The sequence below is a fragment of the Mesocricetus auratus genome, unplaced genomic scaffold (assembly GCF_017639785.1).
Source record: "Mesocricetus auratus isolate SY011 unplaced genomic scaffold, BCM_Maur_2.0 Super-Scaffold_4256, whole genome shotgun sequence".
In the NCBI taxonomy this organism is placed as follows: Eukaryota; Metazoa; Chordata; class Mammalia; order Rodentia; family Cricetidae; genus Mesocricetus; species Mesocricetus auratus.
The window spans coordinates 41,502,719-41,646,897 of record NW_024429182.1 but is presented as its reverse complement, the minus strand read 5'-3'; the positions used below and the strand labels follow the sequence as shown (position 1 = coordinate 41,646,897).

Below are 144,179 nucleotides of genomic sequence, written 5' to 3'. Positions count from 1 at the left end.
CTTAGGCTGCTATCACAAAATGTCTCAGATAGGGAGCTTTTTGAAGAACAGAATCTTAATCCCTCTCCAGCCTTGGGGAGTATAAATTTTTCTTGTTACATTATTGAGGGAAGACACAAAGACAGAGGAATTTATGGCTGGAACCACTGAAACAGACACTTGAAACTATCCAAAGGTGATCTAAGGCTCATAGTAAACTTCAGGTAACAGAGAGCATGTGGAGTCAACGGGCGCTGTTCAAATGCACCCTCCCCATGCTGTGTAACATAAGAACTCCCATTCTTTGTATACCACCAACCACTGAGCTGCTGTTCTTTCCATTGTGGTGTGAGAAGTAAAGGTCCAAAGTTGATTTGGGGATTGTCCTAAACTGGCTTTCCATCTTAGGCATTGAAGCAATGTCTATCAATCAAAGCTAGTCATATTAGCCTGCTTGTTGGAGGGATTGATTCCCTTTCTCTGTCTTCCAAGCTAGAATTACAGATGAGATGTCACACCCACCTGACATTTATGTGGGTTTCTTGGGCTCTCAACTGCAGTCTTCATGCTTGTGTAGCAAACATTTTAACTTTGGAGCTGTCCCTCCAACCTTATCGAGCTTGTAAACTTTGTCTCTGCTCTGGCTACTTCTCCATCCTTGGAGGTGCATTGTTCCTTAACTAACTCTGCTTCTGCTGTGACCATGTGTTCCCACTCAGTTCTTTGTTACAGGACACAAAAACCTGCACATCCTAAAGGGTGCCCACTAATCCCCAATATCAACAAATCACAATGGCATAGTTAAACTGTAGTAGACAGTGACCTTATGAGAATAGGCACAGTAGTGTCCAGGACCATCTTTACTTGAGACTCTGCCATCATCTTCCTTTCTCATTAGTTTTTAAAGCCCAGGATGAATAATAACATCACCTACATGGATCTAGGAGGAAGATAATTTGCAGCTGAAACTAAGTACTTGTCTTTAATTAAAAATGTACAGTAGCTCTTGTAACTCAGGAGAATGAAAACCCATGGATGAAAGAGGAGGGACACAAGTTCTATCAAAGGGGACTTTCTCCTTCATTGTTCCTTAATTTCCCTCCTAGACATTCTGGTTTGTGTTAGGGTGAGGCTTAAGAAGCATACACACTTCTAAAAGTTCTCATAGTGATTTTAGTTTGAGCCCAAGTAGAAAATGAATGCCCTGTGATATCAAGCTTTGCTTCATCTTAGCATTGCCTGGTGAAGCTTTTCACTCCTGACCCTTAGTCCATACTGGACATCAATTAAATCAAAATTCTCAAGGGTAGAACCTGTACATCAGCACTTTTAAATTCCCTTCTACTCACACTATACTTCTTAGAGCTGAGAGATGGTTCTTAACAGTCATGTCATAGGAAGGCAAAACAACAAAGGAGGGGAAATAACCCTGCCTCTAACTTGTGTGCAACCTCAGTCATGTCACTTCACCAATATGGACCTCAATTTTCCCAAGACTTATTCCATCTCTAAAGCACAATTACCTATTAACGTTAAAATGGCATTTAACCCAGATAATTAATAGACAATTGTATTCCAGTGCATCCCTACTTCACTATCATATTCAAACTTAGTAGAATAGCATCACTAGTCAGTGTGACTAAAACTCAGTCAGAATGTGGTTTGGAAAGTTTAGTCTGTCACACATAGAAAGTGCAAAGCAGTATATGTAGTCATGGGGTGATTGAGTGATCATTTTAACTCATTCCCTGGAGTGCAGTGTACCACAGATAAATGCAAACTCCCTGGAGTCTACTGATGCCAGCCAGCACCAGCTCTCAAGAGCCCAATGCATCAGACACAAACTCCCTGGAGCCCACTGATACCAGCACAAACTTTCTAGAGCCCAAGACATAATGCACAAACTTCCTGACGCTAATATTCACCTGACTAGTTGTGACTCATTTGGAATAGATTACACCCAACCAGAGTCTCTGGACTTGAGATGCCCACCCACATTCCTTATTTATTTTTAATACCAGTATATGGACATCATTAAAATGAAAGATGAGGAGAAGATAATTAGCAACAAGAGTTTAGTTCCTTCTTAATAACCCACAGTTGCATTATTTTAACTGTCAAAAGACCAGGTTCAAGCTCAGCCGTCACTACACTGCTTGACTCTGGGTGAATTAAGCTTTGCTAATAAGACCCTTCATCTCCCTATCTCTACATAGAGACCATCCCTGCTGGGTCTCAGGAGGCCATGGGTTAGATTATCTTATACTTGACTGTGTTACCTTTGAATATGATGGGGAGATAAGGAAGCATTGTGTGCCTCTTGTCCTCCCACTTAGAGACAAAAGGGACATAGCAATTTAAGGAAGAACATTTAGTGAGACATTATTCCTCTATCTTTTCCTCTTGGTCTCCTTTCTCTCACAAGACATAATTATGCATTTTCAAATTTCCTGCTGTGATTGAATTCTCCCACAGATGGGTCACATTTGAGATCCCAGACACTGTAACACATAGGAAGGAAGCAGGCCTTGTGAAGATGCCACCAGTTCGCACAAGACTTTTAAAAGGCAATAACAGGAGTAATAAGGAAACAATCACCGTTCTTGTTTCCAATTCTGCATGTCAGATTTTTATCAGAAGGGGAAGTGGAATCATCCAATTAGGCAGAATCTAAGTACAAGATAGAAAATAAGAGGAACCTGGTCTGTGGGATAAAGTAAAAAAAAAAATGTTTTGAAAACAAAGGAGGCAGGGTGATAGGACACTGTTTCTAGTGAGAGAAAACAAGTCTTTATTAGGGAACCATGGTTCTTCACATCTTTGCCCTGGTTCTTCAAAAGCACCTGTACCTTCCAGACCAGAGAACACAAAAATATTCAACTTGAAATAAATTCACCTGAAACACTAGCTTGCAGGGGTGAAAGTTCCCTACATTGCGAAAGAGACCCTTTTCTGCATCTTAGTAAAGGACACTGTGGAAGAGTGTGTAGGGAAGGGACACTGGACATGGTGACACACAAGAAAACCTCTCTCAAACCAGACCAGGAAGCTGCCGGTCTGACCTGAACCACAAAGCCAAGACTGTTTAACTTTTGTTAACTTATTTTTGGTGGTAGGAATTGAACCTGGGGCCAGACACATGCTAAACAAGTGCTCTAGCAATAAAAGACACCCCCAGCTACACAACAATGCTTCTCATTCAAACTCAGTTCATCCTCTCTACACACAGGTATGCTAGTCTTATGGAAGACACATTTTCAAATGAATGACAGGTTATGTGAAAACCAGGCTCCCGTGGGCCTCAGAAAAGCCCCAATGCAGAAACAGCAATAACAGCAGCAAGCCATACTGAACAGAGCATGTCCTATGTTCCCAGCTGTCTTTGAAGTAAATTTTGTATAAATGACATATTAAATTTAAAACTTGGAGTCAAGGCTGTTGTTTCCATGTCTTAAATCTTACAGATGAGAAAACAGGGAAATAAATGTTAAGTTGTGCCTGGCAGTAAATAACAGAGAACAATGAAAGCCAGAATTCACACACAGGCCATTGGCATTCCACAGGCCTGGGTTCCATGTGCATGTCTACTCTTTGATATGCTAAGTGAGCCAAAGACTCTGAGCATTAGCAATAACTAACATCAATCCCTGATAAACATCTGTTGTACGGTCTTAAGTTAACTTTGTTCCTTGCTAACCCCTACTTAACATCTAATTTTTTCTATTTTAATCATTTTTATGATGATTTTATTTTTCTAAAGTATAATCATATCATTTCCGCCCTTTGCTGTCCTCTCTGAGTACCATCCATGTATCTCCTTCCGCTCTTCCAGTTAATGGCCTGTTTTTCTTTAATTCTTGTTAGGTGTATGCATATATGTATACATACACATAATCCTAAAAATAACTTGCTCAGTCAGCACAATGTTACCTGTGATATCCATATGGTCTCAGGGCTGACCCTTGGTATTGAAAAACCAAATGGAGAGCTCTTCCCAGGGAAGACCAATTCTCCCTCAGCATTCCCTAGTTGCTTATGGCTTTTTATCCAGGGCTGAAGCTCCATGAGCTTTCCCCCTTCTGTGTCAGCATATCCATTGGTGTTGTCATTATTCAGGTGCTGTTTAGGCAGCCGTGCTAAACAAGACTAAACATGACTAAGCTGAGACTTCAGGACTGTAGCAGCTCTGACATTTCTAGGACCCCCAATCTCACAGAAAACTTTCTGTTCCTCTGGATTCTGCCCACTGCTCTGCAACGATCCCCGAGCCTTTATTGCAGGATGTGTGGGCTATATGTGTATCAGCCCAGACTGGGCACCGTTCAGTCTCTTTGTCGTCTGCATTTTAATTGTGTGTGAATTTCTATGATGGTCTCTGCCTTTTGTAAAGAGAAGGTTCCTTCATGAGTGATAAGAACATCTCTATGGGTATAGGAATAAATATTCAGAATGCACTTAGGAACTATCCTGGTTTAGTAAAGTAGAGGTTATAGGTTCCCCTCCAAGATCCCTGACTTCACTAGCCTCAGGTAGTTGACTAGGTTTCCAGCACCAGGCATAATTTTTCTCTTGTTGAGCAGGTCTTCAATCCAGTTAAAGAGCATGGTGGTTACCACCAAGGTATGTGTACCATTACTACATCCTGAAGGATGTCATTCCATGCTATTCATTGTTATGGTTCATGGACGTCATAGCTGGGCAGGTGTTTGGTTGCTTCCCTCCTTCATAGGCTTGCACTGTGCCTTCTGATAGTCATCCTCAGAGAGGAGGCTTTCAGGTCAGATCCAGATCAGTTCCCCTGGATCATGTGTCTGAAGTGCATGGTACCTTTAGCAATAGGAGTTTGCTTTCCACCTCTAAGCAGCAACCAACCGCAACAGCAGTATTCTATAATGCTTTGTGAGACTCTTCATCAACCCTGACCCAACTCAAAATGGGGCTTCTCAGGACTTAGGTTGGGCCTTTTATTAGAAAATCTTGGGTTCTTGGGGGAAGAATTGCCAACCTAGATGGAAAATATCACTTAAACTATATGTGTATACATAGATTTACATCTATTATATATAAATTTGCCAGATACATAATGATATGAGGTTCATGACTTTCTCAGTCATCCTTACTGTTATTTACACTCCTCTCTCCTTTTCGTCTGTACTTATCTCTCTCTACCCTCCCTAATTAAAACCCTGGAGGTTTTTTCCCCCTTTATATCACTTGTTTCCCCTCTCTATAGCTCCTCCCCCTTCGAGGTTCCATTTTACTTTCCTGGACCCAGAAAGACAAACAAGGATATTCCTTGCAGAACTATGATGTGACCAGACCACAGCCCTAACCCCACCTTCTGTGCTCCGTACACTCCAACCTTACTGTGCGTTTTAGAGTCTTTCCCTGAAATGGTTTTCCCCCCTTTCCATGCCTGCTTATCTACCACATACTCTTCAGATGGTCATTTAAGTGATACTTCCTTTCCTTCCACTTTTCTCTAGCATTTTCCTGTGGGGGTCTTAGCACACAGTAAAAGATGTTACTGATATCTTTTGCTATATCCACTTTCACAAATGCAAAAGAAGAGACCAGACCTTTCTGATCTGTGTGCCTAACAAGCTCTGGTATAGAACATGTGGAATGAACATTTATGAGTACAGTCATATCATGTGATTTTCATATGACTGCTGAGAAGTACAGAAACAAAGGCATAATTAAGCTGACTTCGGAAGTTAGCACACAAAACTCAAAACAAACATTCATCCAAACCCAAGAGCTTATCTGAAGGTTTATATGCTCAATATGAGACTTCTGTGCCCTCTTTTTCAGACCACCTCTACAATCCCATCAGTCCAAGTCTTACTCCTCAAGCAGTGGAATAAGGTGTCTTTCTAGAATTGAACCGCTCCAAAACAAAGGGATTGTAAGATTACAATGTGGGAGTTGCCAATCTGAACTGTCTTCTGAGGCCTTTCAATGAGCTGCATCACCGGATGGCGGCTTTTCATAAACTCTCAGGCACCCTTGTTAAGTGTGAACAGACAGCCATGGCTACAGATCATTAGACACAAGTGAACAGTGTCTCTAAGGCAACAGGCAAAGGACAAACAGAGATCTTGAAGAAAACAAGTAATTTAGAAAATACAGAAAAGGGGTTAAAGTAAAAATAACTACATATCAGAGAGAAAATAAAAAGCATTGACAATTTTAAAAATACGATAAATAACAGAAACTTGATAAAAGAATGGTAAGTAAAGTCAAGTAACTCTCTTAGAAAGTAAGTCAAAAAGAGTGGACAACTGAGCAAAAAAGAGCAAATGAGAACATCACTACAAGTTTCCATAATATTCATACAGTTTAAATTAAAGACAAATGTAAGATTTCCAAGTGAAATTTCATTTTGAAACAAATCTACCAAGTAGTGCCCAGACTAACAGATGTCAGAAGCAGTGGGTACTGAGGACCAGATTGATTCTAAAGAGAAGATGCATTTCTACCTAAGATCCAGGACCCAGTCAAGCTGTTGGTTGCAAAGATAGATTTTAAAATGTGAGGCATGGAAATTTTAAAACTTTCTTTTCTTGAATGTTTTCTACGAAAACTAAAGAAGGCTATGCTCCATTAAGAGAATTCTCATCAACACTTCCTGAAGAAGCTCCCCCACCCATCCAGAAGAGGTTATGCCATCACCCAGATCCCCAGATAAGGCCACAGCTCGTGGACCACCAACACTCACTAGAGCCCACCCAGCCTACACCCAACAAACCCTCCTCTCCTCATCACCCTATCATGGCCCCTGCTCCTCCAGACTCCACACTGGCACCCGGAATCAGAAAGGACCCCCGGCTACACTCAAGGCCACACTAGTCACTAGAACTCTAGGTCCCAACTCGGGCAGAAACCCCCGTGCTTGACCAGAGGCCACTCAGCCATCAGAAGTCTAGTACCAGCTTGGTCAGAGACCCTGTAACTCAACCATAGGCCACTGCAGCCAGAAGACCAGAGGGGAAACAGAAAACAAGGAACGAAAACACCTATCAACAAAGACAACCCCAAAAACTTGCATCTAAACTTTTAATCATCCTAAACCAAGATGCCTAGATGCCATTGTAAGAACGTAATCAACAACATCCAGAGCAATATGGCACCACCAGAGCTGAACCATCTTACTATAGCAAGCTCTAAATATTCCAACACAACTGAAACACAAGAAAATGGCCTAAAAAACACCTTTGTAAAGATGATAAAGGTCCTTAAAGAGGAATGAATATAATCCCTTAAATAAATGAAGGAAAAGACAAATGAAAAATGTAGGAAATGAATAGATCCTTTAAAGAAAGCCAAGAAGACATAAACAGTTGAATGAAATGAATAGAACTGTTCAAGACATGAAAATGGAAATAGAAGCAATGAAGAAAACCAAACTGAGGCAACTCTGGAAATGGAAAATCTAGGTAAGTGAATAGGAACTACAGAGGCAAGTATCACCAAGAAAATGCAAGAAATGAGGGAGAGAATCTCAGGCACTGCGGATTCAATAGAAGAAATAGACACATAGGTCAAAGAAAATATTAAAACTAAAAAAAATCCCTGAAACAAAACATCCAGGAAATCAGGTCACCATGAAAAGACCAAACTGAGGAATAATAAGAATAGAAGGAGAAGAATTCCACCCCCAAAGACTCAGGAAATATTCTTAACAAAATTGTAGAAGAAATTTTTCCTAACCTAAACAAGGATATTTCTATAAAGGTACAAGAAGCTTACAGAACACCAAATAGAGTGGACCAGAAAAGACAGTCCTCTCATCATGAAATAATCAAAACATTAAATATACAGAATAAAGAAAGAATATTAAAGGCTGCAATGGAAAAAGATTAAGTAACATATAAAGGCATTAGAATTACACCCAGCTTCTCAATGGAAACTCAATGGAAAGATGTCCTGCAGACTCTAAGATCTCACAGATGGTAGGCCAGATTATTATGCCCAACAAAGCTTCCAATTGCCAAATTCATTTTATGAGGTCACAGTTACCTGATACCCAAACCACACACAAAGATTCAACAAAGAAAGAGAATTACAGACAAAAATTTCCCTCATGAACATTGATAAGAAATACTCAATAAAATACAGCCACAAAACCTTCAACCTACAATTTTTCCTGCCTGAAAGGTGTGGGGTTAAAGGTGGCACAGAACTAATGGGAGTGGCCAGCCAATGACTGGTCCAACTTGAGATGAATGCCCCAAGTGGAAGCTCACACCTGACACTGCCTGGAGAGCCAGGAACCAGAGTCTGGATAACTCAGAGACCTAGGATAGAATCAAACAAGCCTGGGAAAAGAAAGAAAAATAAAAAGAGAAGTGACTCCTAATGTATTCTGCTATACTTACAGAGCAGAGCCTAACATAATCATCATCAGAGGGGCTTCAGCCTGCAACTGATGGGAGCAGACGCAGAGACCCACAGCCAAACATTAGTCAGAGCTCAGGGAATACTGTGGAAGATGTTGAGGAAGGATTGTAGGAGCCAGAGGGATCAGGACACCACAAGAAAATGGCCCATGGAATCAACTAACTGGCCTCAGAGGGGCTCACAGAGACTGAACCAACAATCACGGAGCCTGTATGGGTCTGACATCCTCTGCATATGGGTTATCCCTAGCTTGGCATTTTTACAGGACTCCTAACAGTGGGAATGGGGGCTGTCTCTGACTCTTTTACCTGCTTTTAGGATCCTTTTCCTCTCACTGGGTTGCCTAGTCCAGCCTCAATATGAGAGGACATGCCTAGTATTATTATAATTTGATGTACTATGTTTGTTAAATATCCCTGGGAGGCCTGCCTTTTTCTGAAAAGAGGAAGGTAGATCTGGGGGAGAGGAGGGGTGGAGGGGAGGGGCTGGAGGGGGAAGGAGTTTTGGTCAGAATGTAATATATGAGAGAAAAAGAAATAAAAATCAAAAAGGAATTCTCATCTACCAAGAGAAAGGAATAAAAATGGTAAGAGAAACGAAAAATCCAAGATGGGATAAATATGGTGAAGCAAGGTATAACAATAACAATGAATGACTCAAAACAAGCAGCCAGGTCTCTCTAAAAGCTAAAAGGGAAGGATCTTTTGGGTTAGTTTCTACTATAAAACACCTGAAATCTGATCTGATAAGCTTGTGTGCTAACTGAATTGAGGCATTTACAATGGCATTGGAGGATAAGAAAGGTAAGCAGCTAATGGCTTCAAAAAGAAACAAAAAATAGAAGCAAATGAAAGCCAAGAAATGGAAGAGTGGAAGGAAGCTCAGGGAGACAAAGAGAATGAAAATCATCCCCAGGAAAACAAAAATAATGTGGTTTATTTAAAGCTAAAGTTACCAAACATACAAATAATGAATGAGCAAAAGAAATTTTAAAAAGTAGAACTTGTGCTGGGGTAGTAGCTCAGGAAATACTTTGAAAAATCTCTAGGCCTTGCAGTATTCAAATATTCATCGACATCATTTATTATTATTGAATAATTCTGCATTTAATGATGTACCATAACTATTAATCAGCTCCATGGTAATGAATAATTTTGGGGTTTTCTATTTTAAGTAACATTATAGAGAGTAATGTAACATTATAGCGAGTAACATCGGAAGTAACATTATAGGCCTTGCAGTATTCAAATATTCATCTACATTATTTATTATCATTGAATGATTCTGTATCTAATGATGAACCATAACTATTAATCAGCCCCATGGTAATGAATAATTTTATTTTTCTATTTTAAGTAACATTATAGAGTAATATAACATTATAGAGAGTAACATCGGAAGTAATGCTATGGAGAGCATTCATTGTGTTCATTATCTGTATCAGATGCCTGTCAGAACTGTTCTAATGGTTTCATATGTAACATCATTTTGTCTAGCTTTGGCTTTTTCAGAATGATTGTCTACTCAATAACAGCTTCTATGCACTAGTTTTCACTATGAAATAATGTCCGTGTACATGTAACAGATCTTACATGAGCAAGGCTCCACTGATGTTACCTGCAATTAGGAACTGCCCACTGGATATCAGGTATGCTACAGAAAAGGAAGAGAAAAGGAAGAAGGAAAAACATGAGAGAATGGGGGAGGATGGGACAGCAGAAAGTAGAAAAGAAAATATTCTTATGTGAAAAAAGTCAGACACAGAAAACACAAATCCTAAGTTGTAGAGTATAGTCTTCCTTGCCAGCCACGTTGGTTCCCGCCCGCCCCCCCCCCTGCCAGCTGCCTGGGCCCTGCCACAGTTGCAGTCGGCAAATAACACACAGGACACTATATTAATTATAAAGCTGTTGGCCATTTGCTTGGTTTCTTACTGGCTATCTCTGACTTAAGTATTTAACCCATAATTATTAATGTAAGTACTTCTCTTACCAGAGAAAGGGTCCAGACCTCTTACTCCTCTGGTGGCTACATGGTGTCTCTCTCTGCCTCTCCTTCCCAGAATCCTCCTCGACTCCTAGTCCCACCTATCTTGCTTCCCTATTGGCCAACCATGCTTTATTCAACAACCAATAAGAGACAGATTTCAGAATGACATCTCCCATCACTAAGTGATTAGAAAGAAGTGTCCAGAACAGGTAAACCTAGCATGTACAATTCCTTGGAGGTGATATAAATATTTTAGAATCATGTTGAGCTGGTGACTACACACCATCCTGAATGCACCAAATGTCACTGAATTACTCAGCTAAATTGACTGACATTCTGTGTTATCTTAACTTTTAAATTTCTAAGCATGGTAACTCAAGAAACCAAGACTATCTCAATGCTATCTTGTCATGTTTTCATTATTATTTTTCATAAAACAAAACACAATTGATAAAGACTCTTCACCTCAGGAACTTCCATTTTTATCAAGAATGCTTTGCATATGAGGGAAAAGGAACAGGTTGGGCATTGGGCTTGGAAACTACTGAACAATCAAAAACTAGATGCTTCTAAACTAGAACTTCTTATAAACTAGACCCTTCAAAAAGCATGACTTTCTGATAGTGGCCTTCAACATTAAACAGTTACAATGGGAACAAATATATTAACATCAAAGACATAAAAAAGTACAAAGTGTGCCATGTTTGGCTACACATTGTTCAAAAAGAGAATTTCACTTGGAAAATGAAGCAGGCGACTTGATAAATTCACATGAGCTCAATCTCATTACAGTCATTACTTCCTAAGTGGCAATATGAGGCGAGCAATACCGCATTTCTTTTCAGAGTGCTCTTATCAATTTCAGATATTAAAATAATTATTTGAAGTTGCCATAGCCCACAGGCAGAATGCAATAGCATAGGAGCTATATAAAGCTTTATGAAACAAAACATAGAAGAGTAAACTGGTTTATCACTTGCTCTTGCAGGTCAGTAGGCTGATCATCAGTCAGGAAATGCACCCTAAAGGGAAAGGCTCTCACATTTCTGCAATGAAGAGGAACTCCTGCACTGAAAAATCTTGTTCAGAGGAAACGCAGTGTATTTCTCCCCAGATAATTTCTGAATGCTACTCTGATGCTGACATTTCTTATGAGCAGAAATTAAACAAAAATCTACTCCCACGATATAATAATTGTTTAGGAGTAATTACTCTTCAACAAAAATTTTTGAAAAGGCTCCACTATTAATGTGCATGATATTCTAGATAATAGTAAAAGCAATGCAATTACTGTTATGGTAATTGGTATAGTTCTAACGTGATAGCAATCATAGGTCAAGAGTTTAAAACATAAAGTAGATCTCACACAGCACTTGTAAAGTCAAGAAAGTTACTTGTGTCTTGACATGGCTAGGGCATACCCCTCAGTCCCAGCTGCTTGAGGGAACAGCAAGGAGTAGAGATTTAAAAATCCTTGTTTCTTCTTTCAATAATGCGCTTATCTCCCTACAGACAGAACTGTTCTTCCCTTAGGAAACCAGTCTAATTCTCAGCTATCTGAGCAAACGAAATCCGAGTGTAACAAGGTAAATTTATTCCACGGTTAATCTCAAGCCTCGGTTTCACCCTCCATTTCATCAGTGGCTCAGGTTTACTTCATATATTAACTAAATAGAATTCATAGGTGAATGCAGATAACTAAACAATCTCCTCATTCAGTGTTCCAGCCCCTTGTGAAATCATAGAGAGCTCATCAAGTCCCTTGGCTGTTCCAATCCTGCTTTTGTCCCTGCAGCTGCTGCACTCCAGATGTGTGAAGCAACGTGCAGTGCAATTTAAGTAGACTATTTGGACTGTTCAGACCATGGTAGCCAGAAAGAACTTACTTGGGTGCAAGAAATGAGGACCGAGATGTGATGGGCAACAGAAAACTCTAAGGAAAAATATGTAGATAACCTGGAGATGCTAGGTTAACATGCCTAAGATGGTACATAGACCATCATAGAGTCATTAAAGTTGTTCTTTCTATGTACTAAAAACAAAATTCCATGACAACAAAATGTTAAAAAGTTGGAAAACTTAAAAACCAGTGAGTATACAGAAAAATGGCAATAGTATTGCTAATTAAATTGATTATAGAGAGCTGAGATTACTTTATATTTTTAATTTTCTCCAAATAAATATATGTTGTCTTAATAACAAAAACAATGATAATTTGGTTTGGATTTTTTATATTTTTTAGTTTTTGAGAATTTTATACAATATATTTTGATCGTATTCTTTGACCTTCCCCAACACATCCCAGTTTCCTCACCAGCTCCCTACCTGTATAATTTCAAGTTCTTTATCTCTTTTTTAAAAAATCAGACAAAAAGAGTATACACCAAAAAGATAGAATCAAATTTGTATTGATGAACTCCTGAGTGTGAGGCCAGTTTTGGAGTGTGGTTACTATACCTGGTGTCACTTCACCTAATAAAATTGATTTTTTTTCCCCTCTCCCAGCAGCTCTCAGTTGCAAAGAGCTTCTTGGATAAGGGTAAGTCTATGTGTCCACTTTCTCTTGTCTGTGCTGGCATTTTGTCTGACTTGAGGTTGTACAGATCTTCTGCAAGTTATCACAACTCTCTGTGGGCTCACATGGGCAACAGTCCTGCTGTGTCTAGAAAATATTGTTTCCTTGAAGTCACCCACGATTTCTGTGTCATCACCTTTCTGCCTCCTCATTCAAGTAGATCCCTGAACTTTGAGAAATGTATTAAAGACATCTAATTTCAGGTTGAGGGTCTCAAAGTCTTTCATGCTCTGTAAATTGCCCAGTTGTTGTCAGTCTGTGTGTTAATTCCTAGGTATTTCAAGAGGAAACTTCTCTAATGAGGACTGTGTGATGTACACACCCATGGGTGTAGCAAAAAAAAATGTCACTAGTAGTCATTGAATTGCTATCTTAATTGAGCAGAATTATAGTAGTAGGCTTTTTTCTAGGGTTCACAACCTATCTAATCTCAGGTTCTTGACCTTATTAACAGTCTCAGGTATGGATTTCAGCTCATGGAATGGAGTTTAAAGTATGTATTAAAAAGTGGTTGGATGACAGACTACGGACACCCCCATGGAGGGCCTCACCATCCCTGGGAAAATGAGGGGATATTAGGGGGGCCGGGGGAGGGCATGGGAGGAGGGGAGGAAAATGGAGAGGGACCTGGAACTAACTTGTGAAGCAACCTTGTTTCTAATTTAAATTTAAAAATAAATAATAAAAATTAAAATTTAAAAAAAAGTGGTTGGTTGCTCCCATACCATTCATGATACTATTGCACCAATAGGCATAGCTTGGAGACAAGACAGCTATTGAAGCATGAAGAAAGAGTTCATAGTTTGGTGAGGTTGATGATTACTTTTTCTTCTCTAATAGTGTATATAGGACCTAGCAGCACAATGAATGCCAGCCAATAGGAATGAAGCTTCTAGTTGAGAACCAGCTCAACATGTTCAGTGACATAGCTATGTGGTGTCTTCACCAATAGTGTCCTACCAGCAGGTTGTAGAGGGTAACACCAATAGCTCCAACAGTAGCCCATAATGTTTATGGGGAGGGGCGGATCTATGGGATTTCCTAAGCCAACAACTCAAAAAAATAGCCCCTTTCTCATACTGGGGGTTTCTATTTGGGAGCATATTCAATTGGGTATTGTCTGCCATAATGTATGGTAATTCCACTTACAATCATTTTATATATGTGTATATATTTATATGTGTGTGGTCATTTGAATGAGAAAGGCTCACCTGTTTGGATGATTGGTCCCCAGCTGGTAGAACTATTTAGGAAGGATTAAAGGGTGTGGTCTTGTTGAAATAAGTATATCACTGGAGAAAGGGGGATTAAGATTTCAAAAGACTTAGTGTCATTCTCACTATGCTCTCCTCCTCCAGTTTACAATTTGAGGTATGAGTTCTCAGCTGCTCCGGCTGCCATCTTATCCTTTGGAGCTATAAGATCAATTCAATATTTTTTTATGTTGCCTTGGACATGGTGCTTTATCACAGTAGTAGAAAAGTACCTAATGCAATATGTATGTATAATTATATATATGTATTTATACTTTTAATTTTCCCCAAATAAATACATGTTGTTTTAATAATAAGAAAAAAATCAATGATAATTTGTTTTTGTTTTATTGTTTAATTTTAAAAATGTATTGTGTATCCTCTTACTCATCTGGAATTTCTGCTTCTTATACTTTTGGTTGTGAGCCTAGCCTCTAACGGCTGAGCAATCTCTCCAGCCCGAATTATTACTTCTTTAACTGTCAAGTCTACAGGTATTTAAGCTCCTTGTCCCAAAGTTGTATTTTTTATTAAAATTTCCTTTACAAAATGGTTCTGCTGCTTTTCAAGAAATGCACTGAGGTTTTCAATTATTTCTGGAGTTTCCTATTTGTAGAGTGTCATACTGGATTGCACACGCTGCTACACTTCCTACTTTTAATACAAGCCTGCATCTCCTTTTCTTTAATCACTATTCTCTTTTTCCTCTCACATATACCAACCTCAATACCACTGTGGTTTGTTTTATAGTCCTTGTTTACGTCAATTCTATATTCCCCAAAGCCATAAAGATGGAGATTGGAGATTCGTGGCTTTACGCGTGCCATGCTTGAGTATATGTGAGGGAGGAGAATGTCGGCTGAAAAATTCGAGAGCTATAAGAGAGATGGAAGAAGAAAGCAAGCATGTTTCAAGAAGCTGCCCTTTGATGTTCCCTCAAAGCTTCCATTCACAATTTGCTCAAAATGAACTGCACTTTTTCTTCCAAGATACTGCTTCTGTGGATTTATGCTTAATAAATATCTGGTATCATGGTGTATAAGGTTCTAGTCATGACAAGTGAGGGGAACAGCACACTGAGCACATTAATGACGTTAAAGCCCCTGCAAATGAAGGGGGGAAAAACTGCCTGAATGTGTGCATACACAAGCCCATTGTCTACCACACATCCCTAATGGTGAGAATGAGTGAGATTTCCTTCTGAGGAACATCACTGGGCAACTGAGTGAACGGTGGCAGCATCAACACAGACTGAGCAGAGAGTTCCTGTTGTAATTTGAGGAAATCAATCTGTCTCTCTCAGCAGGAGAACCAGCAGATGTCTGAAGATGGGCATATCTCAGCAAGGCAGATGTGTCTTATACTTTATGGGAAGATAGGTAGAAACTAGTTACAAGTGGAATAGTTTGCAACTAAACTGATTTTACAATCAGAAGTCTCAATCAGCTTAAAAGGAAATGTTTATCTGTGTCTGGGTAGTTGCATGAGGACAAACATTCCAGCTAGCCAATCGCAAGACAAAGCATGGAAACTTCAGTGCCTACCCTTGGCCTGGCCACGGACTTTCAGTCACAAGTAGAGGCCAATGAGGATAGCAAACCCCTTCTATATTATATTTCAAGTGGTAATTCTCCACATAGAGAGCTGATAGAATGAAAAATACAAACTCTCTCTCTCCCCCCTCCCCGCGTGCATGCGTGCGTGCGTGCGTGCGTGCGTGCGTGTGTGTGTGTGTGTGTGTGTGTGTGTATGTACATGTGGACAATGTTGTTAGAGTAGCTTACAGACTTTGGTCCAGATAGTCCAAGATGACTGTCTCCTGACAGAAAGTTCAAGAGTCCAATACTTGTTTTGTCCATGATGCTGCTCCTCAATGTATGTGGGAATTAGGCTCTATACTAGCAAAGAAATGTCTCCGAGAATGAAGGCAAGCAGGCAAAAAGCAAAAGTGTGATGATACATTGTTTATGATTTAATACAGCCACTGGAGATCAAAATGCAAAGCTAACCACAGCCATAAAGCCAGGCCGGGGTGACTCACACCTTTAATTCCAGCAGCCATGCTAGTTAGCCGCAGAAGCCAGGCAGTGGGGGCACACACCTTTAGTTCCAGCAACTGGGATCACATGCTTTTAATCCCAGCACTAGGGAGGTGGAGAGGGGAGTGCTACAGGTGGGTAGAGAGAGGAACATAAGGAGGAAGAAGACAGGAACTCAGAGTATTTGCCTCTGAGGAGTCATGGAGAGCATTGTCTCTGAGGATTGGTGGAGACAGGATTGCCATTTCAGCTTGGTAGAGATAAGAGCTAGTGGCCAGCTGTTTTGCTTTTCTGATCTTCAGTATCTGTCTCTGGGTTTATATTAATTATATCACACAAAAGCTTCTTTCTTCCATGTCCTTTATATGGGCTGCAATGAGAAAGTGTGGCTCAGATTTAGGTTTATGGCAGTAGCCGTGTCAGAGGAGCAGTAGGTGGCACTTGAATTCAGGTAATCAGGTAATTGGTCCACTGGAGTGCAAGGTGCTGATGGGTGAATGTCAGATAGGCAAGGCCCCAATGGCTTTGGCCTCAGAATGTCTCTTGTTTGTTGCTGTCATTTTTCTCTGGTATCTGGCATAGTGTGAATGGGTGTGGGAAGATTCCCACTGCCCTTACTGTAATGTGATTATCTCTTGGAAATATCTCATTCTAATGGGCATTTTTCCCTGTAGATTATTGTGATGACTTCCTGTTGTTGTTACTTTTTTTCACTCGTTGGCTCTTTTGGTTTTGGGGGACCTGCCACCCAGCTCCCAAATAAAATCAAACGGAGTCTTATTCTTTCTTATGAATGCCCGGCCTTAGCTTGGCTTGTTTCTAGTCAGCTTTTCTTAACTTAAATTATCCCATCTATCTTTTGCCTCTGGGCGTTTCTCTTTCTCTATTTCTGTATACCTTTTTTACTTCTTACTTTGTGACTTGTTGTGAGGCAGTGTGGCCCCTGTTTTCCTCCTTCTTTTCTTGCTCCTCAATCTTCTCTTCCCAGATTTCTCCTCCTACTTATTCTCTCTGCCTGATAGACCCACCTAATCTTCCTCCTGCCTTGCTATTGGCTGTTCAGCTCTTTATTAGACCAACCAGTTGTTTTAGACAGGCAAAGTTACACAGCTTCACGGAGTTAAACAAACGCAACATAAAAGAATGCAGTACATCTTTGCATCATTAAACAAATGTTCCACAGCATAAATGAGTGTAACTCATCTCTAACATTCTACAACAATTTCCTCTTAAGATGTACTGTTGAAAGTGCTGTCAGTCACCCCTGATAAAACAGTGGCTACAGAGGATAAAAAATAGGACACGGAAATGTCACGCAGCTAAACTAGCTCTTGAGAAGTAGTATAGACTGTGGCTTAGGTTAATGATTAAGGAAAACAATTGAGTCCCAGAAGCAGAACTCACTCTAGTTCTTTTAATCTTAATATTAGGAGATATGTGTCTCATAAATTTTTGAGTCTGTGTATCTGAAGATGTAAATCTTCAGCTCTTTCACAGTCATAGATAGTCACATGGAAATAGCTGATTCTCACTGAGGAAGAACATGACACTGGTTAAGAAATCAAAGACTGTGAAAATCTTAACTGGTGTAAGTTCCCATTTCCACCTATCCTCCTGTCACCTTTAATTTCCTAGATCATGATTGCTCTGAGCTTGGGTCTCTGCAGCATATGTCCCAGTCTTAGTTAACACATGCATCAAGAGTCAGTCTTCCAATAACAGCAGGGTGCAAAGAGTGAAGCATGGGAAGCTGGGAGTGAATATTCTTTCCCCAAGTATATCTCCTGATCAGTAACCTAGCCCACCACGAACTTCCTACTTCAGGCTGGCTACCAGATACAAGAATCTCAAATACATTCAATAATTTTTGTCAAAGATTTTTTTCTACATCCTGAAAGAATAAATTTCGTCTTCACCATATCCTTGATATTCCTAATGGAACTTTTTTTAAACTGATGATTTTGAGCCATACACAACTCAGGACTGAATACTACACCTTTATATAGTCTGCTCCATCTGAGGCATGCTGAGTGATAAAGTATAGACTCTGGATATTCGCTTCATTCAAATTGTTGCTCTCAAAATTAGTTTTTAATGTAGAAAATAAAGTCATATTTAATGATTCTTATCTGGCTTAGTCTTTCCAGATGTTCAAGGGATTCCAACTGATATTGCCACTGTGGTGTGCCATAAAGAAATTCCAGACTACTCAAATAAGAAAGCAATTGTTTTACCAATATGAATCCACAGTCGTTCTTTAATATATGCATATATATGTAGTTGATCATTATTATTGTATGATAGGTTAGTGATGGGAGGAACACACACTTGCTACAGAGGTCAGACAGCACCCTTCTGGAATTAGTTCTCTCCTTCCCCTTGCATGAGTTCCGTAGATTGAACTCAAGTTGTTATGCCTGTGCAGCAAGGGTCTTTACCTACTAAGACATGTCTCTTATCCCAAATGTCTTAGTCTTTTTGGAAACCTATGAGCCAAAAAGAGTCACAAGTAAAAGTAAAACACCAAGGGCTTAGGAGGAAATATAAAGTCATTCTAATTGTATCTACTCTGAGTAGTGCTAAAGGGGAGAAGTTGAAACAAACCTTCTACAATATTGTATTCCATAGACTGAAGGTACTGTGAATTAAATCCACTGTGAAAATTGTAGCTTATGGTCTGGGGAGGTAGCTCAGTATGTAAGAGTGCTTGCTGCAGAAGTATAAGGACTGAGTTCAAATTCCTAAACCCAGGTTTAAAAAAACCTGGGTGTGGTCATGCTGTGGGTATGGGAAGAGACAGAAGGATTTCTGGGCCTTGTTGGCTGTCAGTCTAGCCCCAAGTTGAATAAGAGAGCCCAAGTCAGAAAAACAAAGCAGAGAATGATAGAGTAGGACCCCCTAATGTCCTCCTCTGGTCTCACACACATGCATGTACACTTTAGGCATATATATACCACACTCACACACATATATGTTATAGAATATTAGTTTAAGATCTGTTACATTCATTTATGCTGTGGGAATATTTGTTTAATGGTGGAAAGATATGTTGCATTCTTTCATGTTGCATTTTTAACTCTGTAAAGCTGTGTTACTTTGCCTGCCTTGTTAAAACAGTTGATTGGTCTAGTTGAGCGGTGGTGGCACACGCCTTTAATCCCAGCACTTGTGAGGCGGATCTCTGTGAGTTTGAGGCCGGGCTGGACCAACAGCCTCCAGAACAATACAGAGAAGCCCTGTCTCGTAAAAAAACAAAAAACAAACAAAAAAAACAGTTGATTGGTCTAATTAAGAGCTGAACAACCAATAGCTAGGCAGGAGAAAGGATAGGTAAGGCTGGCATACAGAAAGAATAAATAGGAGGATAAATCCAGGCTGCAAACTAGAAGGAGGAGGATCAAGAAAAGGAAAAGGAGAGGAGGACATTAGGTGCCAATCACCCATCCACACAGCTAGATGCATAGTAAGAAGGAAAGAAAGATATAGAGAATAGAGAAAGGTAAAAAAAATCTCAGAGGAAAAATGTAGTTAAAGAGAAAGGGAATAATTTAAGTTAGAAAAGCTGGCTTGAAACAAGACCAGGAATTCATAATTAAGAATAAGCCTGCCCTTCCATCTTTAATAGGAAAATCCCTCCTGCTTCCTCACAGGATCTCCTCTAATGATAAGGCTTGCACCCGAACCCCTGTGTCATATCTGCTCTGTACAACCCACTTGAAGACAATCTCCAAGAAGGCTGTTTTGAGCCTATATCACTCCAACCCTTCCTACTATCCCATCCTGATGTCATAGAAACAGAGTTTATCCTTTTAATTCATTTCTGTTTTTAAGAGACTCACATTTACATTGAGAGGAAACAACTAGCATCAGGGACCATCTCCTTTTCTACTTTTTTTTCTACCTAAGGACCTCACCAAGGCTTCTATATCCAATACTGGTACTAATGATAGACTTTAAGATACAATCTTGGACTCAGCCTCAACAGAGTTATGGCAGGCCACCCATCCAAATTGCCAACTAAAGACACAAGTAATGGTGAAAAGAAAAGAAAGAAGATTTAATGAATGTGACACATTAAGAAGAGAACCAGATAAAGAAGTTCAGTTACCCAACTTCCTCTTTAGGGTATTGCCATGAGCTTCAAGTTTAGAGGGGGAAGGGACCCATACATGAGTGAGTAGTCAGTGTCAAGTTAATCATTGTCTCAACTGTGGTTCTTAAAGGTGTTTCACAGAAGTCCCTATTGCTTGCAGGGACAATCTAGTGTCCATAAAATGATCACTCCTGCTTCACAGTGCAGTCTCACCATCAAAAATAATTTTCCACATTTGTGGAGTAAACTGACCTAGATTCCTTGGTGACAACATATTTAGGACAATGATTCTTATCTTTGTCCCTTCAGCTTTTAAAAGAAATACAAGATACTGCACAAATAACTATGGACAAGCAAGGAATAGTAAGAGGGGCAGAAATAGTCTTCCCCAGGGAAGAGCACACCAATTGTTTATCCAATACCAAATGGCCAGTTCTGAAGAATTGCATACAAGTAACATTATACAGATTGAGCTGGTTATATTTAGGAAAATCTATGTATATGTGTACAGTTATATGTAATCACAACACTTGATGAAAAAAGAGGCAACGGAGTTGAAAAGAGCAAAGCGAGATATTTGGAAGGGCTTGGAGGGAGGAAACTGAGGAGGTAAATTATATTATAAACTCAAAAATAAAAGGATAAAAAACATGTAAGGTGAGGGCCAGCACCCAAGACTGTCATCTGACCACCATACATGCATGCCACAGTGTCTGTCAACCCCCTACCACACACACACACACAAAAGAATAACATTCTTACACAGAGATAAACAGGAGTCTAATCCAAAGTAAAGGAGATATGAAAAAGGCAGAGATGTCAGGATTTTATCCTGCTTTTACTTACCTTGTAGCCCACGTGAGGAGCCAACATTTATTCAACAAAATCATTTTCCCCATAACTATGTAGACTACCTAAATGTATCTGTAGGACTGAGTAAAGGAATTCACAGGCATAGATGCTCAATCTAGTTGTTGTTGTAAAAGTGGTCACATGAGTCATTAAACTCAGGCGTCTTCCCTGAAAAGAGGTTCAAAATCCATGGAATTGAACATTAAAGTCAAGGTGGAAGGGTTTAGCCCCAGATCCAAGCTGTGAATTGAAATACCCATAAATAGCAAGTCACATAATAGTCAAACTTTTGCTTGAGTCCATCATATCAGATTCCAGTCCTGAAGGGATGATCCACAGTCGTGGTAGTTCAAGTAGAAATCAAGCTTGAATGGCATTTGGTGTTTGGTAAATTCAAATCTCTAGACTGGACTCAACCCAGGGTGATGCTTACACCTAATCACAAATTATTTAGAATGCAAATAAATCTTGACTTTGAGGACATAGTTATAATATATTCTATACCCAATATAAATATACAAAAGAGACCGATGTCTCTGAGGACTTTCAATTACGTAACTTGTCTTCCTTACTTTAGAAGATGATTCTAACAATGGGTATTTTTGTTTCTTAGTATTAGAAACCTTCATCAAGCTGAACTTTCTAGGTGGAAATTAGATTTATATGATAATCTATATGGATATAACTTAATTAATTCAGTCAATAAATATTTATTCTATACCAGATGTTATTTTGTAGTACAGAGGACTCAGAAGTGAACACAATAGGAAAAGAACTGCATCCAAGTCTGAATTGGAGGTATATATGGGCTAACAGAGGCAAGGAGAAGAGTTCCTGGGCTCCAGCATTAGCTAACAATCGCTTGGCATGTAGATGTAAGTGCTGGTCCCCCACTCCCCATCCCTCTAGAGTCTGACTCTGTAGGTTTCTAGGAAGGAAATTGGAATAGTTAAAAAGTAATCCAACATAATTAAAGGTGATTCTGACTACACTAAAGAAAAACTGTTCCAGAAGTTTCCCAGGACATGGTTTACAGACTACATGCCTGGACGATTTCTCTAGGGGCTAGATTTTTCTGTTCTGATTCTCAGATGGTGAGCAATTACCATTCTTGTTGTAGGTACCTCATGAATTAGAATCTGAAATGCATGAAGGTTAAAAGAGAAGCATTCATTGAGGAAAATCTGTAGCCAAAATCAAAGTACTAGAGTCCTAGAGGAATCTAAAACACTTTTTTAATTAGAAGGCAATTTCATCATTTGCCCTAGAATTCTCTTTCTTCCCTCCAACATCTCCCATAAACCTGCTCTTGCTCCCTCTCAAATTCATGGCTCTTTTATTTGTTATTGTTACATATATGTGTACAAGGCTAAATATTTGAATACAGCCTGCTCAGTCCTTTGGTGTAACTTGTATGTATATGATTTCAGGACTGACCACTTGGTATTGTGTATTCAGTTAGGATGCTCATCCCTGGGGAAGATTATTTCTCCCATTGTCAGATGTCTTACTTACCCATTTTTTACTAGGGGTGGGGACCCATTAGATGTTCCCATTCCATCTTCACATGTATTTTAGTTTTGTACATTTTCACGTTTTGTTTAGGAGGCCCTGTTGGTGAGACTTTATCTGTGAAAACTTCCTCATCATTTATAGACGACACAATCTCACAGCAAGTTTCTGACCCTCTGATTCTTAGAAACTTTCCACTCTGTCTTCATTATGTTCCCTTAGCCTTAGAGTTCTGTTGTTGATGTTCAGCAGGGACTAGGAACCCGATGTTCAGTTTTTCTCTGCATTTAGACTAGCTGTGGTTTTTCTGTAGTGGTCTCCATATTCTGTAAAGATAACTTTGTTTGATGAGAGAGAGTTATACTTGCCTGTGTGTATGAGCACTGATATTTAGAATGAATTTAGGAATTATGCTGTTTCATAATTGTGGTGGTAGTAGGTTCTCCTCTAAGATATGTTACCTCATTAACCCAAAGTATTTGGCTAGGTTTCCAATAGCAGATATAACTTCCCTCCTATGAACTCAAATCCAATTAGAGAGCCATTGGTTACCATTAAGGTCTAAGTGAGTGTCACTATTGCATCCTTGGGAATATCTTCACAAGGTGGTCCTTGTGGGTTGTAGGCTTCACAGCAGGGTAGGACTATTGGTTGCTTCTCTCCCTTAGCAGTTTGCATAGCACTTTCTGCTACTATTAAAGCTAGTCCTCAGGAAGGAGACTTTCATGTCAGATCCAGCTCAGACCCTCCAGGTCCTATGTCTGATGTGCATGGTGTCCTCACTTATAGAAACCTACCTTTCACCTCTGGGAGACAACCAAGGGCAACAAGCTTATATTGTTTGGAGAGTCTCTTGGATTCCCCTAACAGACAACTGAAAGGGGTGTCTCATGTTGGAGTTTTATTAGGTATTGTATGATTCTTGGTGGGAGCATTTTAAACCCAAATGAGATAACTTCATTTAAATATATGTCTATGTATATAGACATATATATACATAGGCATAATTCATTATAGCTTTTTCAGACATCCTTAGTGCTATTTTCCCCTCCTCTCCCCCTTTTCTTTGAAATATACAGTCCTCCTCTGTCCCCAGTTAAAGCCCCCACTTTTCTCATTTCCTCCTACAAAAATATTCTTAACAATAAATGTATGAGGACCTGTTAGTTGCTATTCAGATGAGTTCCCTAATGTTTACCTATTACCTCTACATATTAACTTGAATATTTGTGCCATCAATTCCTGTTCTTTCGTTACTCTTGAAAGGTGAACATTGTGATTTATGTTAGGCATCCTGTCTACTTCTGCCACCAAAATACTTACTGTGATAGATGATAAACGCTTGCAAGATCATTGAATAAATGAGAAAATGAATGAATGAACAAGCAAATTATCAAATATGTAGACTGGTATCTCTTGTATCTGCTTTCTTGCCTCCTTATCAAGCAAGTGATGGATCTTTCTCTCTGAGACAGCAGCTCCCCTACCAGATCTCCAAATCTATAATAAAAGAAAGATTGGAATTAGGGAGTTAAGATTAGAGTTAGCATTAGGATTAGGGTTGGGGTGCAATTAATTGAGAGCCAGCCAGATGTTGACAACTGCTCTAAAGAAGTGTACAGGGCTAGTTGCTATCTGACTTCCTGTATAGCAAGGCCTAGATTTGGCCTACATTTCAAATCAAATCTAGAAAAGATTTATTAAAAGAAAAGTTGGATGTAAGATGGTTTACTTCTGCTTCAGCAGACTTATGTAAAGTTTGCACATCACAGCCTTGTTCCACAGCAAAAGCTCTTCATCTTCAGTTCATCCCTCATCGAAATAAGATTGATGAAGATGACAGACAGGAAAAGGTACTACTGTTTACTTAGGTACCACTGCCCTCTGCTGGACAGAATTAGAAGCTTCCCTGGGAATGGACGTGATTTTTCAGTCTCTGGGTAGAGACTTTTATAATTATTTCTGGTTTAATCAAATCTAGAGCTGAAACTAGGTTCATTGGTTTGGAATTTTTGTTGTTTTTGTTGTTATTGTCCTTGCTGTGGATGTGTTGTTTTGGCCTAGGGCTCCATCAGGACACGCAGCACTCCAGTATTTTGATTATTGTGAATTTCTTTGCATGTTGTTTTAAGTTGACAAGTAATAATTCCACATATTTATGAGGCACAATGTAGTGTTTTTGTGCTTGAATATATAATGTAGCAATCAAATCAGAGTGATTAGTAGCATTTCCTTTATATATTTATAAATTCTTTGTGGTAAGAACATTAAAAGGTCCTTTCTTCTAGCCACTTTGAAATATTCAAGGCAACGTTTTCCCCTCATCATCCTATGTGCAATAGAACACCACAGCTTACTCTTCTGATATAATTGTACCTTGTATGATTGATTAATCTCTAGCCATCTACCTTGCCTTGCCTAGCTACCACTAATCGCCATCACCACGTTTATAACACTCTTACACATCACATAAATAATTACAAATCCCACCAATGAATTAACTATAAAGTATATGAAAGGCACTGGAATAGATCTTAAGAGGATTAAAAGAGACTAAGCAGAATACATTGCCCTCCAGGATAACCAGTTTATGAAAATTTAGATTATTTAAGAAGTAATTTACTATTTTAAATAATATTAAAAAATTAGTCTAGTAAGATCAAGTACATTAAGAGAAGTGTGGTGATATATTGTTTATGATCTATCAAAGTGTCTATCTTTCACTGCCCAAAGGCTGAAGCCTGTTTTATTTAAATTCATCGAGCAAGGTTTTTCTCACTATATTAGTCAATTAGGAAAAACCTTGCTTGGTGATTTCTTTTTATTTTTTCATTATTTTTAGTAAAAATATTGACATTTTATTCTACAGAATAAATTACAGAATATCAAAGTAATTTTCACCAAACAAAATAAGTGTAGATAAGAAACTGAGAACAATGCTTGAAAACATCTGAATGTGATTTTAAACGACTGTCATAATATTTACTGAAGAAGATACTGAAAGTAAGTGTTGTCTCATTCTGAGGGACTCATTCTTTTGAAAAATAGATTCTCTGTGCACCATTTTATTTACCAGTTTTTCAAATTTGCAGAAATGGTAATTGCTTTTCACTAAAGGATGTAATCGTACCAAGAAGTAAAGTCAGTGTGTTGAAATTGGCCAGAGTAATGGAATCATGAGATTCGCAGGCAAATGGATGACACTAGAAGAAACCATCCTGAGTGAGGTAACCCAGTCACAAAAAGAGAAACATGGCATGTACTCTCTCATATATGGATTTTAGACATAGATCTGGGGAGTGCCAGCCTACAATCCTATTGCCAGAGAGTCTGGGAAACAGAAACTTCATTTACTGGCTGGTTAAGTACTGAGCTGAACTCAAGAAAGCCAGTATCAGAGAGGGAGGACTGATGATCAAAGGGATTAAGACTGGGCTGGTTGAACCCCCAGAAACAGCTGACCAGACAAAGGTTAACTCTTGAATCCCAGGCATCAGCCTGGGAATCCAGCATGGGACCGATCAAGACCCCCTGAATCTGGGTGTCAGTGAGGAGGCCTAGGTAATCTATTGAGCCTTGGACAGCAGATCAGTACCCATCCCAAGTATACACACGGTCTCTGGACTCCCATAGAACAATGTGAGGTGCACTCTCACCCTGAACTCTTGGGGAAGGGTCTAGGCCCTGCCCTATATGAAATGACAGACTATGGACACCCCCATGGAGGGCCTCACCCTCCCTGGGGGAATGAGGGGATAACGGGGGGGGGGATGGGGGGGAGGGCACGGGAGGAGGGGAGGGAAAGGGAGAGGGACCTCGTACTGACTTGTGAAGCAACCTTGTTTCTTATCTAAATTTAAAATGGAAAATAAAAAAATATTAATAAAAATAAATAAATAAATAAATATAATCTGCTTAATCCAAAAAAAAAAAAGAAAAAAAAGAAATTGGCCAGAGTAAATGTCGCCCTGATGGCACTCCTTCCTTCCTTCCTTCCTTCCTCCCTCCCTCCCTCCCTCCCTCCCTGCCTGCCTCCCTCCCTCCCTCCCTCCCTCTCTCTCTCTCTTTCTCTCTCTCTTGACAGGATCTCTGTATAACAGCTCTGGCTGTCGTAGAACTTGTTCTATAGACCAGGCTGACCTTAAATTTATAGAAATCCACCTGCCTCTGCCTCCTGAGTGCTGGGATTAAGGCACATGCCACGACCGCCTAGTTTAAAAATTGGGAACTTGTTTTGCTTTTCTGTTTTGTTTCGTTTTTGTTTGTTTGTTTGTTTGTTTGTTTGTTTTTGAGACAGATTTCCTGAACTCACTCTGTAGATCAGGCTGGCCTCAAACCCAGAGATCTGCCTCTGCCTCCCAAATGCTTGGATTACAGACAAGAGACACCACCGTCCCTGACAGCCCTCCTTAATGTATGAGAAAGACACAAACTCCATGCCTTTATCCTTGTGAATACTCAAGGGAACCACCTGATAGTGCACAAATTTTGCTTTACATTATACAGTCAGAAGCAGAATACAATTAAGAAACAGACAAGAAATTTGCTAATGCAATTAGTCTAAAGCCATAATTTTGATTTAGAATTAAAATATCTTGATTAAAAAATTATTACTTTTATTAAAGTTATCTGGAAGATACAATCACTTTTAAGTAGTCAAATCAGAGAATCTCTGAGAAGCTGCCCTACTTTGCTTTGCTGTTGCTGTGATAAACACTATGATCAAAAGCAACGTAAGTAAGAAAGGGTTTATTTAAACTCACAGGTTCATCATGGAGGGACACCAACAGGAGGTCAAAGCAGGAACCTGGAGGCCGGAACTGTAGCAGAGATCACACAGGAACACTGCTTACTGGCTAGCTCTCCATGGCTTGCTGAGCTACCTTTCTTACGTAGCTCAGGCCCATCTACCCAGGAGTGGCACTGCTCACAGGAGGCTGGGCTCTTCTCTATCAATTAATGATCAGGAAAATGCCTCCAAATACATTTCCACTGCCCATTCTGATGGAGGCATCTTTTCAGTTTGCAGTTCCCTCTTCCCAGGTGACTCCAGTTTGTGTCAAGTTGACAAAAAAATTAGCCAGCGCAGTAGATATATGTAAAGCAAATCTGTATATGAAAACTTTTGTACCAATATATACGAGTCTATAAAGTGTTTTAAATGTAACAATATTATGAATGAATAGCTGTTTGGCAGTCTCCTAAGAGGTTCTTGACAGTAAAGTTTTGCCTATTTCTCCCACAGCTAGTTCCTGTCTTCTGACTCTCATTAATATTTTATACCAATAGCAAATTAAAGAAATTTGGATTACCCTAGAATTCTATCTATAGATTCTCTGTAAACACAGAAACAAATACATAAAATTTTGTGTTGCCCAGTTCAAATAAATACAATTCTTATTCCAAATAACCATCATCTTTTTAAACAATATGCCTTTTAAAGACATAGAGTCAAAAATATGAGTTCTAATCCACTAATTTAGCATCCTGACTTAGACTGAACTATCTTCTGCATGTCTCAATTAATTGTAGGTGGGAGCTCCTCTAAGTATGGAAAATGTGCTTAAAATGAAGTGAGTTATCTCTAATTCAAATTATTCTGCTTCCTATCCTTTTACTGACCCGTAAAAGGAATTAATATGGAAACCCTGGTAGTCTGTAGGGGCATGTTGCCTCCCTAAGATGCCCTGGCATTCATTCAAGTTACCTGGGAAGTTCTATGAAGAAATTAACTTGTGACTCGTATGATGAAAGCAAGACCCTGTGGCTCCTGAATGCTCTAATTAAGTAAAGCTAGAAGAGTAAGGCTGGTTGTGTTTACATACTGTGGTAGTTTGAATGTAATTGACCCCCATGATCTCTTAGGGAGTGGCACTATTAGGAAGTGTGCTTTTGTTGAAGTGGGCACAGCCTTGTTGGAGAAAGTGTCACTAGGGTGGCAGGTTTTGAGGTTTCCTATGCACAGGATACCATCCAGTGCCTCAGTCAACTTCCTGTTGCCTGCAAGATGCAGCACTCTCAATTCCAGCACCACGTCTGCCCACATGCTGCCATGCTCCCTATCATGATGAAAATGGATTGAACCTCTGAAACTGTAAGTGTGCCGCGCCACTTAAATGTGTTCTTTATAATAGACTTGCCATGATCATGGTGCCTCTTCACAACAATTAAACCCTAACTAAGACACAGAGAAATAAATGCCTTCAAGTTCATATTTACAATTCAGATGTAACATTTTCCTGAAAATGTAGAGGTCTTGGCCAAGTGGAATCCTGGATAGCAGTGAGCAAGTTTTCTGCAGATGCTGCCAATATCTTTGAAAACCGACAAACTTTCTTAGGTTTCTTTCCTAAAGTTTAACTAGAATATGTATGTGAGGTCCTGAACAGCAGGTATTCTCAAAACACACCCCCCAGTGTGGCAGCAACATCTGGGATTCAACCAAACTCAGCTGTGGAGCCCACCTTGTGTGTGTCAGAGCAGTCGCTGAAGATGGGTCTAATACATAATTAAATTCTCTTCCTAGAGCTGCTATCTGATATTTCCAGAAACCATAGCTTAAAACTAGAAAAATCTGTTCTCCATAGTTCTGGAATTGGAAGTCTAAAATCAAGGTGTTGAAGAGCTTCACCCATTTAAAATTCTTTGCCTCTTCCTGGGCCCAGAAGATTCCTGGAAACCATGTATCTTCTCTGTCTTCACAAAGCCTGCCCTCGTGTATGACTACTTATCTTCTGGCATTTATAAAGACACTCAGTATTGGCTCTGAGACCTGCTTGCCTAGTTTAGAATGATATCACCTTGACATGCTTAGCAAGTTTACAATCTTTTCTCTATTTTATGAAGAATGAGAGAGAAGTATATAAAGATTCTAAACACCAAGAAAAAATAAGCGCACTAGAAATAGATGTGGTTCTTTCCCTGGCATGATCATGATATACTGTACTGTTTCATCACACTGTGCCCCATAAATATGAACAAATATTACATGTTAATTCTTAAGAATAACAAAATTGGTTTAAAATAAGTCTCACCTGTGACACCAAAGGTAGCATAGCAGGCTACGGCATTTGCTTGCCATCAAGCTTGACAACTTAAGCTCAATGTCCAGAACTCACCCAAAGGTAGAAGGAAACAACTGACTCCCCAAAGTTATCCTCTGTGTATCATAGCAAATCTTACACAGTTGAGAAGATGTGCACGCACTCATGAGCACACACAAACAACACCCGAACAGATACACTTTTGGAATAAATTAAGTTAAACAAAAACAAACAAAACAATCACACCTGTAATTATGTCCTAGGGGCCATATCTTCATCATATTCTGCAGTTTGGATGTTGGATTCCCCTAAAAGGCCAAGTATTAAAAGCATGACACTTGAGGTAGTGATATTGAGGGATAGTAGACTGTTATAAGATGGGCTCGGCAGAATGTTCTCAGATCATTTCGGTGGAGATTTGCACTTGGAAGGGATTTTCACACACACACACACACACACACACACACACACACACACACACATTTCCTGGCAATGAGGTAAGTACTTTCTCACATATGCTCCATCACTGCTATCTGATAACCTCAGCAGTGGCCCAAAGCAAAAGTTCTGCCAAGCCCACCACTAAAACCTCCTGAGCTGAACTCTGATCATCTTTTCTAAGCCAGTTGTCCCAGGTACATCTTTATAGACAGAAAGCTGACTACAAAGGGAGCCACCACTCAACCTGATAAAGACCGAGAAAGCTCGGCAGGGGACAAGTAAGGGAACTCCACACCATAGGCCTCTGCTTCAATATCGTGTGAAGCTTTCACTCCTCATTTTCTCCTTCCATTTCTTGTCTATTTCCTTCTCTTCCTTTCATAAACTTGTTTTTTTATATTTTTCTATTGCTTTTTCCAGTATTTGATCTTCTCTCTTTCCCTTAAATACGACTGTCTCCAACACTCCTTGATTCTTCTTATACACTCTCCTGTAGGCAAGTAACTTTGCATTTCCATTTTAGCAGAAATTCATAGCAAACAAGGCCCACTTTTTCAAGCTGAATGTAACAAAGTCACATTGTACACATGATGTGAGCAACTATGATTTCAGTTGTCTAAACAACTGTCAGTGATTCTTTTTTAAGTCATTGAAACCAGTGTCCTCTGGTGGCCAGTGGGAGAATTTGTGACAATGGAACTGTCTATAGGAGACACCTAGACACAAACTGCATTCCTAGCTCCTCAGTAGTCAAAATTTCCCATGCTGCTTGAGAGATGCTATAATATTTGATCAGAATATTATTTGATCTGAATAAAAGCTACTTGATTGGAATCTATGGAAATTGTTGCAAGTTCATGAGCATAACTATACATACTTCCTAGAGGACAGAATACTTTCACCCAAAAGAATACTCTCAAAAACTTCATAATGTATGTACATACCAAAATATAAAACTATCCCTAAAATCAGACACTCTAGGCATGATGAATATTGCATGCTGATAAGAACATTTTAGCTGTCTGAAATTTCTTTAGCTATAATATTGATCATTAATTATTCTTCCCTTTGAAATTTCAGATAGTTCAATATAGTTTTTTTAGCAAACACATTGGCCTAATCTCCCTTCTGAGACCACATGAAGGCAACAAAATAAATACAAACTTTATGACGTTTCTATAGAGGAGATAAATTACACAGCAAGGGAAATCATGCACACACAAAAAGTGAAACTGCCAAAATGCTTGAGGCAATTACATAGCAGATTCTTGTGATATGTGAGACCTAGAGGTTGCTGGACATTTCCAGGACTGTGTTAAAATTAACAAAAATCAGATGTGGTTAGGGCAGGAGAGCTGAAAGCAGGAACGGAAACGGAGGGAGTATTCATATCAAACATCCAATACCCAGGGCACTGTCCTCTTGAGCCTTGAGAAGAGTCCTTTCTGTTAAAACATTAGTCTTTCAACTTTTAATCACAGCACTCAGAAGGCAGAGGCAAAAGGATCTCTGTGAGTTCAAGGCCAGCCTGGTCTACAGAGTGAGTTGCAGGACAGCCAAGGCTACACAGAGAAACTCTATCACAAAAAAAAGAAGAAATGATAGTATTTCCAATCTCCCATGCTCATGGATCAGTAGGATTAAAATTGTGAAAATAAATCTTCAAATTCATATGGAAACAAACAAACAAAAAGCAGAATAGCTAAAACAATCTTGAATAATAAATCAACTATACTAGGGGTATCACCATTCCAGACTTTAGCTTGTATTACAGATTTATAGTAATGAAAATAGCAGGGTATCATCATAAAGGCATACACATTGATCAATGAAATGGAAATGACGACCCAGACTATTTCCATACACCTGAGGGCTTTTTTTTTAACAAGGGAATCAAAAATACATAGTGGAGAAAAGAGAGCATCTTCAGCAAATGCTGCTGTTCAGACTGGACAGCTGCTTGTAGAAGAATTAAAATAGATCCATACTTATCATCCTGAAAAAAAACTCAACTCCTAATGGATCAGAGAGCTCCACATAAGACCAGACACCTTGAAACTGAGAGAAGAAAACGTGGGGAGTAAGCTTGAACTCAATAGAACAGGGAAGGACTTTCTGAACAAAACATGGATAGCACAGGTCTAAGACCAACAACTCATAAATAGGACCTTGTGAAGCTGAAAAGCTTCTGTTTGGCAAATGACATCATCATTCAGGCAAAGCAACAGCTTACAGAATTACAAACGATTTTTACCGATTATACATCTGATAGAGGATTAGTGTCTAGAATACTTTTTTTAATTATTTTAAAAAACTGAGTATGAAGAAAACAGCCCAATATAAAAATGGGATACAGAACTAAGAAGACAGGTCTCAACCATGAAGCACAAATGGCTGAGAAACATTTACAGAAATGTTCAACTTCCTTAGCCATCTGAGTAAATGCAAATTAAAACTATTCGATTTAGTATTATCTTAGACAGACTGACCAAGTACATACTGTGAGGATTCAGGGAAAGAGGATTCATTGCTGGTGGGAGGGCAAACTGGTAAAACAGATGTGGAAATCAGTATGGCTGTTTGTGGAGAAGCTGGGAATAGGTCTACCTCAAGATCTAGCTATACTACTCAATATCCTACAACAGAGACACTTGTTCGTCTATGATCATTGCTGCTCTATTCTTAATAACCAGAAAATGAAAGATCCTAGAAGTTCATCAACAGATGAATGGATTGTGAAAGTGTGATGTAGTTCTCTTCAAGCTTCTTCTTCAGGATAACCTCGTCTCCCAAGTAAGGTGTAGCCAAAATGAGTGAGTGGGGTCCCATAGCTTGTGATTCAGTCTATGGAGATAGCTCTCTAGGGAGATGGTTGTTACAACTCTGCTTTATTCCAGGGAGAAAGGGGAATATAAAGGCTGGGGACAATAGCTGGGGCATCACCTAATTTACATTAAGAGGCAGGCTCCATCATAAGACTCCTAGTGTGTGCAGTAAGGGAGTCTTCCAGTTGGGATTTGTGTCAGGGTTTAAGGAAAAGATAAGTCAGGCATCTGGTTTAGAGATATAGTTCAGACAAGGTGAGTCCTTCAGGCTCATGGACATCCTCCAGATAAGGCTAGGTAGAGAGCAGGAAACTTTGCTGGAGAGGGAAGGAGTTCCATGTTGCTGAGCTCATTGCAATAAGCTGCCAGGCCATAGCCGACTGTGACCTCTAATCAGCCAACAGTATAGTCCAACATCTCCCCATTTTATTTTAAAATGCAGAGGTGTCATCATAAGCTTTGAGGAACCTGTTGCCTGTGTCAGGTCCAAGGCCAGGAAGTGAACCATGACCTAATTGGTGATAAATTTAGCAATGGTGGTGATCTCTAGCCAGAGGAACTGAATAAGACAGGGGGCAAGTATCAAAATAAAACATAGCATAATCAAAGGACTAATAAATGGTAGGGGCCAAGAAAATAAAGGATTAAGGAACCAGGATAAAGATTCCTGGGGCTAATACCCGTCCAAGAGATCTTTGTGTAGGACTTTAGGGCTCTAAATTGGACTCACTGACAAAGAAACAACATTCTTCTCCGAAGATCACACAAGTTCCCCATGCTCCGCAGTTATTAGGTCTAATGCTCTTCTATTTTGCAGCACAGCTCTAGCTCATCTGTCTTTGAAGTGACTCTGGGATCTCAGCTGTGGATGTCGTGGCTTGATCAAGTTTGTCTCGAAAGTCCCCTGCCAGATGATGGGTCTGTACGATTGCAGCCATTGCAGTTCCTCCTGCACCCAGAGAAAGGGTAAGCTGGTCCCACTAGCACAGGGATGAAAAATCTCCCTCTGTGACTTGTTGCAGAGCAGGAGAGCAGCTTCCTCTTCCTCAAACAGATATACCTGGGGGATAATCAATATAGGTATGCAAAAGGTAGACGAGGAAGAGTTAACACATGATTGGCATTTCCCTTGCACCAAAGAAGAAGGGGAGGGGTGACAGATGTCAGCCTAGAAAGAGTAATGTTAGTGAGACATTGGTAACAAGTGGGCTTGTCCCAACTGGAAATAAAAACTGGATAGTTGGATAGCCGGTCAAATAGGGGAATATCTGACAGGTGAGAACTAGTGAACTTTTCTGTGGTCCCAGGGTAAAGGAGAGTGGAATTGACCGATGCAGCTGTCAGTATAGGTGTATTGCTGGATGCACAAAAGAAAAAAGAAAGAAAAAAAAAAACAGGGGTTAGCGGTTAGAGGCATTTGTGCGATGGCAAAAAAGAGAAAGTTGCATATTGGATGCATTGGTTCCACGTGACAATGGCTTTGGTCTGTTGATGAACCTGTTTTTCATGGGAGAATATTGTGATGTGTTAGAATGGGTCGGGATGCCAGGTCAAGTTGTCGGGACACATAAGGATCAGCCACAGGTGTTTGAGTTATGGGTGAAGCATAAAGTTTCCCCTGGACCCCTGGGCACCAGCCTTAGTCCAGGAATCCGGTATTGTGAAGTCAGCTTTCCTTGAGGAAAACGTAGTGTTAATATTACTAGACTCTTCCATTTTACAATACCATCTCCTGCATCCCCCCTATGTGTCTACCTTGGCCAAGCATTCTTGTTTGAATCTGAATTGTCTGCATGGGAGGCAAATGAAAAGGGGCGTTTGAACATTTGGTGGAATTGGGGTAGAGGACAAAGGAGACAGCGTTCTGGCATCCTTCAATTGGGAAGTCCCCAGAGCCTATAATGATGTTGTGAGCTTTGTAAGGTCTCCCTAGCGAAGAAACGCCAATGAAGATTAGGAGGGCTGGGAAGAGCATGTGCTGGACTGTACCAATATACGCGTGTGGTGATATAGTCACCTGTCCTCTGGCGCCTGAGTCGCTTCCTCTTTGTCGTCTCCATGACTGACAAGCATGCCATCTTTTGACTGGAGGGGTCATGTTGGACATTGAGGGCTGGTTCCCACCAGACAGGGCAAGTTTGGTCCTGTGGGAATACACAAGCAAATCCTCTTCCAGTTGTTGGAAAGGGATCCAAACTCTTCCAGCACCGTCAAGCGGGTCCTTCCATTCCTTCCATTGGACCTTTAAAAGGATGGATGGCTCCAGTGATGGATAATGGGGAGCAGGGGTTGTCCTGGATAGCATAAACATTCAGCACTTTGGGTGTGAATAGTGCCATGTTTAATTGAATGTTTGGTGGTAGGGAGCTCTGTGCTTGTTTGACTAGGTAGGTGTGTGTGTGTGTGTGTGTGTGTGTGTGTGTGTGTGTGTGTGTAAGTGTGTGTGTGTGGTTTTTGCTTTACTTGGATTTTTTTTTTTAGTGTTTGGTGTGTTCTTTGGCCCTGCAGATTGTGGGGGATGCCAGTGTGGTGGACTATTTTCCAAGTCTCACAAAAACATTTAAATTGGTGGCTCTTAAAGGCAGGTCCATTATCCGTTTTGATCTGGAGGGGGAACCCTTCATGACAACTAAAGTGGAAAGCATGTGATTAGTGTGTGTGTGTGTGTGTGTGTGTGTGTATGTGTGTGTGTGTGCGCGTGCGCACGCTCGTGTCTGTGTCTGTGTTTTCACTAGTCTGTGCCATAACACAGGTGAAATGAGAATAATTGTCAACAGTGACAAGTATACATTTTTGTCTACTGAATGATTGAATATGGGTAGCATCAACCTGCCAGAGGGCATTGGCTTTAAGGTCTCTGGTATTGGTGCCCAATTGTTTTATAGTAGGAGTATGAATTAGGGAGGCACAAAAGGAGCAAATTTTTCCAATACGTTTAAGGTGTTTTATAGGAGTAGTGGGGCATTTACCTTGTAGTCCTCTTACTGTTAGTATGGATCAGCTGATGGAATTCTTTAGCCTATAGGGGTGACATAGTAAAGACCCCAATTGTGGCAATTTTATCGACTGAAGCATTGCTGCCAGAAAGTGGCCTATAGAGAGATGAGTGAGTGTATTCAGATATGAGTATAGATGGGACATTTTCTTATTTTGAGTATATTTGAAATTTTTATTAATATTGAGGAGAGAGGATTACCATCAAGCTTAACATAAGGGTGGGCTAGCCAAGGGGGCAGATTAACTGCATAGATGCTGTCTGAATATAGATTAAATGATTCTTTGATGTGTGTTATAAACAGGAAGATGGCTGTCAGTGCATTGAATTGGGGGGGAAGAAAAGATGGGACTCAGTGTTATTGTCTCATCTATACATTCCATATGGACATCCCAACCTGTGAAAGCCATGGGGCCTTGTGGGATAAGGGACCCAGAGAATAAGCCACTTAAAGAGTGGTACAGTTGCCAGAAACTTATCCTTGGAATAGTGGTTATCTGTTTGTCCTAGAAAGCCCATAAGCCTGTTAGCAAAAGAAGTGTGATTTCTTAGGAGCCACTGGATGTCTGGGGGAGGGAAGGCTAGTATAACCATATCAGGTTCCTTTCCTATGATTTGTAATGTGTGTTCCCTTCCTGTTCTTATCCTGTTGGATAATGCCCCTACCTCTGTTAATTAACGAGGGGCTCCCCCTACTGGTGTATGGAGCCATTCTGAGAGCCCCTGAGGCTGGAATAAGGGCTCCAACTACCACGGGTGAGTATTAAATATAAAGATTTGGATTGGCTGTTGTGGATCATAACAAGCCAGGGAAGCATTTTTTTTCAATTTAATTGTTAATAGAACAAAGGGCCTCTTTAGCTGCTGGTGTCAGGGAGTAAGGGAAAGACCGGTTTTGTAACCCTTAAGTAGATCAAATAAAGTCTGCGATTGGCTGGCTGATGTGTATGAGGAACCAAGAACTCAGGCAGTTAATACTGCCTAGGAAGCTTTGAAGGTTATTTGAAGTTACCAGGTTAAGAAGTCAATATAGCAGGGTTAGCTGGCTGGACTGAGGTTAGGGTAATTTCTGTCCCCAGAAATGTAATGGGAGGGACAAGTTGGATCTTTTCTTCTCTTATAGTCTCTTTCAAGGCCTTTGTGGTTTGTTGTTTAAGATTTTCTAAGGTTAGTTTTGATCCTATCTTTTGTCCTGCCACATTAATGGTCATCAAAGTAATGATATACATAGACACTTGATTTCATAAGGGGTTTTAATGCATGGACTATAGCTTCCTGACAAATTGTTGGGGAATTGGCCATTCCTTGAGGAAGTACAGTACACTCATATCTATCGTCTGATCCTGAGTTGTTGATTTTTATATTGATAAGGTGAAAAGCTTACATTCTTGTTCATGGAGTGAGTGGTTTTGAAAAGAAGCAATCTTTAATGTTTAATATTGGAGTGTTTGCTGGTATGGCAGAAGCAAAGGGAAGGCTGAGCTGAGGTAGCCCCAAATTTTCATGGTTGCTCTCAGATTCTGGAGGAACCTCCAATTCCAGGCCTTGTTTTTACTTACAAAACCTGGGGTGTTCCAGAGGGATAAAAGTGTTCCATGCCCAATTGATGTTTAACTAGTTGTTGTAAAATAGTTAATTTCTCCATGTTTAAAGGCCACTGTTCTACCCAGACAGGATCGTCTGTGATCCATTCTAGGCAGAGCGTGAGGTATTCTCCAGTGGCCCTTAGGACTGGGGGTTCTTCTGATCTCAATATTTCTGGTAATCTTTTATTTGGAGGCATTTTCCTTCTTTCCTAGTAGCAAGGACCACATTTAAATCTTCTAGAAAGTCTCTTCAAAGTTAGTAGCCATGTTGGCAACTAAGTGTCTAATGGTCCTATTCATTCCATCTCTGTCCTCACATCTGTAAAAGTCTGTTCAGTTATTAAACTGGAATTATGACCAATTGTTTGTCCAGGGTATCTTTTCCACAGGAACACAACAGGTCCCACTCCCACTGGCTTGTTTGAACAGGTCCAACTATGAACGTTCCAAGCCTGGGACCATTTGACTTGCCTATCTACAAAGCCTGGATAGGCCCCTTCACTAACCTTTTAAAAACAAAAACCAAGCAAAACCCTCCCAGATTTCATACTGAGAGTACAAGCCAGTCTAGACAGAAAAATAACAGACCCCACAGCCAAAGCAATGCTCCTACATAGTCTTGTTTGGAAAGGAATGACCCCAGAACACAGACAGGCTTGTCAGGGCCTAAAAAATAAACATTATCATAAATGTATTGTGCCTACTCACGACATTGGGACTGCCTCATATCAAGCCTTCTTTCTTGCCCAAGCCTTTGAAGTAGCAACACGACCTACTTCAAGATGTTTTAAATGTGGACATATAGGAAATTGAAAAGGGGGGGTGCCCAGGAAACAATTCAAGTGCCTCTGAACCCTCTAAAACCATCTGCCTGCCACACCACCCCCCGCATTGTAGGAAAGGCCTTCACTGAAGAAGGACTGCAAAGTCATAACTGACAAAGAAGGCAACCTCCTAAGCCTTTCAACTCTACATGGGGCAGTCCTCAGCCCTGCCCTTAAGACTGAAAGGCCCAGGAGTCCACTGGGTCACTAACATACTTGAGAATTTTCACCCCAAACTTTGCATTAAAATTGACAATAAAAATTTTAAATGTTTGATAGACACAGGAGCAGTTGTAGTCCTATTTATTGATTATGGAATTCATTTTTTCTAGTCTGCGTTTGACACTCATCTCTAACTAGGGTTTCCCATTGTAGAGGGCTGGGAAGAGTGAATTGGCAAATACCTTTCCAGTCTTGGGGAGTTAAAAGGGTGCTATTGAAATTCTGAATAATAGTCTAGGTCTAAGGGGCATGAATTGCATTCTCCTGGACAGCTTGACCTAACTCTTTTAAATCTGTTGCAGAGAATGAAACTGTTGAGACAGCCAGGCAAAAAAAATTCTACCTGTTAAAGGGTACTAACTCCAGGAGGTCCCTAAATCCCTTACTCCACGACATCCATAAATCCCTGTTCGCTGCTCCAGCTGAGCTTCTTCTTTGGGATCCAGATTATTGCTTCTGAGAAGTGGGAGGGAGCAGAAACAAGAGATGATCCACGACTTGTGAGTGGATAGAAACAGCTCTCTGGGGAGATGGTTGTTACAACTCTGCTTTATTCCAGGAAGAAAGGGGAATATAAAGGCTGGCCACAGTGGCTGGGGAATCACCTGATTTGCATTAAGAGGCAGGCTCCTATCATAAGGCTCCTAGTGTGTACAGTAAGGGAGCCTTCCAGCAGGGATTTGTGTCAGGGTTCGAGGTAAAGACATCTGATTTAGAGACAGCTTTCAGATAAGGTGAGTCCTTCAGGCCCAGGTAAGACTAGATAGAGAGCAGGAAGCTTTGCTGGCAAGGGAGGAAGTTCCATGTTGCTGAGCTTATTGAGATAAGCTGCCAGGCCATCGCAAACTGTGATGTCTAACCAGCCAGCAATGTATTCCAACAGTATGATATAGCTACACAATGGACTATTACTCGGCTGTTAAAGAAAAATGAAATTTAAAAGTAAACAGATGGAGCTAGGAAATAATCATCCTGGGTGAGCAGACCCCAAAAAACAAATATTGTGTGTTTTCTTTTATATGTGAATGTTAGCTTTTAAACTTTGGATATATGTGCTACAATCTAAACAACCACAGAGTTAGGTACCTAGTAAGGCACCAGGCAGGAGCAGAGGATCACCCAAGGATGGGGAAATAGAATATAGATTTTTTCCTCGAACATTCCCCTGAAGGCTCAGGGAATCTATGAAGAGAGGAGGTACAGGTTCAAGCCAGACTGGGTCCCAGCACTTAGTCAAAGAAGAATTTGCAATTGGTAACCACTAGCTACCAACTCAAAGGGAAAAATCAATTTTCTACAATGGAATGTCACTGAGTATATCAACCACACCCTAGAGCAGGCCCAGTGAAAAGGAGTAGCTGACCAACCCCAATAAAAGTTCCATGGTTTGGCTTTTTGGTGGGGGGGGCTTTTAAGTTTGTTTTGTTTTGGCATTTTGTGTCTTACTTTTTTGTTTGTTTCCTTGTTTTGATTTTCATTTTTATGTTTTTTGTTTTTAAGAAAAAGAACAAAGTTGGATGGATAAGGAGATGAGGATGATCTGGGAGGAACTGAGGGAGGAGAGACCCATGACCCAAATAAATCATATGAAAAAAATAGATTAAAAATGTTAGTCTTCCTGTCTTCTACACTGTAATCACCTCTTCCGTGTAGAAATGTAAAGATTACCTGAGTAAAAGAAAAACTAACGAGGAAGAAGAACAGAAGACAAGACAGAGAGAGGGAAAGAAGGGCAGTGGAGTAAAAATCACTAAGATGATTGTGTATATGCCAGAGAAGTTTATTAATTTGTATAATTTATATTATAGTATTTATAACCAGTAAAATAACAAGGACCTCTGCAGAGAAATTCTTATTGTTATAGACAGAATTGTGTTCTCTTCCCCACATTAAAATGCATGTGTTGAAACCAAAACCCTGAGGACTTTAGAATACAAAATGTCTTTGGAGACAGGGTCTCAAAAGAAGTAACTCAAGTGAAATTAGATTACATCAGTGAACCCTAATACAATATGACTGCTGTTTTTATTAAACAACAACAAAAAGGGAGAGTAGGACTCAGACAAAAATCAGACAGAAGGACAGATACATGTTCTCCTACAGAGCCTGGTAGTGTGATCTAATTGGACAGTGTACCTCACAGACAGAAATTCCAATACTCTTTCACTAACTAGAAATGCTGTAGTTGGATACTTGTTATTTTAAGACTATGGACCATAGCCCCACAGGTGGTTGGTCTACAGGAAAACAAAGAGGTCCAGAGGTATCCCTGAGTAGACAGTTGGAGAGAAATAGGATTGAACTAGCCTTACTGCATCACAATGACAACTTTATGCTCGTTAACTTTAATCATTACAGAGTAATCTCAATGTAAAAGGTATCTTTGACATCAAATGCATAACTTTAGAAATATTATTATTATAAAATGGTGGAAAGCCAAAAGGAGGATGTCAACGTTTATGCAAGGGGAAGAAAAGAAGTTTATGCAGAGAAATAAAGAATAATCAGACATTGGAGTATTTAGACTGAGTTCTAAGAACTGATTTAGAGCTTGAAATCCTATATGGAAACAAATAATCTCTTCCACAGGAAAAGAAAATATTTGCAGATGTCACACATGACTCTTAAAAATAATGCCTAAATGATGCACTCCTATGTTGTGGGATATTTGCACACTATGTGAAAATGTATTGCTGTGATTAGTGTAATAAAAAAGCTAAATGGTCAACAACTAGAAAGAGATTAACTAGATGGGACTTCCAGGGACAGAGAGGATTCTGGGGAAAAGGACTCTTTACGGTTGGCACCCAATGGGAGCTCAAACCCACAACCAGTTGGTAGAGCATGTGACTCTTAATCTTGGGTCATGGGTTCGAGCCCCACACAAACAGTCTTTCTTTATCCTAACAGCTCCCAAATAATGACATGGAGATTTCCAATTAATTATGAAAGCTTGGCCTTCAGCTTAGGCTTGTCTCAATTCTAACTTAAATAAACCCATTTATATTAATTCATGTTCTGTCACATGACATTACCTCTCTTTTATCTTGCACCTGCTGTTATCTTTCCATCTGGCTGGCAACTCTGGCCTTCATCTTCCCAGAGTTCTCTCTGTCTCTAGAAGTCCCGCTCAACCTCTTCCTAGCTATTGACCATTCAGCTTTTTATTACACAAATCACATTACATTTTCACAGAGTACAAATATCCCACACACTCCTAAAAGACAAAATGATGTTGAGAAACTCACTAATAGTGTGCTAAATTGAAATGGTTGCTGGGTGAGTGCTGAGGAAGCAGAGAATGGAGTTCACTGTCTTGCCATTGGTGGAAAAATGTGGCTGAGCTGGAAAGCAATTCCCTACACTAAGAGTCTGGGCTCCAGTACTCCGTATTACATGCTTTCCCTTTTTAGGATGCTGAAGTAGGAGAAACATTTTGGGCTTAGCCACAGACAGTACAAACATGAGAAGCAGTTCTTTAGGTGATGCAACACTGCCAACACAAGGTCATTAATGAGCTCTGGCTCCATATTAGGATGATGATTTCAAACTCAGTCCTCCCTTTTCCCACCAGCTCCAGTCAGGTAAGAGGCTTCAGCTTGTCGGCTGTCCAGCAATCTAGAAGAAAACCTCAGGCCATAGCCTCAGTACCTCCAACATGTCTTTTTTTATTATTATATATACAGTGTTCTATCTGCACACATGCTTGCACACCAGAAGAGAATATCAGATCTCATTACAGATGGTTGTGAGCCACCATGTGGTTGCTGGGAATTGAACTCCGGACCAATGGAAGAGCAGTCAGTGCTCTTAACCTTGAGCCATCTCTCCATGCCCTTCAACATTTCTTAGTAAAGATGACTTATGCCAGGATACAGACACAAAGGAGCTAAAGTAAGATGGCAATAACATGTCAGAGAAAGTGTTAATTGGAGTTAAAGAGTCTAAAGATTATTGAAAGGGAAGTTAAGAATATAAACGTTAGGGTTCATTAAACCATCCGAGCATATACAAAATTAAGAATGAACATTAAGACAGTGAAAATAAAATTTTTAACTAGCAAACTATTAAAAGTGAAAAGTAATAAAGATAATTTGATGAATTCAATAAAATACAAAAAGCATGTAGTACATAAAATGCATAAAATAAAATGGTAGAAGTAAGTGTAGGCCTATCAGTAATAAAAATTAAGAGAATGAACTGACTTGTTAAAAGACAGAGTCTAAGATATAGTTTCTCTTTTCATGAAAGGGTGTATGATGATCAATCTTAATATCAGACTTGACAGGACCTGGAATCAACTAAAGATACATCTCTGGAGGGTCAGTGCAGGGATTTCCAGACAGGATGAACTGAGGAAAAAGACTCTCCCTCAGAGTAGAGGGCACCTTGCCACAGGTGGCCCAGACAGAAGATCTGATGTCAAAGCAGCAATGTTGTCTTGCAGTTGTGGTTGCTGCTGCCGCTGTTTCTGCCTTTAATGACACCAGACTTCAGCTTCTTCAGATTTCAATGTGGACTGAGGCCTGCTACTCTCCAAGATATTCTTCAGGTCTTCAGTTCTTAGATTAGAACTGCTGGGGCATCTAGACTCATGGGCTGAGAAGCTACTGTATTCTCAGTCTCTCCAGCATGTAGATGTCTATTGTTGGACTACCCAGTTCATAGTGTGTAAGCCAATCTAGTAAATCCCCTTTTAACACACACACACACCTTATTCTATCTATTCCTCCAGAGAACCCTTCCTACCTAATACAGGGATATGTGTGTTTGTGTGTGTATGTTTGTGTGTGTGTATGTGCCTCATATTAAAATGAGTCATATAAAAGTGCAACAGCACCAGAAATGTATAGGAAGTATGGGAAAAGCTTATTCAAGTGTGTTAGTATGTTTTATGTTGCTATAAAAGAATTTCTGAGATTAGATGATTTAAAACAATTTACTAATTTGTGGCTCTGGAATGCTTTAATGAACTTTCTTTTCCTAGAAAAATATTTATCAAGGTTCCATCATGTGGCAAATTCTATGCCAGGTACAGATAATCAGATGGATGGACAGCAGACAGACAGATAAGCAGCCAGACAGAAAGATAGGTTCTCATTAATGAGACAATTGGAAACCTGGAAGAAGATAACATGAATCAACGAATTATATAAAACTATACTATATTAAATACTAATCATCTTATAAAGTTGTCGATGTTATCTTTATCATTATTCCCATTTTAGCACTGAGAACTTTGAAGCACAGAGCATGTTAAAAACTTACCCAAAGTCAGTAGAAACAGCAAGTGGTGGGACTGGGGCTTGAACTCAGAATGATCTAACAATGGCTTTAACCATGGTGATCTCCACAAGTAGAGTCAGATAAAGATGTAATGCTATAGTTGAGCACTGAGCGCCTGCACACCAGGGAACAGTGGATATGAAGATTAAAGGCATACATCTAGCAAAGACAAGAAGGCTTCTAAGCAGGATGAATGGCTGGTGGATATTACCTTTGGCAATAGGAAGCGTGGATACAATCAGCAAAATAAAGTCATTGGTTACTGGGACAGAGGAAGGTCAGTGTTACACTACCCTGTAGCGAAGGGAGGGTGGAGACCAGAGGAATAAAGTCCACTAAAGGAATATTCTTGCTACACTGACAAATAAATGAGGCTTGGTCAGTGGTGGTGAGAGTCCAAAGGGCCCAGGGCTAACCCAGTGGATTGTATGCGGGGACACAGTGTTAGCCATCAAAGTGCTGCCGAGTTGTGATGTGACATGGAGAGGCTGGTGGTAAGAAGTAGGCAGCTTCCAGAGACCCACTCCAGGGAAGAACTGGTGACAGATTTGACACAGTGACATGAGATGGTACCCGAAGAGGTGGTTGTGGTCAAGAGAATCCTTGGTAAGGATCTGAACACACAGTGTGTGCATTTAGAAATGGGCAGGGTGTTTCTAGCCGTTAGTGGATGCAAAAGTTTCCCAGAAGAGATACCTCAGGGTGAGCAGCAGGAGATGACTCATAAGGAAGAGTGGGGACAGGAAGTGCTCCTGAAACTGCCAAAAGCAATGAAGGAAACACATAAGCAGTCTGCCATAAGCAACTGCTCTTCGTGACATTTTGAGTCAATGAGGCCATATGTGGGATAAAGACCAGGAGCCTCCTGATCCAGGATTCTGAAGGAGCAGGAGATTAAAGCGGGTTGTGATCCGAAGAAATGGAATTTCTTGAGCTCTCCAAGCATACCGAGGAAAAGTGGACTTCCAAAGCATGTGGCATTCATGTCAGAACAATTCTGGGGGAGCTAGAGAAACAACCCCAAACTGAAGGACGAGAGAATATCTAGGCAACAAATTGCTAAATTTTAAATATCTGAAGAATTTGTTTAATTTTTTATATGAATTAGCTTGGTCTCCATGGTGTCATGGGTAGAGGAAAATCACTTACAGATACGCTAAGAAGTGACAAGAATTGACTGTGGCCGTGCTTTCCTGAAGAATCTCTATCTACACCTGTCACAGTGGGAAGATCTGCTACTATTCCCATGGATTCTCCCAGGAAAGTTACTGTTAGGTCTCAACCTCAGGACAAATGTGTCTGTTTAATCTACGAAAGCAGACTCTGCCACCAGGCTCTCAGAATCACAAGCGCCTGTTACTGAGTCATTCCGGCTGACACACCCCACCTCCTGCCCTAAACTTCTCCAGTCTCTGAGCCCTTCCCTTCCCCCAGGTTCTCTGACTCCTATATAACTCAACCATTTTAGCTATGTACTCTCTTGGTTCCCAGGTGATCTCTTTGCTCCCTCTCTTTTTTCTTCCCCTCTTGCTCCCTCCCCCAATAGTCTCCTCTCATGGCCTGGTTCAGTCTGTACCTCTCCAGATGCCTCTGGCTGTATTCTCCCTCATATCTACAATGAACTGTCTCCCCACCATCCCTAGGAGATGTCATGTCCTCCTTCCTTCATTCATTCACCTTTTCTAAAATTCCACCTGCTGTGCTGCTCATACTCTCCATCTGGAAAAGGCTTAATAACTCTCCTGAATAACCAGAATAATAGAGAACATGGAGGAATAAAACAGAATCATTTGATTCTTGCAAACCCAAGTCAGCATACTCACTCACGTGAAACAGCCTCAATTGTTGACAGACCTTTCTAAGGGCAGAACTGTGTCCTCCTTGTGTCCCAGTGGCACTTTGAAACACTAATTCCCAGTGTTTGGAAACAGAACCTTGAAAAGGTGATGAATTTAAATAGAGCCATTGTGGTGAGTTCTAATGCAGTTTATTGCTCTCCTCAAATGAAATGTGGACCCGCAAACGCAGGGGTGTGCATTCTCATAGAAGAGACACGTGAGAACATTGTGGGAAGGCAGCCATTGCCAGCCTAGGACAGATGCCTAGGGAGAAAGCAAGTGTGGCCCATAGTCTGAGAACTATGAAAATTTATGCTAGACACTTTTCAGTGCAATGTCTCATTTAACTTCATGTGCCCTGAGGTGTGCCTTTCTTTCCCTACCGTCAATTTCCAGCTACCAGATGCCACTACAAGGCAGCTGTGATCACAGGGGTATTAGCTACCTGGGCATGGGAACACGTTCATGAGAACTATGGTGCATCTCAAACCAAGGCCAGTAGGGTTTGAAGGTTTGTCATGGTGTGGATTTAAGGCGGAAGGAATTGGGCAAGTTCTGGGCAGAGACATAATTTGTGATAAGGAGGGAGCTTGGAATAGTTAGAAGTCACATTTGCAAATGATAGGTGTCCTTTGCAATCACCGGTTTTTCTTGAACAAAAGGTAAAGGAGCTGCTACTAAAAGCTTGTCTTACAAATGCAGATCTTTTGAGCTTAGGCAGTCTTGCAAGCCAAGACTTGGCGTGACTTGAATTTTACATTCTGGGAACAGTTTTGCAACTTGTGGCCTCTGTTTCATTTCTTACTCCTTTAAAAGTTCTCTGTGTGTTCCTCAGTGACCTGACTGGTTGATAGAGAGCAGTGCACACTCCATTAGTACATGGGAAACAGCTTACCTTCTAGGTGTCTCCAAAATTTCTCAGCTGTTTATAAAACACCACAAGCCTAAGATTAAAAGGAGGCCATCTAACTTCAGAAAAACTAACGACCTAATACATTCAGCTGACAAATCTGTGTTTTCATGTAAACTGAAACCCAAACAGTAAAGTTAAGTAGCAGTTTAGCTCAAAAGTTTGATGTGAGCTATAGAGAGCAAAGCTTAACTAAGTCCCCATCACCCTGGCTAGTTAGTCATTTTGGACAAATTTATACCTTTGGGTCAAGTTAACATAATAGTACATAGCTCATAGGGTTATTGTGAGATTTAAATAGCAAATAAGGTGTAGTTAAGTGAAGGTGCACAACAGACAACAATTGACCCTAAAAGTTGGTGGCTTAACATCATGGAGCCTTCATCCAGTAGCTGATGGAAGCAGAAGCAGACACCCACAGATGGGCACTGAGCTGAACTTCTAGAGTCCAGTTGCGAAGAGGCGGGAATGATGAGCAAAGGGGTCAAGATCAGGCTGGAGAAACACACAGAGGCAGCTGACCTGAACAAGGTAGAGCTCATGGGTCCCAGACTGATAGCTGGGAAACCAGCATAGGACTGACCCAGACCCCCTGAATGAGAGTGTCAGTTAGGAGGCCTGGGCAATCTATGGGACCTCTGGCAGTGGATCAGTATTTATCCCTAGTGTAGGAATGGAATCTGGGAGCCTATTCCGCATAGAGGGATGCTCTCTCAGCCTAGACACACGGGGGAGGGCCTAGGCCCTGCTCCAAATGATAATACAGACTTTGAAGATCCCCCCCATGGAAGGCCTCACCCTCCCTGGAGAGCAGAAAGGGGATGAGATAGGGGCTGGTGATGGGCAGGGGAGGAGGGGAGAGAGAGGGAACTGGGACTGACATAGAAAACAAGCTTGTTCCTAATTTACGTAAAAAAGTAAAAGAAAAGAAAAACGAGTTGGTGGCTTAAAATAGCAGTTTTATTTGGCATGTAATCTTTCAGGTCAGGAGTCCAGCAAGGAATTACCTGAGTATTCACAACCTGATACCTCAGGGGTTGGAGACTCCACATCCAAGATGGCTCACTTCTGTACATGACATACAGGTGCTAGCTGTCAGCAGGGAGATCACCAACTTTCAGCTGGAGGCCTGGCATCGTCTCCACAGGTCTACTCAGATTCCCAGCTTACTAGCTCCCAAGAGAACCTGAGCAGAAGCTGGCGGCCTTCTTGTAACATAGCCCTAGCTCCCAGAGTCCCTCCTCACTGCTGTCTACCAGTGAAGCATGTCACAAAAGCCCCCAGAGATTCAAGGGGCTAAGAATTAATCTCTGCTTTTCCCTAAGAAAAATGCTGTGTCTAAACTCAAACCCCACTTCTGAAGTGATTACCACGGTGACCACCACATTCTGTAAACTACTGCCCCCACTGGCTTTTACTGGAAAGGACACAGAACAAAAGGCAGTTTTGTGTCTTAAATTGGCATCAGAAAATCAAGTAAGAGCCAGTGGTTGGAAAGGACCATAATGAAAGTGTCCTCTGGACATGACAGGACCACTGCACTTACAAACTCAGGACAGCAGTGATTGCCTGCACAAGACCAAGCCTGTCAGCATTCTAACACAGGCAGGGAAAGAGTTCACAAGCCTCTAGGCCCAGCTGAGGGTTTAGTCACAGTTATCGACTTCTGGGGAATAGTCAGTTTTCTTTAAGGGTGTGGCCCCTGGTAGGTCACCCACATTGGATTGGATGACCCCACACCCAGGGTATGTCTGTGCAGCACTAATTGAACTACAATTGTTTTATACAAGAGGGCATGAAGTAGGGAAGAGGTGAAAGATGGTGATTATAGGAAGAATTAGGGGGAAGATCAAAACACACACACATACACACACACACACACACACACACACACACAGACAGCATGAAACAGTACTATTGCTGTGATAAAACTGATCCGCTGGTTCTTAGGCCTCTGGAAATGGTTTGTGGAACAGTTTGGAACTGGAAGCTAGAGACTCTCTAGTGATATTAAGAACAGCTAATAGGTAGAGTTTGTAGTGGGCCTTTCAAGGACCAGAATGCTGGCAGGGAGGAATGTAGACATTAAAGCCTGTGCTCATGAGGTGTCACAAGGTAGCAAGGACTCTATCAAGAACTGAACTGGGACCATTCATGTTCTGACATACATAATACATACGTACATACCTACGTACATACGTACGTGCATACATACATAGAGATTCATACAGAGAGACATCTGACTACATTCCGCATATGTCCAGCAAATTTGAGTGAGGCTGAATTCCAAACCGATGGACTAATTTATCTGGCAGTAGAAATTTCAAGACAGATTAGCTTATCCTTGGCATGGTTACTGTTCACTCTTGCCCAGATTACAGTAAGAGCAGGTAACAGAACAGAAGATGGTATGCTGGCCAGTTTTATGTCAACTTGACACAAGCTAGAATCATCTAGGGAGAGGGAATCTCAACTGAGAAAATGCCTCCATAAGATCTGACTATAGGCAAACCTGTAGAGCATTTTCTGATTAGTGATTGATGGCCAGCTTACTGTAGGCTGATGAGGGAAGTCCTTCTGTGTGTATTTTTCTCTTATTGGTTAATGAATAAAACACTGATTGGTTGATTGGCCAGGCAGGAAGTGATATAGCTGGGCAGAATCAGTATATAAGCAGGAACAAACAGGAAACTACTCTCTTCTCTTCTCTGCAGAGACGCTGAGCAGAAGCAATGTATACCCCAACGGAGAAAGAGGCCCAGACCTTTTCTCCAGTAAGACCACATGGAAATACTTAGATTACTAGAAATGGGTTAATATAGACAGAGATAACCAATAAGAAACCACAGTCAAAGGCCAACAGTTCCATAATTAATATAGCATCTGTGTGTTTCTTTGGGGCAGAGAAGGGAGGCGGACCTAGCTGGGCCAAGAAAACATCACATTACAGTGGGTGGTGCCATCTCTGGGATGGTGGTCCTGGTTCTACAAAAAAGCAGGCTGAGCAAGCCACGAGGAGTAAGCCAGTATGCATAACTCTTCTGTCAGCTGTTGCCTCTGGGTTGCCTCCTTGTTTGAGTTCCTGCCCTGACTTCCTGTGATGATGAACAGTGATGTGGAAGTGTAAGCTAAGCAAACCCTTTCCTCCCCAGGTTGCTTCAGTCATGGTGTTTCATCAGAGCATGGACAGCTGTTTGAACATGCAGTTTGGTGAAGAAAGGAATGTGGACGCTTAGAAGTTGAGGACAAGACAGGTATGGACTAAGCAGCTGCAATTGTTGAAGGGATTGCTGCTAATGAGGAGAAATAAGAGTTTGTTCTGGGACAGTAGTAATCCATGATACCCATTTTGCAGGTTTAATAAACACAAGACTTACGAGTTATGATAGGGGTCATTGAAGTTTGTACAAAGGTTCCAGGAAGAAGCAGATGAAGCCAGGCCACATGGTCAGGGAATGAACGTGTCGTCAAACTGCCTTACAAACATTCACGTTTAAACCCATACCTTTGTGTGGCTTTAATCCTTGGACAGTTTCTTTGTGCAGGGGGCAGCATTAAATGCCGATGATCCAAACTGCTCAAAGTGTTGAGAGGAAGTAACTGTGGGTGTGAAGCTGTGGCTAAATCTATATGAACCTCCCGCTTCGCAGTTCAAGGAACATCTCCAGCAAGGGGTGGAGATGCTGTAAGAGGTGGATGACAGGGACAAAGCTCTGAAACACGGTCTTCTGTACACAGCAGGACATGTGGGCACCAACTGCAACTGTGGTTACCTGCACAAAACCTTCCCAAGGTCAAGCAACATGCCAGCAGGCAATACATGGTGGATTTGTGAAAAAAGGAGAGGACAGAAAAGTGGGAGGGCAACATTGGGGACTTCAGTGGGACTGAGAGGATAGGGATAGGGGTAGATATGATCAAGATGATCAACATATACAAGCACAAAATTATCACAGATAAATAAAAATATTCAAAAAGTAACTTATATCCAAATAGAAATAACCACGACTTCCAAAGAGAGTAGGATTTATTATAAAACTTAACAATAAATGAAAGCTAAACAGTATTGGAAGTAGATAGTTGCAATTTAAACCACAATCCTATGTAACAGAAAAGATCCAGAAACTAATTTGAATAGGAAACTTTATGTGTAGGTGCAAAATCACTGTTAACACTGTATTAAAAATATGTGTAAGTCATTAAAATAAAGAAGGCACCTTAGGAATGACTGGGGAAAGGAAACTGGCCTTCCATTCATATTTATTTAAAGACACTGCAAAGTTTACTGGGCTCTCAGTTAAAAAGAAAACATAACAGCTACAGTATTTACTAGGAACACTTCTGAAAAGCAATGGTTCTGTTCTGAGGATTTTCCTGTGGCCTAGATGGCAACGATGCTACAGAATACTAACCAAACTCATCCAGTTAGTTCTTACTCATCAACTTAGAAACAGAAACACCTTAGACATAAATAAGCCAGTGGCTGATAGATGAGTGGCTGACACAGTTACCAGACACACTGCAGGGGATCCAGTGACCCTGTTACTGTAGTACCTAAGACACAATGGCAGAGAGGACACATGACGACATTCAATTCCTGTCACCTGAGAGGTCACCACAGCAATAGCCAGCTAAGAAATTCGGAGAACACTCACCATCATCTCAAATATCACTGTGGTTGGCATCTCAGTTTCTTCCCATGCAAATTAGGCTAGCACTTATTATGGGATAAAAGACAAAAGAAGTTGAGTTGATCAGGCCTTTTATACGCCTCTTGTGGCTACAGTGTTCCCAAACAAAAGGTAAAGAGGAGGAAAGGGGGGGGGGGGCTGGTTGTAAAACACCTGGAAAATGCCCTCCAGGAAAATGCCTGCGGCAGGGAAACATCTCGAAGCAACTTCCTCAGCACTTGCATCTGATCCCTGGCTAATGCACCAGCTGTCATGGCCCTTCTAGGAAGTCACTTTGGGGCTCAGGCCCAGCTATTCAAAAATGGAAGGGGAGCACACACTGTCAAGGACAAAGCTGTAAAACAATTTTTGTACTGGCAGGAAACTGGCAATTTTCTAAACACTAAAATTTTCTAAAATTCTTAATAGTAAGAGACTGTAATAGGAATAGTAGTAACCAATGAATTTACATTACAGAAAAAAAAACAACTAAATCCAAACAAACAAGCAACAACAACAAACCACAACTATTGCTAACCAAGAATGACAAGTGGAGAAATGTGGTAAGAACAATGTCTCACTTTAAGTGGTGGCCAGGACTTAAATCACAGGTGGAAAGCACACGGCTCACAGAACAGCTACACTCCCAGCCATCTGCATGTGTGTAGATCCAGCCAGTAAGAGCCACTCACACCATCCCGAACTGCACTGCACTCATCCATCGTGGGTCTGTTGACCTCTGGTCACCTGCTCACCCCAGACCTACCATTTGGGCTCCAGTTCCAAGACCAAGTACAGCGGCAGTCAATGATGTGCAGAGGAGTTGATGTAGCCCCCACAGCATGATGCTGTCATCTGGGGTCCACAAAAAGCAGGGCTCGAAGGGAAGTTTTAGAGAAAAAATTGACCTTCCCATGACACCTTGAATTCACACTAGGTGGCATCACCTGAACCTCGAGTTATTATTGAGGAGACCAAGGAACCTTGGTCAGACTGAGAAATGATGGGGTGGGGGCTGGCTGCAGACCCTGAGCCCTGGTATCATGGTGACATGTGAGACTGTGGTGGCTGACTTCTCCAAAATTACATCCGGTTTCAGTGAATAAAAGGCACTGGTGGGTTCTTCAAGGCTAGCTGTGTCCATGCAGTTTCCATTTCCACACCCCGATGGACTCATGATGTAGGACATGTTCCTGGTATCACAGGAATCCCTGAGATGGGGAATGATAAAGTTCTCCTTTTCACATTTTGTTCCAAATCAGTGATTGCGTGAAACTTAATTTCTAAGTGTCTGAAATTGCATCTTTATCTCACTGACATTATGGGATTCAGTTCATCGAGTTGAGAGGGAAAACATGGAGTTATAAAGCTGATTCATTTGAATTGCTTTAATTCTGAAACTATATACAAGATGGTAAAACCAAACAACTTTCTGATTTGAAGTCAGTATATGCTGAGCATTGGACCCATGCTCTTTGAAGTCCATCAAACTACTCCTCAGTGGCAATACAAAACTCAAAGTGGCCCAGATATTCTCCCCAGTTGCCCTCTGAGTTATTATTAATTTACTGAGACATAAAGTCTCATGTAGCCCACGTTGGTCTTGAACTATGTCATTAAAGATGACCTTGAATTTACGGCCTTCCTACTTTTTCCTCCCAAGTGCTGAGATTACAGATGTATACAACCATTCATTGTACTTGAATTATTTTAATCAGGCTTTTTGAAGTTATGCAACTTTCCCCTGTAGTTCACAAAAGTTACTTTATTCACCAACACTGCCATGTGCGAGCACATTTAAATGACTGGAAGGGAAGATCAGGGTTCATTATTCTAAAAGTATCTGAGGAAATTCAGATGAATGGAGAACACTGATGCCCCCTTTAAAGGGTTTAAACACTCTTGTTTCTAATGAAAACATCTTTATTTCCCTGCTTATAAGTAACACTTATTTACTAAGTAACCACATGCCAAGCATCATTCAATATCATTTATATTGTTCCACTTAAGCCATAATACTAGGCCAGTGTCTCTCAACCTGTGGGTTGCCATACCTTAGGGTCACACAACCCTTTCACAGGGATTGCATATCGGAAATTCACATTATGATTCATAACGTAGTTAAATTACAATTATGAAGCAACAACAGAAATCATTTCATGGTTGGGGGTCACCACAAGAACTCTATTTAGGGGTCGCAGCATTAGGAAGGTGGAGAAGCACTGCTCTAGGCAGTCAGTACCACTATTTTGTCTGTTTAAGAAACTCAGCAAAGGTCTCAGAGCCTGAGAAGCAGAGGAAACATACATCCAGAACGCGACTCCAAAACCTAAACTCTTAACCACATCTTGAAGCACTCTCCTGATGTCTGCCAGAAGAGCAGTGGCCACTCCTTGCTGCTCAGCCCCTTTGTCTCCCCCACTTTCCTTCGGGCTCTCAGGTTCCCCAGGGCATTCCTTTCGATTGCTCCAGTTTTCCCTCCTAGCCACAGGCAGGGGCCAGGCCTCCTCCTAGCTCCCAGTCTACAGACAGTACAAGCAGAGGCCTGAGGTTGAATGCCCTGAGAAACCCCTGCAGACTGAGGACCCCCACACAAATAACATAGAAGGGCTTGGGAAACATGAAAATTCCTACATGCCCACAAGCAGCAACTGGACCTGCTAAGACATTCGTTTACCTTCTGGGAATGCCAGCCACTATTTCCATGTTACACAGAAATAAATGGGCTAGGATTATCCAAAGAGCTGTGTGAAGGTCATACATGTGTACCCAGTGGATTTTGGAAACCTGTTACTGAATTGTATTTCATTTGGTAGTCGGGAACCCAAAAGGTCTGCCAATATATTTCTAGGAGGGAAAAGTCATCCTTTATGAAAATCCGTGGGGTTGTTTGAAGTGACATGGCTGGTGAGCAGGTGTGCTGAATTCTTCACGTGCCTTCACCGGGTCTTTGGTTAGAAAGGAGCTGAGGTTTCTGCAGACTCTTCTGGCAATGTGAATGTCAACCTCAGCCAGGTGCTTGGGTTTAGCTGTCTGCCAGACCTGTGTGCCCACCTCAAGGCAGAGTAACCTTGAGCTAGTCCCTAACTTTACAGCATAGCATCTCACAAATAAGGTTGGTTTCCTGTACTGACTGGAAAGCTCAATGAAGTTAAGGGGAGTCTGGTGGGGGGAGGGCACGGGAGGAGTTGGATGGGGGAGGAGCGTGGGGTAGAAATGATGTAGACACAGTGTGTGTGTGTGTGTAGAATACTTAATAATAATGTTTAAAAATAAAAGCAATAAAACAGGAAAAAGATTAGTGATGTAATGTCTGTGAAAGTGTCTACCACAGGAATCTGTGGAAGGCCCTTAATAAACAGCAGTTTTATTTAATTTTATGTCTCTGTAAGGGAGGAGCAGATAAAAAAACATATTATTTAGAAATAAGGAGGCAAAAACCCATAAATTTGTGGCCTGAAGTTTTCCCAGCACTTAAGAAAACTGTTTGCCTACACTGTTTTTGCTGTGAAAATAGGGGTCACCAAATCTGACTATTTCCACCAAAACTTCACATTTTAGTAACCAGATACTTATAACTTTGGCTTATTTAACATAGTTCTGCTGTGTGTTAACATTACATTCATACTTGCAATTACCTTTACTTACACAGTGTCTGCCCTGAATAATTGTTTAACTGCCCTACCTGCAAAGGACAGAAGAATGAAATGTTTCGGGATCTCTAAAAGCTCTTTGCTGAGGTACATGTCCTGTTTCAGTGAAAACTCCTTCCAGAAGAGAGAAATTTTCTGGAAGATTCCTTTCCATGTCTGCTTATAAAGAAATACAAATGGCTAGGTTAAATTTGCTAACGAGTCAGGCATGGTGGCTCATGCCTACAATTCCAGCACTTGGGAGGCAAAGACAGGGTTTGAGGATAGCTTGGGCTACACAGTGAGTCTCAGGATAGCCATCTCAAACATGATGTAATAGCACATTTAATCATTCTCGGAGTACATGCTTTGCTGTTAACACTTCCTTGGATTCTTTTCTAATTTCGTTGACCTCGATGTGGTTCCTCCAGTTACTTTTCTCAATCAAGGGACCTGACCCACAGAGAGAAACCAGCTAGAGTCAGAAGATGCACCTACAACGGTTACTCATTTCCTGAGTTAGCCACTTCCTCCTTCACACATTTCCTTCTCTTGACCAATAAGCCTTTTGAAACGAGGTGTGGATTCTTGACAAGGAAAATGTATTTCTGGGCCCAGGGCTGGGACTCTAGACACATAATGAGACCATGCCATCTTGAACATTTCTGCAGTGACACAAAATTAAAACTTTTTTTTGTCTTTCAAGACAGGGTTTCTCTGTGCAGCTCTGGCTGTCCTGGAACTCACTGTGTAGATCAGGCTGAACTCAAACTCAAAGAGATCTGTTTGCCTCTGCAAGTGCTGGGATTAAAAGCGTGTGCCACCACCACTTACTGGAAATAAAGATTTTTTTTTTAACCTTCCACATTGAGCTTACTGAGTTTTTCCACTCTAAGTATTACCTTGATCAATTCTGAGTATTTCATAACTATTAAAATATGTTCTGTTCTAAGACATGCAATTAAGTAAGGCAGATATGGGAAGCTGTGAGAGAAACCCAAATACTGTGATTCTTCTGTACTAATCTATATAAAATACCATCTAGAGGAAGATAAAAATCAGTTCTTACCTGAGTACAAAAAGCTTTATGACTTTAACAGCAATGAGTGACCGCATAAAAACAGATAATAAATTCTCTTTAAATGTTTATTTTTGTCAGAAGAGCTGACAATATTCTGTTGAGAGTTTTGGTCTACTATTATAAGCATTTCCCTCTTGAAAAACCCACTCAAACATCCCATTCCTTGAGGTAAAGAACTCAAAATAAAAAAAAATCCTGATTTTTTAAGGAAAAAATTATTAAAATTCCTTTAGCTTGATAAATAGAAATAATCTTTTCTTGTTCTACACTGGTGAACACAGCATTTATACAGCAAAGTATCCCATCACTTATTGGCAAGTCACGGGTGAGAATCACTGATGCCATGTCGATTCATCACAGACCACAGCGCAACAATACCACGTTCATATGGACTTTAAAAAGAATGGTTATCAATTCCTTCTGGCAAAACAACCCAGGGTTTGGAATGGCAAAAGCAAAAGAAGTTTAAGCATGGAAGCAGCTCCTGTGAGGATCAGTCTGAGTCTTCTTCATCAATGTAGTCCTCAGCGTTGCTTAACGTCCGCACCCCATCTACAGAGAAGACAGGAAGGAGGCAAGCAGAGATTACAGACAGCTCAGAATTGTCTTCACTGTCAGTGCTTTGGGCAATTAAATACAATCTCCCCAATGACCCAGGGATTGTGGGGTCCTTGAGACCCTAAGAAGTTTCTCTACTGGAGAGGTTGCCAAGTCGTTCGGCAGAGTGAGGCACCTGGTGGCGGGGATTGGGGAGGGGGGACACCAGCTGTCTGATTCTGATACAAAGCAACCAGTCTCATGTACTGTGGTCAACAGGGAGCATACCAGCAGCCACTCCACACGTGGCCTCAGTCAGTCCACAGCTTGTGCCTTACCTGAAGGCAGACGACAGAAAGACAACTGACGAGGGAGAAAGCAAAGCGGGAACACAGTCGCCCAAGTTTCATCAAAGCGGAAACACAGATGCCCAAGTTTCATCAAAGCGGGAATACAGATACCAAGTTTCATCAAAGCAGGAACACAGACGCTCAAGTTTCATCAAAGTGGGAACACAGACGCCCAAGTTTCATCTCAGACAAATTTAGTATACAAAGAAGGAAGAGACTGAAATCACACACACACACACACACAGTTGGACCCTGTTAAATGCGGAAGCAATCTTGAATGTGTCAAATGGAAAACAGCTAATGTAACTGCTGTCTTGTCAAATTTTTACACCAGGAGATTTCCTGAGAGGGAAAGTGCAACTCAAAAACAAACGTGCTGTTAAGAGCTTAATTGCTACAGGGCAGCGTGGCATCCAGATTGCACTCTCTCGCTATCACAGCCCAGATTACATGGGAATATGACTTGTTCCGGGTCTGGAGAGGGTATGGAAAGGTGGGATTGAACCCTACCAAGCTAGAGCCATAGGGACAGAGAATGAGAACCTTCAGTGCCCAAGAAACCTTTCACCACAGTGGACTCTCTCTGAAGGTGCTGGTCTAACAACCGGAAGTCAGTGGCAGAGAAAGGAAGTTAGGCCACAGCTCTCCCTCTTGACCCAACTGGACACCAAGGACCAGGAGGTCAACCTTCAACAAAAGCCACCCACCCAGCAACAAACATGATTTCTAGTTTCTGTCCCAAATAGTTGCTAATATGGCTTCCCCCAAATCTGTAGCCAGGCACCAACAGCTAAGCTAGCAAACACTTTGTCATTCCCTCCAGAGCCCACATCCATAAATGAATGTCTTTAAAGAAACACCAGTTTAACTCATGGTTAGATCACCAAACTCCAGGCTTGTTTTCACTGTATGTGAGCTGAAGGGGGAGACAATACAGAGGGGCAGGTTCATGGGCAGGCTTATGATGGGACTTGGCAATGGGAAGGAGGACAATTTGGAAAGTTCCCTTAAACCCTGAAGGGAGGAAGGATGCTGACGATTTCTGATGGGCTACAGCAGGGGACTAAGGGGGCTTCTGTGGTTGTTTCTGTTGGGAGCTGGGTATGATACAGAGTAATATGCCATGCTGCTACTTCTCATTATAAATGGACACCCAAGGAAGGGATTAGCTCAAACGTTAATGGGAATAAGCAGTGGTAGTGCACGCCTTTAAGCCCAGCACTTGAGAAGCAGAAGCTCGTGAGTTCGAGGCCAGCCTGTTCTACAGAGTGAGTTCCAGAACAGCCAAAGCTACACAGAGAAACCTTGTCTCAAAAAACAAAAGCAAACAAAAGTAATCAAGAGAAATATATCCAGTTTTCCATTAGACAGGAAAAGATCTATGGAAGAGATAATAAATGCTATACTAGGTTAACATGGAACCAAATGTCCTTCACCTCTATAATGGAAACACTGAGTCTGAGTCTGCAGACAGGGATCAGCTGAGCTGTAGACACTAAAGCCCTCCCAAGGCTTGTAATGGTGAGCTGGCAGGCAAAGCATTTGCGTAAGTAAGCCTCCTGTTACACTGTTTCTTCTTAGATGGTGGAGGAAGCCTTGGATTCCCTTACTAAGACAACAGAGGTCCTGGGAGACGGCTCAGAGGGTAGAAGAGCCTGCCATCTGAGTTCAACTCCCAAATCCCACAGTGGAAGGAGAGACCCAACTCGTGGAAGTTGTCCTCTCATCTCCACAAGTGAGTCACACACAACAAACACTCACCCCCCTTTTTCTCTCATTGTCCTTTCCATCAAACCTTCACCTACATTTATTTATTTATCTAATCTCTCTGGGCTTATAAGAGTTGCCTTGATCATGGTGTCTCTTCACAATAATACATAAATAAATCTTTTTTATAGATTTTTTAAGGATTTTTTTATATATATGGTATTCTATCTTCATGGTTGCTACACGCCAAAAGATGGCATCAGATCCATTATAGATGACTGCAAGCCACCAGGTGGTTCCTGAGAACTGAACTCCGGACCTCTGGAAGCCGCCAATGCTCTTAACCTCTGAGCCATCTTTTCCAGCCCCACAAATAAATCTTAAAAACAAACAAATGAAAACAGAAAAAAAAAATCTTTGCAATAGAAAGATGCTAAGTCTCGGTCATAAGCAAGGAGAGTGACTTAAAACAAATACCTGTTGCCTGTTTCTTTTTCAGGAGTGATGCACAGGCTGCATTGGTGGCCATGTCCAAGGCCAGCTTCTTCTCATTGTTTCTCAAGTCTGTCCTCGCACCTTTCCAACATAAGAAAAGGAAACCATGTATCTCTGAAGACTAGAATGCCGTAGCCAATGCTTTGGCAAAGCTAGAGAACAATTCTGGCCGAGAATTAATATGACTGGCCTGCCGCAGCTCCATTAAAGTTGCCCTACCCTTCCCTTCCCAGCTCCAAGGCATTGCATATGGACTTTGCAAGGGGACCATCACAGGTCCTGGGTGAATCCTAAAACACAGCCATAACCATGGCCTCAAAGGTTTGTAACTCTCGGCAGAAGGCTTTGGGGCTTCCATCTAGGATACCCTTTGCCTCTCCTTCAATTCATGAGGGCTTTTAGAAAACACTATTGGGTTAATGTCAGAGGATTAATATCTGCAGATACATTCCTATGTAAATCAACAGAATGGCAAAACAATGAAAACTCACAGGCAATTCATTGTTCCCCAAGTTATTGTCCTTGTAAGCCCTCTTCCATTTATTTTCTCCCTTGTCTTTGTGCCAAAACTTACATCAGAATCCATGGAGACATTTGCATTGTTGAGGAATGGAAAATACAGAAGTGTGCTCAACAGTGCTGATTGACTCCCCTGAACTAAGCTCTTTGAAGGTGACCATTCTTCCAGTGGGCCCCAGCTGTCTCTCTTATGTTTGCCAATGATCTGCACACATATCAACATGTGCACAAAGCCAAACTACCTGTGCTGCTCTGTAACTCCATTTTTAACTTCCACTTATCTCCTTCGTATGTATCTGTGTGGGCACCTGGATCATGCTGCACATGGAAGCCCAGAGCTGCTGTTCTCCTTCCACCATACAGGCCCCGGGAACTGAACTCAAGTCCTCAGGTTGGTGGCAGGCACCTTTCCCTGCTCAGCCATCTCACAAGCCTTATAACTTCACTTTTAACTTAACAGTATTTAAATAATGGTGCGTTCTTATTGGAGTACGCACAAAACTCGATGTATCCGAACATTTATAGGTATTGCATTTTGTGGATGTTGTAAAACTTATTTCATCATAGCTTTACTGACAAGAATCAGTTCTTTCTGATTTCCATCATTTCTCACAGTATAATGGGCAGTATCCCCAACAACTTGTTCACAGGTTCACTTAATGGGTTCACTAGAAGTGGTACTGAGAGCCGCTGTCAAACCATCTTCCATGAAGGCTCTACAAGCATGTACTTTCTATCACAGTATTCCTACAATTTATGCAGTACTAGGAAAACAAAACATTAAGTGGCTCAGCAGCACATGGGTCATGGCTGCCACATTAGAAGCACAGCCTTCAGCATGACCTTTAGGAAAACCCAGCAACTCCCCATGGTGAGTAATCTTTTAGACCAGGGGTTTGCATCATCATCTCACTTAATCCAAAAACGTCCATGCTCATAAATTCCACAACACTGCCCCCAAAGATTTCTAAAGATGGAATCTATAACTTGTGGCTTGGAGAAATGCTCCACAGTATTGTTCTCAGGGCCAAGTCCCTGAGTGACACCCCTGGCCAGCCCTCTGTAAGAACAGTTAATATTTATGGGACAAGCAGATAAATGGATGAGCAGTCCCTGGTTTAGCTGTTTGCTCTGAACCACACTGTGGTGATATATTATTTATGATTTAATAAAGTTTGCTTGAAGGTTCAGGATGCAAAGGCAGCCACAAGCAATAGAGGTCAAGCAATGGGATCAGAGCATCCTTCATTCACACCTCAGCACTGGCCCAGCTTAGAAAAAAGCAGTTACAGCATTTCTACTATCTAATAAAGCTCTCCCAAGCAAGCATGAGCCTCATCAACTTTATCCCAACTTTCCCAGGACACGATGTCCTAAAAAACCCCTCCCTCCTAAAATCCTTCAGTCCTATAGATATGCACAGCAAGTTCCTTCTAAAATTAATACATTTGTATGTACTTTTAGTTTACCAAGGTCTTAATTCACAGTAAAATGTACCATAAATGTACCTCCAATAATTTCATCTCAATTATAATAACAATATACTCTTGACAGAGTAGAGGTTAAAACTCCAGCTTTAATGGAAGGAGACTCAGGCTAATTTCAAATGGCCTCCTTCACTAGGAGCTATTTTTCAATGCAAACGACCAAGTAAATTCAATAAAAACTTTACCTTTTGCCAGTAGCAACTGGACAATGTCTGCATAACCCTTCCAGGCAGCTGCATGCAGAGCTGTGTCTCCCAGCTTGTTCTATAGTGAAAGGGAAAATAGTGTTATTAAAAACACAAAGTGGACTGGATGAAGACAGCAGTACGTTTAATCCATGTAAATCTAACTTGAGAAAAAAGCTCCAGAACCACGTGGAATCCCAAAGAAAAGAGGAACAAGCAATGAGAAGAGCTGCTCCAGGAGGGATGGGGGAAGAAAACAAACATGGCAGAGGCAGGCTGAGGCACCGCTTCCTGCAGAGGGAGGCCTCAACAGGAAACGCAGAGACCCAGCAAGTCAGGAACTGAACATTCCTAGAGGCACTGGGCAAGAACGAGGTATGGAGAGGGAACAGGAATGGCCAAATGGATTTACACAACATCTTTAGAACCCCTGGAACAGCCACTGGCAGATGTCCCACTAATAGCAGTAGCATTACTCTGCTGAGAAATTACTGGAGTTCTCTAGCTCATGCACAATGGTATGAGAGAAGGTGACAAGAGCCAGTCGGATGAAAACTTATAAGCTGAACGATCTTTCACTCAGCTACTCTTAACCACCTCTTTGCCCAGTGAGTAGAGTGGAAGGTAGTGACTTAGGCCAGGAGAGTGCAGATCACCTCTCGAAACAGTATGGCCCCTCAGTAGGGGCAAGGAGTGGCATTTATGTCAGCATACTCAGTAATACAGGAGGCGCCTCATTATGTCACCATGTCCATCAAGGAGCACCCTCCCCTGCCACCAAGTACACATAGCTTCCAATCACACAGATAAATGGCTGAACCAAGACACCGGGTGTTTGAAAACAGCTTAAATGTTTGAGTAGAGGTCAACTTAAAAAATAAAAATAAAAGGCTCTGGGAGAAAAGCACAGTAAATAGTAGAGAACATTTTAAAAAGTAATAATTAACATATCAGCCGCATAAGGTGGTATTACAATCAAACAAGAAAAAGATGCCATTAAAAGTAAGAGTGAAATAAGAGCTTGTGGTCAACAAACTTCTTGGATGACCCCAATAACACCTGTTCTCCCTTGTCCCCCAAGAGACTCCATATACAACCCTCTTGTCCTCAAGTGTGGGTGAAGTCAGAAACTATAAAGGCCATCACTCCTCTTGGGTGGGGCATTGTGGTGCATGCCTTTATTCGTAGCACTCAGAAGACAGAGACAGGTATATCTCTGTGAGTTCAAGTCTATCCTGATCTACATAGAAAGTTTAAGGCCAGTCTGGGATACACAGTAAGATCTTGTATTCAAAAATAAAAAGTCCATCACTTTGTAGACAATACATATTGGGTTCACCAATAGGGGGTTATTCTGGGTAGGCTACATCTAGTCAGGAAGGCTTTTAAAAACAAAAGTTAAATGGTAGAGCAAACACCACCACCTACTAGCCATGAGGAGGACAGAAAGCACTCATTTTGTGAACTTTTAATAGAAGGATGGGGCATCTAAAAGTTGAGGGCATCAGTACTACAGAGGCAAAAAGCTCACATCTCAGCAACTGTAGTGAGCTTAGAAGGGAACCTCAAGCTTCCCAAGAACCCAGGCAGGTCCAATGGAACTTGGGCTTTACAGTGTGAGATACCAAATCCTGTGATGCCATGCTCAGAATTCCAACCCACCCAATACACATTGTGAAACCTGGGATAATTTGCTACATAGCAATAGAAAATGAATATAGAACTTTGGGGCAATTAAAATAAAGGCGGGGCTGCAGAGACGCCTCTGTGGTTAAGAGCACTCACTGGCTGCTCTTCCAGAGGACTCAAGTTCAATTCCCAGCCACCACATGGAAGCTTACAATTGTCTGCAACTCCAGTCCCTGGGAAATCTTATGCCTCTTCTGGCCTTCATTGGTACTACATGCATGTGGTGAATATAAAGGCACGCAAAACATTATTTGTATATACATATACATATGTGACTTTTAAAAACCTTTATAAAGGAAATCATTTTAAAAAGATAAAGGCCAAGAAATCTCTGATTAAAAAAAAGAAAATACGAGGTTCAGTTCATAGAATCAAAAGAACAAAGAAAATGGCTAGATGTAGAAAAGGAAATAAAGACAATTTCTCAGACTAAAAGACTTCATTGTAGTCACTAGAGAAAGACAGCACTAAGGCACACCCTTGTAAGTTTTCAGAACACCAAAGTCAAAGACTGCAATGAGAAAAAGACAGGTCACAAGCAGAAGCCTGCAAACTTCCAGGGTTATAAGTGGTGGGAGTTTGTCTCCTACGGCTCACGTTCAGGGGTCTGGGTGACAGCAGAGCCTTTAGAAGAAGGGTCCTTGCTGTAGTTTGGATCTTACATGTCCCCAGAGATCCATGGCACACTGCTATTCAGAGGGGGGCGATGGAGTCTTGGGGACAGAGACAAGTAGGAAATCTTCGTGCCCTGGGGTGTGTGCTCAATGGGGTGGTGAGACTGTTCACTGGAGATGCAGTGCCAGCCTATCAGTGCCACCAACAACGAGCTTGCTCACCTTGGTACCAGCCCAAGAGCAATGGGGCAAACTGATCGCGGAACAGCACTTCCCAAACTGGGACGGACGGAAACCTTTTTTCTCTGTAAGGTGAGTATCTCCAGCGTGTGTTGTAGGACCAGAGAGCTGCACTTAAGGATGAAGGTTGTAGCTCTCCGACACACAACTGAACAGTGTGAGGACTTGGCTTTAGACCCCAGTACCACAACACAAAACACAGTCACAACAACAAAACTCCGTGTGCTTGTAGCATTTCAACTAAAATACTGTACACGCACATAAGCTGTACTGTGTCAGAGAGGAAGAGGTGGGTGTGCTAAATGTGTTCCCCATGGTAAGCAGTCTCACCTGCTGGTTCAGCTCCACGTTCGGCTGAGTAAACAGAACCTCCACTATGTCTGCAATTCAAACAGAAAAAGGAGTTTCTTAAGACAGAAACAGTGAACTCTGTAAAAGCAGATATCATAATTACAAACGACAAAACTTGTTAGGAGAATGTTCTAGAAAATACAAGTTTCTCAAATTTATATACGGGGAAAACAACAACAAAACCTAAATGGTAGACCACAAAAGAAAATTTTCAGACCTGAAGGTATAGCTCAGTTGGTGAAAAGGAGTAGGGTTTGCAATGAAGTACATTTGTGTACTTCATTGTAATCCAAATTTTGATTCACCTTGCCATTAGTACTGACTGCAAGAGAATTGGAGACTTAAACCAGTGTGGTACTTCTAAACTGTTCATTAAACTTCAAATGTAGGGCCAAAAGCATAGCTCGGGAAAGGCCATAGGAGCCAGCTGGGTCTTCCTCTGTGGCACGTGACGGTGGGCTTGTTATCCCGTTACTGGGGTTTTCTGATACACTCTGAAGCCTGAGAGAGGGAAGGAACTCCCGCCTTCCCAGAGATATCTGCACAGTGGGGGCTCATCAGCCACATCCCACCCTCACTGCTCTGCAGTTCTGGGAAACACAGCTTTGGGGGACTTTGGAAGATTTGTGGCATTGCTTTCACCGTGATCGGAAAGCAGGCTCCCTAGGGTGAAGGCAATTTTGAACAGCACAGAAACATGTGGCGAGCACGATGCGGTACCTTTGTGGCCCCCGTGGCAGGCCCAGTACAGGGCTGTGCTTCCAGCTTTGTCCAGGCCGTTCACACCCACTCGGTTGTCCAAGCACTCTCTCAACCAGCTCAAGTTGCCTGAAAGAATTTTACACTTATAAAAAACACAAGAACATGGCTTTTATTCCTTGTTTTGCTTTTAAATCAATTTCATCACTGTAAGCTCCCATTTGTGATGGATTAATCAGCAAATCCCAAAACAAGACCTGCCCGCTAAAGCACTTATCACGGTACATTTGCTCTCTGAGTTATTGATGGACAGCAGTAACATCCATTTTTTAATAGGAGAAGCTGTAAAAATAGGTCTAAAAGTATTTCTGCTTCAGAGAGGGAAAAAAAGACATACTGTTTTGTCTCTGTTTAGTTCTGAAAGGTGTAACACGAAACCTAACTACAAACAGCAACCCTCCCAATTCATATTTAAGACACTTTCAGTGTGGGGAAGAAAAAAATGCAGTAGCTTAAGCTAAGGAAGCTGCTCAATACTACTGCTCTATGCTAGAGTACAGCTGCTAATTTAAAATTCCAGGCTAACATCCTAAGTATCTCATTTACACAGAAGATTTTTTTATGTCGTTTTAGCTAGTCTAAGCCCTTCCCTTTCCACATGCAGAGATGGGACAGAACGAAATAGCTTGCCGAGGCCGCATCAGCACTTCCCATTATTCAAAGGAGGGCTTCCTAATAGAATAGTCATGGGTGTTTGGGGTTAGAGAAACTCTAGGTTGAAGGGTTTGCCTTAGGCATTGTGGATGTTTAGCAACAGCCTGGGCCCCTACCTAAAGAATACTTTGTGACAGAAGAATGCCTTGTCACAGCATCTTGTGACAGTCAAAATGTCCCCTTGCATTGCCAGTCCCCTTGCAATGTCCCCTTGCAATGCCCCTTGGCATTGTGCCAAGCTTGTGGGGATCAAGGCACCCCACCACCACCAAATCAATATTCTGTTAAAGGTAATGGCCCAGGACACCGCTGCCCTCCTGCCCCCCAGGACTCAGAACACCGCATTTTAACGATCTGGTACACCCATCTGGCCCTATCTGCCTCTGAGCTCTGAGAATCAGATCATGACCTTCCTTCCACCTGCCTAGTCCGACTTTGAGCACAGTGCAGGAAAGTGCTCAAAAAGTGTATTACCTGGCATTGTAAAATTAAAACCATTCTTACCCTCTCGTGGGCACAGAGGTTGCTTCTAGGGAAAACAGGGTTTTGAGTGGGAAGGTATGTTGAGAGAACATTATGAGAGGACAGAAAGGTTCTAGATCTTAATCTGGGTGTTGGTGCTCTGGGTATGTATGTACTTGACAAAACTTATCAAACCGTGTAATTAAAACCTAGGCATTTTTCTATAACATCAACGTGTCAGGCAAGGTGTGCCTAAATTTGTAATAGTGGCATGACTTTTACAAATCAATTTCTTTGATTCTATTTGAAACCTGTTAAACAGGAGGGAATCCATGCCTGGTGCTGTAACCCTTTTCGATGCCCATGGCTGGGGATGTCACAGGCCATAGCAGGTAACCTACAACTGTTGCTTTGCTTTAATGGTCAGGTTGTTCGATTGCCTTCTAAATATGCATGTTTACACTCATAGGTCAGTGACGATGCTCTCAACCTTGTCAGGGGAGCTTTGCTTCTGCAATGACAGCAGTTGCCACACAGAGTCAAAGTGCTGAGGAAAAGGGAGTGCTGGGTGCTCCGTCCTAAGCAGGGTATCTGCACCACCTCCTCTCCGTCCATGGCTCGGCAAACATGTCAGAATACAGAAACAGAAAGAATGGAAGAGCCAGAGGGTCGAGAAGAAAGAGCACTGTGAAACACTGTCTTCTGGACGTGCCATGGCTGCTGTTCCCATGGACTCACTATATGCACAACCAGTCACACATATGCCTGTGTGAATGGGGGTGTTCATGAGGTGTCTCTCCCAGACGAGGAGCTATTCCAAGCTGACAGCTTATGGAGGGAGAAAAGTCACTATTTCTCTTGGGGGTGTGCCCACTGGTAGGTTGTCCACACTCCAGCGGATGGCCCCACAGCCATGTGCACAAGGACAATAATTGGATTCAGGGTTGTTTATTTTAAAAAGGGAACATGTAGATGGGAAGGGGCATGCTGTAGGGAAGGGAGAGCTGGAGGTAGGACAATGATCAAAATACTTGCATGCATGTATGAGATTGTCAAAGATAAACATTTTTTAAAAACCTATGCATTTTAATATACCATATCATCTATCAAAAAAGAAAAAGAGAATCAAACCTACCTCTTTTTGCAGCCTCATGCAATGGATTGTCGATGGATTCTGCTTGCTCAGCCACTAGACAGAAAACAAAAAGGCAAGCCCACCATTGAAGTTACTCGGTGATTTACTGGAGTTGGTCACGCCCATTGGGCACCCAGCTTCACGGTCAGGGCTTCAGATACAACAGCTTAACAAATGAGTTAGCGTGGCTTAGAAGGACCACAAAATAACTGATAGTACGGATTCTTGTTAAATGAAACCAGGACAAGCATTAAGGCAGTGACACAGCAATTAACTTGAAGCATAAACAACAGCAAGCATAGTCATTAACAGAAATAGGAACAAAACCTGAACAGACCCCTGAACCAAGCACCAAGTTTACTCAAATATTTAATAAAGAAACAAACATAAAAAGTATGAGCATTCTGTGAACACTTTTGTTTGAGGACACCTGATAATAATTCTGGTCCCTTCTAGAAGCAAGCAGCAGGGACTGAGAGTGCCACTGCACTGCCTGGGTTCACAAAGGACAGCAGCCATCTATCTGTTTTCAACTACGGTGGCCCTAGAGTGGGTAGGCGTGCCCAGAGGAAGACAGCAGCTCCAGGGTGACCTCAGGCTCATGCCTGAGGATATTTGTGAGCTCAAGGACAGCCTGGTCTACAGATTGAGTTCCAGGACAGTCTCCAGAAACTACACAGAGAAACCCTGTCTCAAAAAAAAAAAAAACAAGAAAAAAAAAAAAGACCATTTGACCCCCAAAGGTTGCAACCCATGGGTTAAGACCCACTGAACTAGAGGAACAATCTGTGATCTGGAGTTCAAGAGCATTACAGAAAAGTATAAAGAGCAGAATCCTTAGTGTTTCTCTGGAATGACTTGGGCCTATGCACACCTGGTATGCATGGCCATTTTATAAACGGGGCTCACAGTGCAGCTGGTCACTCACCATAGTTGCTCGGGATCAGTCCTGTTCGGCCTTTGCATGTCCCTTTCCACCAGCTGGTATCACTCTGTCAAGAGGTAGGGGAGTCAGCATGTAATTGTACCTGAAACTATTTGAGTTCTCACTGATCAGCATCCTCAAACCCTTGCCATCTGTGTCCATGCCCCTTTTCAGAAACATAAATACAAAAGCATCTCCCATTCACAACCGGTACGCATCACAGATCTTTAATCGGACAAACCAGAGCACGTGAGAAATGGGGAACAATGCATCAGTTCAGGCCATAGCTAAAGGATTCAGATAGCCAGACTTTAACATCTCTCCTTTGATAAACTCTTATGTTCAGCCACATTTTCTAAAATTTCTTTGTGTTTTATCTCCACTTTTGGGTAACGGTTTATCAAAGAGAACCTATATAGAAGCAGAAAGAACAACATGATAGCATTTCCTAACTTCATGACTCACTGCTTGTGACCAATACTACCCACCACCCATCATATTTTCCCCTTGGATTACCAGGGTTAGTGATAGGTAGTGTAATTTTTACTCTGTAAAATCAGAATATGTATCTGAAAGATAAATAATTTTCAAAGGCAACTGTGACACCATTACCACAGTTTCAAACTTTTCCCCAATAATATCTAAGTTAAAACTCAAAATTCCGAATGGCCCACATTTTGAGATTTCAAATAAGGACCACATAGGACAACTAATTTCACTTTTATTTTATGGGTTCCCCCTTCATTCTTTTCTTTGTTAGTTTTGTTGTTGTTTTTTAGCTCTTGATATATTTTTTATATATACATGAATATATGTGTGTATATATGTACATATGTATGTATATATACATATATTTGAAGGAACAATTTATTTCTTCTGTAGACACTGGAACAGTCTGGATTTTGCCTGTTGTAAACCTATGCTATCGTTAAACACACACCCCTTTTCCATGCACTACCCATGAGTTGCTTTTGAGTTCGAAAAGCATAAGCAGATTCAGCCGCACATTTTTGTGAAAGCTATTGCATGGGTGGTATTGATTTCCCCAATCAGGAAACATACAAGGCAAGGCTGCCTCTGTAGGAATGTAGCTGCTGTCAATCACAGGGGTTGCAGAATGGGGTGTTTTTCCATTTAAATAAGTAGCATGTCTCTTTAAAGAGTCACTTTCTCTTACCAACTCTTGGATCATTCAAGATAAAGTTCAGGAAGAAAGGAGAGAGTAAGTATTGACTCCTTTCTTTACCAGATGTCAGAATAAACACCCTCATTCCAGAGCCGTTCCTCACAGAACCAATGAAACCTGTTTTCAGGTAACATTAGGGAACCACAAACTTAAACAGCGTTTCGGTCCTTGAGAGCTGTTACCCTCCCTGATTAACGCTCAAATGGGCCCTGTCTCAGGGCAGTACATACTGCTTTCCTTGTCACTCCAGTGTGGTGGCCCTTGCAGTCTTCTGAAGCTGCCTTCTATTCCAGTCACAAGATGGTCACTCTATCCTGGACATTTAATGAACCAGAGCTAGTACTAGTCATTTCTCAAAGGGGCCTCGTGCCTTTCAATGAGAGTAATATATTATTACCACATTGTCCATTTTCTAAGGTCCCCTTCAAAGATAAAATGTGATGTTTTTCTGATTCAAATGAAGGATTTCTGTGTTTCTCCTTCGTGTTACTGACACCTAGGCATCCTCCTCCTCCCCCCATGCTGAGAACCCACAATGGACAGGAGTGACTCGATGACTCATCTGCCCTCAAAGGCCACACACAGAAGCCTCAGAGCACTCCGGTCAAGATGAGCACTCTTGGGTTTTTATTTATTTATTTATTTGTTGGCATTCTGTTCCATTCTTTATAGTCACTACAAACTTCCAAGTCTTACTGAGAGGTAACACTTTTGACTCTGTGTGACTGAGCTAACTGCCAGAGTATGATTAGAGTCATCTGGTTCACTCTGTTCTTAATTTTTAGGGACTACTTTTAATTATTTAATTTTACAGCCACATAAAAAGTTTGTATGCTTCCAAAGTCAAACTTTTAAAACAAATTATAATTTGAAAAATCTATTTTCCCTTCCTTCAGATAGAGAAGACTAATTTATAAGTCATATTTTGCAACTTTTTCTCTATTTTCAATGTCAGAAAATAGAAGCACATTTATGTCTCTCACCCTTTCTTAGCCAAGTAAGGCATAATATATGCATTTTTTAATCTTGCTTTATTCCACTTGAATTACATCAGAATAGTATATGACAGAGATTCTCATTCCTTTGTATGGTTGCAGAGTTCTATCTGTGGCCACAACAAAGCTTATTCAACTATTTCCTGCTGATGAACAAAATGACTCCTGTCAATGATATGTTACTGCAAATGTGTCTGCATATATACCTCTATGTAAATATGCACTTAAAATAACTGACAATATTATAGCTACATATAACAGTGGAGTCCCATGTTGATGCATCTGTAGTATGCATATAGTAGTATAGGACATTAGGTGGGCTTACCATGTCAGTGATGTAGATAATATCTCCTTCTTCAAAGTACAGTTCATCTGGCTAGAAGGAAAAAAACAAACATACATTAACTCCATGCGATTTTTTTTCCTATCTTAGAATACAATGATTTTTTTTTTCATTTTTAAATTTTAAATCCCGAAGTACTCTTATAGACAATATTACTTCTATATTAACATCAATAAATAAACTATACAACAAGATTTGCAGTAAATTAATACTTGAAGTCTAAAGCTGGCTTTGTCCCATGATGAAGGTTGTCAGAGAACTGTGCATAATAAGAGTTTCTAGGGTTAGAGAGATGGCTCAGAGGTTAAGAGCATTGACTGTTCTTCCAGAGTTCAATTCTCAGCAACCACATAATGGCTCACAACCATCTGTAATGAGATTGGGTGTCCTCTTCTGGTATGCAGGGATATATGCAGGCAGAACACTGTATACAGAATAAATAAATAAATCTTTTTAAAAAAAGTTTCTAACACTTTTTATATCCTTCCATCACTAAGCAAAGGATTTTCACACCAGCACAGAGTACTGGTAAAACTTTTCACTCTTAGAAATTATGGTAGATGATATACACGCATTCGTTATGTAACATATGTGTGATATATACACACATGTATATGTATGTATGTGAACAAATGTCTAAAATTAAGACCATGAAAAATATTTGCTTATCTTCAGAAAGGTATTCATGCTCAGAGAGAATGAGTGTTTCTCATACATGACTATTAATATGTAATTCAGCATTGATAGCCTAAAGAGCTAAAATACAAGAAGTCATCCAGAAACACTAGCAACTCCAGGAGCTAACTTCATAGCTAGTACCCCCACTCTGGCCTGACCCATCAAGTGCCCTGCAAACTCTCTAAAGACAGTTAAGCACTTGGTTACTTCTGGTAGACAGATAACACCATGATTTTCTGAGTAGGCAGGAAGCACAATACCCACTGAAAGAGAATCTCAGAATATTGAAAGAGTCAAGAAAATGCCAAGCACAGACACAGGATGCAATGACGATGCATAAAATATTCACAGGAAATTTCCAACTTTGTTGCTATTACCAAGCATACTTTTATAATACTAGTAAGACAATTCCTAGGGGGAAAAAAGACTTTATTTCTGCCTATTCCACACATACAATAAAAATTATACTAGTGGAAAAAATTATTTCGTCCATTTATTCCCCCCGAGTGTTTTCCCCCCTCTCAGGAGCAGACTGGGATGGGTATATATGACTCTGCCCTGGATTTCATTTCAAATCTGATCCATACTACTAAAACCGAATATAAACAAAAGACTGCTGGCAACTGCATCATGCTTGAAGCAACCACAATATGAAGTCAGATGAAACATTCACCATCTATATAACTTAGTGAATAGTGACTGATGGCATCCCCAAAATGGCTGATTTCCTTCAACGGCAACTTCCTAAAGCATTTATTACCTTTACACCTTGATTTGCAGAGACCAGATTTACAGCAGAAGCTACACAAAACTAGTTAAATCCACTGTAACTTTATTTGAAATAATATTCAGGAGGAGAGAAACAGAAGACCTCTGAGATTTTTCTCTAGCCATTGTTTTGAAGATGGATGACCAATATTACTTTCAATTCGCCCCAGACATAGAAAGTGATTAGAGAAACAATTTCCTTTAACACTAGCTGCAAACGGGATCCCCTCAGAGACACTTAAGAGGGTCCCACATTCATCACTGCAGGCCAGCACTGAACACAGTGGCCATCTCAGAACATTACAGTGGTATTTTATCATCACTTGACTGTCTCTACTTAGAAAGTACCAAGGCATGGGAAGAAAGGGGAGGAAGGAGGAACTTACAATGGGTGTGTGGGGGGTGTGGCCAGATGTGAACCGCAGCCACTTCTGTGATGATTGCACTTCCTGGAGTTCTACAAGGGTCGGATGTGCCCATCCCACATTAGAGAAGCCCTGGGCCATTTCTATTCTGTACCTGTCTCCTCACAGCCCACAGTGAGCCCTCTTCAATTAGTGCCTTGCAGAAGCCAAGGAACTACCTTTCCCTATCGCTTAGTCTCCTTCAAAAGTCATTTCTGCCTAAATTCTCATTTAGTAAGATCACTCACCTGTGAAACAAACAAAAACATATGAAAAAATCTCTGCCCAAAAAAAGCCCAAAATACACAACAGGCATATGTGTACATATATGCACACATATCAAATCTCTGATTACTGCTCCTTATGAACTGAGTAATGAGTTGAGAAATGAGAAGTGGCCCCTTCTTAGGCACAGGGTTATACTCTGAGGCAGTAAAAACATTTTGGAACCTGGTAAAGGAAGTAGTTGTTCACCAAGGCAACTGAATTAATCTCATTCAATTGTTGGCTTTAAAGTGGTCAATTTTATGTTGTGAGTTTTGCCTCAATTTTAAAAACAGACAAAACTCTCAGCATCTTTTAGGCAACCCTTTTATTTTGTGACTTGGCAAAGGGAATCATTTGGAAAATGTCACTAAGCTGAGTCATCTGATGACTTCACAGTGCTAACTCAGCTTTAAATGAAAGAAGCTGTTCTATACAGGCAAATGCACATCCCCACCCCTCCACCTGTCTGTTGATCAATGAGACAACAACCAGTAGCCAATCAGAGAGAAAATGGTCTAGCCATTTTATAAGTTTGGTGTTTGGAGTTTTTGTTGTTGTTTGTATTGTTTTTGAGACTGGGTTTTACTGTGTAGCCCTGGCTGTCCTGGAACTCACTCTGTAGACCTGCCTCTGACACACAAGTGTTGGGATTAAAAGCATGCACTACCACTACCCAGCCATTTTATTAGTTTTTATAGTTTGTTTTCCTTTAGTAGCTCTCAGGTACAATGCTTCCTACACAGTATGGTCTTCTAGAATGGCAAAATAAAGGGGTGGGCTTTCCTAGCCTGGCTAAAGGGATGGTTTATGAAATTCTTGACACTGCTGGGGACAGTACAGTCAATATGGTAACATTAGGGCTTAAGATCATACATTACCTAAAAGAATCACATTTTCCATTAAAAACCCACAACCGACCACTTAATGTAAACTGTTCAAGGAGGATGAACTCTTTTACACTCCTGGCATTGTATTCATGCAAGAAAAATGGTGACCCAATGATGCCATGAGCACACCACTACATCCAGCTTGTTCTCTGGTTTTTAATTCTCTCATCTCTCCTTGAAGAATGACAAGGTATTAAAACAAAGAAGTGAGCTAGGCACGGTGACTCATGCCTTTAGTCCCAGCACTCAGGAGGCTAAGGCAGGAGGACTGCTCTAAGCTCAAGTACCGAGTGCAAATGTACATTCTCATTTCTATTCTATATATATTCTGGGTAACAGTCCCAAAGCAGTAATTTTATTGGTTTATGCAAATATATGGTTTTTTAAGCTTAGAAAAACTAATATACTTCTGATTTTTTTTTTAGATTTGGTAACCTAAACATACAAAATTAGCCAAAGGGAAAATAAATTTTCATGAATTTTTTTCATTTCTTATTTTATAATAGTTACTTATATGCCATGAATTTGTCAGGACCTTTGCAAACAGTAATTTAATTCTCCCCAACAATACTTAAGAGTAGGGCCTTTCTTACTGCCATATTAAAGATGAGATTTTCACACAGCATGTGATATCCAGACTATGGAGGCCCAACTCCTAACCCCAGCTTTTGTTTTGTTTTGGTTTGTTTTTTGTTTGTTTGTTTGTTTTGTTTTTCTCAAAGAAACATCACACATCTCATCACTGGTCATCATGATATCATGGCATAGTCCAATGATGGCGAACATTGGAAAGCATTCCTCATCCTAACTCCTCTATAATGCAGGACAACAATATCGAAAACAGTCCTTTTCCCATGCAAACTATGCTTGACCTCATTGGGTCCTCGCAAAAACCTACCAGGTAGAACTGGGTCATGGCATCTCTGTGTAGCAAGCAGATACAGAAAGGCTTGAAGATCACAGCAAGGAGCATGGCTGGGATCTTATCTCTGCTTTTGGATCCCCATTCTAGACCTCCTTTTCACATTATAACCTAGGTCAACCAAGGAAGCCTTGTATGACCAAGCAGGTCCATCTGGTTTTCCTTCAGAAGCCGACACTCCTCAGGCACACTATTTGTTCCTCCCAGTGAACATGCTTTTACACTAGTCCATCCAGTTGAGGCAGGTGTCTGTGTGACACTTCATCCAAATGGGGGCTGGGGTGGGGGGAATTAGACTCACAGAAGGACGAGTGATACCAGAAATACCTTTCCTAGAAGCAAGAGATAATCAAGAGCCACAACTGCCTTGCTCTACCCAGCCAATACATTACCAGAACTAGAGCTGGCTGTCATTCTCACTGTCTCCTGGGGTATACGTTGTTAAAAGCAAAACCATAGCCTTTTAGACTGTTGTATATGCAAGCAAAGGATTCCTAGCTTCCAGCTGAGCTGTCAGTATTTCCAGGTCACAATGTTTTAAAGAGGTAATTGGTACACTATAAACCAGCATGGGTTATGAGCTCAGCCTACTATATCTGCAGTGCAGGGTATACTTGCTATGCCAAGCATACGGTATGGGAAGACTTCGAGTATTGTGACCTCAGTATACTGAGAGATGTGTTCAGAATGTGGGGCTTGTGGTGTGCTGTGTACTTGGTGTGCTATGCACTCGGCTGTATATTCAGTGTGTTCTGTAGTGTGCTGTGAACTCAGTGTGCTGAGTATAAGGTGTGTTACATCCTCAGTGTGCTGTGTTCTCAGTGTGCTGTGCCCAGGGCATGCTGAATAAACGGTGTGCTGTGCATGTGGTATACTCAATGTGTGGTTGCTGAGCCTGCACTGTGCTGCGTGGCACAGTGTGCTGAGGATCCTGTGTGCTGTGCTGTGGTGTCCTTGTGTCGCGGTGTGTGTGCCTTGAGCGCGACATGCTGAGTGCTCAGTGTGCTGTGTGTCCATACAAAGACGATGACTACCTGCTACAGGGGGACAAACTATTTTCCCAGCATTGTCCAAGAGACAGGTTCATGCACTCCCAAAAGTAAATAAACGTCTGGGAGGATGTTCACATTCAGTAACAGGTAAAAGAAGGCCTGTGTGAGCTGGTGGCCTCCTGTTCACTAGATTAGATACTTTAGTACCTAGAATGATGGAAGGAAGAACGTGAAGGAGTGTGGGGATGACAGGATGTGGGATGGCCACCAACAACGGGGACAAAGATTACGTAATCTCCAGGTCACAAGCAGCAAAAGAGGCAGGACAAATCAGAAAGCATAGCACAGGCTCTGAACCTGGCTTCTGCTCCCATGATGCGACCTGTCTGTACAATACTGTGCCTAAGCAGGTCACAGTAAGAGGCACCCACTTCTAGTGGGAGTGCTCAGCGCAGTACTTGTGGAATGACAAACAGTACACATGAGCATAGAGGACGCAAAACCAGGGGTCCAGAGAAGGTATAGAAATGGGCTCGACTGATACAGGAAGGAGGAGGGGTAGGGGCCGGGGCTTCTACACCAAGAGGACCACATGGTGAAACACAGATGTGCAGCAGATGGTGGACTGAAACCGCACACTGGAAACATTAACCTAGCAGGGAACGCAAGCAGAATAGAGAAGCATGAGTCATACTGGAAGTAAGGAAAGGCAAAAGGTCAGGATAAGCCACGTAGCAGAGGAGGTCAGTGATAAAGGACAACAGTGACCCAGCTAGGGACACCTGGGGAGAGCAGCAAAAGTGTCAAGAGTCACTTCGGTCTCTACCCCCAGGGAACATAGGTCTCATTCTAGAGGAGGCTTGTGTGGCCTCATGCTTGTAGGATCTAGAGGAGCAACTGACGATACTGTAAGTTCTCCTCCACAATTATCCTCCTTGGGCGACCCTGGTCCCATCAGAGATGTCCCTGTAAACAAAGGTAAAGATGACTCTGGGCTCAGCCACTCTACCTGTCACGGCCTTTTGTGCTTCCTCCCTAGTCCTGGGCGGCTGTCCCAATCCCCAGCACCCCAGAATGTGACTGTCCTCAGAGATGGTGTGTGTGTGTGTGTGTGTGTGTGTGTGTGTGTGTGTGTGTGTGTGTGTGTGTGTACGTACTATTTTGTTTTGGGGGTTTGTTGAGACAGAATTTTGCTATGTAGCCCTGGTTGTCCTGGAACTTGCTCTGTAGATCAGGCTGGCCTTGAAACTCATCAAGATCTACCTGCCTCTACCTCTGCCTCTGCCGGTATTAAAGTTGTACTCCACTACCTCCCAGCCAGAGATGGGGTCTTAATATTGAGATGATTAAGATACAATGAGGGCTTCAAGGTAGACCCCAACCCAACCCAATTGGCATTCATGAAGACACTGGAACACCAACACGCCCAAGAAGAAATCATGTGAGAAAGTGACTAACTACAAGTCATTGTAACTGGCCTCAGAAGAAACCAGCTCTGCTGTCAACTCAAACTAGGGTTTCTGGCTTCCAGGATTATGAGGAATTTTATGTCTGTGGCTAAAATTCCAGGTCTGTGACTCTGCTACAGCAGCTTACTCTACAAACACTGTACCCTCCTCCTGTGGCAAGAGTAACAGCCCTCTTTACCCCAGAAGTCTGCTGTCTCTGAAGTCCTGGGAAAGCTCATCTGAGTATGCAGACTTGCACTGGTTGTTAATCACTGTCACCAGCTGATGACCACCGATGGACCTCAAATAGGAATCTTCTGTCAGGATTGCAGGATGGCTGTTGTGTAGAGCAGTGAACAGTATTCCCATGTTCCAATGAGGTTTAGAAAATGGCAGACTGTGATCTCCCAGCAGGCGCTGGGCCCGAGTGTGGATCAGTACTCAGAGTGGGAGAGACATGCAAATGATGACAGATGCTGTGGAGAACTATGGAGGGTGTCCGCTTTCCTTCCTGTTGCTGATAAAACACTCTGACCAAATGCAGCTGAGGGAGGGAGAGGACTGATGTGGCTTACATTTCTGTCACCCAGGGAAATCAGGACAGGAAGCCAAGCAGGAATTGTCAAAATCATGGAGTATGGTGCTTCCTGGCTCCCTCACGCTTAGCTAGATTTCTTATACGTCCTTCAGCTGCTATCCACAAGACTCAGCTAGTGTGTAGCACAGAACAGGAGCCCACTAAACCATGAGTGGGTGGGTGGACAGCAGGATCCAAAACAACAGAAAAATGTATGCAGAAGAGATAAAATAATTGCTCTGGGAGGTTGGCAGGAGGTGTGAGGATCAAGAAGAGGGTAAGAAAGGTTGGCAATCCACAGCAAAGCTAAGATTGGGGTCTCTATAGTTTAGATATGAGTGATTTGAAAACAGATGTCACCACACACAAGGAGAAAAACAATGTAAGGGAATCTATGACCTCCAAACTCAAGCCGTGCAAATCAACTGGGGGCTTAGTTCCACTCACTGGAGGAGAGCAATGGGGAGGGACAGAAAGTACAGACTACTTGGGCCAAAAGAGGTATCTAAATAAAGTTAACTTAGGTCGCTGTGTCAATTTTACAGTTTAAATCAGAATACTTACAGTCCTGGGTTCAAATGTATATAGCGCTCTGAAGACTTTAACTTGCCCTAAAAGAAGAAGAAAAAAAAATGTAATCAATTATTTTATTTCTAACTATTCTGAGTTGTTATCAATTTCCCCCACCCATCTGAATTCCCAAATTAAAAGTGGGTTTGGGAATGTTACAGTGGTCCTTAACCTTCCTAATGCTACCACCCTTTAACACAGTTTGTTATATTGTGGTGACCCCAACAATAAAATTATTCTTGTTGCTACTTCATAACTGTGATTTGGCTACAATTGTGGATCATAATGCAATATCTGTGTTTCCTGATGGTTTTAGATGACCCTGTGAAAGGGTCATCTGATTCCCCACACACACCCAAACGACCCAAGGTTGAAAACCACTGCTTTAGAGACAGTACCTTTTCCCCACAGGATGCATCTTTAAAATGTTTATTACGTGAATGCAACTGTAAGTAGCTTTATTTGATAGGAATTATAGATTTACACTGCATCTCTGCCCTAAGTAGACACAATCCTAAGAGTAATGTCAAGCTTAAAAGTATAAAGGTGATGGGTTGAGGGGGCTCAGCAGTTAAGACCACTTGTCTCTCTTCCAGAAGACCCAGAAGACCTCTGTAGAGGCTCACAACTGCCTACAACTCCATTCCAAGTGCTCTAACACCTTCTTCTGGTCTGTATAGGAACCCACATACACACAACATACACACACACACACACACACACACACACACACACACACATACACACAGAGAGAGAGAGAGAGAGATAAATGGATTATAAAATTGTCGTGGTACACACCAGAAAGCTCAGCACTCCAGGAGGCAGAGACTGACAGATCTCTTTGAGTTTGAGGTCAGCCTGGTCTACATAGCAAATTCCAGGTCACCCCGGGCTACTCAGAGAGACTCTGTCTCAAAATGCAATAAATAAATAAAACTTAACAAAAATTTAAATGTAAATGTGGTTAAAATTATTAAATCAATCCATTGGGACTTTATATTCTCAAAAAGAACAGAAAAATGGAGGAAAGAAAAGGAACATGTAAGAGCAATATCACCCCTCCATCCCACATACTCCTCAGCATACTGTAGCATCTGCACTGGCCCCATCCATCTGAAGGAAAGGGCCCAACTTCTTCAATTTCCCAGCATCTAATATAATATATATATATATATATTAAATTTAAATTCACAAAATTAATAAAAATTTAAGCTGTATTGGGTCTACAGCAAATAAGGGGGTATGTTTTATAAAATAAATAGGTTAAGAAGGAGACCAAAATAGAAGGGATATCTATTTTAAGCTTTGAGTCTCAAACTTCCTAATTCTGCAACCCTTTAACATAGTTCTTCATGTTGTGGTGACCCCCAACCACAAAATTATTTTTATTGCTACCATAACTGTAATTTTGCTCAAGTGTAATGTAAATATCTGTTTTCCTATGGTCTTAGGTGACCCCTGTGAAAGGGTCATTTGACCCCTAAATGGGTTGTGACCCACAGGTTGAGAACCACTGATTTAAAGGCTGGTAACACTTCAGTCCTGTTCTGGAAGATCTTTTAGAGATGACATCCAAACCAAGTCTATCATTCAAACTGGCCTCCAAGGTAGATAAGGAAGCTTGCTTCAGAGTACATATTTTTATCTTACACTCTTTTTTGTTGCTATTTGAACATATTTTATAATAGAGAACATAGTTTAATACAGATACCATCTGCAGCTACAAGCATGTTTACTGGTAGAATTTTTTTAAATCTCTGTTTAATACAACGTGGTACGATGACGATCTACTTTTGATGTTTCATCAACAGACTTCCAAGTGCACAGCACAGAGACCTGCATATGAGAGGCTTGAGAAATCCCTGCCGCAGAATGAGGAGTGTGGGGAAAGGCCAGTGCTGAAGCCAGTGCTCTAACAGTCTGCAAAGCAGCAGCAGCAGCAGCAGCAGCAGCAGCAGCAGCAAGGAAAAGAGCACTGTCTAATGCAACTCCACTCAGCCACAGAAAATCTGACCGTGCTAGCCACATGTACACACTGAGACATAAAATGGGGCTCGTGTGACCAAGGGACTACGTTTTAATATCATTTACTTTTAATGAAGTTAAACCGCCACACATGACTGGTGACCAGCATACTGAAGAATGTGAGACTAGAGAAAACAAGAATGAGTCTAATGTCCATTGGAGGGAACTACATTAAGTCAACCCCTGCTCATCAGCATGATAGAATCATTAAAAAGGAATGGTGCCAGTTAGGAAATCAGTCTACATGCCCATCAGTTGGTGGGTGGACTGATGAAGAAAATATAAGGGCTAGAGACATGGCTCAGTCAATAGAGTGTGTGCCTGGAAAATGTGAGAGCCCAAGTTTGTCCCTAGCACACATGTAAAAGAGCTGGGGGTGGGGGCTTGTTTTTGTAATCTTGGTATGGTATGGGAAAGGAAGAGACAGTCAGATTCCTGAAGCTAACTGGCCGGCCAGCCTAGCCAAAGCTGGAAGTTACAAGAAATATAAGATGGAGAGCAACTGAGGAAAATGCCCGACCACACACACACTTGAATGCACAAGTTCACACACAGACCTTGAACATCCCCACCATTATGGGGCCCTGCACATTCTAAATTACATTGCTGTTTACACTCATCTCACTAACACATGTAGCATTTTTAGAACGTGTGAAAATAGCAACCACACTCATTTGAAGCAGGGAAGGACATTCTTTGCTCTCAACGTACAACCAAGGGAGAGCAGTTCAGAGTCTCACGTGTCTTAGTGTGTCTACCAGAAAACCTCTGGAGTGGAGTGGCTCACACCTGGAGTTACTGCATTCAGAGGCTAAGGCAGGTCTGGCTTACATCCTGGGCTACACACATAGTAAAATCCAGGTCAGTCTGTACCAGAGAGTGAAGCCCTGTCTCAGAAAACCATTGGGGCTGGGAAAGTTCCTGCAAACAAGGTGTATGGCATAAGGAAGGACCCTTGAAGTTAAACACACACACACACACACACACACACACACACACACACACACACACACCACCACTCTTTGTGATCTGAATCCTTGTGCTGTGTCTCTCTGTTTTTTTCTTTTCTTTTTTTTTGGTTTTTCAAGACAAGAGTTTCTCTGTGTAGCTTTGGAGGCTGCCCTGGCAAGTTCTCTGTAGACCAGGCTGGCCTCAAATTCACAGAGATCTGCCCGCCTCTGCCTTCCGAGTGCTGGGGTTAAAGGTGTGCACTTCCATCACCCAACCTGTCTCTCTGTTTCTATAGAGAGAAAGTGACTAACTACCAGAAATAAATGTATTTTTTTTCTTGTTTTTGTTTGTTTGTTTGTTTGGAGACTCCATCCATTCCTCACAGCCCTCAGGGAGAAAGAAAGCATCACAAAGAGGAAGCCAGGTGTGATGGTGCCCACCTTTAATCCCAACACTTGCATCTCTGAGTGTGAGTCCAGACTGATGTACACAGCAAGTTCCAGAACTGCCTGAACTACAAAGAGGGAGCTGGTGCAAAAACAAGGCATGGGGGGAAACTGCCAGGGACGGTTTTCTGCAGAGCTGATTGTTCTCCGAAGGTGGAAATCAGTTATCTCAGTTACTTCAAACTTTCCAAAGAGCAAGGAAGCAGTCCATTGTGATCAACATCAACAATGAACTTTCTAGTTCCTTACAGATAAGGGTAAGGATGAAAGATGGAGATAATCCTGGAAACAAGATACAATGACTTTAATGGACTCAGATAAAACTCAATAAAAATTAAAGAATCTGAAAGTAAATACATGGTGACTGACTGAACCACTAATTTGCATAACCAAAGTTCTTTCAGTTTTGAGTAACATAAATACAGAACAGCAATTAAAATACATAATGCAGAACTCTATCTGTGAAATTCAGAAGACACTTTAACACGGGACACTATTTATTGCTTAATATTGGGGCATTTGCCTTTTACTCCATGTTCTAAAACATGAGGGCCCAAATTGAGTCAACTCAAAATGAAACAATGTAGCAGAAACATCCAGAGGCTAAGGCACCACAAAACTAGTAGACTGCTCACAACTTCAGGGCAACCATTTGAATATTTTGTTATAACAATTAATACTACTACATAATCCACTTGTCCCTCTGACACACTGAGTTCACCCTGAGCAGTGTTGCACAGACTGACTTCAGGCTTACAGCAGTGTCTAGGGAACAAGACCCTTCTTGCTGACATCCTGGCAGACACCCAACTACAGGGCATCGTGACAGATCAAGGGCACACCGTGATCAATTCCAAGTTTACTTAAGGCAGGCAAATGTCAAAGACTGTGCTGTTGTTCATGAGACACATGCTCTCTAAGGCTCATTGCTCATCATTTTCTCACACAAGCATGCTTACATATAACAAAGAGAGGCTTGGGAGTTTGGAGACTGTGCAAATGGCCTGAAATTGGGATTCATCAGACAGAAGGCCCCAGAAAGGACCCAACATAACCTGTCTGAAATGTGGGCTGCGTCTGGGAGCAGCCAGCAGCATCTGACTGGCCCTGCAGGAAGATTTGGTGGTCTCTGAGTTAAGCAGTTCTAGCCACCACCACTGGCCACAGCCACCATTTCTGAGGTCTCATTTTCCAGCCTTGCTCTTCCCTTTTCTCCCTAACTCCCTGCTGCAGCTAGGGAGGAGGAGGCCACCATTACCAGCCAAGTGCTGCCTCTTCCTCTGGAGGAAGGCTGGCCCAGACTTCAAAACGTGAAGGTCAAGGTCACAGAAGAGTAAAAGCTGAGGGAGGGGATCTGGTCTTTTACAGGCAGAGGAAAGGAAGCGTGGGCTTCTCCAGTGTTTATCTCTGTACCCTGGAACAAACACTTAGGTGACTTGGGATGTGTAAAAGAGAGCAAAACATGTCAAATCTATTATGTTAGTGAAGGACTGGCAGAGCTTCTCGTAACTGTATTTAGCTGGCATATACATAGACACAAAAAGAGTGAAAACAGAGGTGCCCTATAAAAGTTACCCTATCAAAACAATAAATAAATAAAAAGCCATGTCAGGTATAGTTATTTCTTTTGGAGTTGTTGGCTAGTGTCTTAGTTAGGGTGTCTATTAATGGAATAAAACGCTATGATCATAAGCAACTTGGAGGCAAGGGTTTGTTTATGTCACACTTCCACATCACAGTCCTTCACTGGAGGCAGTTCGGGCAGGAACTCAACAGAGCAGGATCTTGGAGGCAGGAGCTGATGCAGAGCCTGTGGAGGAGTGCTGCTTACGGGGTTGCTCTCCACTGCTTGCTCAACCTTTCTTACAGCTCCCAGAACCACCAGCCCAGGAGTGGCACCACCCAGGCAGCTAACTGGACCCTCTCACATCAATCATCAGTCAAGAAAACCCATCACCCTCTTGCCCACAGGCCACTCTCGGGTGGGTGAATTTTCTCAGTTGATATTCCTTCTTCCCACATAACTCTGGTTTGTGTCAAACTAACATAAAGCCAGCCATAGTAGCCAGTGAGGTCTTTTAGGCCCACAAATATTACAGGCTATTGCCAATGCTCTAGGTTATCATCTAGAACTTGGTGGTAAAACTTTATTACTAAACATAACACATACTTAAATCATAAAAACATTGCAAAATCAGGCAGTTGTTGACTTGGAAGGTTCTTCCTACATGCTAGCTTTCATAGTGCTAGAAGGCGCTGGTGAAGCCACTAGGGAAGAAAACCAGTATCAATGATACCCACTTATGAATTCAGCAAGTTACAACAATTGACTGGCCTAGAAGACATGCTCAGAAAATGGAATGCTATTAGCAATAAAAAGAAATGAGCTAACAAATCATGAAAAGATGGGGCAGACTTCAATGTATATTACTAAGTAAGAGAGATCAATCTAAGAAAGCCACATATCTTAATAATTCTAACTATGTGACTTTCTGGAAATGGGAAAACTATAGAAACAGCACAAAGATCAAAGGGAAGAAAAGGGGGAGCAAAATATTGCATTCATTTATACTATGGAATATTTGTTTAATGGTACAAATATGTGTTGCATTCTTTTATGTTGCATTTTTTGACCTCTGAAAAGCTGTGTTACTTTGCCTGGATTCATCTAATAAAGAGCTGAATGGCCAATAGCCAGGCAGGAGAGAGAAACAGGCAGGGTTTCCAGGCAGAGAGAATAAATAGAAGGAGAAAACTAAGTTCTGAAGAGAAGGAAGAGTGAGAAAAGGAGAAGGGAAGGATGCCAGGGGTCAGCCACCCTGCCCCATAATCATCCAAGAAGAATGAAAAAAAAAAGACACATAGAATAAAGAAAGATAAAAAGTCCAGAGGCAAAACATAGTTAATGAGAAATGGGATAAGTTAAGTTAAAAAAGCTGGCTAGAAACAAGCCAAGCTAGGGCCAGGCATTCATAAGTAAGAATAGGTATCCATGTATTTATTTGGGAGCTGGGTGGCAGGCCCCCAAAGAGTAAAAAATACAGGAAAAGTGATCCAATATCACATTCTGGAATAGACTACAGAAACTAATGCCACCACCAAGGACTTGAAGGATGTAGGATTAGTGGTTCTCACCACATCTCCCTTTAACTCTTTTTGGCCTGTGTAGAAGACAAGTGGATGGATTATGGAGCATGACAGTTGACTATCGAAAACATAATCAAGTAGTAATTCCAACTGCAGCTGAGATCCCAGATGTGATCTCCTTACAAACAGATTAACACATTTCCCAGCACTAGATCGTCAGGTATTTATCTAACAAATACTTTTTTAAAAAATATCTGACCATAAGGACCACAAGAAGTGATTTGCTTTTGACTGGCAAGGCCAGCAATACACTTTCACTGCCCTACCTCTCAAGGGTACATTAACTCTCTAGAGCTCTGTGTCTTAACTTGAAAGGATCTAGATCATTTGTCTCTTCCACAAAGTATTACACTGGTCCACTGTATTAACGACATTATGTTGACTGGACCAAGTGAGCAGGAAGCCACAAACACCTTGGACTTATTAGTAATGTCTACGTACATCATAGCATAGGAAACAAATCCATCCAAAGTTCAAGAGTATTCTACCTCAGTAAAATTTCTAGTTCTGTAGTGTGGAGTGTGTGTAGATATTCTAAGGTTAAGAATAAGTAGTTGTACCCAACCCCTCCTACTACCAAGAAGCACAAGGCTTAGAGGCCTGTTTGGATTTTGGAGGCAGCACATTCTTCACTTAGGTTTGTTTCTCTTGCCTATGTACCAAGTGACTCAGAATGATGCCAGCTTTGAGTGGGACCTGGAACAGGAGAGAGCTCTTTAACAGGCCCTGGTTGTTCTACTACTTAGACTATCTGATTGAGCAAACTAGACAGTACCTGAGGTGTCAGTAGCATACAAAGTAACTGTCTGGGGTCTTAAGCAGGCTGTTATTCATAAATCACAGCAGAGACTGAGTATTTTGAAGCAAGGCTCTATAACTGTCTGCTGTCTTGTCTACCTTGTAAAGACAGCAGCTCTTAACCTGCTACTAAACCTTAGTAGAAACTTGGGGGTGGGAGGACACCAAGTTACCATGAGACCTAATCTGAGTACTATCTGACCCACTAATCCAGCAATCCATTATCAAATGGAAGTAATATATCAGGCTCCAGTGGTACAATCAAGTTACATGAAGAAGCTGCCCAAATATCTAGGGTTTTTACTCATGTTAAAATGCCATTCTCAAGCACGCACTGATGGCTTCATTGAGTTTGCTCTATGATCAGCTGACTAAGAGTGACAAGACTAGGGCTTGATTTACTGATAGTTTATGCAGACACCACCCAGAAGAGGCAAGCTTCAGTGTTACCACCCCCTTCTGAGACAATCATGAAAGACACTGGAGTAAAGGAAGGTATTCATGGTGGGGAGAATTTCGGGCAGTACACATGATCTTAGGCTGACTTGGGTGCGGCTCCCACTGAGTGGTGGATCTACCGGCAACATAGATCAATAATGAGCCTTGATATGACATGGCTCCATTCCTTGGAAAGACCAGCCAGAAACATAATGGCAGGTTGGTTATACTTTCTTTGTGGAAAGGGCATTGCTTTGGCCTTACTTGGATGGATTCTTATTCTGGTTATGTAATATATCTGGAAAACTACCAACAGTGGTCTTATAGATGCCTTATCCACCATCATAGCATTCTAACATCATTTTATTTCCCACAGTATTGCTAGTGACCAAGGAACTCTCATGGTCAAAGAACTGCAACAGAGGGAATCATGGAATCCACTAGTCTTACCATGTTCCCCACCATACTAAAACAAATCACTTAAAATGGTGGAGGTGGAGCTGGGCGTTGGTGGTGCACGCCTTTAATCCCAGCACTCGGGAAGCAGAGGCAGGCAGATCTCTGTAAGTTCAAGGTCAGCCTGGTCTACAGAGCGAGTTTCAGGACAGCCTCCAAAGCAATGCAGAGAAACCCTGTCTCAAAAAACAAAAACAAGCAAAACAAAGAAAATGGTAGAGGTGGAATAGCCTTTTAAAGACACAGTTACAGTGTCAATGGTGGTAATAACATGGATGGCTGAGGCAGGGTTCTCTAAAAGACAATACATGCTTTGAATGAGCATCCAATACATGGTGCTTTCTCTCCTACATTCAGGATTCAAGGGCCCAGGAATTGGGAGTGGAATAGGGAATGGTACCACTCAACACTAAAAAGAAAATTGCTTCCTGTTCTTATGCTCTGCTTGTCTAGAAATTGGTACCAGAGAGTGGACTGTTGCTATGAGGAATCTGGCCATGTTGCTTTTAGGAGGAATTTGGCATCTTGAACTAAAAAGCAGCTGAATACTATAAGCCGGCTTAAAGAGCCGTCCACAGAGGAACCTAGAAGCCAGCTGTAGAGACAGCAGAGTGGGCCATGGAAGCCCAGCTCAAAGGTTTTCAGAGGGAAGCAAGGACTTTACCAGCAATGGGCTAGAGGCCATTCCTGTGGTATTTTGGTGGAAAATCTGGCTGAAAGTCTGCCCCTGTCCTAAGAACTTGCCTAATACTGGGAAAGTGATGCATTAATTTCCTTGGCAGAGGAAATTAATGGTGTGGCTATTATTGGTAACTTTTGTGTAGTCCACAATAAAAACGAGCGAGTAGGGCAAAATGTACGGTTTAGGGTGAAGAAAACAACAGGAAGACTTGAAGCTATAATTGTTAAGTATTAGAGAGGCCTACTCTGGACTGGAGCAAAAGAAGGGTGTCCTCAGGCAACATCCGACTCGCTAAGCTTCCAACCTGCAAAAGAGAGCTGAGGCATCTTCTCCTCATAGCAACTAAATAAACACTCTGCAATCAATGTGATCCAAGGCAGGGTGGCATCCATTCTATGCTAGCAGCCGAACTTGGTAGTGTAGTCCATATCTACTTGATACTGGCTTTAGAGGCATGAAGGTTTGCAAGAATGAGGGGTAGTGGATTCTTTCTCCATGGCTTCAGAGAGCTGCTGAGGCCGGTCAGTATATAAGAAGGGAAGTTTTGCATGACGACCCTGAGAGGGCAAGAGGCTGTGAAAAGTCATTGTGTAAAACCATCAAGTGAAGCATGAGTTGCAGAAGAGAGCCAAAGATACTGGAGATGCCAAAGCATGAATCATCTGCCAAGCAGAGCTGCATAGGGAACAGAGTCAGCCCAAGATCGAGAGATACTTTGTAGGCAGCAAAGCTAGAGGGGCAGGGCCTTTAATCTAAGTCCTTTAAGATTAAAGTAGCAGACATTGGCCATGGGGCTGCAGGATTTGATATCTGCACTGCTGGGTTCGGGTCTTGCTTTGGTTCAGTATTTCTTCACTATGACCCCATTCCTCTCTTCTAGAATGGCAATGAATATTCTCTGCTATTATACTGTGGAAGCATATTATCATACTATTATACTTTTTTTTAACTTTACAGGGGTTTACAATTAAGAGATTGCCTTGAGTCTTGGGAGAGACTCAGTGTTGAGTGTGTGAAAAACTATGGAGACTTTTCAATTTGAGCTAAATGCATTTTGTGTTATGCCTTGACCATAAGCCTATGGGGGCCAGGGAATTGAATATGGTGGTGAGTGAGAATGACCCCCACAGTCTCAAGCATTCTATGATTTGTGGAGCCATTTAGGGAAATTTCGGTGGTGTAGTCTTGTCAGAAGTCCATCACTGAGGGGTAGGCATTATGATTAAAAACTTGCCACTTCCAGTTTGCTCCCTGCCCCATGGTGTGATTAAGGATGTGACTCTCCGCTTCCTGCTCCAGATGCTATGCTTGCTGATAACTGCCATGCCTCCCACCCCACTCCCATGTGGACTCTTACTCCCCAGAACCATAACCCCAACCTAAGCTCTTCCTCTTTTGGCTGCCTTTGTCATAGGATTTTGTCACAGAAACAGAAAATACAGTGTGGGGGGGGGGTTGCAAGATATTTGATCATACTGTGACACTCCTAGACTGTGTCAAAGTTAACTTTGAATCAGGAGGCAGTGTCAGCAATGAACTCTGCAGTGAAGCCAGGAATATGGATAAGGAAGATGAACGGGAAGGAGAAGGGAGGGGCTTGGAATTCATGTGCTCTTTTTAATCTGGGATATGTGGGGAGAAGGGGCACTGGCTAGCTGGGTCCCTCCCTCTGCTTCTTTGATCAATCAGGTTTTTCACCCCAATATCTAACTCTAGAGTTTTTATTGGTAATAGAACAATTTATCAAAACACAACAGGTGGAAACTAAACTGCTAACAACAGTTCAGAGGCTATGCATGAGGGCTGAAAAGGGATAGGCAAGAAATCTTTGTTCCTTGCACTCGATCTCCTGGGAATTTAAGACTTCCCTAAAAACAAGTTTGGAATTCCAGAACACTTAGGATTTTGAATGTTCAGCTTAGTGATGTTCAACCACTAAAACTCTTAGGTGTACAACAAGCAAATAAAACAAAACAAAGACAACTAATAACTCCTGAGTGTGGGGGTTATGTATGTGCAGATGTGTATGCACATGTTTCTGTACTTTTGTGGACTAGATCATCAAGCAAGCATGTCTTACTAGAAGTCAAAAGATACACCCTAAAAGCCACACTCCAGGCTATCTGCTGAAGGACTCTCTTAGGAATATGAAATATTTCCTCAAATTTTTTTTTTAGTTTTAAGATTAAGTGATGCCCACAGAGCAATTTTTACCATGTTAATAAAAACATAGAACCACTTAAATTCTCAAGCAACTGGCAGGAATTAACCAAAGAAACTGTTCAGCAATTGCACGAATCCATTTTCCACAAGTCTTAACATAACATTGAGATTTTAAACCAAAGTTCTGAAACCCTGACTAATCCATATAGAAGAAGAACAAAATTAGAAAACCCTTTCTCAGGATTAACAACCTACAATCCACATCACCAGAGAAGCTAGGAAACAAGGAGAACCCTAAGAGAGACATACATGGTCCCCCAGAGAAGGGGGAAGGGACAAGATCTCCTGAGCTAATTGGGAGCATGGGGGGCGGGCAGAGAGGGGAGAAAGGGAAGAGGAGAAGAGGAGGGGAGAGGACATGAGGGAGCAGGAAGATTGAGTCAGGGGAAGAATAGAGGAGAGCAAGATACGAGATACCATAATACAGGGAGCCATTATAGGTTTAAAGAGAAATCTGGCACTAGGGAAATGTCCAAAGATCTACAAGGATGATCCCAACTAACAATCTAAGCAATAGTGGAGAGGCTACCTTAAATGCCCTTCTCCAATAATGAGATTGATGACTAATTTATATGCCATCCTAGAGCGTTCATCCAGTAGCTGATGAAGTAGAAGCAGACACCCACAGCTAAACACTGAGTTGAACTCCTGGAATCCAGTTGCAAAAAGGGAGGAGTCAAGACCAGGGTTCAAGGGGGTCAAGACCAGGCTGGAGAAACCCACAGAAACAGCAGAGCTGAACAAGGGGGAGCTCATGGACCCCAGACTGATAGCTGGGAAATCAGCATAGGACTGCTCCAGATCTCCTGAACATGGATGTCAGTTAGGAGGTCTGGGAAATCTATGGGGCCTCTGGTAAAGGGATTTATCCCTAGTATAATCTGTGGGAGCCCATTCCACATAGAGGGATACTCTCTCAGCCTAGACACATGGGAGAGGGTCTTGACCCTGCTCCAAATGATATGGCAAACTTTGAAGATCCCCCATGGAAGACCTCAACCTCCCTGGGGAGCAAAATGGGAATGAAATAGGGGGTCGGTGGGGACCAGGGGAGGAGGGGAGGAAGAGGGAACTGAGATTGACATGTAAAAACAAGCTTGTTTCTAATTTAAATTAAAAAAAAAAAGAAAACCCTTTCTCTTGCACAAGAAAATATCACATGCCAAAATGACCTATCCATGTTGTCTCACCATTGCCAGAGCAAGTGAGTCTCAGCATTTTAAAACCACAGGTCAGAAGCCATTAGTAGACCAAGAAACAAAACAAATAGCTTTAAAAATTAAATAAGGCTACACAGGGTGACACGAACTATCACCCTGCAGGATACTGAGATAGGATGATTTCGTGCAGTCTGGGCCACACAGTGAGATTGCCTGAAAAAAATAACAAACTATTAACTAGATCAGAAAAGATGAGAGCATACTATACTTAGCTGAAATAATGATCTTGTGAAATGTTTACTTCACTGGGGATGGATGAATGCCTAAATAGGTATTTTAGAATTTATCAAATACAGATTTTGGCATATTGGCAGCACACAAGAAACTGTTAAAATTAATATTTGGCAAGACATTCATCTACATAGAATGAAATACTATAATATTATAAAAATGGAAAACTATTCAAAAGTTAAACTAGATGGTTATAAACTTACTAGATGATCTAAAAGACCCTTTTAATTTTTTGCTCATCTATAATGTGTCTATGTACATGTGTATGTGTGTCTGTACAATGTGAGCTTGTGCTTATGTTTGTGAAAGCAATCATATTCAGAGAACTAGGCCAGGCCTTCCAGAAAGGGTCTTCTGTTTTTCTAGTATATACTCCAGGCTGGCTGGCCTGAGAACTTCTGGGACTTCTGTCTCAACCCTCCAACCTAGGAATGTTAGGTAACAGATGCTTACACCACATGAGTAGCTTTTACTTGGGTTCTCATTCTTGAGTGCAAGTACATTACCCACTAGCCATCAACCAGCTGTACACCAATTTTCAGAATTTCATGTAAAAGGACAGAGACCATAATTTCTCCACACCATAAGTCTAGCTCTTTACAAAAGTCCCTATTCTCTATCACACCAGCTCTGCTATGACAGTTATTGCCCATGACAAGGTTGCCCATGTGATAGTAAGCCTTGGTTCCTACTTAGCCGAAGCTGAGGGCAGTGTGTACCTTCTCACCACCTGGACTTAACTAGATGATGATCCCACAAAGACTATTAGCAATCATGCTATCTCAACAATAATTCTCAATCTGCACATACAATTTTCAGTCTTCAAATGATTTGGGGCTTAACATTCATGGTTTCACAATCATTGTTAATGATTACATTAAGATAATAGTAAACCCAAATACCATGCCTTCTTTGATGCCTGGTTTGGTACCAAAATTAGGTATGAACTTTCCTCTGCCATCTACAATGCATACTTAAGCAGTTGTCATTGTATGTGGGTTGTCAGCTGGCCAGTTGGTAAAAGCTGAGAGGCAGTTTCTGAGGGAAGTATAAGGCTAAGATGAGTTTCTTATCTTACTAAATTCCTGAGTGTGAGGGATTTGTATGTGTGGAGATGTGTATGCATATGTTTCTATGTATTTTTGTGGACTAGATAATTAAACATGTCTTACTAGAAGTCAAGGTCAAAAGATAAACCCTAAAAGTCATACTCCAGGCTATCTGCTGAAAGACTCTCTAAGGAATACAAAATATTTCCTCAGTTTTGTTTTAGTTTTAAGATTCAGCTATGCACAAAAACACAATATTCTCCCTCTCCCTCAAAAGCAAATAGTACAACCAATTTTAGAGTTCTCAAAAGAAAGAAAATAATTTGACCAAAAATAATAGAAAACATGAATTTGGTGTATACATATATTTTTTACATTTTCCTAGGAGAATGAAAGAAATATTAATCTTATATACTTTGTGGTCATAAAAGAAAGTGTTATACCTTTAGAATATTAACATTTTGGGGTTAAGTAAAAGCCTTAATGTTTTCTACCATTCATTGGTATTATATCATTCATGCATGACCAAACAGAACTGTTGTTTTTGCTGCTTTTAGTTTTAGATTTGTTTTCTTTTTGATCATGCACACATCTGTCTGTGTGTGGGTATGTGCATGTGAGTGCAGGAGAGAGAAAGGAATCAGATCCCCTGGGGCTAGAGTTAAAGTCACAAACTGTCCTGCGTGACATAGGGGCTGAGAATTGAACCTGGGTCCTTTGCAAGAGCAGCAAGCACTCTTAGCTGCTGATCCATCTCTCCAGGCCCTGAAACAGGATGTTTTCTGCTCAGAAATGAAGCAGAGGAGTCTAAGGGACAATATCCAAGAGCCACAGCCATCTTTCCGCTCCTGAGCTCCTGAGGGGAAAGGAAACAGCTGTGCTCTATGGGGTCAACACGGACCTCCCTGGGGCTTTGTGGACTCCATCGCCCACAAATCTCATCTCAGAGCACATTTCTTGGCTTGGATTTCCATGTGTATCATTCCACAAAAGCCCACTGCTTCAAAAATAGAGATAGAAAACCAGTGTGATTGGAAGCACAGGAACATCCAAGAGCCGTGGAGGTGAAGAATAACGTAACTGAATACATTTCTTCCCACATACTCTTGGATTAAAGCAAATCAGTAGAAAAGATTATGAACACTGTTTGTATTCCTCTTATTCCAATACTACCTCCTTACTAAAAGACTGCCACCTCCTTATCCAGTCCAAACAGCAGTGGGCAGACAGAAAGGGGTAGGAAGACGGAAGAATTTGCAGTGTGTCTTGATTTCAGGGTAGGAATGGCAGGCTCCTTACAAACAGTAGCCAGTGTGTTTGCTGACAAGAGGGTTCTGTTTATTAACAGTGTGCCTTTCTAGTCCATTGTTTTCATTTGCTTCTACTCTGCAGCACCTCTCAGCAACCTTAGTTACTTTTAGTTCTTCCACATAGACATAAAGGTCCTACAAAACAGGATTCAAACTTCCAGATGACAAGTTCTTTGCGGACTATGCCCTGGGTAACTAAATATTAGAGAAAGGGGACAAGGGGATGATGGTTGCTAAACACTCCTCAATAGTTGGAGGAAAATGGTTTTAGTTCTGAAACTATACAGATCATTTTCTGTGAAAGGCAGAAGCCCAATAACTGACCTGGCACAGCCTAGTTTTATATGACCCAGGACCTAAGAATAGCTGTACAGTTTTAAACAGTACTTCCCAGTGCATGAAAATGATCTGAGTTCACTTATCATTGCTCAGAACACAGCTGTTCATTTACATTCTGTCTGGTTCACTCTCTCAATGCATGTGGTCACTACAGACCCCAGCAGCCCACCAAGCCTGAACCATTCGGTATTTGCCCCTGTACAGAAAAGCCGCTCTCCCATGGCCCCTTCTGAAAGGAACAACTTAGACAAAGGCACATTACAGCAGAGCAAGGGGAGCTGCCACCCATGGGCTCTCCAAAGACCCCACATTAGCTGGGCAAATGTCTCCATATATCCAAGACCAGAGAGAGGAAATTCCCCAACATTAAAACCATTCACTGAATGTGCCAGGCGGTGGTAGCATACGCCTTTAATCCCAGCACTTGGGAGGCAGAGACAGGCAGATCACTGTGAGTTCAAGACCAGCCTGGTCTACAAGAGCTAGTTGCAGGACAGCCTCCAAAGCCACAGAGAAACCCTGTCTCAAAAAACAAAAACAAAACAAAATAGCAACAAAAAAACACCATTCACTGAAAACTAAATGACCCTTCTAAACTCATATTTACAAGACATTGATTTACCAAGGGCCAGGCACCACAGTAACGACTCCTTGAAATTATTAAAATCATTTATTAACCATATTTTATAGCTGAGGAGCTACATTTATGGATGGGAAGACCCTAGGCTGTGTCCATAGAACAAGGAAAAAGCTTCCCAAGGGCTGTGGGTTCAGGGTTAGACTAGATGGCTGAGGTAAAGGTGAAGAATCCAAGCTCTCAGCACTGAGTAGTCCTCAGAGAACCCACATGTTCCTGAGAGTGAAAATATTAATATACATAGAGCAGCACATACAGTTTCTCACACGTATGTGTCTTTGTTAGTTGTTAGTATGTGCATTTGTACATTACTTAGGGATTAATGCCCATGTTTTTGCTGTCACTGACACAAAACAATATTATCCAATTCTAGTTTTCTATATTAGGGAATGCCTCACATACAATATCCTGACAAAAATATCTCAATGCTTTAATTAAAGGAACAGAACATACATTACATCCTGGATGTACTGGAGAATTAAATGAGTTTATGTGTGTACTTTTTAAACAGATTTAGGGACATGAATATAGAATTATTCATAGATTTAAAACATTCAATAATGTGTACATGTATTCAATTCTAGAGCATACTACCTTTAAACTTTTATCATCTTCTTAAAAAATTGGTTTCTGAGCTGGGCCAGGTGGCATCAGTCTGTTATCCCAGATACTTGGAAGGTTCAAGCAGGATGTATGGTCACACATTCAAAGCCACCAGGCAGCAGATCGAGTATTCCAGGCCAGGATGATCAAAAGTACTTGTCTCATATATGCAAGACCCCAGGATCAGCAATGTTTGAAACATACAGCTTTGGGAAACAAACTTAGGTGATGCTATTACATAAGAGACTGGCTGTGATGTACATGCAATTAGCAATGTACAGCAAGACACGCATGAAGGAAAACTACAAGAAAACATGAAATGCTATTTCCTTGGGTAGCATAACTACAAGTCATGTTTATTTCTTGTATGTCATGAACTGCCAAGAATGAATAGGAATTACAAGAAAACATGTTCTTTATTAATGTCCTGTTAAAGGACAACTTGGGAGTCATGTACAATTTATCAGGATCTACTAATAGATGCCCATCTTCTCCCTGAAACAGCCATGAAAAGAAATGACAGGCAGACAAATCCCTACAATGGCAAAAACACTCACAGACACCAGTGAGCACTGAGATCAGCACAGCTTACAGGGCAATGTCAGCTTCAATTCAGAATGACAGCATAAGGTGCCCACGCAAAGGGAGAGTAGGGAAAGGAAGCCCCAGAACACAAACCAGTATGAGCACACAGGGGCTGCAGGGCAGGAAGTGCATTCCAGGGACAACCACCAGGTCCGTGTGCCCCAGGCAAAGGGTGGGAAAAGGGGTGAGAGATCAGGCTGGGGCAGGAACATGTGACAGAGATTTCTCAAGATCAGAGAGGCAGGGGGAGGGGTGTTTGCACTTTAGCTTTTAGTGGTTTTCCACATTATTTCCAATGGCTGGGAACTGCATATAAATTCCACACAATCAGAGAAGGCAGGCATAACCAACTCCTCAAGGGCAGCAATCGCTAAAACACTTATATATCTAAGCCTATGTGTGCACTCTTTCAAGTGCTTGAAAAAGACCCCCCACACACATATATACGTGCACACATTTTCATAAAACTAAAGATTTTATTAAAGAAACAAAAACCTTTCCTTTCAATGATTCACTCCAATGTTCTTGTTCCTATTTTCTCTCCTCCCCCTGAAGTATCCACACCCTGCCTTCACCCTTTCTGCACACTAGTCATAACTAATTGCAGACACTCTGTCCTACTACGGGGAGGTCCGTAATTTGAAACAACAGGTCAGATCATTTCATTATATTAATATACATGTAACCAGTGTTTAGGAAATTTGTGGGGGAAAAAAGCAAACAGCAACAAAACCCTTCAGATTTAAATAACTAGAACACTAGGGTTAACGATACCCTCTTTTAAAAAAAATATTTATTTATTATGTATACAGTATTCTGCCTGCATGTATGTCTGCAGGCCCGAAGAGGGCACCAGATCTCATTACAGATAGTTGTGAGCCACCATGTGGTTGCTGGAAATTGAACTCAGGACCTTTGGAAGGGCAGTCAGTGCTCTTAACCTCTGAGCCATCTCTCCAGCCCCTAACGAAACCCTCTTAAACTTAGCTCCCATGGGCACACACTAGCAAGACAAAGTGCTGTGAAAAATGTGTTCAACACATATGAACCCTAGAAACATGTTGAGGATGAATGAACTCCTGAAACCTGGCCCAGAAACAAGGGTTTGCAGTGTGGGAGCGACAGGAAGAATCACTGGGGGCCAAATGCAGTCTTGGCTGGGTGGCTAAAACTGGCAGAAAGTAATACTCAAACGCTGCTGTAACAAAATAAAACCCAGGCATGTTCAAGATGTAAAAATCATGAGAAAAAGGGAAAAAAATCAGCAAACAATAACTTTGAAAACTGAGCCCTTCCTCTTCCAAAAACAAAAGGATTCCACTTTTTATCTGCAGTGACCACAAAGACGCTGTCTCAGGAGTCAGCCTTGATGGCAAAGTCCTGCAATACTTAGGAGGCAAATTCAAGGCCAGGGTAGCCAGTGAGGATTCTGTCTCAAAATAAAAAGATGGCTAGAGACATGGCTGAAGGGTATTGTGTGAGGCCCTTGGTCTAGTGCTCAGCTGTTGTTTTGTTTTGTTTTGGGGTAGGGGGGCACAGCCAGGGGTGGGGGGCTCAGAGAAGCCATCTGCACGAAATCAGCGAGTGTCCGGAACAGTCACAGCCACCGACACTGGATTTCAGCTGGAGACTGCTGGCCTGGCTGCATCTTCTCTCAAGCACAGCAGCATTACTTCAGAGGTCTGGACCACACATGCCACCGGAGGAGCAAGGATGGATGGTGGCCCTGGAAATGTGGCACTAAAATATGTTTCTACTGACATTCCATTCCAGGGCCTGGTCTGGAGTCTCCATCTCTTCAACCCTGGCCACTAAGCAGCAGACAGACAGCCAGGTGGTGAGCTGTGGTCCTCACAGTTGAGATCCTTTATAGAGACAACGGGCTTTAACAGAAATACGGAGATGTGGAAAGTCCCAGTAAGTCTAAGTGGCTCCCATAGGGCCAGAGATGACCTTTACTGGGTGAAGTATCATAGTGTTTCCCCAAACCACCTCAGTTAAGAAGAAGGAAGAGGTCAAAGGGAGCAGAGACCTCTAGAATTTCCCTGGAGAACAGGACCAGCTAAAGTAAAGATGTGGTTTTTCTGGGGCCACAATCAGAATAGGGTAAATTGCAGGGCTGTTAGAGTAAAAAACCCCTTTTTTCTCAGGGCCTAACAAGTGAGGTGGCAAGCCCTGAAAGTCATAAATTTTAGTGCCCCACCTCCAGGACACTATACGACACAAGGTTCTGCTCCCCAATGAGGCCATACTAGGCTCATGGATTGCTTTAAAACATATGAGTTGATGGGCACCCAGAGCATCATTGCGCATATTTATGGGTATGGAGACATGTGTGGAGGAAGACTATGGAATTTGCCCTTACACTCCATGGATGCCCTGCCTCCCTCCCAAGCCTAGTTCCTATGGCAGTATTTGCTGTGTAATGTGTGAATGGAGTGCCTGGGGCAGAAGACTGAAGAACCAGCACTGTCAGGGCTGTGGCCCCACCCACATATGACCACTATGGTCACCTGAACCTCAGGCTCAGAGACAGACACAGAATTCACTCTCCTCTATACTCATTGTCTACCTTCAAACATAGCCCACCGTCTCTCACCCTCTATCCCAACAAATTAATATTCAAAGTATTATAATCTCCATTAAATAGAATTTTTGAATCCTAAAGTCACTGCAATGAAACTTGTTCCTACGACTGTAATTATAAATTCTAGAGCTAATCCCTTAAGCCCAAGTCTAAGAGCTGTTTACTCAGTAGTCAGGGAGAGGGGATGGAAGAAAATAAGAGTTTTCAGGTTCTCAGTGAGACACAAATCAATGAAGAGTAACACTTGGACAGTCACCCTTTTAGGGGAAGATCAGCAATGAAAAGAATCAGAATGGGGATTCCTGTAAAGCAAGTCTGACCTTGAGCCCATAGTTTGGCTGTCACATTTAATAGAGACAGAAAGATAAGATGGGAGTGCCCGGAAAAGGTGAACTGTAAAGGACACTTTAAACAGAGAATGAATTTCTAAAAGTTACAAGTCATATTCCTAGAGCTCCTGCCCACAGAACTGACATTTGCTAAACACAAAATCCTGCATGGGTTGATGGTTTCTGGAGGTAGGAGGGTAGTTTTCTTTAAGGGTGTGGCCCCTGCTAGGTTGACCACACTCCAGAGCATGGCTCCAAAGCCATGAGTATAGAGACCGAGGCAGCATAAATTGTACTCAGTGGGGTATTAAAACAAACAAACAAAAAATGAAAAAAAGGATGGGGGGGATAGGCAGCTGGGAGGAAATAGGATGGGTAAAGGTTAGGTCTGGAATGAGCTGGGAGAGGAGTATGTGAAATACAATCAAAATATATTGCAATAATTGCACAAATCATAAAACTATTAGTTTAATAAGTAAATAAGTCACAAAGAAAAATAAAGGACCTGTCTTGGCAGTCACGCATGCACATCACATTTTACAACGGTCCCATTAGAATCAGTGCATATGGTGCTGCTGAAGCATCCTGCCAGGTTCCCAATGTTCTTTCTCCATCCTACACAGGCAGAACAAGTGAATAGGACCAGATCTACTTATCAATACACTGCACCCCACCCTAGTCCTCCTGCCATCCTCTTCTCCCGCTCATATCAGCCAAGGAACTCTGACCTGGAGTATTCCATCTCTCCACAAGTGTGGATTCACACGGCACTGAGCAGCAGGCACAGGAAGGGGCAGGTATCGAGTAACTAAAAGATCCAAGGGTTTATTAGAAGCAGAGTGCATGAAATTATCCAGAAATATGAGAAATCATATAAAAGGCCAGTCCAAAGTGATAAACTGGAATCAGATTTAAGATGTGATGACGAAACTGATGTCCAGAGTGGTCTTGTGACTTACCAAGGTCACCTAGCAAGTTAACTGAACACTCAGAACCAGAACTTAATCTCGAAGCTGGGTTGTATTTTTTTTTTTTACATTTCTGTAAGTGGCCTCCTCCACCTCTACAGTGTATAGCCTGGGGCTCTAATATCCACCCTTGGGTGGTTTCCATTCCCGAATCCTGCCATCAGAGAGTCACTCACTATTCAGGGTGTTCCTTTCCAGAGCAGGTTTCTTACTTACTGTATATACACCTTTTATCTGTTTTGAGACAGGGTCTTATATAGCCCAGGCTGGCCCTAAACTTGCTACGTCAGTGACTCTGGCCTTGAGGCTCTGATCCTGCTTCCTCTAGCTCCCATGCTGAGATTACAGGGTGCACCACTGTGCCTGGTTTATATGATACTGGGGATTGGACTCAGGTCGTTGTGCACATTTGGCAAGCACTCTACCAGCTGAGCTATATCCCAGATTCTTACCTTATATTTTAATGTAAGTATCTTGGACCTGGGAAACTACAATGATTGGGTTAGCACTTACTATCACATAAGCAATGAGTTCATTCTCAGGACCCATGCAGAGACAAAAAGAAACGAAGTTCTGTTAAATAAGGAAGACTGGGATAACCCTAAACAAGATGCTCTGGTAAAGCTCCCCAGGCCTGTGGCCCTGGTGCCTTAAGGCATCACCATCATACCCAAACAAGTTGGCCATGCCATTGAGGTCTGCCCAAAATGAGGCATAAAGAGAGAAGCAAGCCCATACCAAAGCCTACCCAAAAGCAGAAAGACCTCCAGGCCCACTGTGAAATGCAAAAGGCCCATCTGGGAAAGTATCTAGACAGTAAAACAGTGGCAAATAACAAGGGTTAAGGACAGTTTGAGCATCGGGGATCTAGATATCAGTCAAAAGGGAGCCCAGAACAGGCAATGAGACATCAGAGACCCCAGTCCAACCAGGAAACAGGCAAAAGTTTGTTACAGAAAACACAGCCCACAACAAGCAGAATCAAGTCCTAGGAACCAAATCCCCAAAGAAACCCTGAGCCTCAACATCTAGTTACAGACTTGGCCCTCCAGAAGGGGAAGGAAGGCTTTCAGCAAGAACCAGAACCCCTGTGGACGGGGAGGGCTTCTCAGAACGTGGATGACAGCAATTGCCATAGCAGCAGCTCCTACTTTAGAAAGCAGCTACGTTAGGGCCAGATTCTGGTAGGCAGCTTGTAGGAAACTTGTATTTAGACCCTAAATGCAGATGTGGTTGAAGAGGCAGCTTTCTTCCCCAGCAGAAAACTAAGGCTGGAAACCACTTCAAGTTTAGCACATATTTGGTATATGAACTTGGGAGGGAATGGTTTCTCTTGCAATGTTTCAAAGCCAGTTAAATAGCCTGAAAAAATCTGTGAGAATGTCCCAATTGAGGTCTTCTAGGAGTACTATCAAGATGAAGCTTCTCTGTTTCCTCAAGACAGCAGACCCCCAAACAGTTAAAAGAGTATGTGCTCTAGAAAACCCCAGAAACCTCAGGAAGCAATGCATCAGAGGTAAGCAGTATCAGAGTCTGGACTTTAAGCAAAGATGAGACACAGAAATCTTCCTGACTTCCGGAGTCAGAGACAATTGTCAGATGAGTCTCATCAAAGATTGGCCTCTATCAAAGGCTGTCCCCTATGCTCAGAGGGTTAGGATGTGGCAGCCCAGTGTTTGCTCCGGAGATTCTCAAGAAGACACATCGTGGCCTTTCCAGATTAACCCCAGGCTGAGGACAGCTCTTGTTTCACAGGAGTGAGTGAGGCCAAGGAGTCTCTCAGAAAGAGGCAGGTCATGAAGACCCTGCTTGGTGCTCCCTCTGATTCTTGTAAGGCGCCTGAGTGAGTCCCTCTGGCTCAGGTACAATGCCACTGATTGTGGCATCTTCCTTAGTTTTGAGTTCAAATTTCTCCCAAGTTCCCAAGAACTCAGGAGAGCCAGGGGGAAAGACAGATTGCAAGTGCATGGTGAATTCCAAGAATATAAAGCCAGAGTAGCTCATCAAATTCGTAGGGATGATACAATTTTAAAATCCCATGCCAATTAGAATTGGGTAGTGGAGGTGCATGCCTTTAATCCCAGCAGAAGTAGGTGGATCTCTGTGTTTGAGGCTAGCCTGGTCTACAGAATGAGTTCCAGGGTGGCTAGGGCTATACAAAGAGACTGTCTCAGGACAGGGGAAATAAAACAATAAAAACAAAAACCCACTACCATAAAAACAGAACAAAATATGTACAAGTGCAAAATTGCTCTTCAATTCCTACTTTCAAAATAAGTTGGGAAGCTTGCCTGTGGTGCTGGGAAGGTTCCTCGGGTGTTAAAAATAAGGTAGGGAATGACTGGCAAGAACAGGAAGGTGGCCGCCTCAGTCACCAGCTAACTTGTTTCATTCTTTTGAAGCACCAACCCATCTTTAACTACAGCTACAAGCGCATCAGCCACAGCCAACCAAACCCAAACCACCTGCAAGGAGGATTAGAACTCAACACTTCAAATCTCATTTTCTGTGTGAAACAACCATTTTCCAGAAAGTAGGCAGACAGCTTTCTCTTTAACTCAAGACACACACACACACACACACACACACACACACACACACCATTGATTCATTATTTATGCAGGGATGGATTACACAATAGTTAAGACCATTTAGATGGAGACCCTTTTCCTCTCAAGTTGTATTTAAAGGGCATATATACAGCACCTTTTATGCTTTTATCATGAGTAACAAAGAAGCCAGTTAGTTAGTTAGTTTCTTCTAAGTTCCACAGATTTATTTTCACAGGACATATGAAATATTTATGTTGCTTTCCTCTCACCACCAAAATCAATAAGCCATTTGGAGAAGATGGCCAAGGTCAGACATTGGGTTTCCAGCTACAGTGGACTGCCACCAGATCTGTCCAAAATGAGATGGTCTCAAGGTACAGTGCATTTCTTATCCCGAGGCTCAGTAAGTTTCTCAGTCTCTGTGAAAACTAAATTCTGTCCTGTACAACTTCACGAGAGGTAGAGCCACTCTCCTTGCAAGGCTCCTGGGGTGATTGAAGACCACATAAAAGCTCTCTGCACAAATTGAGAGACCTGAGGACTCCTAGGCACTGAAGACTGAGCCAGGAGGCCACATCTAGTGAGTAAGGGGAAGGTTTCAATGACACACCTTCAGGGCCAAAAGTGACACGGCAGCAGATAAAATGCTATGCAAGGCACAGATAAACTGTGACTGAAAAGGTGTTTCAAGCATAATACAGACAATATAGAACAGAAACATATTCCAGCCCCATAGCATGACATCTCAAACTGATACTCGGATGCCATTCTAAAGATAATGGCTTCTATTTTCCTTTTAAAAAATATTTATTTATTTATTTATTATGTGTATTGGGGTTTTGCCTGCATGTATGTCTGTGTGAGGAGGCCATATTCCCTGGAATTGGAGTCACAGACAGTTATGTGGGTGCTGGAAATTGAACCTGGGTCCTTTGGAAAAGCAGTCAGTAACCTTAACCGCTGAGCCATCTCTCTAGCCCACTATTTCTGTTTTGTAATAAAAACTGACTTACAGGGAAAAAAATAATACCTGAAAGTTTATTCATATAAGCCACATATTATCTCTAGGTGATAAAGGATGTTTCTTAAATTTTATTATATTTATTTATTATCTGTATGTGTCAAATATTCTACAATAGAAAATATATTTTATTACTTATGGTTTGTTTTTGAGTAGGTGCTACATAGCTAAGCTCCTCCTCTTTAGTGCTAGGGTCCCAGACATGTACCACTATACATTCAGGTTTGCTTTTTTTTTCTGATTAAAACTATTAAACAAAAAGACATGATCAGTCAGCCAGCTGTAGACTTTATCTTCTTGCTCCTGGGAACCCCCAGTGCCCACTGCAAGGCCAACAACAGTAAGGAATGTCTAAACAAAAGACCAGACAAGGTAGTAAGGCAGAGGCAGACTGAGCTCAGTGAGGTCCAGCCTGATCTACACAATAAGTTCCAGATCAGCCAGGGGTAGATAGCGGGACCCTGTCTCAAAAAGAAACAGAGAAAGAAGCAAATATAGAAAGAAAACAGAAAGGTACAAAGAAAAAGGGAATGTCTAAAGGACACTCTTGACATGGGCCAGGAAAAAAGAGGGGGATGGTGAGATTCTGCTGAGTCCTCTGATAGTTCAAATGTGGCTGGCTCTCACCAGAACTCACCGGGACAGCCTCCTTCCACTAACTGCTGGGTTCAGGCTGTTTGGCCTGAAAGATGCATTAATCCCCATTGTTGTTTAATGTCCCTTTGTGACGGTTTGTTAATACTGACTTAAATTGGGCTATGGAATCATGTAGGAGACAAGTTTCCAGATTTACCTATGAGGATTATCTAGATTAGGTCAGTCATTAAGAATGCCTGGGAGAGATTACTTTGATTAGGTTAACTGAATTGTGCTCATCCCTGGCAAGGGCAGCACCATTTCCTGGGTTTGGGTACTCTATGTGGATAACAACGAAGACTCTATATCTGTGCAGGAGCATACATCCATCCCTGTTTCTTGACTACAGATGCAGTGTGGCCAGCTGCCTCACACTCCTGCCTCCAGGACTTTCAGCTGTGGTAGAACATCCCCCAAAACTGTGAACCAAAAGAACCCCTTAGTCTCTTCAACTGCAGCAGGAAAAATAAGACACAAATAGACTCTCACAGTAAGTCCTCTGTCCCTCTGCCCCCTCATCTAGATCCTGGATTTACAATGTTGCCTATTAAATTGGGAGTCATGTTGTCTTATTCCTCTGTTATTTCTTGTACAGATATCCCGTCCAACAGATGAAAAGAATCCATGGGAAATTTTGTCTCAGATCTCAGGGCCATTAAAGTAGCTGCTTCCCAGAACAAGCAATACATGTTAATTTCCTGAGCACTGGTGGCCTTCCCATCAGTCTCTCATCTGTCTGCCTGAAGCTGAGAATCACATGAGGGCCAGGTTCAGTAACTTTACAGGAGCTTCATGAATGTCTGTGCCTCTCGGCTTACTTTTCTTCTCATTTCTTCTTATTCTCCTCTCTCTACCCCAAACCTTTTTCTTTTTCCTCTCCCCAACTCTCTGACAATGTGAATTTTAAAAAGTATTTTGGGATGAGGGAGGGTGTAAACAAAGCAATAAATGAAAAATTAAACCTTATGTTCTCATGAATGCCAGGTTGCTTTGGAGACCTCTACCCCTTCGACTTGCCTGGAGTACAAGGACAGTGCAGTACACCTGTGTCACTAACGGGTGTGTTCAGCACTACTCTGTATAAGGCAGTCTGCCTGAAACCTTAGATTCCTAGCAAGCTGTAAAGCATTCAGGGCCCCTTCACATGGGGGCAAAGCACAAAGCTTGGAATCAGACTACCTGAGCTCCATTCCTCCATGCTCCATCCATCACCACCCACAGCTGACAAGAGATGAGTTGACTTTCTGTGCCTTCTCTTTGATACCCCCCAGAGGGGGGGCAATAGGGATAAAATGGTACTGACCTGATACACTTGCCAGAAGAAGTGAATGAATTCAAACATGTATGAGTGACTAGACCAGAGCCTACCACACAGTACAAATGAGCCAGTATGATAATAAAGGTTTCTGTCTGCAAGCATCCAGTGTTAAGCCCTACTGACACTAATATTTCTCGTTGTAAGTTACTAAATCAACAAACTGACTTTCACGGCAACTTTACTATTTATGTCTGGGCCTCACTTGTAAATCCCTGTGAAATCAGAGTTCTCTCTAAATAGTAAAAATGTTTAGCCATGTGGTTTCTGGCTTGCTAGAGGAAAAAGCAGAGATGTAGACAACACTTAGTAACAGGATGAGTCCTAAACCACACCCAAGGGTGCGCGAGCACACAAGTTCACAATCACATACAGGAAGGCAGGTTCCTGCCAGCACTCACAGATGCAATACGAACTTCACTTTTAATGTATCTGTCGGGATGAAAAACCTCACGACCTGATTCTCGGGACACTCTTCAAAACCGAGCGCTTTGTTTAGCTATCAAAGAACTCAGCATAGCTGTACACTTGAAGTCCTGACTTAACATCTAAGTTTACAAAACTGCCACCTCATACATCCGCATCTAAATTGCAAATTGCAAACTTCTCAGATTTCACATCGAAGGCGGCAAACCAGCACCGCCCCGACTCTGCTCAGGCCAAAGCCAGTCTGAGCCACTTCCTTCACCCTGGGCCTTGAAAAATCGAAGTCGTCAGATCGTCAGAAAATGCCTGTTTCACAAATGTGTGTGCATTATTTTCAAATTCGGGGGCTTAATACTGTCACAAAAGAATAAAACTGAATAATTATTAAATTTGAGTGACTGACACTTAGAAAAAAAAACCTCCAGGGGGGGCGAAAAATACTGAAGCAGAGTAAGTTGCCATAAAGAATGATGAAAATGGCTTGTTTCAAGTTTCAGCCTTTTCAATACCAAGGTTGCAGACTGGAAGAAAAGGGCTGGGAATTCGTCAGTATTAATCTCCCACTTTCTACGATTCCTGCCTGGCAATTACCTATCCGGTGAAAACTACTACGAGTTTATTACGCCGTACTGAAATATAGCAGTCCCTTTAAATGCTCTCGTTTCTCCACACCACAGAAAACACTCTAAGAACAACTTTCAAAAAGTGAACCAGGAAGAGTGGTCAAGAAAACTGCTTTGAGGAACTTCGTGCTCTCTCCGGTTTAGTTCTCCGGAGTCACCCTAAGCAAAGCACTAGGACGCACGACAGAGTGACACTGCCTAAAGCAAAGAGTCGAGAGGCTCGGGGGCCAAAGTGTCCCGCTGGCAGCGCGGGTGCAGCTCTCCAAAGCTACCCGGAGACCCCGGGTCCCCGGCTCGCTCTCCTCCGGGCCCCGCAGGCAGCGGGCGCAAACCCCACCCAGCCGCAGCGCACTTCCCGTTCGCCCGCCGGTCAAGAACTCCAACTTGACAGCGACCGCCGAGCTATGAGGAAGTGGCGGCGACCTAGGTGCTGCCCCCACCACTCCGCTGGAACTGGCGAGCAGGGCGGAGGGAACCCGAGGGCGCTCCTCGGGAACTCCAGCTCTGCGCCCCGCAGCCTGGACACCCGCAGCCTGGAGACCCGCACGCGCGGCGCGCAGAGCTCTTACCTGGTTTGACCGGTTTGGGAGGTGGCTTGGACATGGCGCTAGGCGGAGCGGCTAGGCTTAGCCGTGGGAGCCCCACACGCAAACGGGAACTGGGCGCCAAGCCTTCGCTGGCCGCGGCCGCTCGGGACCCGCGCGCAGCCGATGCGGGACACCCGGACCAGCGAGCTCCGCAGACCGCCCTGCCTTCCTACCAGGAAGTGGCCGCGCCTCGCCGGCCGCTGATTGGCTGCGGCCGGGAACCGGGCGGAGCCTCGAAGGTCCAGCCTGCTCCCGAGCACTGGGGCCCCGCCCTTCTCCGTGGGGGAGGAGCCCTGTGGTGGCCACGCCCCCAGGCCTTGCTTGGTGAGGACCAAGAAAGCGCGTAGAGGGCTGCGCAGTCCGAGGCAGTGGTTCCCTTGAGACCCTCGTGTGACCTGTTCCGCGGCCCTGCTGGGGAGGACTCGAACCCACTTCGGTGAGTACTCACTGTCTTCTGCGTAGCCGCGCCGAGGCCTGGGCACCTTCCAGAGTCTCCTGCGCGGGACCTGGAACATGATTGCGTCTAGGGAAACCGCGTTGGGACTCGCGCGCCTAAGACCGCCCTTTACTGTAAAGTCGCTAGCTCTAGGTGATCACACATTTGCTGGTAGGGCAATCGGGTGTTGGTTCCCACGGAACAGGACGCTCCTTTCTGCAACATTTGGTTAACAAACTCCAACCCACTTGCTACCTGGCTTTGTAAAGCCTTCCAAGAATGTGGCATGAGAAAGTTAGGAGAAGCTAGATTTCCGAGTCCATAAAATTTTCTTAGAACACACCATGCTGGTTCTTATGCATTGACTTTGGCCGCCTTCTCATTACAATTTCAGAGTTGAATAATTACTGGCAACATCAAAACTATATACTGTCTGGTACTTTACAAAAGTTGCTCAAGCCTAACCTAACAACTCATCTCATGATTTTATATTCATGCACACATAAACCCACAATATTATGCCTATTATATATTAGAGAAAAGAAAAATAAAAATGAAAATACTGATTACATAAGAAACTACAGGATCAGCAAAATGGTTCAACTGCCCTTGCTGCCAAACCGGATGACCAGAGTTCAGTCTTCAGCAACCACAAGGTGCAAAGAGAACTGACACCTACAAGTAGACCTTTGACCTCTGCATGTGTACTGTGGTGAGCTGTAGCATGTACCTGTCCACATACATGCATACAACATAAATATAAATGTAATAAAGCAATATTTTTTTATAAAAGAACCTTGAAGAGCTAACCCTTGTCAGGTCAGCTGTTTCTGGGGGTTAAACCAGCCCAGTCTCTGGAATCCCAGACTGATGACTGGGAATCCAGCATGGGACTGATCAAGACCCCCTGAATGGGGGTGTCAGTGAGGAGGCCTAGGTAATCTATTAATCCTTTGGTAGTAGATCACTATTTATCCCGGTATACAAATGGACTTTGGACTCCCATCCAACAATGAGAGATGCACTCTCACCCTGAACTCTTGGGGGAGGGTCTAGGCCCTACCCTGGATGAAATGACAGACTATGGACACCCCCATGGAGGGCCTCACCCTCCCTGGGGAAATGAGGGGATATTGAAGGGGTTGGTGGGAGGGCATGGGAGGAGGGGAGGGAAATGGAGAGGGACCTGGAATTGACATGTGAAGCAACCTTGTTTCTAACTTAAATTTAATTTTAAAAATAAAAAATTTAAATAAATAAATAAAAGAACCTTCAAAAATGGAGTGTCAAAGTGCCTACTGAAGGTTAGTTTCCTTAAAAAGTGATTGAGACTTGAAGAGGCATAGGTTACGAGGAGCTTCATAGTGGCCATACTCCCAGGCTGTGCTTACTAGGGACTGCAGCTGTGAGAGATTTCTGTTTACCAAAAGGGATCAAAGTTGTAAAAAAGGAGATTGTCCTGTCTTTGGGAGAGTATCATGTCACTGTTGAATAAAACACAGGAGACAGAAATCTTGAAAACATGTCTTAAACTCATCTGAAGAGCACACGTGTTTGCCCTTGTCGTCTCTCAGATTTGTGGTGGAGTTCCTGCTGATTCCTCATGTGCCCCTGGGAATCTTTCTGTACTTTAGAATTCAAAGGAAGCCATGTTCAGAAGTGGAATAGAAAAATGTAAACATGAGCCAACTGTGAAGAAGATTCAACATTTCAAGGAGAGTAAACCAAAAGTATTTTTAAAAATTCTGCAAATGAGCCAGACTTGGTGATACATGCCTATGATCCCAGGTAGCCTTGCCACGGAAGCAGCCTTGACTATAGCAGGTTCCTGACCAGAAGACCTACATAGTGAGAGTCTGTTGCAAAATGATATTAATAATAAATAATTTGAAAAAATATAAGGGACTCAGTAAAGGCTTGCTCCTGTCTCAGGCTGTTCTCCCTGCTCCTCGAGAAAAGGGTCTTGGCTGCTGCGGAAAAGAAACTGCATAAATACTACAGGAGATTCAAGGTGAGAGAGGACACCCTGATTTCGTGACGCTGGAGAGTTCAAAAGGCCTCTGGATGTTCAAAAGAAACATCTCCAGAGACCTCATAAGATTTACAGTTCATCTTTGTTCCAAGTTGTGTGTGCTTCATGGCATACTCTGTTGCAAGGGCAGAGTTAGAGGCAGATACCTGTAATCCTACCACTTGACTGGAAGAGGCAAGAAGATCAATGAGGTCATCCATCTTCCACTACGTCGTCACTTTAAGTCCAGGCTGAGCCACATGAAAAGCTCCCAAAACAAACAAGCAAACATATACACATGGCAACTCTTTTTGGGGGAGAATGGGGGGGTTGAGGGTTTCTCTGTGTAACAGTCCTGGCTGTTCTGGAACTCCCTTTGTCGAGCAGGCTGGCCTCAAATTCAATGAGATTTGCCTACCTCTACCTCCCAAGTGCTGGGATTAAAGCACTTGGCAACTTTTCATTACAATTTGTTCAAAATTTGAGTTTTAAGCCATATTTATTTGTTTTTTAAATGGTTCATTTATTTTTTTATTTTATATGCATTGGTGTCTTGCTTACATGTATGTCTATGTGAGGACATAGGGTCCCCAGAACTGAAATAACAGTTTTGAGCTGCCATGTGGATGCTGGGAATTGAACCTTGGTCCTCTGGAAGAGCAGCCAGTGCTCTTAGCCTCTGAGCCATCTCTCCAGCCCCTCAAATCATACTTAAGGAGGCCCTAACATATAATGAAATGAAAGTTGCTGGTGCCATGTCGGAACGTGGAGTGGATTGTCCATATGCAGCAGATTTTGACATGGACAGCTTCGGGGATTTTTAGGCTGCTCACTGTTCAACTGGCCACTCAGCCTGGCCCCAGTCTAATTTCTCCATGGCCCTGTTCTCCTCCCCTCCTGCATCGTCACCTGCTGGTGCTGGTGAGATAAGTCCAGCATTTACCCAAACACTGCTTTGCATAGTCCCAGGTTGCTAACTAATGTAGACCTGGGTGCCTGGGTTTTAAACTTTTGCTAGTTCTTCAGTATATAAGTGGGCACATGAGTGTCATGTATGTGTGCAGAGGTCAGAGGACAACTCTGAAGGGTCAGGTCTCTCCTTCCATGTGAGTTCTGGGGATGGAGCTCCTATCCCCAGGCTAGTAGTGAGTAACTCAGGTCATCGGGCTTTGTGGTGGGGGTGCTGTTTTGATTTGGGAGGGAAAACACAACCTTGCAATTCCACCCCTCTTACCCAAAGGTTTTACAATAGTGCCTTCCACCTCACCCCTCATCTCTGAATTGCTAGAGTTCCACACAGGTAACCCCGTTAAGTCTTTCTAGCACCACAGCCACAGTCATTACTTATACCCTATGTGATTGAGGCAGTATTCTGATGTGTGTGCAGAAATATGCTGGGCAGGAAGGGGACCAGTATTTTCCAATAACTGTACACAGCAAATGCATGACTTTTCAATAGCACATCAATATGAATGACATGGCTTATCCATCAAAACCTGACAAGCCAGCCCACGTGCAACATCCTTTTGTACTCTTGATAGTGAAGCATTTCAGAGCCTCTGATGATGATAGGAAGGTGTTTGCTTACTTGATCTAGTTTCCTTCCTGACCTTTCTAGAAATGGATTTATGTCAGCCCAGTGTAGCAGTGAAGCTTTTCAGAGAGAGGCGGGGAGTGGAATGAGAGACAAACCAACTAATGCTTGTCTCTGCCACTGGTGGCAGTGCCTTCTTTTATTAGTCAAGCAGGAAGGGCATGGAGAGGAATCTTAGAGTTCTCTAGAAGAACGAAACTTATAGGAAAAAGAAACATGTAGGAGATTTATTAAAATGGCTTCCAGGCTATGGTCCAGCTAGTCACAATGGCTGTCTACCAACAGAAGGTCCAGGAATCCAGTAGTCTGTCAATCCATGAGGCTGGATGTCTCAGCTGTCTTCAGTATATGCAAGAATCCCAAAGAAATAGGCTCTAATATCAGCAAAGGAATGGGCTTGCCAGCAAGAACAAGCAAGTAAAAAGGGAACCCTTCTTTGTGATTTTTTGAGACAGGATTTCTCTGTGTACAGCTTTTGGAGGCTGCCCTGGAACTAGCTCTGTAGACCAGGCTGGCCTTGAACTCACAGAGATTTTCCTGCCTCTGCCTCCCGACTGCTGGGATTAAAGGCATGCGCCACCAACTCCCCTCAGAGCACTCTTCTTTCTTCATGTCCTTTATACAGGCTGCCTGCAGAAGCTGTATCTTCCCACTCAGAAGATGTGGATTAAAAGTGGGTCTTTCCACGTCAAATGACTTAAGTTAGAAAAAAAAATTCACTCACAGATGTGCCTAGCTGCTTGGCTTTTTGTTCATTCTAGATATAGTCAAGTTGACAGCTAAGAATAGTTACCACAAGGTAACCCAGAGAAATAGGTCACAGAAGCATGACATTAGGTTACAGGCCCTAAGAAAACATCAGCTGTTGACAACAGGAAGCCAGACAGTGGGGAATATGGGGTTGAGGCCATTGATTCCCTCAACTGATACTGCTTTTCAGAACTAACCCTAGATAGCCAAACGATAATGACTATATTTTATGTGTTTATATTTTAGAAAATATTAAGAAGACGTGATTTCCAAGGCCAATTATGAAAACATTTGTCATTGGAATTGGCGGGTGAGTAGTTCCTCCATAAACAGCTGGCAAGACACTCCAGATGTCCCGAAGGTGTTTCATGTGAACATGGTGGAGAAAGCTGTGGAGAGTCCCAAGTCCCATGAGGAGTGCTGCTGCATGGCCATCAGTAGGAGGGGCCAAGGTTTCCCGGGGAAGGAAGAGGTGGGGCCATCACTCTTGCCAACATTTCCATTTGTTTACTGGAGCTGACACTGGGCATGAGGCCTGACAGGTCAGTCCTTTGGTTGAGGGTGATTATTTCCCATGTGGGTGCTCTGGCGTGGTGTCAGAAAAAATAACACTCCCTTCTTTTTTTATGCCCAGCTTTTGACCTGGGAGTACAACAGGCTTCATTTCCTCCAGTCCTCTTCCCCCACCTATAGGGTAACCAGGTGTACTATTTGCCTAGGCTAGCTTGTGTTGCCCCTGTGTAATATTAACCACGAATCCCTCTGTCACAAGTATTCTAAATTGCGTGGCCATCTGATCTGTGACACCAGAGGCTGATGTGCAAATGTGACATCAATGGCAACTGGAAAGATACTATTTGTCCTGCTACCGCATTGTGTCTGTCAGTCTGTACTATCAATTGAAATATTACAAATGCAATTTGCGGGAGGTAATCTGTTGAGGTATTATAGTAACATCGTGCAGGCATCAGTTAGAAATCGGATGGCACTGGGTGTCCTTGGGTAGCAGAGCATTTGCCTGCATGTGTGAGGTCCTAGGTTCTGACCCCAGCATCAGACAAAGGAAAAAACAACAACAAAGCAAACTGAGAGTGAATTGGACATCACCTCGTTGTGGCTCCTGTCTGCTGGAAGCCAAACCTGGGTTGCTATTGTCCTCCTCTTCATTTCACACTCACTGCCACTCTCCCATAGTAGGCCATCATGCCCTATTTACAATCTTCTAATTTTCCTGTAGACAACTACCAGTTCAATTCTTGGGGGGGGACGGGGGAGGAGGAGGAACGACACACTGACAGCCTTGCTGTAGTCAAACTTTGCTTCCCACTCCTGCGGTAAGCAACTTCCTAATCCCTGCTTATATACAATAAGCATTTTGTTTGGGTTTTGTTGCTGCTGTTGTTGTTTGGTGGGATGGGTCTTTTTGGTGGTTTGGTGTTGTTTTTGTTTTAAACGTAGACAGAACCTCATTATGTAGCCCTTGCTGGCCTGGAACTCACTTTTTAGACTGGGGTGGGCTTGAACTCACAAGAGATCCACCTGCCTCTGGCTCCTGAGTATTAGAATTAAAGGCACACACCTCCATGCCCAGTGTCACAAGTACTTTTGATGAATATATTTCTCCCTTTAGGTTATAAACATTGTCAGGTTGATCTCACCCAGAACTAATCGTGGGTTCTTGGCAATAGATACATAGTCAGGAGCTTTGTGCTATGAACATTTGGGGTATGGTGAGATTGTGGCCTCTTTTCAGGGTGAACTTAAATGCACAAAATGAAATATAGAAATACAAAGAAAATCAATTGTATCAACATACAAGTATAAAATATTTGTAAACAAATCTGTGACCTCTTGATAGCTCATTGCTAGTCTAATAAACAGCATCTGTAAGCTTGAAACAATAGTGAGCACCTGTGATTCTTCAAGATACCTGCTCTCCTACATCTCAGAGTGAAAAGGGGGTGCAGTTCTTGTAGATGCCCAAGTCACAGGTATCATCACTACTGTAATGTACTACTTACAATAAAAGGAGCTGCTAATTTCCTGTTAGAATTTAGTGAAAATGCTGTAATCCCTTTCCTCTCAAATTCATAATGACCCTGAATTCTTTCATGGACCCTTTGGGTGTGACTGAGCTCTGAGCCAATCACCTCTTTGCAAAAAACGATAGAATTAGCCAGGCATGTGGCTGATACCTGTAATCCCAACACTCAGGAGGTTAGGGCAAAAGTTTCACTGTAAATTCCAGGGCATCCTGAGGTACCCAGTTAGGTGGTCAATGTGGACTGCAGAGCGACACCCTGTTTCAAAAAAAAAAAACACACACACAAAAAGGAAAAAAGATTGGCTAGAGAAATGCCCCCTCATCAGCAGATTAGAAAGAAACAGGACACACAAGTTAGTTGGGTACCTGTGCCTCCAGATGTCAAGGTTCAGCCAGAGGGAACAAATAACTGACCTGATAGGAGAAGTAACCCTGAACCTCTACATGGGCCCCAGCTACAGAGAGAGGAAAAAGAGGCCTGCCACAGGAAATGTGGGCTCATGCATGGACCGGCTTCTAATAAACCATTCCTCTCTTTTCCTGTGTGGCTGAAAGAATCGCAGTGACAATGGGCAGATCTATATACTTGCAGCAAGGTGTGACAAGGATATTCTCTGGGGTGTGTATCAAACATGCAGCTGTTTAGATAGTCAAAGCATTGTTTTGCTCCCTGCACAGCATCTGTGATTTGAAGTTTTAGTGTCCATTTCACTTACCCATCTGTCACTTGCCTCTCCATCCGTCATCTGTCTGTTACTATTAGGACAGCTTATCTTTCAAACCTGTGATTTTTGCCTGCAAAACCAAACATGATCTGTGAAATGAGACTTTTTATCTCAAGCAGTCAATAGTTTTAAATATCCTTTTAAAAATATTGCTGAAGAATGTTCCATGTTCCCTAATGTCTTCTTGAATCCCCTGTTTTTGTTTGTTTGTTTTTGTTTTTGTTTGGCTCAGCGTGACAAATGGTGGGAAGACAACTCTGGCTAAGAACTTGCAGAAACACCTTCCCAATTGCAGCATAATATCTCAGGATGACTTCTTCAAGGTATTGTGAAGCTTCTTAGGTAATTTATCTAACACAAAAAGATTTAATAACAACGTTAATTAAATTATATCCTAAAGCTTTGGCTGAGGATAAACTTGCTGCAGTAGTGTTACCTGCCCCTAGGTGGCACCATCTGTCAGTGACCGTCTTTGCTCTTGTTCATCACTATCCAAAGCATTTATTAAAGGCTTATCTTTTTAATTGATCTTTTTAATTGCCCTCCACTCTGTTTTGTTTTTCCAGCCGGAGTCTGAGATAGACATAGATGAAAATGGATTTTTGCAGTATGATGGTAAGTAGAGTCACTTGTAAAATATTGTGACTTTATATTCATTTTCTTTTCCAAATATCTCTATTAACATAATGTTAAATGTTTAAATGGGGTGGACAGAAAGGATCCCTTGGTTAATGCACTTGTCGCACAAGCCTGAAGACCTGAGTTTAGTTCCCTTGAGCCTTTGTAAAGGTGGGAGAACTGCCTCCATAAAATAGTCCTCTGGTGTCCACAAGTGTGCTATGGCATGCAATCCTCCCCCAACACATCACACACACACACACACACACACACACACACACACACACACACACACACACACACGAATAGTTTGTTTTGAATGTTTAAATATTGCTGTACTTTAAGCCTGCCTTTGTAGGGTTTGTTTGGTTTTTAAATCTCTGTTCAGCTATTTAAGTAAATAGAAACTTTCCCAGAGATTTATATTTCAAACCCAATACTGGGACGGTAGTTTTTTTTCCAGAAGCCTGCACGGGGTAGGTTTGCCATCCTCATGTTGATCCCAGACTCTGGCAAATGTGACTAGCTCTGCTTACTGCTTTGGCCTTCACCCACCAGAATATTTCATCCACATCAGACTTAGCTTTCATGTGTTGAGTTTCCCCTTCCTGGTAGCAAAGCACCAGGAAGCACGTTTGTTTGTTTTGCTACTTAGAAAATCTTAGAATGTTTTTTTATATTCACTTTATTCTCTTGACCCAGGCTGACACTGTTTGGAAGACAAAGAATCAAAGTCAGCCAGAAAGCATTTCTGTTCCTGTAGAGACTAACATAGTAGAGTCTGTGTTTTACTGTCTTTTCTAACTAACAGGCTCTCCTTAGTATGTATATAGAGACCAAAGGCCTCTCCTAAAATGTCCTGTTCTTTATCTTCTCCTTTCAGGATCCCAGGATTCAGTGTTATATGGCAGTTCTTACAGACATACAGTAACTTTCAGACCAAGTCCTTTTCTTTGCTGTTCTCCGGCAAGTTTCAATCTTGATACATTGTTTCTTTTATTCCTTCCAAAACTTAGAAAACATTTTATAAAGAGAAAATGAAAAAAGAATTTCAGCAGTGATGAAGCCTTATTTTTCCCATTCACTGGGGTGTTCTCATAAACTAGCTAATAAGAAGGTAGTATTTCACTAGGAAAAGTGCTAGAAGCATGTGAATAACCCTTCCAAAAAGCATGGGATAATTGCAGTCACCTTTCCTCTGGTTCTGAAGTAGACAAAGAATTGTAACAGAGGGATAATGACATTCTCACAACAAAGCAATCACCCTCGTGCACATTATAAGGAATTACAAACTAACACAGATAATGCTGCTCAAATGCCTTGGAATGTTCCTACCATAAGTTCATATGTCCTACACCTAAGAGTCTATCTTTAGCGAAAACAAATCAAACTTTCCAGGTAAGTGTAGCAATGTAAAATGAGTCCAAGTAGACTCGACACCTTTGTAACCACTTAAATGACAGTTTATAAAATTGAGTTAACAAATCTATACCATACTGGATGGCTTAAACCTCAGAAGGGTTCTGCCCCCACGGTTCTGGAGGCTGGGATCTGTGGTGAAGATGCGGTCAGGGTTGGTTGCTGTTGAAGGCTACGAGAGACAGTGGATTCTGTGCCACACCCGGGCCTTTGCTGCATTGCTACATCCTTCCTTCACGTGACATCTCCCCATCTGCATGTGTGTCTTAATTTCCACCTTTTATAGTGACATCAGTCATGTCACAGAAGGTACCTGCCCTGCTGCCTAACTAATTATGTAAGGTGACCTCATTTATGCACTTCCAAGTAGGATCATAATCCAGCATACTGGGCATGAGACCGCAATCTGTGATTTTTCAAGGAGACACACTTCTTAGCTAGTATAACTAGCTGAAAAAAAATTCACTAACTGTATATTATTTAGCCAACTTGAACCCAGTGGGTGTATAGAACGAGTACCCAACACAGAAGTGAATAAGAGCAGAGAGGTGCTCTAGTCATAGCAAACCACATTTCAGTTCTATAAATAGAGGGTGAGTAGGAAAGGACAGTACTTTTAAGTTACTTAAAATTATTTTTCTTATGGACAGTTTCAAACATATGCAGAAGTAGACAGAAAACTGTAATAAATGGTCATGAGTTTATTACCAGCTTTATACGCAATGAGCCCTTTGGCAGTTATATTTCATCCCTACTCTCACCCATTTTTTCCATCTGCATGTATTATCAAATCTTGTGTGAAGCAAGACACATGGATTCCGTGGACTAAAAGATAAATCACTAGGAAACATAGAAAAGTAACTCCCTGTCCCCTTGACCTTGGTCCTCATTCATTTAGCCAAAACCTGTGATACAATTTAACAAAGAAGAGAACACTGAAAATGAAGACAGCATACTGGCTGAGGACTTTGTGACTCCAGGGATCATGTGGGTATGATTCCCTGTGTGTGGTGGTTTGAAAGAAAATGACCCCCAAAGGGAGTGGCGCTATTAGGAGGTGTAGCCTTGTTGGAGTAGGTATGGTCTTGGAGGAAGTGTGTCACTATAGGGGCAGGCTTTGAGATCTCTTTTACTCAAGCTTCCCTCAGTGTGATACTCAGACCACTTCCTATTGACTGCAAGCCAAGATAGGACACTTGGTTACCTCTCCAGCACAGTGTCTGCCAGTATACACCACTATATCCCTCCATGATGATAATGGACTAAAACTCTGAAACTGTAAGCTGCCACCTCAATTAATTTTTTTTCCTTTTTAAGAGTTGCTGTGGTCATGGTGTCTCTTCAAGCAATAGAAACCCTAAATGGGACACTATGTTTTCTTTATTTCTCCCATATACCACCTGGATTGCTGGAAATGTATGCAGCATGAACCATCAATGGGCATAAAAAGCACCAAGACATCTATAATCAAAGGACTAGAAGAAGGGTAGTTACCGGAATATAGTATCCTTTTATCCCAGTTTAGCTAGGCACAAAGGGAAAGTCTTACTCCCCTGTTATGTTCACAGGACCAGTGGAAGGCTATACCCCAAGATCTTCATCTACCATTAGCAATGTTGGAGGGACTTGGCCTCTACATCACCCACAAGAGATTTAGCAGAGCCGGACAATGAACCAAACTTCCAAACTGGGGGCAGCAGAGTCAGAATGAGACAGGGTAGGCTGGCCCTCCATCTTGCTCACCCAGGCTGTGTCAGCCTGGAAACAGTGGAACATGTGCAGCAGCCATGATGCTTTCTTCCCTCTATGACCCCCTCCCACCCACCCAGTATCATATGGACACTGAACACACATGCCCCTCTGAACCTGGGTACGCTTCAGAGTATCTGGCTGCAAAATAAGAAGACTAAATAGTAGCCTGAATACCCAGCAGCACCCTAGATCATCAGGACATACCTGAAAGGTATATGTCAGTCAAAGAGGCAAGACAGTCTCAACTTGAATTAGAAAAATAATAGCCAATAAATATCAGTTCTGTGACGGTGTGACGGCACTATCAAAATTGTCTGACATTTTAAAGTGGCTTTGAAAAACAAAAGATCAGCAAGCAGCTGCAGATAGACTTGAAACAGGAGAAAACTTCAATGTCTGGAGAAAGAAATAGAAATGTGAAAAAGGAGCCTGAAAGAAATTTGGTAACTGAAAAAAAAAAAGTGTAATAACCCAAAATCTTACAGCTCTCTGGGTAGGCTCACTGGAAAAATAAGCATGAGAGAAAAAGATCCATAATTTGAAGATGCGGTAGAAATTACTCTAGCAAAAGACCTAATATCTCTACCTGTAGAATTTAAAAGAGGAACAAGAACTCAGAGACATAATATTGAAGACTTCACATTGAGAGATGTACACCTGTTTGAAGAATGTGAATGACCCCTTCAGAAGTTAAACAAATCAAGAAATAATGAGGGGAGGTACAACTTACAATAGCAAACATGGGAAACATCCTACAAATGTTGAAAAGAAGCCTTAGTTCTTTGCCTGCTGGTATGTCTGCACCTGTGTGCTTACCTAAATTATGGATATTCTTATGATATTTATTTGTAAACTTTGATGAAACTGGCAGTTTCCTGGGAAAAGTGGCACTTAGCCAAACCAGCAGCATAACCAGAAGAAAATCTCAATTATCTCTATTAAATTAATTAACCCACACTTCAAAACTTTACGGTGCAAACACTTGTGAGGGCATGTGGTGTGGGTAGTGGTCCAGGAATGAGACTGAGAATTTCTGTGTCTGGAAAATCTTCAGGCTGGTCTGAAGATCATGCATGAGGAATACCTGTTCTGCTTCTCCAGAGTCATACTTGATAGCTCTAGAAGTTGCACAGTTCATGGATTAAAATGACATCTGTATCCCATAACTTTGAAAAGGTTTTCATGTAGAACTAGAGAGATGTAGGATTGGTGGTTAAGCCACTGATTGCCCTTCTAGCAGATAGATTCAATTCCCAGCACCCACATGGCAGCTTAAAACTGTATTATGCAGCCTCAGTCTCTGGGGGATCTGATGCTCTCTTCGGGCATCTGTGGGCACTGAACACACATGCACAGATGTACAAGCAGACAAAACACCCATAAACATAAAAAGGTTTTTCATGTGTTAGAGATCCTTCATTATTAATAGTGGCTACTTTCCAAATAGATTATGATGTGTTATTTATCCTTCAAGTGTAACTATAGCTTATTCTGTCTTCTGTAAATTAGAAATACAGGCAGCTGTGAACTACCATGTGAGTGCTGGGAATTAACCATGTGTCCTCTCGAAGAACATTGGGTGCTCTTAACCACCAAGCCATTTCTCCAGCACTAATTTAATTTTTATTTTTAAAGATCTTGTTGGGGACATATAGTTCAGTAGTTGAGTGCTTACCTAATACACCCAAAATCCTGGATTTAGTCTCCAATTCCATAATTTTTAAAAATTTTTCAGTATCAGGAAGGAGCTGATGGGATAGTCAGCTGGGGATTTATGGTAGTCAAGGGCTGGGGGACAAGCCTGATAACCTGAGTTCCATCTCTAAGATCCCTGTGGTGAAAGGAAAGAAATGAATCCCTCAATTTGTCCTCTGACCCCCCCCATACACAAATTTTAAAAATTAACAGCTAGAAATAGTGGCATGTTATTCATTATATTTTACATTTGTACATCTTTGTTTTTCCATAATAAAAATGTCTCAGATATACCACTCAAATATATCTCTACTAGTGTTTTAATTGGGTATTTAAAGTATTATTAGAGCCAGTCATTGGTGGCACACACCTTTAATCCCAGTACTTGGGAGGTAGAGGCAGGCGGATCTCTGTGAGTTTGAGGCAGTTCTGAGACAGGCTCCAACATTACACAGAGAAACCATGTCTCAAAAATAATAATAAAAAAAGGTATCTATTATTAGAAACCTTGAAGGATAAATGAAATTCTGCTATGTCACACATTTATAGAGCTCTGGAGATACTTATTGCAAAAAGCTGACCACCTAAAAAATGTTTGCTGTATTAGTTTCATGTGTCTTATGTTTGTTTCAGTGCTTGAAGCTCTTAACATGGACAAAATGATGTCAGCCATTTCACGTTGGATGGAAAACCCAGGGCACTCTGCAGGACCGGCAGCCTTGGAAAGTGCTCAGAGGGTTCCCATTTTAATTATCGAAGGTTTCCTTCTCTTTAATTATAAGTAAGCCTTGCCACTCTACTACCAACCTGACGGAATGCAGGGGTGGGGGAGAGAGAGCCTTGCTAACTGAGTGTGTTGTTGTCTTAGACCACTGGACACCATATGGAACAGAAGTTACTTCCTGACCGTTCCATATGAAGAATGTAAGAGGAGGCGGAGGTATGTTTCGAAACCATCTTTGTGTGCTGTTATCCAAAAGATGGAATACAGGGAAAACAAAGAAAGTGGCCTTATTGAGCAACCCTACTCATGTGTCAAACGTTTTTTCTGAAAGTCCTCATCACGTGTACGGTAACTCCTCTAAGGAGAAGGGCTGGGGTCATCCTGTCAGGCGTCCTCCTCACCCTCCTTGCCCATGCTCTGCTGTCGCTGCAGAGACTACCCGCCAGATAAGAGAGCAAGCCAGCCTCTCCATATTTCACTCCTTATTTTTTCTTGTACTTGCTCCATAACCCTTTTATGAAACACAGGAGGCTGAGAAAAGGTAATTATGAATGTTAATGAGTTACAGGGTTACTGTTGAGAGAACCAAATCCATTTTGCCATCTTTCTCAGTACAATTGAGTTTAAAAAACAAAAAAGAAAGTAATCTCTCTTTAGAGTTAACATGAGTGATTTTCACATTATCTTGACCATGATTCATTTCCATTGTCAATCATAATTTTGTATGAACATCAAGTTTCCTGTATGTTTTTCCAGTACAAGGGTATATGAGCCTCCTGACCCTCCAGGGTACTTTGATGGTCACGTGTGGCCCATGTACCTAAAGCACAGACAAGAAATGAACACCATCACCTGGGAGATTGGTAGGTACCTCCCCACTTTCTCTTAAGGCCTTTAACTTCTCATTTTGTCAAAGCACAGAAAGGATTACTTGGAAAATATTTTTCTCAAGGGGTTCTTAAAGAGACACTCAGGCAATCTCAGAGTTCCCCTCTTCTGCAACTGGTTCTGGCTGGTTTCTTTTTCTCCTGGTGGTTCTTGTCCATCTTGCCAGATTCCACTTGGTCATTCATTGAACCAACCTTGCCTGAATGTTGCCTGTGGTGGTGAAAGGTGAGGGAGGCCAGTCTCTACTCTCACCCAGCTGAGGTTTCACCAGGAAACCGCACTAAAAGTGTGTACTTTACGAACAGGTCTTTTCCCCAGGTAAGCACAGATATTGAGTACCAGGGAGTCTGCCTACCTCAAAGTCCCTGAGAAAGCTATCTGTCACGAAACTCATGTGAGTTTAGCTAGCCTTGGGTCAGGGGCTGGGTTAAGTTAGGGGGAATGACTGTCATCCAGACCATGGAAAGAATAGATAAAAGGCCTCAAGACAGGAAGGCATGAGCAATACCTAAAAGAAGCTGTTGTGTTTTTAAAAGAGAAAAGCAAGGGGAGATTGGGTTGCTGCTGCTGCTGCTGCTATTGGCAAGGGCCAGGGCCTCTAATGCTAATAGGATGTCGTAGGAGAACTGGGACACTCTCTGCAGACAGGCTTTAAACACAGTCGTGGCTGGTACATATTCTTTTCAGTAACATGTCTCATGATCGGAAGGGTAGATTTAGAGGTAGCAGTATGGAACACAAGTACTCTATAGAACTGGGGCATAAAAGTGTCGAAGGAACTAGCAGGTGACATCTGTGGGGAGAAAACATGAAGGAGTTGTAGATAGGTAAGGAAGGATTGCACATGTGTTTTTCAGGAATAAGATTCAGGTACCTGAGAGGCAATCTGAATACTTGGGCCTTGAGCTAAGAGACTGTCACTGGAGTGTGTATAGTGCTCACAGGGAGACAGTGGCATAAGCCTGTTGAACAGGACAGAGGAATCAGACTGGCATGGGTTTCAGAGCAAAGGAGACTCGTCCCTATTGGATGGAGCCTGTTGGCCTCCAGGGAAGGCCTCAGATCTGTGTAGAAAGGACACAGAATCCATCTCTGAGCTGCTGTTGGGTTGTGCTGCACCAGTGGCTGCTGTGCTGTGTAGGAGAATCATCCTCTTACATCCTTCCTTCCCTCCCGCCATCTAAACTCCAGGTCTAACTTTGTCCTTGTTCTTTGGCCTAGTTAATGTCAGCTGTCAAATTCACACAGCCTAGAGTCATCTGAGGGAGCCTCAATTGAGGAATTCCCTAGGTTAGATCAGCCTGTGGCCATCTCTGTGACAGATCGGCTTGACTGATGATTGATATGTGAGGGCTCCATTCATTGTCAGCAATGCCACCATAGGCAGTTGGGCCTGGGCTGTAGAGTAAAACTAGCTGAGCGAGCCACAGAGCAAGCCAGTAAGCAGCATCCTCCATGGTTCGTGCGACAGGCTCTCACCTTGAGTCCTTGCCCTGACTTCCCTCAGTGAACTGTGATCTCGAAGTGTAAGCCAAATAAACTCTTTCTTCCCCAAGTTACTTTTGGTTAGAGTGTTTTATCACAGCACCAGAAAAAAAAAATCCAGGACACCGTGTTAAATGCACCCAGTTCATGGCTTCTGGCTCTTTGGGATAAAAATCTCCAAAGACACCAAGGCATACTCTTTCTCCAAGATTTCATCTCCTACGCTGTTCCTTCCTCTGCCGCTGGCCACTCACACCTCCAGCAGGCAACTTCCCTTCAGACCTCCTCATCCTGGCTGTTTTATGACTCGAGGGTCCTATTTTCTTTAACCCAGGTAACTTCTTTTTCTCCAGAAGTGTTCATGCCAGCTTTATTGAAAATATGTAACTTCTGATTTCGGTAGTGTGTAGTAAAGTCCAGACTGACACGTAGTTTAAAAGCTTCACAGATGATCCCAGTTGGGCATGCGTTTTGAATTGCTCCTCTTTGGGCCAGTCTCCTGATATGTACTGAGCATCAGTCAGGCACCAAGAACAAACCAGAGAAACTTACCCACATCCAGCTCAGTGAGCAGTGACTTCACTGGGACTACTCAAAGGAGCATGGTGACTCAAAAACAATTGCATGTCACCATGGCAACACCTCCTCAAGCAGAATCCCTGGAGCTGCCTATACAACCTTCTGGCTGCTCTGGGCATGGAGGAGTCCTTTGTCTCCAGCAGTTGTTACTGCTGATGTAACCTTTGGAAGGGGCCTTGTAAATCTAACTCTCAGGAGCTCAATGAGCCTAAGTTAGTTCATTTACTTTGGAGTGTGCATAATGCTTAGCCTCTTTCTCTTTTCTTTCCTTCCTTCCCTCCCTCCCTTCTTCCTTAGGTCATAGTTCTGGGTTCTTTAGTGAAAGCTATTGGTGTTTTAAAGAAATGCCAAGGCATCCTCTACTAATAAGTCTGTTAACATTTCTCTAATCGGACTTTTCTTACCTGCTCCCCGCCCCTTCCAAATAATGGATACAAAGACTTAATATTAATTATAAATGCTCAGCCAATGGCTCAGGCTTATTGCTAACTAACTCTTACAACTTAACTTAACCCTTTTCTATTAATCTATGTGCTGCCCTGAGGCTCATGGTTTTTACCTCACCTTTCAACTCCCGATGTTGTTTCTTCTGTGTCTGGCTGGCCACTCCTCAGACTTCGCCACTCCTCTTCCCCGCACCCTGTCTATCCCAAAAATCCTGCCTAGCTACCAACCAATCAGCTTTTTATTAACAAGAGCAACACCTTTTCACAGTGTACAGAAGGATTGCTCCACAGCATATTTGAACTGCTATTTCTCACTTCTCAGTTTACCTAGATGGAACAAGATCTGAAGAAGATCTCCTTTCTCAAGTATATGAAGATGTCAAGCAAGAATTAGAGAAGCAAACAGGTAAATATTGTTCTATCAAATCGGATGGTGGAGGAAAAAGAATCTTGATAACAGTTCATTGCATTCCAATGTCAGTGTGCACAAATTCCAACAAGGAGACACTGTATTCATTCATCCTTTGCTTGAGAATAGGGATACAGTGCCTGTCTGGATCGTGATCGTTTTGTTTGTCAGAAAGCTTTAGGTTTGGAAATACTCTGTTGCTTCTCTTAATGTTATTTAGCTTAAATTCATAGCAGAAGGCTAACAAAATGGGCTGGAAATGATTTTAATATATCTGGAACTTCCCTTTTTCTTTATTCTCTTAAATACTTTTCATAAAGTTTCTGGGTTATTTGGGTTTTGGGGAAGGAGGTTATTTTTCTTCTTTGTTTTTTGTTTGTTTTTTTGTTTTGTTTTTGAGACAGGGTTTCTTTATGTAACTTTGGCTGTCCTGGAACTAGCTCTGTAAACCAAGCTGGAGTTTTTCTTTTTCAAATACTACTTTCCTGAAAGTTGTAGAAGACTACCTAAATCTGGCTCCAGTGAAAAGAAAATCCAGAGGTGGCCATAGCTTTAGGCTCAGCTGGAGTAAGGGGATAGAATAGTATTGTCAGGGCTCTGCCATAATTCTGTTTGAGTTTATTTTTAAATCAAGCTCATTCTATCCACAAACATGATAATATGCTGTCCGCATCAATGTAAAGTGATAGCTTAACTTTTCCAGGATGGCCATCAGTGGATACATGGGGAGCTGGATGTTCCTGCATTATCTTTACTACTTCCTAGATGTCAAAGTACTTATTTTATACAGGTCTGTTTTTTTGTGGTGCTGGGGATTAAACCCAGACTTCATACATGTTCTAGGCTTCACTAGGTCATATACCCAGACTTCATACATGTGCTGGGCTTTACTAAGTTATATACCCAGACTTCATACATATTCTGGGCATCACTAGGTTATATACCCAGACTTCAACAGTACTTTTTAAAGTAATTTTTCAACTGAACTCAGCTGAAACGATCTAGGGAAGATTTTTGCATTGAGCTTTCTGTGATCACATGACTTGCTAAAGCTATCACTTTGGCCAAAAAATGGCATACTATGACTGGCCATGACTAAATCATGACTGAAGGTCCCACCTGAGACGTGATTTTTAAATTTTTTTCTGTAGAGAAAGTAGAAAGAAACACAAGGAAATTGGAATACCATTCCGGGAGGACAGAACTATAGATCTAGCAGCGAGATTTGAATTATAAGAATTAAAATAGGAGGGAGCTGGAGAAATGGCTGTGTTAAGAACATTTGCTACTCTTGCAGAGGACTGGGGTTCAGTACCCAGCACCCACACTGGGCAGCTGCCTATAACTCTAGCTCCAAGAGATCTGACACTTTCTTCTGACCTGCTGGCACCCACATGCATGTGTACCTCTCTCCCTTCCTTCCTCTCTCCCTTCCCTCTTCTTTCCACCCCCAACACACACATACACAAATAATAAATTAAAAACTTTTTGAGTAATGATCTCACTATGTGGCCCCAACTGGCCTGGAACTAGCTGTATAGAACAGGCCAACCTCAAACTCACAAAGATCCACCAGTTTCTTCCTTCCATAGTGCTAGGATTAAAGGCATATGCCGCCACACCTAAAGATAAAGACAAATATTTTTTTATATTTTATTTTTTATTTAAATTTAAATTAGAAACAAGGTTGTTTCGCATGTCAATTCCAGGTCCCTCTCCCTTTCCCTCCCCTCCTCCCATACCCTCCCACCAACCCCTTCAATATTCACTCATTTCCCCAGGGAGGGTGAGACCCTCCATGGGGGTGTCCATAGTCTGTCATTTTATCCAGGGCAGGGCCTAGACCCTCCCCCAAGAGTCCAGGGTGAGAGTGCATCTCACATTGTTGGATGGGTGCCCAAAGTCCATTTGTATACCTGGGATAAATAATGATCTACTACCCAAGGCTCAATAGATTACCTAGGCCTCCTCACTGACACCCACATTCAGTGGGTCTTGATCAGTCCCATGCTGGAATCCCAGCCATCAGTCTAGGATTCAAGAGCTAACCCTTGTCAGGTCAGCTGTTTCTGGGGGTTAAACCAGCCCAGTCTTAACCCCTTTGCTCATCAATCCTCCCTCTCTGTCACTGGATTTCTTTAGTTCAGCTCAGTGCTTAGCTGTGGGAGTCTGCCTCTGCTTCCATCAGCCACTAAATGAAGTTTCTGTTTCCCAGACTCTCTGGCCATGGGATTGTAGGCTGGCACTCCCCAGATCTATGTCTAAAATCCATATATGAGAGAGTACATGCCATGTTTCTCTTTTTGTGACTGGGTTACCTCACTCAGGATGGTTTCTTCTAGTGCCATCCATTTGCCTGCAAATTTCAGGATTCCATTGGTTTTTTTCTGCTGAATAGTACTCCATTGTGTAAATGTGACACATTTTCTCTATCCACTCTTCAGTTGAGGGGCATCTAGGTTGCTTCCAAGTTCTGGCTATTACAAATAATGCTGCTATGAACATAGTGTTGTATGAATGGGCATCTTTTGGATATATGCCTAAGAATGGAGTTGCTGGATCTTGTGGTAGGTTTATTCCCATTTTCCTGAGGAATCTCCATGCTTATTTCCAAAGTGGCTGTACAAGTTGGCACTCCCACCAGCAGTAGAGGAGTGTTCCCCTTTCACCACAACCTCTCCAGCATAAATTGTTGGTGTTTTTATTTTAGCCATTCTGACAGGAGTAAGATGGTATCTCAGAGTTGTTTTGATTTGCATTTCCCAGATGGCTAAGGATGTTGAGCACTTTCTCAAGTGCCTCTCAGCCATTTAATAAAGACAAATCTTAAAAAATAAAAATAAAATGATTCCTATGCTGAACTGATAGCACATGCCTATATCATAGCACTCAAATAGATGAGGAAGGAGCGTCATGAGTTCAAAGATAACTTAAGCTACAGAGTGACATCCTATCTCAAAAAAAGGAAGAAGATTCTTGTGGCTTACACAGATCAAATCATTAGCCTCAACAGAAGGGAAGAATGAAGCAGGGTTTAGGGTGAGAAAACCCTGCTGTAGCCCACATGTCAGTCACTTGGTAGGAATTAAGCTAACCCTCTCTTCAACAGTTCTTCTCTGACTGGTCATGCAAGCATCTGGGCCTCCCATTGATCCTGACTGTTCCTGGTTGTAAGGTCAGCCCTTTACATAGACAGGAAGCCCTTTGAGGAAATTTTAGGACCATGTTACATGTTATTCATATAAATAGAACTAATAATCCTTACCAAGTCTGCCACCCACCCTGGCACCCCACCCTGACACCCCACACTGATGCCCCAACCTTGCTGCCCCATCCTGCCATCTCACCCCTGCCACCCCCACCCCTGCCATCCAGCCACTGCCATCCCACCTGCCATCTGTTACTCTGTGGGAAGGTAGGCCTCCCATAATGCAGCCCAGCCCACCAACATAAGTAGATGAAGAGTGGTGGGTAATGTAAGTTGCTCGGCATTTATAAGTGATAACCCTGAGCCAGAACTACTTATCTGAGAAAGACAAGATGCTCTCTGGCCCAGTGAGAGGGCTCAGGATGTTTTAGTGCCCAGATACTAACATCTGTCTTCCCAAAAATGGCCAGAGCGTGGGCTCAGTTCTTTTAGTGACTAAGTCAAATACTGGAGTTTAAGCCTTAGGATCTGTCTAACAATAAAGACGGAGGACACTTTGGTCATGTTCCTCAGATGCATTATACCCATACCACTCCAAATCCTTCTTTTGTCATCTGTCCACAAGGACCAAGAACAACTGGCATGTTGCAGCAAGTGCTGTGAACCCACAAGGTAGTATATGTCTGTGTGTGGGATTCAATGTGCACACGCATGCACACACACCCACACACCTTTCTTGCCTGCGTCCGGAGATAGATGAGAATTATTCTCCTCAAGGCTAGCTAGATACCTCAAGATAGGGGTAAAATAATAATAGCAGAAACACTAGAAGAGATAAAACTTGGAAACAGATCCACTTTTCTTGCCACCAAGATTGATGGTAGTCTTCCATTGCCCAGATAAATTACTGTGCTCTATATAGTAATCCATTACCTCACCAAGTTCTTCCAGCCAGAAGGACCCCCAGCATAACCTGCTTTAGCCCTGAGCCTTATAACACCAGGGTGACCTTTCTAAGGTGTCAAATGTGGACTCTGGATTTTTTTTCACTTTGTGTAACCCTGTTCAGCAAATTCTTCATTATAAGAATATACAGTCATGATTGTGATAAGGTAATAAAATTGATACATAAATAAAAAGGTAAATAACCCAGGGAAGGTATTGCTGTAAAGAGACACCATGACCGCAGCAACTGTTATAAAGGAAAACATTTACTTAGGGTGGCTTACTGTTTCAGAGGGTTAGTCCATTATCATCATGGAGGACATGGCTGCATGCAGGCAGACACGGTGCTCAAGAAGTAACTGAGAGTTCTGCAACAGGAAGTGAACTGTGTCACTGGATATAACCTGAGCATTGGAGACCTCAAAGCCCACCCACACAGTGACACACTTCTTCCAACAAGGCCATACCTACTTCAACAAATTCACACCTCCTAATAGTGCCACTCCCTTTGGGGGCCATTTTCTTTCAAACCACCTCTGTAAGTCTATATAAAGTTATATGTATAATGTAGTCCTAATGAAATCTGAAGCTTGAAGTAAAATGTAATCATTACCCAATGTTAATGTAACAAAGCAACTTATCCACAGAACCATCTAGTTCCCTTTAAAAATTTTTTGTTTTCATATCATTATAAAAACATATTGATTCTAAAGGAAAGAAATTATAGTTATGTTCATTATCAGTCCCTCTCTTATAGGAGGATGCTGTGAGCACATTGGGTAATTAACCATGCTGATTTCTGGGTTTTTGTTTGTTTGTTTGTTGGTGTCTGTATTAATGCAGCTTTGTTGATGATATTATATAATGAAGCTAAGTATCGTTACCATTAGAAGGTCAAAGGCTGAGTTCCCTTTTTATTTCTTTCTTGTTAAAAAAAAATTTATTTATGTGCATCGGTCTTTTGCTATGACTGCCAGGTCCCTTGGAACTGGAATTACAGAGAGTTGTGAGCTGCTATGTGGGTGCTGGGAATTGAGCCCTGATCTTCTAGAAAAGTAGTCAGTGCTCTTAACCACCCAGCCATCTCTCTAGCCCAGTGGGTTCTTGTTTTATACACCAGCATGAAATCTAAAACTTGGCATTGATACTTTAGTATAGAACAAAGCTGACACCAGATGGAAAGATAAGAAATGGAAAAAGGAGCCGGGTGGTGGTGACGCACACCTTTAATCCCAGCACTTGGGAGGCAAAGACAGACAGATCTCTGTGAGTTCAAGACCAGCCTGGTCTACAAGAGCTAGTTTGAGGATATGCTCCAAAGCTACATAGGGAAACCCTGTCTTGAAAAAAAGGGATAAAAAAATAGAAAAATTAATTTTTATTATCATGTGTTTGTATTTTCCTAAATTGAATTTGAAATAAAATTTCTATCTAGATAAGAAACTGTTCTTAGGGACAGGAACCGGAGGCAGGAGCTGATACAGAGGCCATAGAGAGTGCTGCTTACTGCCCTGCTCCTCATGGCTTGTTCAGCCTGCTTTCTTATAGATCACCAGCCCAGGAATGACTATACCCACAATTGACTGGGCCCTTTTCCATCAATCATTTATTAACAAATTGTCCTACTGCCTGAAGCCCGATCTTATGGAGACATTTTCTCAATTGAGGTTTTCTCCTTTCAAATAACTCTAACATCTATGGAGTTGACGTAAAACTAACCAGCACACAGTGGTTGCCTAACATGTACCAGGCCCTGGGTTTAATCCCCATGGTGCCTATGTCTCTGTGTCTGTCTCTCTGTCTCTGTCTCTGTCTCTGTCTTTCTCTCTCTTTCTCTTTCTCTCTTTCTCTCTCTCTCTCTCTCTCTCTCTCTCACACACACACACACACAAACACTCACAGAGTATGTATACTGTTGGTTTTCTTTTGTAATTACATTCTTAGATTAAGGTCTCAGAAATAGTACTTGTTTGGTCAGAGAGTACAATCATTTATACATTTTACTTTTATTTTACATTTTACATTTTACATTTATTTCAGCAATTAGATACTATACTTGAGAAAATGTTTTCTCTGACAAAACTGAATAATAAGAATGCATCAGGATTTTTCTTAAGTTCCTGAACAGTTCAGCTAAACCTTCTTCATTTACAACAGGATTGAAGATTATGATACTTCTTTCCCATATCCAAACAATACTCAAACAAAAACCATGCTGCAGGCAGCTGCCCTTTGAAGAACTTCTGGTCCACAAAGTTTTCTCTTCTTACAGTCAAGTATCTATGCAAATTGTAAATGATATTGGGCATCTGGGTTTTCTATTTTTCATTGTTTGATGATTTTGTGCACATATGTAATGTGCTTAGTCATTTCCATCACCCCTAATACTCTCTCATCACTCTCCCACTCCCACTGAACCCCTTCTTTCCAATAGATCACCCTCCTATTTTCATGTCATTTTTTCTGTGTTTACTCTGGTTTTTAATTTATTGTGTTATTATTATTGTTGCTTGTCAACCACTGAGTCTAATTAGGGTTGTGTGAGCATAGGTAGGGAGTGTTTACCAGAACATAGTCAACTTACCAGTGGTTACACCACTGAGGAAAACAGCTTCCCCTCTCCAAGACACAACTAACCACAAATAGTTCCGCAGGAGAAATGGGACCTCAGGAGCCCCTCCCTATCATGACAGAGTGTTGGTGGACCCCCATCTTGGATAGGTCTTGTGCATAAAACAAGTGAGTTTGCTGGTACAACAGTCATTGAAAATCTAGAAGACAATGTTTCACGCTCCTCCCAATGTTCCAGCTCTTCAGTCCCTTCTGCCCCTTCTTCTGAAATGTTCTTGGAGCCTTGGGAGGTAGGGTAGTGATATATATGTCCTGTCTATGATTTAACACTCAATAGTCAGTTGTTCTCAGTAATGAGTCTTCATCTACTGTTGAGGGTGTCTAATTTCTAAAGATAAGGATGAAAACAATAGGATTTGTATCCAATGTGGTTCTTTATGGAGAAAGCAGAATCTTTCTCTCAAAATCCTTGTAATCTTAACATTCTTAGGTATTAGGTGTGAAGCCCTAATCAAATATGACTTGGAGTACACATATCTTTCTTTTTATTCCTAAGGTTTGTGAGTAACAGCCCAACGATGGAATGCAGCAAGTCCTCCTGTGATGGATTAAGAAACTTAAGGACAGAAAAACCCTGTCTTGGAAAAAAACAAACATGGAGGGATGTGCTGAAGAACATTAACCAGGATACAGTGTGTCCTGCAGGACAGTGACAGCTCTTCTATGTCTTTGTTCATTTCTGTCACACTTTTCACAATGTGTAGAGCAGTGTGTGCCGATGCTGTTGGACAGGAACCTCTTATGAATGCAAGATGGCTTGCTCCCATTCTGCAGAAGGCACAGCACAGTGTACTCACAAAGGGTCAGTTCCTCTATAAGAATGGAAGTCATACTTCCTGACTAGGACCTAGCATAGGAAAAAGATTGCTGTCTAGTCCGACAATGAGTATTGTGCTGTGTGTGTTTCTGCATTTGTGCGTGTAGTTGTGTCTCCACGTTATTGGGCATATTTATGTTGTATTCCCACACTCAAACTCTATGCATGTTTTCTTCTGTTTTCATTGTGTTTGTATTGATTATAATATTTAATTTGATAAATGTTGTCTTCAATCACAAGGCAATGTTCCCCACCTGCGGACAGCAGAATTATCCAAAATAAGGGTCTCACTTCGACAGGGTCAGCAGTCACTGCAGCATCTGGAGACTTTGTGCTTTGCAGTAGTGGGTTTTCTTCTGCTTGTCCAATACCAGTGTGTCTCTATGATGAGATTTCTTTTATCCATAGAAGGATTTGGTATATGTTACTTGGTTTTCTGAAACCAACACTCTGAATTACAAAATCCTCAGTCACATGTAAAACCAGGGCCTTTCTTTGAAAGGCACGGGCAGTGAATGGGAATTGTGTAATTTCTTTGTTGTTGTTGTTGTTTGTTTGTTTTGTTTTTTGTTGTTGTTGTTGTTGTTGTTGTTGTTTTTCGAGACGAGGTTTCTCTGTATTGTTTTGGAGGTTGTCCTGGAACTCACTCTGTAGACCAGGCTGGCCTCGAACTCACAGAGATCCGCCTGCCTCTGCCTCCCAAGTGCTTGGAGGAATTGTGTAATTTCTTAATGCCTCTTTCAATGCTGGGATTAAAATTATGAATACATGTAGAGCAGTCTTAATTCAAATATGAAATTTGTTTTTTAATAATGAAATAGATTGTCCACAATCTTCTCAATTCTACACACACACATATATAAATATATATATAGTTATATTGGCTCATCCTGTCAGTTGTCATTATTTCTTTATTTCTAACATTCATTGATAATTAATGAGTGTTTTTGGTTGTATACAATACAAAAAGTACAAAACGTAAACAAAGCCAAAGCCTAGGCTCAAATTAGCAGCTACTACATATTTTTGGTCAAGCTGTTTAAGGTTCTGATTTTAATTATCCTTGATTAAGAAGTAAGTTTCAAAGTTCCCCCTGTGGCCTTCAAGGCCCTCTCTGATCTAGCTTTCTTGCCCTCAATTCCTGTCAGAACTGGACCATACAGTCACTCCTTACTGCCGGGGGGCTGGGAAGAGAATGCCATAATGATAAGTTCATGCCAGTCTTGATTCATTCGTTACCTTGGAACATTGCCACAGGGCAGAGCAAGGATATTTTAGCAAGAAAGGATGGTGAAATAGGCACTGAAAACATATGCCACAACTTCTCCCTAGTCAAGATCCTGTCAAAATTGAGTAGTTATCATTTGTATTGTTATTATCATAGTAGATTTTGTTGTTTTTAGGTTGAAAACATAATATATATTTTTGTTTGATTTTGAGACATCTCTGTGAGTTCAAAGCCAGCCTGTCTACAGATCAAATTCCAGGACAGGCTTCTCCAAAGCAATACAGAGAAACCCTGTCTCAAAAAGCCAAGAGAGAGAGAGAGAGAGAGAGAGAGAGAGAGAGAGAGAGAGAGAGAGAGAGAGAACTTCTGAGATGCCCCTGACCAAAGTATGATAGAGAATCATTATTCTTAACTTTTGCTCTGTTTCAGCATTGAAGACTTATGCAGAGAAGGGTTGCCTTGTGGGGGAATGTGTGAGGGAACTGAACAACAGCCATTAAAAATGGAAACATTGTACCAAATTTTGGAAAAAAAAAAACTATCATCGCCAGGCGGTGGTGGCCCAAGCGCGAGAGGCAGGCGGATCTCTGTGAGTTCGAGGCCGGGCTGGACCGATAGCTTCCAAAACAATACAAAGAAACCCTGTCTCGAAAAACCAAAAAAAAAAAAAAACCCTATCATCTTTTGCTTACTATTATCAGTAAGAAATTAGTCAGGAATTAAAAAAAATAATTCTAGTGTTTGGTTTCTGTATGTATGTTTCATATTACAGTTGCCCTTTACCAGTTGGTGATCTTTCTGAATCCAGAAAGATACATGAAGCAAGTGTCTGCTCTTTGTACTGACAAGGAACAAGTCTGCTAAAATCTCTCTTTCTCAATTCCCTTAGTATATGCTGCCTGAAGACTTGTACTTGTATCAAACATGGCAGAAGATGGGAAAGACATGACTGGGGCTGGAGATACATTCAGCTCAGCTGCTAAAGGCTAAGGCTCCCAATTGGCAGTACTTGCCACATGAGCATGAGGACCTGAGTTTGGATTCCCAGTACTCGCTTGGAAAAACCCTGCTGCAGCGGCACTTGCCTGCATTCTGAGGGCTGGAGAGGCAGAGACAAAAGGATCAATGCCTAGGAGTCATTGGTCTGGCGCTCTAACTGAATTGATGAGCTGGGTGCAGTGAGAGATCCTGTCTCAAAAAATAAGGTGGAAAGCAATAAAGGAAGATTCCCAATGTCAAACTCTGGCCTTGTATCCAAGTACATATCCATGCGCATACATATGTGCACATACACAAGCACACGCACATAGATTCAGCACACACACACAGAGATAAAGACAAGATGACCGCAGCAAAGGTTGAGTAAAGACACACGGTCTCTCAACAATGGATAAGATTCAAGCTTTACCTTTTAAAAAGGTACCAGTTTACCTTTTAAGAGTAAGCTTGTTTATTACTTGGAATCATAAGACGTTAGATTGTTAACATCTGTCCCAATTGTAGCTCAGTATGGACACTGAAACCAGAGCTAGTGAGGTAGACTACTCCACACAGCTAGCTATTGGCAAGAGCAGGGCCAGGCCATGACCTCACAGTACACCAGCATGAACATAGATTTTCCATTTTACACCAACAAACCACAGAGAAATAGCCTACTAAATGAGTCACCTCTCTCTCCCTGGAAAGGAACAAAGCAAGGGCCCTGGGGCAGGGGATGAAGCCTTCTGCTCTGGATTTGCGGCCTAGTCAGGGAAGCTAGCCAGCTCATGAGGTTAGCCATATGGCAAGGCACAATGATGGGTTCCTGCGAGCTCCATGATGCTGACGGTGCTGACCTTGGGTTTGCAGCACAGGCTGATCCATCAATATGCTGTCAATGGTCCAAGGTGAAGGAAATAGAGATGTGGAAAAGGCAAGGTAGGCATTGCCCACCACTTCTGTGTACATACAGAAATTCATTGGAATTATTAATAGCAACTCAGAGGCTCAGAGACGCTAGTCAAAGCAGCATCAGGGACAGGGTGCCACATGTTTGTGCCCGTGGATCCAAATGCTAAAGAAGTTGGTTCTAAACAGAGTAATCTCTATGGGCTTTTTTAACTACCCCCCTCTGTGTGTGTGTGTGTGTGTGTGTGTGTGTGTGTGTGTTTCTGTCACACCCTCACATGCACATTTCTGAAACTTCACTGGTTCCTACCATTTTGTATATCTGAGAATCATTTGGAAGATTTGCTAAGAACATGCCTTGAACTTCCGAGTCTCTAGATTGCAGTGGTGACATTTCTAACACACTTTTAGGTAATGGTGGCATAAGTGACCCAAAGAGGGCCATTTCAGCTACTGCTGTAGTTAGCAGATAGCAGCTGCACACACAGAAGAGCTCGCACTGACAGAGTGTGACTACCAAAAGCCATCAGTCATCTGTAGTTGCTGCTGGAGAAACAGCAGCAGGAAAGGGTTTGGTTTTGTGTCCCTAGGGTTTGCTGACCAGGAGCCTGCAGCAAACATAGGTACAGGGAAAGCCACAGCCTCCCAGAGGCCAGCAGCTGTGATGGAGTACCTCCAGAGAGAGTGGACTCCCTCAGAATTCTAGAGAATGAACCTCCAGAAAGTGTGCCAGCATGACCTCTGTCATTCGGTGAGTCACGGCAGTGCCCTCTCTGAGGTCCGGCCAGCCTTGGTGCAGAGAGAGGAGGCCTGAGGAGTTTCCTTAGGTGTTTTCTCAGCCCTACAAGATGGGGCAGTTCCTCTTAGCATCTTAGTTCTTGGTGCTTCTTTACTAGCCCCAATTTTTTATTATAAATTTTTATTTAAATTAGAAACAATCTTATTTTACATATCAATCCCTGTTCCCTCTCCCTCCCATCCTCCCATGTCCCCCACCGACTGACTCATCCCACCCGCAACAACTCCCCAGGGAGGGTGAGGCCTTCCATGAAGGATCATCAAAATCTGTCACATCATTTGGGGCACACCCTAGGCCCTTCCCCATGTATCTGGGCTGAGAGAGTACAGGATCCCAAATCCTGTACACTAGGGATAAATACTGGTTCCACTGCCAGAGGCTCCGTAGACTGCTCAGGCCTCCTTACTGACACCCACGTTCAGGGAGCCTGGTTAGGTACTATGCTGGTTCCCCAACTGTCAGACTGGGGTCTGTGAGCTCCTCCTTGGTCAGGTCAGCTGTTTCTGTGGGTTTCCCCAGCATGGTCTTGACTCCTTTGCTCATCACTCCCCCCTCTCTACCTGGATTCCAGGTGTTCGGCTCAGTGTTTAGCTGTGGGTCTCTGCTTCTGCTTCCATCAGCTACTGGATGAATAGCCCCGATTTTTTGATGATTTCTTGTTTATATAACAAATATCTACTTGTATTTATGAAGTTACGTGTATATCCTATTGTTTTACATTGTACCTTCTTTAAACATGTATTTATTTTAAACATTTCAATCACTTATGTATTTTATATATTATATTATATTTATATAAGCATAATTACTAATTCTTAAAGTAATTATTGATTTTATATAAGTAATGTGCTCAATTCTTTATATACTAGTTTCTAGTTTTCATTATTATGTGGCCTTTCATTATTATGTGTGCCAAATGGACTCAGACTAATACAACTACTGGGCATGCTGTTCAACTAATTATAGAAGAGGAATTTGGAAAACTATACATCTTCATTTCCTGTATTTTTTAACTTTTCATTTCTGAGATATTATGCATACATCACTTGCCCATAAGAAAAAAAAAATGAGTTAGACAATCAGAAGTGCTGCAGACAGAGCCTAGATACAGTTCAGTGATAGAGAACTTGCCTAGTACACAACATCCCCAGCCCTATCAATCAATAAATCAATCAATTAATGTGTCACAAAACTGCAACCCTGTGATTTTTGCATTTCCATAACTTTTCCACATCATATATCTAGTGGGTTTTCTTTCTAAATCTTGGATGGTCTCCATTTGACAGTACAGTCCTTGGGGAAAAGAGAGAGACTGGTTTTTTTGAGTCTGTATTTTAGGTTACTTTTAAAATATGATTTGCCTTTTTTAAACACAACCTACCATGCACTAGTTTGAGGATTATATTAATTTTCTTAACATTTCAAAGTGACCATGAAGAAATCATCTGACAGTAAAATCATTTCCAATAGTAATACTGCATAATGTTGTTTAAAGGTTCAAAGTCTGCTGAAAATTTTGCAACATCACACAACCATCCAGACACCTACACAGAACCTGACATTTTATAATAATAACCTTTACTGAGCATTTACCTATCTACACACAGTGTCAAGTGCTAGTAAGAAAATGTGTTGCCTGGCATGATGGCACATAGTAGGTCAGGGTGGGGGTCAGGAAGATCAGGAGTTCAAGGTCAGCCTCAGCTACATACTGAGTTTGGAGTCAGCCTGGGGTCAAACTCTCAAGAACGGAAATTCACCATCAAAAAATTAAAAAGAAGCAAACAAAAATTCCACTTTGGCTGTGGGCAGCACCTGTAATCCCAGCACGTTGAAGGCTGATGCAGAATTACCAGTTTTGGGCAAGCCTGAACTAGGCAGTGATACCCTCCCTACCTCAAAACCCCCCAAAAACAGGAAGGGTGGGAGGGAAGAGCCATACTCTAAAGCCTGGAAGAAATAAAAGATTTTTTTTTAACCCTGCCCCTTCAGCTGATTCAGCCAAAGATTATCCAAGTCTCTGCTGGCACTCTTTAACTGGAATTCTTTCCCGAGTAGAATAGTTTAGAACTTACAAATGTAAATGTTGACCTATACAAGCATCGACTGGTTTTCTCTCCTCAGCCCTGCTGGCATTTGAGTCTGGAGTGGTCTTCTAAGGGTGGTGTTCTACACACTGAAGAGACTTACAACCATCCTTTTCTTCTTGTACGCCCCTCAACTCCACCCCAAGTTGTAACTCTAACATGTTTCCTATTGCCATTGTCCCCTGGGGACAAAGTAATGCCCCAGGTGAAAACAGCTGATAAAGAAGCCAAATAAATTTGGCTGGCAGAAATGCAAATTATTTTTCTGGTAGAGATAATAACCCTAAAAGCTCAGTTTATTGCTCTATACAGGGAACAGATTTATATTAAAGTAATGTTATTCTAGTACTTTTCTTACGGAAGCCACAAATTCTGTCTCTAATTCTCTTTGAGCTAGCCTTGCTATCTTGCTAGATTATTAATTTCTTAAATGAATATTTGAGACATGTTTGCTTTATATTCTACAAATCATATTTTAACTGTATGAAAGGTAGCATACATTATTTAATGTTTAAGCAAACATATGATTATGAGACTGTAAATGGTTCAGTAACTACCCAAAGTCATGCTTCCAGCACTCACAGGAAACAGACTGAGAATCCAACTTTTACGGTTCAGGTAGTGACACTCTTAACCACTATGCTATCCTTTCTTATGAGGTCAGACAAGTCCCCAAACTCTGTGGCCCAGTGTGATGGTTTGACTAAGAATGGCCCCCATATGCTCATATATTTAAATGCTTAGTCATTAGGGAGTAGATCAAAGGATTAATAGGATCAGTAGGTATGGGCTTGTAGGAGAAAATGTGTCCATGGGGGTGGGCTTTGAGGTTTCAAAAACCCAAGCCAGCCCCCCACTCTCTCCTCCTTCTCCTCATCATCCTCTTTCTCTCTTTTATTCCCTCCTTTCCTCTCTTTTCCTCCCCCTCGACCCCACTGCCCTCTACCTCCAGACCAGGCTACAGTAGCCCTCAGCTTCTACTCCAGTGCCATACATGCCTGTTCCCATGCTTTCTCCCACGATGTTAATGGATTAAGTCTCTGAAACTGTAATTAAACCCCCAATTAAATGTCTTCTTTCCCAAGAGTTCCCGTGGTCATGGTGTCTCTTCACAGCAATAGAACAGTGACTAAGACACCCAGCTTCCTGAGCCCACATTTCAATTACACCAGCGCCATCCTTAGCTACCCATTTTGTACACTATTAAAAGTTTCATAGTTAAAGCCTGGCGTTGGTGGCGCACGCCTTTAATCCCAGCACTCGGGAGGCAGAGGCAGGCAGATCTCTGTGAGTTCGAGGCCAGGCTGGACCGACAGCCTCCAAAACAGAGAAACCCTGTCTCGTAAAACCAAAAAAAAAAAAAAAAAAAGTTTCATAGTTAAAATCTGAGATCTCAGAGACACCTTCCCATGTTTTAATATTCTGTGCTTGTGTTGTAATACCACAGAAGCCACCTAAAAGTAAAGTTAACATTTATATAAGATTATCTCAGATTATATTGTTAGTGCTTACAGTAAATCACAAATCACATGAAGAAGTAGTGTTTATTTGCTGCAGTTGCAAACCATGATTGGCTTCCCATTCAGATGAAACTGGAAGTTAGAGGAGTAACTAACCAGCTGGAGCCATTAATAGAAATGATATGTACTGCCTGGACCTTACATTTTCAATGAAATGTTCATAGAAGTGAATAGAAACTACATAGAACAGAGAAGGATAACCCCGTGTTTGTATTTAACTTTGGAGCTTGAGCACATTTGTGCTAAAGAAACTTGAACGTAGCACAAAAATGAAATGATTCTGTAGTGCCTGATGAAATTGATTACAGGTTGATACAGAGTGTCATCAAAAGCCTGGCACCTGGTGAGTGTTTGCTATTATTAGATCCATCTTTCAATCCCAACCCTCTTGACTCCGTCCTACAGACCTAAAACTGTTCTCAAGATCAAATAGCATGTTATGAAATCATCCGGGAACGTCTAAGAGGCCCAGCAAGTGTTAAAGCCCTTAAAAGTTTATTAGACACATCTAAGCCTTTCACTACGGCTAGAGGTGAGTCACTTGTAACCCTTGCTGCTTTTTAAATTATGATTCTTTCCCCTCCATAGCTTCTCGTTATACTCATTGTAATCAGTTTCATTCTGTAAAACCGAATGGGTGGAGTGGATAGTATATTTTCTCTAGGATGTGAGCTGATGTAAGAGTGGTCCTCAACCCTTGGAAGGGGGTTATTCAGCCTGTGCAGTCTATTGAGTTCTCTCACTCCTGCTACCCAAGGGAATCTTAACCCAGCCATGCCATTCTATCAAAAGCTGCTTCATCCCTGTTCTCTTGGAATGCTCATTCTGGAGAAAATCATTCAGTCTATCCTGCATGAAAAAGGCTGTGTGGCCAAGTGCAGGACCACCAGTGTGCCAAGATCCAGTGCCAGTTCACCACCTAGAAACCCGGGCCATCCTGCCAGTGGGGCCCCAACCATACATCAGACCTTTAAATCAGAAGCCCACATGATGCCTTGGCTTTGGTGTCCTGGGTTATGATGGACAGAGGTGTTCAGTGTGGATATCTCATAGGCCATGGAAGAATTTACTACTCTCACCATGCTCTTCTGCGAATGTCCCTAACTGATGACTCGGACATGAAAATTCTTTCTAGAACCATTCAACAGTATTTTTCAAGTGTCTGTGAAGGTTCCTTTTTTATGCAGATGATAAGGGTGACAGTGTCATGCTTAGCTTCTGTCTGATCCTCCACAGTCCACACACATGGTCCAAAGATACTGAAGATCCCAAACGGAAGCTAGGAAATGAGTTGGCAGAAGGTAGGACATCTTTTTCTGCCTCTCTTTCTTATCTGTTTCATGAATAGGCAAGTGGTTTCATGTTGTAGTGACACCATGACAAACTAATACTGTTTTTTAATCTTAGTGCAAAAATCCTGACTGCCAGTTGGTAATGGAATCAATCTACCTAATGTCTCAGTTCTCCTCGGTTCCTGTCTCTTTCTTCATATACAGAACCTTCCCCGAATCCCTTTATTTTTACCTTAGTAGTCTCATATTCCAACTTTCAACCCTGTCCTCCAGCCTTGGACCAGGTAACCCTTATTATCCATTGCCTAATCAATATCAACAGCCTCTTAACGAATAGTTCCATTGATAATCTTCTGCCAGGTCTGTCCTAGTTGCAAGATTATTGTTACTACATTGTAGTGTGATTTGTGCTTCTTGCTTGATTGGAAGCCTACCACTGCTGGCACCACACTGTCTCCTGTACTCACTGAGAATGTTGTCACTTCTGTAGTGCAGCTGCTGAAAATGTATACCTGCAATCTAATCATGAAAAGACCTCAGATAAACTCAAACTATAGCCATCCCATGGAACAGGCTAGTCTTCTTCCAGAGTGTCATAGTCAAGAAAGAAAAAGAAAGGCAGAGAACTTGTCCCTGGCTGGAGAACACTAGAGAGACATGACAGCTATGTACAGTGCCGGACCTGGCTTGGATTCGGGAACATTGGAACAGTAATGGGGAAATAGCTTTGTAGCTTAGTTCTATTGTAGTAGTTTCTTATTTTGATCATTGTGCTATCATCATGTATTAGCATTAGAGGGTACTGGGTGAAAACTGCCAGTGCATATTGGAAGGATGTAATGTGTTTTTTGGTTTCTATAAGGGATCACAATTAAGAAATCATTGAGTCTCAGAAGAGACTTTAGACATTTAAATAGTGTTGGGGCTGTTGAAGACTGTGGGGACATTGGAAATTGGAACAGTTCATTCTGCTTTATGAGATAACCATGAGGCTGTAGAGGCCCAGGGGCAAAATGTTGTGATTTGAATGTGAAATGTCCTCTATAAGCTCATGTGTTTGAAAACTGGGTCCCCAGATAGTGATGCTGTTTTGGAAGGTTGAAGAACCACAGGTGGAGCCTTGCTAGAGGAAGTAGAACATTGGAGACGGGCCTTTAAGTTTTTTGTTGTTGTTGTTGTTATGGTTTTTTGGTTTTTGGGATTGTTGTTTTGTTTTTTTTTTTGGTTTTGGTTTTTTGAGACAGGGTTTCTCTGTGGCTTTGGAGGCTGCCCTGAACTAGCTCTTGTAGACCAGGCTGGCCTCGAACTCACAGAGATCCACTTGCCTCTGCCAAGTGGTGGGATTAATGGCGTGCGCCACCACCACCTAGTGACATTTAAGTTTTATAGCAGGGTTCCACATCCTGTTCACTCTCTGCTTCCTGACTTCCATCCAGTGTGACCATGTGCCTCCTGCTCCTCCTGTCCTGATGCACCGTACCTCCCTGGAACTGTAAACCAAAACAATCCAAACACATCAATAAAAGATGGCACTATGTGAAAGGTAAGGAAAACTCTGTGCTACATACTCTTCCAACTTTTCTCAAGTCTGGAGTTATTTCAAAATGTGGATGAAAAAAGCAGAAGAAAAAAGATATAATTGCCTCAAATATTAATCATGTGTGTTGGCTTAGTGCCAAGAGAGAGGGAGAGAAGGGAGGAGAGAGAAACAGAAGTATGCCTGGCAGCTGCCACAAAATGAGAATAATCCCATCTGTAACATGTACTCTTTCCCTCCAGCGCCACTTCAGCCCCCAAATAACACAGGAGACACTGTATTAATTACAAACTGTTGGTCATTGACTAGGGCTTCTTATTGGCTAGCTCTGTCTTAATTACTAACCCATGTCTATACATCTAAGTATTTCCATGTGGTCTTATCTTACCAGAGATAAGGTTCGGGCCTCTTACTCCATTGCAGTCTACATCGAGTCTCTCTGTGCCTACACTTCCCATAATCCTCTTCTCCTAGACCCATCTGTCCTGCTTCCTATTGGCCAACAGTGCTTTATTCATCAACCATTAATAGAAACATATTTACAGAATGACATCTCCCATCAATCACCCACCATCCACCAAATACACATATCATATCAATATCTTGTGGCACTGAGGTAAGGATTATCTCAGAAAATTCTTTATAGACACTGTCTCTGTTGCTCAGCTGGGAAAACAATGATGCGCTCTAATCCCACAGGGAAATGACTGACTTATTGCTGGGACACAAAAGTCCTCATAATGTCCATCTGTGCCCCCATCAGCTACAGGTACCCTGGTTTTCAGATTGGAATGTTGGATCTCTGGTTTCCTAAAATGAAGAAGAATCTTCTCTCTGATCTAACAGCCAAGCAAAGGAAACAGAGCAGGAAGATGACCGTACCTGGTGCTAGCCTCCCCCGACAGCGTGTACCTTCCATGGTCTTCCTGCTTTTTCTCCCTTTGTACACACAATTGACACCCATATCCTATCCTATAGTGCTGATTCCTAAGATTAGACACACTTGCTTTTGTTTGTTTCACTTTGTTTTGAGACCCCATCTTGTGTGTACACAGTTGCAGTCTGGATACTGGTTTCTTAGACTATCATGATCAACTTAAGGTCCATATGATCATTTCCCGGAGACCTATGCTCAGTCCCATGGTATATTTTCATTATTTTAAGGCCAAATTATGACATCCTCAGCCTAGAGCTCATGACTGAAATGAAGAACTATTTGCAAAACCAGCTAGCTATAGGTCAAAGACAGCACACAGATGCCACCATAAGGCATACTTGAGCAGCCTATCATAGCTACAGGCTCTGTTCTTTGTCTTAAATACTCACAATCATACTTTTAATATGTTTACCAGCTGTTGCACTTAGTACTCAAAACATAAACACAGCATACAGTTTGTAACAATTTGAGTTTTTTTTTTGAGTGGTTGGGGATTTAACTCAGTTGTAGAGTGTTTACCTAACAAACATAAGTCTCTGGGTTTGGTCCTCAGCTCTGAAAAAAAATTTTTGTTGAGACCCTGTCTTGCAGCATGTGCCAGTTGGCCTTGAAATTAGCATCTGCCTATCTCAGCCTCCTGAATGCTGGGCAATATGTACAACAATGCCTGGCTCAGCAGGTTTCAGAAAAGAACAGAAATTCTCAAACTGGGACTTGAGCTAAAGGCCATTGGCCATTTGTGTTATATTCTGGCAAAGAATCTGACTTCCACACATCCTGAAAATCTGAGTGAGGCAGGAGTCAGGAGAGAGATGAGAGAGAGAGAGAGAGAGAGAGAGAGAGAGAGAGAGAGAGAGAGAGAGAGAGAGAGAGAGAAAGAGAGAGAGAGAGAACAAAACAGTGAGCTATGTTTACTGTAAATTTTCTTGAAAGAAACACATCTCTGAATAGTTTCTTTGAGCTTTGCCTGTTATCTTTCCTTTCACCTGCTGAAGAACATCTGGCTTATTGGCTTATTTTTGGTCCTGGCTTTAGATTTGTTACATATAGGTTTAAATAAATACAGCCTATTGTACTGACCTTACACATGCTTTTGTGTACACATGTGATTTCATTCTCTTGGATGAGCATCTATGCATGTTAACACTGGGTTTCATGGTAAGTAAGTGTTTGATTTTGTAAGGAACTACTAGAGCCTTTGCTGAGCAGTTCCCCACATGACCTTAGATGGACCTGGACCTCACCCCTTTCTCACTTATATTTTTTAAAATTTATTGTGTGTATGTGCCTGCGTGTATATATGTCAGAAGACATCACAAGAAGGCATTGATGACAGATAGTTGAAAGCCACCATGGGTTCTGGAAAATGAACTCAGGTTCTCAGGAAGAGCAGAACAC

At 41.9% G+C, this 144,179-nt stretch overlaps 2 protein-coding genes and 2 long non-coding RNA genes across 8 annotated transcripts; 3 read left to right on the top strand and 1 right to left on the bottom strand.

The window, feature by feature from the left end:
• Positions 1–39,306: 39,306 nt before the first annotated feature.
• Positions 39,307–58,837, top strand: LOC121140706. The gene is made up of 3 exons (XR_005877628.1): positions 39,307–39,365; positions 49,818–49,919; positions 58,517–58,837. It is a non-coding gene; the product is annotated as an uncharacterized LOC121140706 (long non-coding RNA).
• Positions 56,096–106,546, bottom strand: Ostf1 (osteoclast stimulating factor 1). Of its 2 annotated transcripts, XM_005063777.4 has the most exons (10): positions 106,361–106,546; positions 78,189–78,235; positions 70,664–70,714; positions 68,161–68,224; positions 67,233–67,286; positions 64,943–65,050; positions 64,202–64,251; positions 61,329–61,407; positions 59,120–59,218; positions 56,096–56,600 (listed from the first exon to the last, which is right to left on the bottom strand). In XM_005063777.4, exons 1-10 carry the CDS (start codon positions 106,392–106,394, stop codon positions 56,542–56,544), a joined length of 645 nt encoding a protein of 214 aa, XP_005063834.1. In that variant the 5' UTR covers positions 106,395–106,546; the 3' UTR covers positions 56,096–56,541. The 2 variants fall into 2 exon arrangements, with proteins under 2 accessions (XP_005063834.1, XP_021081120.1); XM_021225461.2 differs by lacking the exon at positions 59,120–59,218.
• Positions 106,547–106,675: 129 nt separating this feature from the next.
• On the top strand, positions 106,676–133,962 carry Nmrk1 (nicotinamide riboside kinase 1). 4 transcript variants are annotated; one of them, XR_001196380.3, is made up of 10 exons: positions 106,676–106,814; positions 111,416–111,479; positions 114,171–114,261; positions 114,505–114,553; positions 120,056–120,203; positions 120,291–120,362; positions 120,903–121,009; positions 123,867–123,950; positions 131,174–131,479; positions 133,612–133,962. XR_001196380.3 is itself a non-coding variant. In XM_021225466.2 (10 exons), the coding sequence occupies exons 3-10, from the start codon at positions 111,451–111,453 to the stop codon at positions 131,179–131,181; spliced, it is 588 nt and encodes a 195-aa protein (XP_021081125.1). In that variant the 5' UTR covers positions 106,690–106,814; positions 108,389–108,825; positions 111,416–111,450; the 3' UTR covers positions 131,182–133,962. The 4 variants fall into 4 exon arrangements, 3 of the variants coding, with proteins under 3 accessions (XP_005063833.1, XP_021081125.1, XP_021081127.1); XM_021225466.2 differs by adding an exon at positions 108,389–108,825 and having other exon boundaries at positions 106,690–106,814; positions 131,174–133,962; XM_005063776.4 differs by having other exon boundaries at positions 131,174–133,962.
• Positions 133,963–139,331: 5,369 nt separating this feature from the next.
• On the top strand, positions 139,332–143,865 carry LOC110341664. Its single transcript, XR_002383634.2, has 3 exons — positions 139,332–139,547; positions 141,744–141,850; positions 142,608–143,865. It is a non-coding gene; the product is annotated as an uncharacterized LOC110341664 (long non-coding RNA).
• The last annotated feature ends 314 nt before the right edge of the window (positions 143,866–144,179 follow it).

What these genes read in the sequence shown, in the direction of transcription:
- Ostf1 (XM_005063777.4), bottom strand. Translation starts at nt 106,394, where the DNA reads ATGTCCAAGCCACCTCCCAAACCGGTCAAACCAG. An exon ending in CTGCCACGGGGGCCACAAAG is followed by an intron (nt 64,252 to 64,942) that starts GTACCGCATCGT and finishes TTTGAATTGCAG; the next exon opens with ACATAGTGGAGGTTCTGTTT. An exon ending in ACGTGGAGCTGAACCAGCAG is followed by an intron (nt 61,408 to 64,201) that starts GTGAGACTGCTT and finishes CTTTCACTATAG; the next exon opens with AACAAGCTGGGAGACACAGC.
- Nmrk1 (XM_005063776.4), top strand. Translation starts at nt 111,451, where the DNA reads ATGAAAACATTTGTCATTGGAATTGGCGG. An exon ending in TTTGTCATTGGAATTGGCGG is followed by an intron (nt 111,480 to 114,170) that starts GTGAGTAGTTCC and finishes TGTTTGGCTCAG; the next exon opens with CGTGACAAATGGTGGGAAGA. An exon ending in CTCAGGATGACTTCTTCAAG is followed by an intron (nt 114,262 to 114,504) that starts GTATTGTGAAGC and finishes TTGTTTTTCCAG; the next exon opens with CCGGAGTCTGAGATAGACAT.